This window comes from Somniosus microcephalus, unplaced genomic scaffold, assembly GCF_052327205.1.
Source record: "Somniosus microcephalus isolate GS21.2 unplaced genomic scaffold, FLI_Smic_1.0 unresolved_chr1, whole genome shotgun sequence".
In the NCBI taxonomy this organism is placed as follows: domain Eukaryota; kingdom Metazoa; phylum Chordata; class Chondrichthyes; order Squaliformes; family Somniosidae; genus Somniosus; species Somniosus microcephalus.
The window spans coordinates 141022294-141151501 of record NW_028225179.1 but is presented as its reverse complement, the minus strand read 5'-3'; the positions used below and the strand labels follow the sequence as shown (position 1 = coordinate 141151501).

The 129208-nt window shown below is 47.8% G+C and overlaps 2 protein-coding genes and 2 pseudogenes across 2 annotated transcripts; 2 read left to right on the top strand and 2 right to left on the bottom strand.

The window, feature by feature from the left end:
- The first annotated feature begins 11438 nt into the window (after positions 1-11438).
- LOC147096039 (valine--tRNA ligase-like) lies at positions 11439-86984 on the top strand (annotated as a pseudogene).
- A 3906-nt stretch (positions 86985-90890) lies between these two features.
- On the top strand, positions 90891-91597 carry LOC147096038 (histone H1.5-like). The gene has a single exon (XM_085974059.1). The coding sequence runs from the start codon at positions 90901-90903 to the stop codon at positions 91444-91446; it is 546 nt and encodes a 181-aa protein (XP_085830185.1). The 5' UTR covers positions 90891-90900; the 3' UTR covers positions 91447-91597.
- Positions 91598-95081: 3484 nt separating this feature from the next.
- LOC147096037 (uncharacterized) lies at positions 95082-95766 on the bottom strand (annotated as a pseudogene).
- Positions 95767-111535: 15769 nt separating this feature from the next.
- LOC147096036 (histone H4-like) lies at positions 111536-111927 on the bottom strand. Its single transcript, XM_085974058.1, has one exon. The coding sequence runs from the start codon at positions 111924-111926 to the stop codon at positions 111615-111617; it is 312 nt and encodes a 103-aa protein (XP_085830184.1). The 5' UTR covers position 111927; the 3' UTR covers positions 111536-111614.
- Positions 111928-129208: the final 17281 nt, after the last annotated feature.

Below are 129208 nucleotides of genomic sequence, written 5' to 3'. Positions count from 1 at the left end.
GGGTCCTGGGCGCGCGGAGCGGGGTCATGAGCCATGTGCACAAAGGGTGCCCTTGTCCCCGAGAAGCCATCCCCTTGGTTGAGGCTGTGCCTGGAACATGTCAGCCACAGTAGTCTGTCGCAGGATAAAGGCATCGTGGATGCTTCCTGGGAAGCGGGCATTGACAGCTAGGATGCGCTGCCTGTGGTCACACACCAGCTGCACATTTAGGGAATGGTAGCCCTTCTGGTTGCGGTCTTGCTCGGCATTGCGGATAGGTGGCTGCATAGCCACATGCGTGCAGTCAATGGCGCCCTGCACCATGGGGAAGGCCGCGATCCTGGCAAATCCGAATGCACGCTGCTCCTGCTTGTGTTGGGTCATGGGGAAGGAGATGAATTGGTGGCTCCTCGTGAAAAGTGCTTCGGTGACCTGTCGGATGCAGCGATGCGCGGCGAACTGGGAGATGGTCGCGATGTCCCCAGCAGCGGCTTGGAAGGAGCCGCTTGCATAAAAGCTGAGAGCCACCGTGACCTTCACTTCCACCGAGAGAGACGCCCTGGACATGAGCTGTGGCTGCAAATCTGCATGAAGCCACTGGCAGATCTCTTCAACCACCTCCCTTCTGAAGCGCAGCCTCTTAACGCAATGCGCCGCAGTCATGGTGAGATATGAGACCTGCTCCCGGTATTGCCTGACTGGGTAAGGCCTACGTTGGCGACGCCTAATGGCCCCTCTGCGTCTAGCCATGCCTGGGCCTGTCTCAAAGCGTATGCCAGCCCTTCGCACAAAATGTCGCAACTGAGGGTTGGCCCCCCATGCAGCCCCCATTACAAAGTTCCAACCAGCAAAATCACAAGGATGCAAATGTCAAAGCACTGGCTAGAAGCCAAAAAGACCTCTCCTATGGTGTCCGAAATCAGTAATCTCTGTGCCTTGCTCTCTGTGCAGAAATCCAAACCAGTCAAGTCATTGCAGCGAAATGGCTAGCTTTTATGGGTGAGTGGATGTGCCCTTTAATTAGCGCTCCCCGAATCCCACAGGGCCTCTGTTGAGTTCCATTTCACAGTTCTTAGTAGCGCCACGCCAACATCGGCCGGGCGCCACTGAATTTCCGGTTTGGGGCGCACAAACGGCGTTGCACGACGGAATGATGTCATAAGATGCGCGCGCAGCTGACCGGGCGCTAACACTTTGCGCCGGCGCTAAAGCCCAGCTGAATTTCGGCGTAGGCGCAGATCCGGCGGTGCCCGGGCGCTAAGTGGATAGCGCCGGAAATCTGGCGCTAACGTCTGGCGCAAACAGCTGAATTTCTAGGCCAAAGTCTTGTTGCAACCAGGCGAGGCGCCTGATTGGCCGGCGCGGGAGGTGATGACCCCGGGGATTGCTTCTATCGGGTCCGCCTTGTGCCTTTAAATAACAGCGGCGGCGGCTGATGCTGCTTTTTTGATGGCAAGTTGTTGAAATTGGAGATGACATCCCATCATTAAATTGGGCGAACGAAATAAAGACTTGCATTTATATCGTGTTTTTCACGATGACCGGACCTCCCAAAGCGCTTTACAACCAATGTACTTTTTGGTGTGTAGTCACTGTTGCAAGCTTCCACAAACAGCAATGTGACGATGACAGAGATCATGGCTAATCATCCAAATTCAGTACCCTGTCCTTGCCTTCTCTCCATATCCCTTGATCCCTTTAGCCTTAAGAAATATATTTAACTCCTTCTTAAATATATTTAATGAATTGGCCTCAGCTGCCTTCTGTGGTAGAGAATTCCACAGGTCCACCACTCTCTGGGTGAAGAAATTCCTTCTCATCTTTGTCCTAAATGGCCTACCCCTTACCCTTAAAGTGTGACCCCTGGTTCTGGACTCCCCGGCCATCGAGAACATCCTTCCTGCATCTAGTCTGTCTAGTCCTGTTAGAATTTTATAAGTTTCGATGAGATCCCCTCTCAATCTTCTAAACTCCAGCGAGTATGAGCCCAATCGACCCAATCTCTCCTCATACGTCATTCCTGCCGTCCCAGGTATCCGCCTGGTGAATCTTCGCTGCACTCCCTCTATGGCAAGAACATCCTTCCTCAGATAAGGCGACCAAAACTGCACACAATACTCAAGGTGTGGTCTCACCAAGGCTCTGTAGAACTGCAGCAAGACATCCTTGTTCCTGTACTCGAACACGCTCGCTATGATCAGATAATCTTTTTGTTATGTTGATTGAGGGATAAATATTGGCCAGGACAATGGGGAGAACTCCCCCCTGCTCCTCTTCGAAATAGTGCCGTGGGATCTTTTACATCCACATGAGAGAGCAGACGGGACCTCGGTCTCATCCGAAAGACAGCACCTCCAGGAGTACTGCACTGGAGTGTCGGCCTGGATTTTTGTGCTCAAGTCTCTGGAGTGGGACTTGAACACAAAACCTTTTGACTCCGAGGCGAGTGCTGCCCACTGAGCCACTGGCTGACACTGGTGGGTGCGCTTCAACCCTTCCCACCCACGCCCAATTTGCCCAGACTCTCCCCTGGCGCTAACACCAACCACCAGCAGGAGCAGCAGAAGACGACCCAGAAGAAGAAGCGCCAGCTCCGATCCTACCTGCGCCGCAGGAGGAAAGAGCTGCGGATCTCCCAGCTGATCCTGCAGGCACTGTCAGCCCGCAAGCAGCACGGCAGCCTCTCCTCCGGAAGGCGCTGCTGGCCAACGGCCACGAGGTGGAGAAGAACCAGGCCCGCATCCAGCTGGCTGTCAAGAGCCTGGTGGGCAATGGCTCGCTGGTGCAGACCCAAGGCCACCGGCTCCTTCGTCCACAGCAAGAGGCAGAAACAGGAGCGGGCGGAAACTGTGGCTGGGATCAAGGCCAAGAAGGAAACCAATACGACCACAGGGACAACCAGGAATTTCGGCAAGAAACCCATCAAGAAGTGGACTGAGAGGAAGACAACTTGCAGAAAAATAAATTGTAAAAAAAACCTAAATAAATTGAAGGGAAAAAGAAAGGCATCTTAAAACTGTAAACATAAAGGCCTAGAAATTCAGTGGAGCCATGTTTGGGGTGCTACAGCTGGGCGTTCGCTAAATTTAGCGTCCGGCGCAACTTAGCGCCACCTTCGCCGATATTCAGTTGCATCGCCCCAAGAGGTTGCTGCTGCGCTAAAGCAGGTGATGCATGACTATCATAAGGGGCTAAGCTGGCGTGCCGAGGCGCTTACACTGAGGGCAGGCGCAGCGCAGGTGCGGCGAGTTGCTGATTGAATGCAGACACGCTGGCGCCGGTCAGCTCTTAAAGGGGGAGGGTCGATTTGTTTGGCTGGCACACCCTGCACACTGCAGCCCTGAAGCAAGGCCTGACCATTGCTGGTTCATCAGTTCTATGCCCAGGACCATGCAGAAGCCCGCTATGCTTCCAAATCCCATTGCACGCTCTTGCTGCTTGTCCAGGGTCATGGGGAAGGAGATGTACTGACGTCTCCTTCTGAAAAGGGCATTGGCCACCTGGCGGCTGCAGCAATGTACTGCAGACTGGGAGATGTTGGCAATGTCCCCAGTAGCGGATTGGAAGGAGCCAGTGGCATAGAAGTTGAGAGCCACCGTCACCTTCACTGCCACCGACAGTGACGTCCTGCTCCTCAGCTGTGGCTGCAGATCTCTGCGAAGCAGGTGGCAGATCTCAGTGACCCCCTCCCTTCTGAATCGCAGCCTCTGAACACACTGCTCCTCAGACATGTTGAGATATGAGTACTGCTGGCGGTATACCCTGGGTGGGTAAGGCCTCCTGTGCTGTCTCTCTGTAGCAATGTATGTTAGTTCCTCTAACTTAACCTTACTGTATGTACTTAACTTACTTATGTATGTATAACTTACCTGTTGGGGCCGCTGCCCCTTTAACTTACCTTTTAGGACCATTGCCCCTTTAAGACGCACCTTAGCGTGCTGACGTCACGTCACGTACGACATGACGTGCGTGAGGCGGCTGCCGGCCCGACTCGGCCTTCCAGAAAGGCCGCCGGCACAGCCCGGCCAACCGCGACTTCGGCCGCATCGGCCAGCTGATGGGAGCGACGTGATCTTCCACCCCCGCGGTAAGCACCGGCACAGCCCGGCCTCACAACCTCGGCCTCAACGGCCAGCCTCCGTACCGGGAGACGCGCTACGCAACTACGCAGTCACGTGATGCCCCAAGCGCGAGCAAACGCGATGACGCGCATCACATGACGCCCTAAGCGCGGGCAAACGCGATGCGCGCATCACGTGACGCACCAAGCGCGGGAAACGCGACCGAGTGTGATGAGGTCATCATGCTCCCCACAGGTCTGCGAACTCAGTTCTCGTGGAGTCCCCGCTGGAGCAGGACCTATACCACGGTGCTCCTAAGTTGTATTGTTCCCATGCTTGAGTCTTGGATATTATTTGTCTGTAAGTATTTGAGAATGTTATAGATGACTAATGTACACTGTATGTTGCAGAAAATGTTTAGTTTGTAACTTTTCTCTGTAAGCAAACTTACACAGCTAGCCGTGAAGTGCTCGCTCTCTGTCTAGCTGGTTAACTAGTAGCTGTATTTTGATGCACTATGTACAGGGTTAATTTAAAGAGAATGCCTTCCAGTTTGCTAAATGTATATTCACAGTAAGCTGTGTTTCCACGTGTTTGGTAATTTACATGCTAAATGTACTGTGTTGCTCAGGCGTACCTAAATTTGTGTATGCATATCAGTTATGTGCTTGTATACTAATGTGTGCTTCCATTTCTGTGTTGTATTTCAGTTTTACAATAATAAGAATCTTTCAGTAAAGCGTTACAAGAAAAGTCAAGCCTTGTGATTTTATGGGAAGATATCAAGTTGTTCGCTATCTGTCTAGCTTTGCATAGGAACGCGCTGCGAGGGCAGAATAGTAAAAAGACAACAGCACAGCGGGCTCAAGCACAAGAAGATACCACTCAGCTACCATGAGTCTACGCTCAGGAAGACAATATACCATAGAGGACGTCGACCAGCCAATCGAGAAGCATGAGCCTCTCCGAGCAAACGCTGCCAAGTCACAGTCCTCTAAAGTATCCTCTAGATCATCTCGGCGGTCCAGCAGACCGTCGTCATCGACAGCTTCTGCAGCCGCCAAAGCACGTGCCAAGGCAAAAGCTGCCCAGGCTCAATTGGCCCTTGCTGAAAAAGAAGCTAGTGTGATGAAGCAGAAAGCTGACCTCGAAGCTAGTGTGATGAAGCAGAAAGCTGACGTTATGAAGCAGAGCGCTGACCACAACGCCAGTCTCCACATTCTCCAAAGCCAGAAAGCTGCCGCTGCCGCTAAAGCTGAAGCCGCAGCTTATGACGAAGGTGAGGAGGACGAAGGCGGGGAGCCCAGCCAGGAAACATATGTTCTGGGACAGCCCCTCAGTCCAGTGCAACGTACAAGTGAGTATGTCCAACAACACTCCAAATTGTTCTCCAAGGAAACATCCAGCTATCTTGACGCAGAACCAGCTACTCACCACAGTAGCAAACAGCCTGTTTTTGGAGACACTGAGCTTAAAGGAGAAGAAACAAGCAAGACTTACCTACAGAGACCTCCACAGCACTCAGCCAATCCAGCCAAGCAGTCCTCACCCGAGCCACAGGGTACACAGGACCTCGCTGGGTGCCTTATCCGCCGAGAGTTGTTGAGTTCGGGCCTTCTGGAGTTAGATGGCCATCCTGAAAGTTGTTGGTCATGGAAAGAGTCCAACCTGAGACTACACAAGGTAGCATCGAACAGTGGACAGGTGATGGAAGCCTTCCCTGCAGAGGACCGTGCCAAGGATCTGAAGGATTTGCACCTTGGAGTGGATCCTCCCCCCCGTTCAATGGAGCCTGGGGCTCTCCTGGAACCTGGAAACAGACAGCGTCACATTCCTGGTGTCCCGTGAAGAAAGGCCATTCACACGGAGAGGCGTCCTGTCCACAGTCAACAGTTTGTACGACCCTTTGGGGTTCGTAGCTCCCATAACAATGCAAGGAAAAGCATTAGTACGGGAACTCTCATCGGATCAGAGTGAGTGGGATGCTCCACTCCTCCCAGAAAAAGAAGCAAAATGGAACCTACAGTTGATCAGAGACAAGATTGACATCGATGTGGGCACCGTCAAGTTCTTCACGGACAGCAAGATTGTACTTGGTTACATCCACAACTCCACAAGAAGGTTTTATGTGTATGTTTCCAACCAGGTGACTCGTATCAGACGATCCACTCACCCTGATCAGTGGTGCTATGTCTCCACAGACCTGAACCCTGCAGACCATGCTACCAGGTCTATACCAGCAGCACAACTACAGCAAAGCGGTTGGTTCTCGGGACCCTCTTTCCTGTCTAATGTCAACACAGAGGAGACTCCTGAGTCCAATCCCTTCACCCTTGTGGAGCCTGAAGCTGATACTGAGATTCGGCCTGAAGTTACGACCCTGGTCACCAAAGCCTCAGACTCTCAGTTGGGCTCACAACGCTTCGAGTGATCCTCAAGCTGGAGAACACTCTGCCAAACCACAGCTCGACTCATTCATGTAGCAGCATCCTTCAAGGGGAATTCGGACAACATAGAACGCAAAGGATGGAAATGTTCTAAAGAAGTATCCAGCACAAGTGAGCTTTCACAAGCCAAAGGTGTGATCATTCGCTCTGTCCAGCACATGGGTGGTTCATGGGAGAGGCTCATCGGTGTTGCCAGGCGTATTCTGGATGCTATGCTGCTTCGGACGGGACCTACTCGTCTCACACACGACGTCTTAAGCACTCTCATGGCTGAAGTCATGGCGATCATGAATGCAAGACCCCTGGTGCTGGTGTCCACCGACCCAGACATGCCTGCAGTCCTCACCACAGCGATACTCCTGACTCAAAAGATGAGTGCTATTTCAGCCCCCTCTGGAAACTTCGACATGGCTGAGCTGCACGGGAAGCAGTGGAAGCGAGTCCAGTGTCTAGCAGACACTTTTTGGAAGAGATGGAGAGGAGAGTATTTGTCCACCCTACAGAGCCGTAGGAAATGGAAAGACAAACAAGTACACAGAGATGAATGGCCAGTGGGACTGGTTGTCAAAACTCTGCCGACCAAGTACAAGAGGGTCCACAAGGTGGAGGTGAAGATTGTCAAGGAGGGGCCTGTCAAAGTGTTTCTGAGGCCAGTCTCAGAGATCGTGGTCCTCCTTTCTGAAGAAACCTAGAGAACGGATTCCGAGTATGTTGCAGCCAAAGGGCATTTTCTTTAGGTTTATTTTGTATCTGTAGTGGTACAATGGAATTGTACCAAGCGGGGAGTGTGCTGTCTCTCTGTAGCAATGTATGTTAGTTCCTCTAACTTAACCTTACTGTATGTACTTAACTTACTTATGTATGTATAACTTACCTGTTGGGGCCGTTGCCCCTTTAACTTACCTTTTAGGGCCATTGCCCCTTTAAGACGCGCCTTAGCGTGCTGACGTCACGTCACATAGAACGTGACGTGCATGAGGCGGCTGCCGGCCCGACTCGGCCTTCCAGAAAGGCCGCCGACACAGCCCGGCCTACCGCGACTTCGGCCGCATCGGCCAGCTGACGGGAGCGACGCGATCTTCCACCCCCGCAGTAAGCACCGGCACAGCCCGGCCTCACAACCTCGGCCTCAACGGCCAGCCTCCGTACCGGGAGACGCGCTACGCAACTACGTAGTCACGTGACGGCCCAAGCGCAAGCAAACACGACGACGCGCATCACGTGACGCCCTAAGCGCGGGCAAACGCGACGACGCGCATCACGTGATGCCCCAAGCGCGGGAAACGCGACCGAGCGTGATGAGGTCATCACACTCCCCACAGGACTGCGAACTCAGTTCTCGTGGAGTCCCCGCTGGAGCAGGACCTATACCACGGTGCTCCTAAGTTGTATTGTTCCCATGCTTGAGTCTTGGATATTATTTGTCTGTAAGTATTTGAGAATGTTATAGATGACTAATGTACACTGTATGTTGCAGAAAATGTTTAGTTTGTAACTTTTCTCTGTAAGCAAACTTACACAGCTAGCCGTGAAGTGCTCGCGCTCTGTCTAGCTGGGTAACTAGTAGCTGTATTTTGATGCACTATCTACAAGGCTAATTTAAAGAGAATGCCTTCCAGTTTGCTAAATGTATATTCACAGTAAGTTGTGTTTCCACGTGTTTGGTAATTTACATGCTAAATGTACTGTGTTGCTCAGGCGTACCTAAATTTCTGTATGCATATCAGTTATGTGCTTGTATACTAATGTGTGCTTCCATTTCTGTGTTGTATTTCAGTTTTACAATAATAAGAATCTTTCAGTAAAGCGTTACAAGAAAAGTCAAGCCTTGTGATTTTATGGGAAGATATCAAGTTGTTCGCTATCTGTCTAGCTTTGCACAGGATCGCGCTGCGAGGGCAGAATACATAAGGCCTCCTGTGCCGACGCCTGTTGGCCCTTCTCCATCTGGCCATGACTGGCACTCTCTCACGGCGTCTCTGAGCCCTTTGAATGCAATGGAGAAGCCCAACGTTTACACCCATTGCTGCCCCCATTATATGTGGCGACTCAAGGCTATGGCACTGAAAGTTAAATTCAAGTGCAAAGCTCTGGCCTGAAGCCAGAAGTACCTGTGCGAGCGCTGAGTCAAAGCACAAAGCCCTCTCCCTTTGTCTCTCCAAATATCCGTCTCTCACACAGAAGGATTGGCACAAAATGGCTGCCACTTATAATGCAGGAGGAGTCCCCTTTAAATAGCGCCCCCCGCGCCCCGCAGCGACTGGGAACCGTTCCCCTCTACCAGTCCCTGGGGGCGCCAGGCGCACAGAAGGGCGGCGCCACTGAAGTTCCGGTTCGGGGCGCACCAAGGGCGTTGCACCATGAAATGACACCAGGATCTGCGTGCGCAGCTGAGCGGGTGCTGCGGTTTAGCGCCGCCGCTAAATCTTGAGTGAAGTTCGCGGGAGGCGCAGATCGCACCGCGCCCAGGCGCTAGCCGCTTCGCGCCCCACTTCTCCTCCTAAGGCGCTAGCGGCTAGCGCTAACAACTGAATTTCGAGGCCAAAGGCTCTTTTTAGAGCCACAATATCTCTGCATAGACTGAAGCAACCATTTTAATCCATTCATTTCGCAATTCGAAAAAGAAAAGTTTAAATGGTGAATATATTTAAGAAGGAGATAGATAGATTTCTGGACAAAAAAGGCATCAAGGGGTATGGGGAGAGAGCGGGAATATGGTATTGAGATAGAGGATCAGCCATGATCATATTGAATGGCAGAGCAGGCTCGAAGGGCCGAATGGCCGACTCCTGCTCCCATTTTTCTATTTTTCTCTGTTTCTACCAGTGGAGCCAGGTAGTGCTCAAGAGGGAACCAGATGCCTATTGGGAAGAGCAAAATCGGGTGTTGTACAAGATTTGACCAACTTTGGGACAGCGGCAAAATGAGTGTAATAGTCCTTTATAGCTCCTGCACATTGTCAATGTCTTACAATTGAAATTCAGTGAAATCTCCCACTAACATAATCTCTCTTCCGCCAGAGCTATTTTCGTCGCTATCAGGTTTCCTCTCAAATCACTTTACCTGTGCCGTTTTTGGCATTTCATTCTCTTTTCCCAGAAATCAGGTTTCCCAGGGCTCTGTCCTCTATGACTAGATTACTGAAGGTTTTCTAGACCCATCAGTAAGAAGTATTCTCTGAAACCCATGTTACACGAAGGGCTCATAAAAACTCATAACATCCTGGAGTAAAAACTACACTTTAAATCCCTTCAATCAGGATTCTGCCCTACCCACATCACCAAAACAGCCATTAACAAAGTCATGAAAGATTCTCTCAGACTGTCTCAGATCATTCTTGTGTTTAAATCTCTCCTTGGCCTCTTCTCTCCCCCAGCTCTACAACAACCCTCCAGACTCACTGTTCCTCTAAACCTGTCCACTTCTGTATGCCTCCCCTCCCCTCACCCCACCATTGATGGTCGTGTCTTAAAGCACATCAGCCCAACAATCTGGAATTCCCTCCCGAACTCCTCCACCACTCGCTCCTCATTTAAGACCCTCTTTAAAATCCAGCTCTTCATCCCTCCTAATATCTCGTTCTTTCGCTCCCCGTCTATTCCCCAGCCCCTTATTCTTCCGTTATTTTCGATAATATAAGGATTGCTGAATTCAACCTCCAGAATAAGCAAAGGGAGATTTAATGAAGGAGGGAGGCTGCTTTGCTACAATACAATATTGACTACACTTCATTGGCTGTACTACGCTTTGGGGTGTGCTGAGGTCGTGAAAGGTGCTATATAAATGCAAGTATTTCTTTCTCTGATTCTCTGCATTCTGCAATACGATTATAAACAAACAGATCGGCCCCAATGGCTTAGTGATTTACCAAACTTGCATTTAGATTAATTGGGGTCAAATTACTTCAATACTAAGGCAGGAATTGCGCCAAATAAAACTGAGCATTCGTCTAATTTCAGAATAACTTTCTGCAGAAAATACAATCAGATTTATTTGCTACATTACAACTGTGACTACACTTCAAAAGTACTTTATTGGCTGTGAAGCACTTTGCGACGTCCTGAGGTCGTGAAAAACGCTATAGGAATGCAAGGGGAGATTTAATAGAGGTGTTCAAAATCATGATGGGTTTTGATAAAAGTAAATAAGGAGAAACTGTTTCCAGTGGCAGGCAACCAGAGGACACAGATTTAAGGTAATTGGCAAAAGAACCAAGGTGAGCTGATTTTTTTTTTGCACAGTGAGTTGTGATCTGGAATACACTGCCTGAAAGGGTGATGGAAGCAGCTTCAACAATCTATATAAATGCAAATACAAAATCAAAATACTGCGGATGCTGGAAATCTGAAATAGAAACAGAAAATGCTGGAAACACTCAGCAACATCTGTGGAGAAAGAGAGAGAGAGAGAAACAGAATTAACTTTTCAGGTCGGTGACCTTTTGTCAGAAGTGAGTTCTTTCGTGAGTTCCGACGAAAGGACATTGACCTGAAATGTTAACTCTGTTTTTCTCTCTCTCTCCATAGATGCTGCCTGAGTATGCCCAGCATTTTCTGTTTCTATATAAATAAGAAAGAAAGACTTGCATTTCTATAGCGCCTTTCATGGCCACCGGACGTCTCAAAGCACTTTACAAAGTCAATGAAGTATTTTTGGAGCGTAGTCACTGTTGTAATGTGGGAAACGCGGCAGCCAATTTGCACACAGCAAGCTCCCACAAACAACAATGTGATAATGACCAGATAATCTATTTTCATGATGTTGATTGTTCTTTATAAATGTGAGGCTTTCTTTGTAACAGAGAGGAGCGAGAGGGGCGGGGCTTCCTGGGCGGGGTCGTGGCCGAGCGGCAGGTTGACTCGATCTCGTCCGCCTTCCGCCCTTATAAACAAAGTTGCCGCCGTGGCTCTGCCACAAGTTTGCGCGACGTCCATCAGCGCGGACTTGCCCGATGGCCGAGACCATCCCTGTTAAAGCGTATGCCCCCGCACCCGCTCCTCTTGATGCCACCGCCAAGAAGAAGGCCGCCTACCGGACGCAGAAAGGAAGCGCCGCCACCGTGGTGGCCAAGCAGATCCTGGAGGCGGTGGCCGCCACCAAGGAGCACCTGGCGGCCCCCAAGCTGGGCGCCCTGAAGAAAACCATCTCGGTCTCCAGCTATGAGCTGGAGAAAGGTGCCGCCATCTGGCCCAATCAGTCGACCAGCACTTTGGCCAACAAGGGCTCGCTGGTGGAGAGCAGCGCCGGCACCTCCTCGGCCTCCCTGCACCCGGACCGAGAGGCGGAGGAGGAGTAGGGCGAGGAAGGAAAGGCTGAGGACGGGGCCGAAGGAGGCACCAAGAGGAAACCGGCCGCCAAGAAACCGGCCTGCAAGAGGGCGGCGGCTGCCAAACCTGCTGCCCACAAACACGCCAAGAAGTCGGCGGCGGCCAAGAGCCCCCGGAAGGCCAAGCCCAGAAAAGCCCCCAAGCGGCCCTCAGCCTCCCGGACTGTGGGGCGTAAGCGACGGGCCCCGAAGACGAGGTAGACGGGGCAGGAGCGGCGAACCGTCTCAACACTAAATAAAAGGCTCTTTTCAGAGCCACTCACACATTCACAAAATAAGGAGCTACATACATTGATTGATCTCCCATTTCGCCCTCCTCCATTCTCACCTGCATGGGATCACATTTTTGTCGACTGGGTCTAGTTATTCAGAACGATACAGAACTAAGAATGAAGAGGCTATGTAGGCCATCGTGCCTGTGCCAGCTCTTTGAATGAGCTGTCCAATTAGTCCCTTTCCCCCGTCAAGCATTTATCCAATTCCCTTTTGAAAATTACTGATTCTGCTTCAACCATCATTTCAGGCAGCGCATTCCAGATCGTCATAACTTCAGTGTAAAAAAAAATCTCCCCCTCTGGTTCTTTTGCCAATTACCTTAAATCTGTGTCCTCTGGTTACCTGCCAGTGGAAACTGTTTCTCCTTATTTTATCAAAACCCATCATGATTTTGAACACCTCTTAAATTGCTCCTTAACCTGCTCTGAGAACAATCCCAGCTTCTCCAGTCCCTCATCCCTGGTATCATTCTAGTCTCTTCTGCACCCTCTCCAAGGTCTTGACATCCTTCCTAGAGTTGGACGCAGTACTTGAACCTGTACCAATCTCATTTCTATGCGGGACGTGTTCTTTCTAGTTTTACCTGCAAACAAAGTTCATAATTATGTCTATTTTTCTTTAACCAAAAAACTAAAATAATGGTCTTTGATTATCTTTACCCAGAGAGGACAGAATCCATTTGGTTAGAGTTGAGGAGCAAAAAGCATATGATCACGCTGTTGGGGGTATTCTATAGGCCTCCAAATAGTCAGAGGGGGGTAGAGGAGCAAATCTGCAGGGAAATCGCAGAGATATGCAAAAGCTTTAGAGTGGTGATATTGGGGGACTTTAATTACCCAAATATTGATTGGGATAATGCTAGGGTAAAGGGAAAGGAGGGGGAGGAATTTCTCAAATGTGTTCAGGAGAATTTCCTTGACAAATATGTTCTTGACCTAACTAGGAAGGAGGCATTGCTGGATCTGGTGCTGGGGAATGAGGTGGGCCAGGTCGACCAAGTGTCTGTGGGAGAACACTTGGGTACGAGTGATCATCGTTGTAAGGGTAAACCGGGAGAGCTTCTTCTCCCCGAGCCGGTCCCTCTGATATAAAGGGTCGACGTCCGCCTTATTCCCAATCAATCACTCGGAGTCCGGAGGTTCATTCAGTAAAGCAACTTTATTTACAAGCCGGCAGGGAAGACACTCATCCTGGGATGAATGCTCTCCGATCATTGAAAATCTCCTGCCTTATATACAGGTTTTGTTCTGAGTCATGACTACTGTTTGCAATTAGGTGCATTACACGTATACATTTCTTTCATCATGCAGTTGGCTTTGGGTGCAAATTTTTGTGACCTGTGTGCATTGGTCTTGTGGCCCCATACGTTATCTCTCAATACATTCCTCAGTTAGTGATTCACGGTTTGTGCACTTTGGCCACGACTACAGCAGACTTTCCTTCTGGACATTGTTCATACCAATTCCTTATATGGTTGGATATATGCTCTGTTCCTTAATCCCCTCATCTTAGCTCTTTTTTAACCCTTTCAGTCCCCTCTTTTGGTCCTGATTAATCCCTTTTAATCATTGACCAACCCAATTATTTCTCCTATTATGGTGACCTGCCGGGGTGGTGATCAAATCCAACCCATTGGGTCACCTTGTTTATATAATCATATTATCCTGATTTCTATGCCCCCTACATCCTTTCCATCAACATATTATTCACCTAAATACATAGGTTATAAGCATTAATGTTATTAGTACTGTACATCCATTAAGTAGGTCTTTCTCCCAAGCCTTCGCTCGTTTGTAGTAATAGTCCGTCTGCTCGATGGGAATCTGCCCAGGAGGTTTCTGTAACAATTATCACCGAACAGCATACATCACTACTTTATCAAGGTCATATACATTTCTTCCATTTCTTTCTTTTTTTGTTTTCTACGTTTTTTACAGGCGGCACATGCTGCTATTCCTAGTCCTATTGCTAAAGCCAATTGTTCTATCACTAATATGTGAGAAGTAATGCGGATCCATGGGTGGATGTTGACATTCATCCCCCAATTCCACAGCTTCTCATACCATGGGACTTCCTGTAGTTCTACTTCTATGTCCCTTTCTAGTTCTCCAAAGTTCCTTTGCAACATTACGTATTGTTTCATCATTTTACTTAAGCCCTCTGTTATTTCTTGCAGATCCTCTTGCAGGCAAGGTATCGGAGCCCCCACCGGATCTTCACAATTGACCAATTTGTCCATTAAACTATCTGGCACAGTTAGTTTCATTTCCTCTCTTAACTGTACATACACCAATCTCATGTGTCCAATTGTCACAGGGATCTTTGGTGTGAAGCAGAAGTTAGGCATTGTGATTACACATACAAGGTTACTATATTGTTACTCAGCCTCTGTGGTGGCTGTGGTGTATGTGCCTTTAAGAGCCCCAGGTGTGCGTAATGCCGGTAATTGCCACTTGGGCTATATAAGCCTGTGTATTGTGTATATCTTTTAGAAACCCCCCCCCCCAGACTTTGCTTAGTAAATACCTATGAACCAACTCCTGTCTTCAGTGTCTTTATCAACACACGGACACTACAGTGGCGACGAAGTGGAAACGGACTTATCTGCAATTCGGCAGCACCTCAAGGACATCGATTCCTCCGGCGTCCAGAAGACTCAAGGAAGTGAGAGAAGCTGTCGTTTCACCAGCTGGCCAAACTGGTGGCAGGTACTGTAAGATTCGAAATTTTCAGTAATTAATCACGCAAGAAAATAGGGTTAATAAGACAGTTTATTGACCAAAAGAAGCTTGTACAGATAAACCTTTGATAAAAGGGCATACAAAATGGCCGCTGGACCTAGTGATCAGTTTCTGGGACCATTTGATTTCTGTTACTGCAAGCCAGACAGGCTTGTGGATTGAGGACAGTAAGCCCGCGAAAGCCAATATCGGGAAACCAAAACTCATGGAACTGAGCATACATACTAATTAGATTCTAAGTACAGGACAGTCTTGGGTTACAGGATGAGGCCCATCAAGAAATGGGCGGACAATTGAATGAACACTTAAACCCATTTACTGTACAAAGGAAAACCATTTGACAGCCATCAAGGGCAATCTCCAGACCGATCAATATACGAACCGAGTTATGGTGACAAAGTAAAAGACATTATCGGCCCAGGAAGGTGAGTTAAGCTATCACCGGCTCCCGTTACGAGACAAAGCGCCCCTGCAGAGATTTCTGCCCGCCAAAAATATTACAAAGCATGGATTATGATTTGGCGGGAGATAAGACTGTCCCAAAAGGGTATAACTATGGATTTGAAAAGTCCATCAAAAAAGAGGACGATTACGACTACGATTACGCTTCGCTTCACCTCGACCGCTACGATTCACAGTTCATTTCTTCAGTACAATTCGTAACTTCGGTGCGGAACGGGAAGACGACGAGAAGACTTCGGCTCGGAAGCCAGCTCGGCCAGGCAAGGCCCGGTCACGACGGGAAGACGACGAGGGTGGCCCGGGTACTTTTGTCGGGAGATCATCGACGACCCAGGCCGAAGGAGAAGACACCCTCGGGAAAACGACGATCCAGGCCGGAGAAAAGGACACTCCGGGCCTAGCACTCCAGTGCCTCAACATCCCATTCGACCAGGAACTTCCCATGTGCAGTTCTACAACATCACATCGGTGACAGAGTCTTCCATGGGCATCCAGTTCTTAAAGTCACGTCGGTAACGGATTCATCCATGACGAGCGCGCATCAAGACTGTATCTGCTGCTCCATCGCGTAAGAAAAACAAACTGCGCCAGAAGTTTCCAAATCCACGTGACGACGGAAAGCTGTGCCAAAAGGCTGTGAACCCCTTTTTGCGAATCTGAAAGTGGTGAGCATGATCCCGAGTTCCTCAAGTCGAAACTTAGTTTAGGTCTAGGGGAGGGGGTTAAGGGTAATCGTAATGTGTTTCCCCTTTTACGATGTGCCGTGTGTTCCCCATTTCCATAGAGTTAAGTTTATAGATATGTGCATGATTGTAGTTATTTTAATCTGTGCTTATGACATGTATTTTACAATGCTGCAAACTGTTCAATAATAAAAGCCTCCATTTCGTGCTATTCAACCTGGTCTATTGAGTTTTTCTCTGCACTACAGTTCCCTGCACCTAAGTCCAAGGTCTAGAACCGTGGGGAAGAGTGGGTCGAACCACTCAAGGGTAATTATTGCACGAAGCCTGGTAGGAGACCAGAACGAGCAAGAGAAACCCCCTACAGTACTGTGCTAATCCTTCCTGGGCGTCAGGCTGGGGCTCCAGTGGCGGGCTCTACAGCTGAGACAGGCAGCGAAATCGGTGGCAAGCAATAACGGACTGGGAGGGAGCACTCGGGAGACGGCCGGCGCAGCAAGCAGGTCAGCGTTCAGACCTCCGGCGGGAACGAGTCTCCAACAGTAAATTAAAAAAAATAAAGAGAACGGAAACCGCAGTAAACAGCGTTGTTATCGGCAGCAGCGGCGGGAAAGCATGGGAAGCACCATATCTTTGCTACAGAAAAGAAAAAAAAAGCGCGGGAAGCGCCATATCTTTTCTGAAATGCCTAAGTCTGGCAATATTGATGCTTTTGATAGTGAAATAGAGCCTAATTTTGGCAATATTGATGTTTTTGATAACGAGATAGAGGATTGGACCACATATGTGGAAAGAGTGGAGGTATATTGCACCGCAAATGGAATAGAAGATGAAAAAAAAGCTTCAGTGCTTCTGGATCTAATGGGCGCAAAGACATACAAGCTGTTACGAAACTTAATCACTCCAGCCGAACCGATGGACAAGAATTTTGAGGAGATTGTTGATACCCTACACTGCCAATTCGAGGCAGGACTGGCAGATTCTCTGCGAGACAAATTTATCTGCGATCCCCTAAGTATAGAAACACAAAAAAAGGTATCTTCTGAGAAAGATTTAACACTGGACAAGGCTTTCAGTGCAATAGGAGCTGCAAAGATACAGCAAAGGCCACAGGACTTCGGCACCCATGAAATGACACGGGGTTTCGAGAGATGTTATCGCTGCGGCAGATCCACCCATGACCAGAGGGACTGCTGGTTCAAGGAAAAAGCATGCAGGCGATGCGGAAAGATGGGACACATTCCACGTGTGTGCCGATCTGAAAATAAAAAATCCACTAACGGGAAAAGAATCAATAAGGAAAAGCACAGAAAGGTACAAATGATGACGGACAGTAGCTCCAAAGACCAGAAGAATGATAGCGACTCCGGGAACAAGAGACTAAGCTCTCTCAAATTACATAATGTAATTGCCAAAGAAGATTACCAGACCATTTGGGTTACCCTCACAATAGCAGGGTCCCCAGTTAAAATGGAGCTAGATACAGGATTAGCTCTGACCGTCATAAATCGACGGGATTACGAGCGGCTATTTCCGCATATACCTTTAAAAGATACATCCATTATCTTGAAAACATATACGGGCAGAAAGTATACCCCAAAGGATAAATAAGGGTGCCTGTTGTATACAACGGCAAGGAAATACAGAAGTTGTATTTATACATTCTACAAGATGGTGGTCCACCGCTGTTGGGACGTGAATGGATCAGAAAAATACGTTTAGACTGGCACTCCATTCAGGCACTGACGGTGACCAGTAAGGAAAAAAATGACGATGACGTCATACCTGAACGATTGAAAGACATCTTGGCCAACGCCAAGTAAGTATTTCAAGAGAAACTAGGAACCTTGAAAGGCATCACCGCCTCAATAAAAGTGGAAGATGCAGCAATTCCCAAGTTTTTTAAGGCAAGTCCGGTGCCATACGCAATTCGTCCAGCAGTCGAGGCAGAGCTGGAGAATTTGGAAAAGGCAGGCGTATTATCTAAAATAGATTGGAGCGAGTGGGCAACACCCATCGTCCCAGTCATGAAGAAAGCATTGAAGGGTGATGGATCTGAAGAACAGAGAAAAATTCGCATCTGTGGAGACTTCAAGGTGACTGTAAACCCAGTCCTTCACACGGTACAGTATCCTCTTCCGAGGATAGAAGATATTTTCGCCTCACTATCCGGAGGGAAACGTTTCACCAAAATTGACTTGGCACAGGCATATCTACAGATGGAGGTTGAAGAGGCCTCTAAAAATTATCTCACGATAAATACAGACAAAGGTCTGTACCAGTACAATCGACTGGTTTTCGGAGTAGCATCCGCTCCAGCTATCTGGCAAAGAGCTATGGAGCAAGTCCTCCAAGGGATTCCGGGGACTCAATGCTACCTAGATGACATCCTTGTAACAGGAGAAAACGACAACGAGCACCTTGCCAATTTAGAGCAGGTGCTCACTAGGCTGAGAGAACGGGGCCTACGAGCAAATCGCCCCAAGTGCGAATTTTTCCGAAATCAAATATCATATTGTGGCCACATAATAAATAAGGAAGGGTTGCATAAGTCACCTGAAAAAATTGAGGCGGTCATAAAAGCCCCAGCACCTGAAAATGTTTCACAATTAAGGTCGTTCCTGGGATTAATAAATTACTATCATAAATTTTTACCGAACTTATCAACTCTTCTACACCCTCTTAATGAACTGCTACAAACAGGAGTAATTTGGAAATGGAACGAAGACTGCAAAAATGCCTTCCATAAATGCAAAGACTTAATCACATCCAAAGAAGTTTTGGCTCATTACAACCCATCACTGCCAATCAGACTGGCGTGCGATGCATCCCCTTACGGCATAGGAGCAGTATTATCGCATAAATTCCCTGATGGCTCGGAACGGCCGATAACTTTTGCGTCACGCTCATTGAACTCAGCTGAGCGTAACTATGCCCAAATCGACAGGGAAGCACTCAGCCTGGTATCGGGAGTAAAGAAATTCAACCATTACCTACACGGACAAAAATTTACCTTATTGACTGACCATCAACCCCTCATCTCCATATTCAACCCTAAAAAGGGTGTTCCCATTATGGCAGCACAAAGGCTACAGCGGTGGTCCCTTTTTCTAGGGGCACACCAATACAGCATAGAATACAAAGGATCCAAACAGCATGGGAATGCTGACGGTTTATCGCGCCTACCGTTGCCAACAGTAGAAGAGGCACCTACAGTAGACCCAATGGAGATGTTCCACTCTACCATAGTGGAATGTCTACCAGTAACAAATTCTGCCATTGAAAGGGAAACGAGAAATGACCCGACTCTTTCACGGGTCTACGATTTAACAGTGAAGGGATGGCCAGCACATGGTGAACCATTGTTGCCAGCATTCTCGCAAAGAAGAGAACAGCTGTCAGTGTGCCGAGGAACCTTGATGTGTGGATCCAGAGTGGTGATTCCACCCAAACTCCAGGATAAAGTGCTAAAGGAGCTTCACGAGGGGCATCTGGGTGGAGTGAAAATGAAGAACCTAGCCAGGGCGTTTGTATGGTGGCCAGGTATCGATGGAGACATCGAAGAAATGACCAAGAGCTGCCTAGGATGCCAGAAGGTCCAAAACGCTCCACCACAAGCCCTTCTACATCCATGGGAGTGGCCCTCATCTCCCTGGCAAAGGGTACACATCGACCTTGCTGGTCCATTTATGGACTCAATGTTCTTAATCGCGGTTGATGCACACTCCAAGTGGCCGGAGGTAATAAAGATGTCCTCCACCACCACGGAAAAAACCATCACAGTATTAAGGAGCATATTTGCCAGGAATGGGCTACCAGAACAGATCTGTTCTGATAATGGACCGCAATTTGTGTCCAAAGAATTCAGAAAGTTCTTAAAAAACAATGGGGTTAAGCACTACACATCCGCCCCATACCATCCCGCCACCAATGGATTGGCTGAAAGGTTTGTCCAGACCTTCAAGAAGGCCATAAAGGCCATGGGTAATGAACACACAAAACTTCAGCACAAGGTGGATAACTTCTTATTCGCATACAGGAATGCAACACATATAGTTACCAACCAAACTCCCGCCATGATGTTCTTCAATAGAAACCTAAGATGCCAGCTGGATTTGGTCAAGCCCAACATCAAAAGGGACATGGAGAATCGGCAGTTTCAAGGCATGAATGAAAGGCCAACTAGAACCTTCCAGATAGGTCAACAAGTTTTGGCCCGGGACTACCGTACCGAGAAATGGCAGCCTGGAACTATCTGCACACGACTAGGACCACTGATGTATACCGTGGACATCGGAGAAAGCATAATAAGGCGCCATGCTGACCAAATCATAAAGTCAACCGAAAAGGGACAACCTACACCACCACTCTATACATCTAACGATGAAGTAGAGACACTCATATCTACCTCCGATCCGGTGATAATGGAACCCGATGAACCCGACACTGGCATTCAAGCCGAATCAGCCTTGCCAGAAAAACCTACTACACCACCAGAAACTACTACACCCCCGAGTTATCCGGACCGAGTCAGGAAGCCTCCTGAGAGACTAACTTATATTAATTAATTACAGCAATGTATATTATTTTGCATATAACATGTAATTAATAATTACTTAAAATATGATGTACTGGTTAGCTAAAAGGGGAGGAATTGTGGTGTATGTGCCTTTAAAAGCCCCAGGTGTGCGTAATGCCGGTAATTGCCACTTGGGCTATATAAGCCTGTGTATTGTGTATATCCTTTAGAAACCCTCCCCCAGACTTTGCTTAGTAAATACCTATGAACCAACTCCTGTCTTCAGTGTCTTTATCAACACACGGACACTATAGTGGCCATACAATACTCCCCTCTGCCTCTATATCCCGAGTGGGTGTGATGGTGATCGACATGTGATAATTCCAACATGCACCCCTCTGTCTTATTATAGCCACACTCATCCTTAGGGCCTTCTCCTACCGGATGTGGGCATATCGTAAGCGTACCTTTCCCTTGGCATCCATTTAGGGAGACTCCTCTTATAGTACCATTCTTCCTGGTGGCATAGGTATCAATTGGATAGTATTGGAGATATGTCTCACCCCTCACTATGCCTATGTTTGTTACCTGGTACTGTGGGTATGGAGTCGTGTCCAGTCTCACCATTGGTATCATGAGTACCATGCCTATCATTGCTGTCACTTCTGCTTTGCATTTTTGTATCACTGGATATACTCTGGTCATCCCCTTGAGGGTACAAGCACTCAGAGGGCCTGGATTCTGGCTCAGGCCATAGAGCTGTTTGCTGTTAATCCAGTCTGGTACCTCACCTCATTGTATCTGTGCCAGATTGTGTTTTAACTGTCAGGTGGTCCATTGGCCATAGGCATGACACAAGCCTCTCCCTACCCCATCTTTTGCCTGTTCCTCATCTCTATGGTTTAGTTTGTTGATAGTGCTAGCATGGTTTTCTATAACTTTGATTCCCTTGAGTAATGTTCTTATCGTATGTTCTCCCAACTCTGATTCTTGTTGAACCAAACCAGTTTCTTTCTCTAAAATCTGTTGTATTACCCTTTGTAATTGTTCCACACTACTCTGGACTCCTTGTATATCTAGGGCATTAATGAATGACATCCCTGTATTTATTCCCGTGAGTACATCATTTCCTAAGCCACTCTTAATTCTTTGGTGTAATGCAGCATGTCCCCTGAAACTACTAGCCCCGGTTGCATCAGCAGCCTGGTTAATTACATTCCTTATCATATATGCATACAACTCTCTAGTCTTAGTAAATCTTTCACAATATCCTGGCCATTGTAACATGGTTAAGTTCATTAGTACCGGTACAATTTTGTGTCTCACATTATCATACAATTGTTCTCCCTCGGTAAATAACACCAGTCCATTTTTGGGCCCAGGCGTCAATTTCGGACACCTTCGTTCTTCAGGCATCATTGTGATTGGGGTGTTGTTGGTTCTAGGGTTACTCCTTGTGGTGTGCCCCTTGTTGTTGTTGGTTGCGGTGTTGTAACGGCGTGTACAATAGTCCATCTTATGATATCGTCCGTGCAGCTCAGGACATATCCTCCCCCTACTTGACCCAACACCTGCCAGTGTCTATTACATCTTACCATATCGCTGGTATCTGTCATTCTACAGGGTCCGCATGGTCGTTGGTCCAAGTTCACCCAGATACCGTTACACCTGTAACATCCTTTTCCTTGTTTTACACACTTGTAACATTGTGATATAATGAAGTTCCTCGTGGAGTCTCCACTCGGGGATCTTAGTTTGCAGTCCATTTCTTCCAGCCCATTATTTGGAATTATAAGTGTTGCCATCAGAGTAGTTATAATAATCCATCTCACTGGATCCATGTTTATCTGTAATTTAAACAGAGATCTGGTCGTCTTCCGAGCTCTTTCCCCTAGAGGAGAGGGTGAATGAGGGTCTTTAGTGTTAAATGGTTTCACCTGGGTCCAGTGCTTCTATGGCATACCCGCCAGTTCCTGTAGACAAATACACGTATCACTTGTCATTAATACAGTATATGGCCCCATCCAACAGGGTTCCATTCCCTTTCTTCCGATAATTTGCGTCAGTACTTGTTGACCTACTTTGGGCAGCTCATTTCATTTGAGTCCAGGATTTTGTATTTCTAGATCTTTAATCTGTTGCTGGTTCCTCACTTCTTTATTTAGTGCTTGTACCTCCTGATTTAGTTGCACTAACTATAAATACTGTGACTACAAGAGCAGGTCAGAGGCTATGTATTCTGTGGCGAGTGTCTCACCTCCTGACCACCCAGAGCCATTCTACCATCTACAAGGCACAAGTAAGGAGTGTGATGGAATAATCTCCACTTGCCTGGATGAGTGCAGCTCCAACAACATCCAGGACAAAGCAGCCTGTTTGATTGGCACCCCATCCACCACCTTAAACATTCACTCCCTCCACCACCAGTGTACAGTGGCTGCAGTGTGTACCATCTACAAGATGCACTGCAGCAACTCGCCAAGGCCTCTTCGGCAGCACCTCCCAAACCTGCGACCTCTTCCACCTAGAAGGATAGCAGGCACATGGGAACACCACCACCTCCAAGTTCCCCTCCAAGTCACACACCATCCTGACTTGGAAATATATTGTCCAATCCTTCATCGTCGCTGGGTCAAAATCCTGGAACTCCCTACCTAACAGCACTGTGGGAGTACCATCACCACACGGACTGCAGCGGTTCAAGGCGGTGGCTCACCACCACCTTCTCAAGGGCAACTAGGGATGGGCAATAAATGCCGGCCTTGCCAGCGACGCCCACATCCCATAAACGAATAAAAAAAACAAGCCACTGTGTTTTAAAAAAAAAAGTTTCCTCATCTTCCCTCCGGTTCTTTTGCCAATTATCTTCAATCTGTGACCTATGGTTACCGACCCTCCTGCTAGTGGAAACAGTTTCTCCTTATTTACTCTATCAAACCCCTCATAACCGCCATTAAATCTCTCCTTTATTTCCCCTTGATCCCTGCATTTTTTCCCTTCAATCCCCCCCATCCCCCTTTTCCCCCTCATCCACTTCCCCATAAGAATTGAATCCAAGACCTTTCAATTTGCCACAATGCTGCATCGGGACATCTAAGGCCATCCTTTTTATAACGCGTGTATATTTGAGGTGATTGTCATTCGCCAGCAGATTTCCAGAATGGAGCAACTTTTCTGAAGGCTGAGATGTGGGACCTTAAATCGAGCAGTGTGGCAGAGCCCAGCACAAGGGCGGCATATACTTAGAATTAGAGCTCGGCCGTTCAGGGGTGATGTCAGGAAACACTTCTTCACACAAAGGGCAGTGGAAATCTGGAGCTCTCTCCCCAAAAAAGCAGTAAGGCTGGGGGGTCAATTGAAAATTTCAAAATTGAGATTGATAGATTTTTGTTATGTAAGGGTATTGAGGGTAATGGAACTAAGGCGGGTAGATGGAGTTAAGATACTGATCAACCGTGATCTAATTGAATGGCAGAACAGGCTGGAGGGGTTGAATGGCCTCCTGTTCCTATGCTGACGGTTTTCTCCCCTATATTGAAAGTGTCTTCCCTTCGTTATGCAGGGCAACAGCAGCAGCAGCGGGTGGTCAGTCCGGAGCAGGCTGTGGTCAGTCCGGAGCAGGCGGTGGTCAGTCCGGAGCAGGCTGTGGTCAGTCCGGAGCAGGCGGTCGTCAGTCCGGAGCAGGCGGTGGACAGTCCGGAGCCGGCTGTGGTCAGTCCGGAGCAGGCGGTGGTCAGTCCTGAGCGGGCTGTGGTCTGTCCGGAGCAGGCTGTGGTCAGTCCGGAGCAGGCTGTGGTCTGTCTGGAGCCAGCCACGGCCGTGGAGGAGCCGGTGAAGAAGACGCCAGCGCAGCTGAAGAAGGAGGCGATGAAGAAAGAGAAAATGGAGAAGTTCCTGCAGAAACAGGACAAGCTGAAGGAGCAGCAGCAGAGGCAGCCGGAGGACAGTGTGGGATGGGTGGGGGAGGGGGTCTGCGGGAGGTCACTCTGGGGGGTCAATGGGAGGTTAGTGTGTGGTGGGTCGACGGTAGGTCACTCGGGGGGGGTCAATGGGAGGTCAGTGAAGGGTCAGCAGGAGGTCAGTGTGTGGGGGTCAGTGGGAGGTCAGTGTGTGGGGGTCCACGGGAGGTCTGTCAGTCTGGGGATCTGTGGGGGGTCAGCGGGAGGTCAGTGTGAGATTGGGGGGTCCACAGGAGGTCAGTATGGGGGTGGGTCAGCGGGAGGTCAGTGTGGGGGTCAGCAGGTCAGTGGATCATTGCCGCCAGTTTGGTCTTCCAGAAGAGCCCAAACTGGCGGCAATGACCCAGTGACCTCCTGCTGACCTCCCGTTGACCCAGTCAGCTACCTGTGTTAAAATGGCTCGGCGAAGAATGCCAGTGCTTGCACAGCGCTGTGAAGAGCAGTTACGCTGGTTGTCAATAAAGTGTAAGCTTCCCAAATTCATTTTGTCTGCCCTTTTTAAAATTTAAGCTGCTGTTGTATTTTAAAGCAACATTAGCGGCATTGCAGAAAACAACACGAGACAGCGGAGGTGGGGGGGGGGAGGTGGGGGGGAGCTAAAACAAAAGCAAAACACTGCGGATGCTGGGAATCCGAAATAAAAACAGAAAATGCTGGAACATGTTCAGCAGGTCTGGCATAATCTGTGGAAGGCCATCGATCTGAAAGTGTAACTGTTAAGCCAGGGGCCCTACTGATCTGAGATGATCTGATTGCAATTCTCTACCCCAGAGGGCCGCGGATGCTCAGTTGGTCGCGTATATTCAAAGCTTTCCCTCCCTATCCCCATATCCCTTGATTCCCCTAGAGTCCAAAAATCTATCGACCTCTGCCTTGAATATACTCAACGACTGAGCCTCCAAAGCCCTCTGGGGTAGAGAGTTCCAAAGATTCGCCGCCCTCTGAGTGAAGAAATTTCTCCTCATCTCAGTCCTAAATGGCCGACCCCTTATTCTCAGACTGTGACTCCTGGTCCTAGACTCTCCAGTCAGGGGAAAACAGCCTCTCAGCATCTACCCTGTCAATCCATTCAGAATCTTGTATGTTTCAATGCGATCACCTCTCATTCTTCTAAGCTCCAGATAGTATCGGCCCAATCTACTCAATATCACAAGCAGTCACTTCTAGGCTCATGTGGCTTAAATCCTTCGTTCCTCCATTTTAATAGAATTATTGATCAGAAGCAGTTGGATTTTTAATTTTTTCCCCCCCCCACTTGTGCAGAAAAAAGCTAAAGCAGAGAAGATGGAAAAGAAGGATCTGGGAGTGATTACGTATGACATTCCGACTCCTGCGGGGGAGAAAAAAGGTGAGGCGGAAGCAGCGTGACACGTCTGGTACCTGGCTAGCTGGGAGCATTAGACTGTTACTGGTACTGGAGCGATGGGGCTCTACAGGCTCTGTGCTCATCATTGCTTCTACATATCACTCTCTAATTTCTCTTAAACACACCGTCCTACCTGCTCTTCCTCCTCCCTGTTCCGCACTCTGTTGAAATTCTGCGCCGTCTCCTTTAACTCATTCCTCGCTCCCCCCTCTCCATTCTCTCCCTCTGCTCTGACCCTCCGCCCTCCCCCCGCCCCCCCACCACCTTAGCTCAGTGGGCAGCACCCTCGCCTCAGAGTCAGAAGGTCGTGGGTTCAAGTCCAGCTCCAGAGACTTGAGCACAAAATCAGGGCCGACTCTCCCAGTGCTGTACTGAGGGAGCGCTGCACTTTTGGATGAGACGTTAAACCGAGGCCCCGTCTTCCCTCTCGGATGGAGGTAAAAGATCCCACAGCCACTATTGGGAAGAGCAGGAGAGTTCTTCCCGGTGTCCTGAGTTGATATTTGTCCTTCAGCCGAGGGTGCCCCCTGCACTTCCTCCACCCCGCCCGCTCTCTTCCCCCCCCCGCTCTCTTCCCCCCCCCACTCTCTTCCCCCCGCCCTCTTCCCCCCCGCCCTCCTCCCACCCGCCCTCTTCCCCCCCGCCCTCATCCCCCCCGCCCTCTTCCCACCCGCCCTCCCCCCCGCCCCCTTCCCCCCGCCCTCTTCCCCCCCGCCCTCGTCCCCCCCGCCCTTTCCCTCCCCGCCCTCTTCCCCCCGCCCTCTTCACCCCCGCCCTCGTCCACCCCCCCCCCACCGCTGCCGCCCTCTTCCCGCAGTACGTCCAAGCAGCCTGGTACTCCTGGTGGGAAAAGCAAGGATTCTTCAAACCCGAGTATGGGGTAAGTGCAAGGGTCCGATGCTGCGCGGTGCCATCACTAAGTGTGGTGAAGCCGAACTGTGCGGCCAGCTCTGGAACATCCAGCAGGTCAGTGGGCCTGGTCCGGAGGCCCTGGATGAGGCAAGGGGGAAACGGTGGGGAAATGAGCCTGTGTTCTGGCCTCTGACTCCGAAGGTTGTGGGTTCAAGTCCCACTCCAGAGACTTGAGCACAAAAATCTAGGCTGACACTCCCAGTGCAGTGCTGAGGGTGTGCTCCGCTGTCGGAGGTGCCGTCTTTTGGACGAGACGTTAAACCGAGGCCCCATCTGCCCTCTCAGGTAGACAAGGCAGTATTTCAAAGAAGAGCAGGGGGGAGTTATCCCCGGTGTCCTGGGCCAATATTTATCCCTCAATCATCCTTACAAAAACAGATTATCTGGTCACTGTTGTTTGTGGGAGCTTGCTGTGCACAAATTGGCTGCCGCGTTTCCTACATTATTACAACAGCGACTGCACTTCAAAAAGTACTTCATTGGCCGTAAAGGGCTTTGGGAGGTCCAGTGGTCGTGAAAGGCGCTATATAAATGCAAGACTTTCTTTGATTGCTATCTGGCGCCTCCTAGTGGAAAATACAGGGACATCAGTTGAAGAGAGGGTCAGGCTCGCCTGTGACGGCCTCCACAGTTGGCCAGTCCGTTGACGCTCCCCAGCAACGCAGACTACTGGTCCCTTCGTATAACAGCAGCGAGTGACCGGTACCTGTGCAAAGTAAACCCAGAAGAATATTAGCTCAGAGGGATTTGTACTTTTTTTTTTACATAGAATCTACAGCACAGAAGGAGGCCATTCGGCCCATCGTGCCTGTGCCGGCTCTTTCAAAGGGAGATCCAATTAAACCCACTTCCCCCCGCTTTTTCCCCATGGCCTTGCAAATGTTTCCCCTTCATGTATTGATCCAATCCCCTTTTTGAAAGTCACTATTCAATCAGCCTCCGCCGCCCTTTCAGGCAGCGGATTCCAGAATTCGATGTGGAAAACTGCCCAGGTAAGTCCTGTCCACCAAAAGCAGGACAAATCCAATCCGGCCAATTACCGCCCCATCAGTCTACTCTCAATCATCAGCGAAGTGATGGAAGGTCTCATCGACAGTGCTGTCAAGCGGCACTTACTCACCAATAACCTGCTCACTGATGCCCAGTTTGGGTTCCGCCAAGACCACTCTGCTCCCGACCTCATTACAGCCTTGGTCCAAACATGGACAAAGGAGCTGAAATTCAGAGGTGAGGTGAGAGTGACTGCCCCTGGGCAGCAAGGCAGCATTATTCACAGAATCATACAGCATGGAAAGAGGCCATTCGGCCCATCTTGCCTGTGCCAGCTCTTTGAAAGAGCGATCCAATTAATCCCACTCTCTTCCCCATCGCCCTGCAATTTTTTTTCCTTTTCACCTATATATCCAATTCCCTTTTGAAAGTTACTATTGAATCTGCTTCCACCGCCCTTTCAGAACGCGCGTTCCAGAATATCTTAACTCCCTGTGTAAAAAAAATAATTCTCATCTCGTCTCTTTTTTTGGACTGTATTTGGAGGGTATTTTTGCGTGTGTGTGTGTTTTTATTTATAACGCTCTTGTGATGCACCTTGGGACCAATGTTCCCTTTAATTTCTTTTGGGGTGTGCGGCCCCTTTAAGGAGCTGAGCGGCGTGCTCAAAATACTGCGCATGCGCGGTCTTCCCTTATTTAAAAGCGGGTGAGCGGTTGTGGCGGGAGTCGCAGAGCGCGCGCGGCCGCCCGACTTAAAGGGAACGTAGAAGGCGCCACATAAATGCAAGTTGCTGTTGTGTAGCAGTTGAACTGAGGGTCAAACTGTTTTCTCTCTTGGTTCCCGCAGCGCGATATATCCGAACCCAACCCCAAGGGGATGTTCATGATCTGCATCCCCCCACCGAACGTGAGCGGATCTCTCCACTTGGGCCACGCCCTGACCAACGCAATTCAGGAATCGCTCACCCGCTGCTAATGCCCCCGCTGTGCGCCAGACTCGCCGCGCTCTCGCCCGCCGTCTCCTGTCTGCTGTTAGTGGCTGGGCCGGGGGACTGTCTGCAGGGCAGGGACTGGCTGAGTCCAGCCTCGGCATTCCCAGCAACGACCGGTTGCTCTGGAAACGCTTGGCAAGCTGATCAGCGCTTGAAAGGGAAAAGGCAGATTGGCGTTTGCAATGGGACCCTTCGCCAGAACTCCAGGCCGACTAGTCCTGAAAATAACTTTTCATTAATAATATTAGTTCTCGCATAGATATGAGTTCACACGAGGGGATCTGCCCAGGATCGGTTGCAGTGATTTGTGGAATGCGATGGTTTATAAAGTATGCCTGAAGTAATTATCCCCTCCACTTCCAGCAGAGCGCCTTCTATCTCTTTCCCTCCCTCCCCCACTCTCTCCAATTCCAATTCAAATGCTTTATTGGCATGAAAGTTTACAGAGAACCATATTGCCAAAGCTTACATAGCAAAAAGGTACAGTTTTCCAACATTCTGTAGGTGTCAATCGATTTGACATTTGTTGGGTACATACAATATTACTTTTAAACAATATTAATTTTAAACAGTCTTTCTACTTCATTTGGTACGTTCAATATTAATTTTAAGCAGTCTTACTTTTAAACAGTCCTCAGGTTGTGACATGTTACATATTTGGCCCCAAGGTATGGTCTGTCTCCTTCTCCCAGGACTAATCTCAATTTTGACAGGTCATCCAATTCCTTGAAATCGGGGGTTGTTTGGCTTAGCTTGTTGAATAATATGTTTCTTGATGTGTTGAATTTTTCGCATTTTAGGAGGAAATGCATTTCTGTTTCAACCTCGCCGGCCAGACATTGATCGCATATTCTATTCTCTCTAGGCTGCCAGGATTTCTTGTATCTGCCTTTTTCAATTTCCAGTTGGTCGCTTAGTCTGTACCTGGTGAGGGTCTGTCTCTGTTTTGTGTCTCTGATGGTCGTGAGGTAGTCTGCCAGTTTATATTCTCTTTTTAGGGCCCGGTAACATTCTAATCTGCTTTGGCTTTCGGTTATTTTGTTCCAATGTTCCAGGTAGGTTTCTTTGCATTGTTTAATGATTTGGTTCACTCGGATTGGTGTTTGGACGGCTGTGTTGGTCTGGGGCTGGTCAGGGTCCGGCTGAGTACTTAGTTTCAGTAGCAGCTGACTCGGGACTCTTTTCTGGGTTTAGCTCTTGGGTCTGAAAGGCTTTGAAATGAAGGGTGTCTGGGGAGCTAGATTTGAGGTGATTTAGGAAGTTTAGTGCTCGTTTTTGGATGTTTATTATCAGTGGGTATCTGCCTAGTTCGGCTCTGCATGCATTTGTTGGCGTTTTTCTTTGGGTGCGAAGGATGCTTCGGCAGAATTCTGCATGTAGGGCTTCTATTGTGTGTTTTTCCCATTTAGTGTAGCTTTGGTGATTTAGCGGGCCCCATACTTCACTACCGTACAGTGCAATGGGCAGGATTATGCTGTCAAATATTTTGAGCCAGATTTTGATTGGGATTTGGACGTTGTAGAATTTTCTTTTTATTGCATATAGGGCTCTTCGGGCTTTTTCTTTTAGTGCATTCACTGCTATGCTGAAGCTCCCTGATGCTGTAATAGTTAGACCAAGGTAGGTGTAGCTCATAGTGTGTCCTATAGTGGTATCACTGAGGGTAAACTGGTATTTGTTTTCCTGACATCTGGGCCTTTTTTGAAAAATCATGATGTTGGTTTTCTTTAGATTTACTGTTAGAGCCCAATTTTGACAGTATTTGTCGAGTAGGTCTAGTTGTTGCTGTAATCCCTGTTCTGTGGGAGACAGCAGAACCAGGTCGTCCGCATAGAACAGGGATTTCACTTCTCCATCCAGGAGACGGAGACCTGGTGACTCGCTTTGCTCCAGCATGTCTGCTAATTCATTTATGTATATGTTGAACAGGGTCGGGCTCAAATTGCAGCCCTGCCGGACGCCTCTTCTCTGGGTGAAGAAATCGGTGCGTTTGTCTCCAATTTTGACCCCGCATTTGTTTTTCAGATACATTGATTTAATAAGGTCATAGACTTTGCCCCCTATTCCACACTGAAGAAGTTTATAATAGAGCCCTTCGTGCCATATAGAGTCAAAGGCTTTCTTGAAGTCGATGAAACAGGCGAATATTTTCCCATTTTTTGTTTGGTGTATATGTTTTTCAATGAGGGTGTGAAGGGTATAGATATGGTCGGCGGTGCGGTGTTTTGGAAGAAAGCCTATTTGGTTTTTTCTGAGGATATTATGTTTGTTAAGAAAATCAAGTAATCTACTATTTAGAATGCTGCAGAATAACTTCCCTAGACAACTGTTGACACAGATGCCGCGGTAGTTATTTGGGTCTGATTTGTTTCCGCTTTTATATATGGGGGAGATTAGTCCTTGGCACCAGATATCGGGAAAACAGCCTGAGCGTAATATGATGTTGAATAGTTTGAGTATCGCACCCTGCATCTCCATATTGCTGAACTTTAGCATTTCATTTTTGATGTTGTCTGGGCCACAGGCTTTCTTTAGGTGGAGAGATTTTGTTTTTGTGGCCAGTTCTTTCCATGTGATTGTGGAGTCTAGAGGGTTTTGGTTGTCTTTAATTGTTGCTTCTAATGTGTGGAGTTTTTCTGTGACCTGATGTTGACTTGGGTTTGTTTTGTTTATTGGGATGTCTTTGTAGAGGTTTTCAAAATGTGTTCTCCAGATGTCGCCATCTTGGATTGGTAATGCTTGCAGTTGTGTTGTACTCTCCCTCTCTCTCTCTCTCTCTCTCTCTCTCTCTCTCTCTCTCTCTCTCTCTCTCTCTCTCCTTTCCCCCTCTCTCTCTCTCTCTCTCTCCTTTTCTCCCCCCCCTCTCTCTCTCTCTCTTTCTCCCCCCCTCTCTCTCTCTCTTCCTCCCCCCTCTCTCTCCCTCTCTCTCTCTCTCTCTCCTTTCTTTCTTTCTTTTTCTCCCTTTCTCTCTCTTTCTCTCTCTCTCTTCCTCCCCCCCTCTCTCTTCCTCCCCCTCCTTTCATTCACTCACTCACTCTGATGTAGGACATTCTTACTTCCTGAGGAAGCCTCTCAGCGAGAGGATTACTCCTGACGCGCAGTCACCTTTCCAATGTGGAGGAATGCCTGTTGGTGCACAGCAAACCATCTGGTTTTTCATGGTGTTTGATTGGGGGGAGGAACGTTGGCCGAGACGCTGGGAAACCCATCTGCTCTTCTTCCAAACAGTGCTGAGCGATCCTTCAATTAAACCTGGACCGTCTCATCTGAAAGGCGGTACCTCTGACAGTGCAGCACTCCCTCAGTACTGCCTAGATTTTATGCTCGAGTCTCTGGAGTGGGGACTGGAACCCACAACTCCCGAGGTGAGAGTGATGCCCACCGAGCCATGGCTAACACCCGAAGTTAATATAAAGTTAGTAACACTTCCCGACATGCAAGAAATGTATTTGATGTTTAATTATGAAGTCCCACAATGAAAGTTTTAGGCCATCTTATTTCATGAAGCCTCTTCCTCGTGTGTGAAATCCTCAGGTCTCTATTTCTTTCTCTCCTCGTTTCTTCTGCAGGAAAGGTGACCGTATTTACCATCAGTAGCGGAAGCTGGGATTGTCTTTGGACTGGGACCGTGCCTGCTTCACGATGGACACTGTGTACACCTAGGCAGGCAGGATCTACCCTAGGCAGGAATGGGAATAGCTCCCCGACTTTGGTCGTAATCCCAATGCGCATTGTGAAATTTTTCAAATCATTGCGGTAACATATGGACACACGAAATTAATGGGCAGGAAAAGACCAGTTTGCTCCATCAAGCCTGCCCCACACCTCATGGAGGCCGGAGCATCGTGACGAGACACTTCCTCGGTAAGTCTTTGCCGAGACACCGTGTGGAGTGTGGAGTTGATGTAATCAGAGTTACAAAGTGCTCCTGCATTAACCTTGTGGTCGTAGCCAACGTTCCCTTTAAGATGCGCTCTGTAAATTCGAAGGAATATTGGTCGTAAGCTGAAGGTGAAGCACCTCTTTATCAGCACATTTATTGTTTAATGTATTGCCGGTGTTGAAGGTTCATTTGGGTCTCCCACGGAGCATTTAATCATCGAGTCTCCCACGGAGCAATTAATCAATCGAGTCTCCTTTTCTCCTTCCGCAGAAACTGTCCGCAGTTGAAGAAGGTTTTATCAGACTGCACGATGGTGTGATCTATAGCAGCACGTGGCTGGTCAACTGGTCCTGCACGCTCAACTCCGCCATTTCTGATATCCAGGTACCGATGGGTAATTTGTCAAACTGTTCTGACGCGCTTCCTAATCTGTGCGCTGTTCCCACTCCTCTACATGGGCTGCAAGCTTCGCTGACGCAACTGTCAATAGAAACAGAAAATACTGGAACTGCGAACTGGTTGGTTAGCTTTCACTTGTCTTTCGCGTTGGCACTTGGTTGGGATGTTGCCCCTCAGCGTTCCTGGATCACCCTGGGAGCGCGGATCAGGAAATTCTGCAGCGCCAGCCCATGCTATTCTGATCGTTATGGTGCGAAACTGCTCTTTTTAATTTAGATTAACGATCTAACGATCATCGACATTACTTCCAACTTCCAAAAAAACCTGCATGGTTCCCCCTCCGACGGATCAGTGCTGCGAGTTACAGGGAGTCTGAGACCAGCATAGGAACAGGAGGAGGTCATTCGGCCCCTCGAGCCTGTTCCGCCATTCAATCAGATCACGGCTGATCTGTATCTTAACTCCATCTGCCCGCCTTGATTCCGTACCATTTAATAACCTTGCCTAAGAAAAAAAGATCTATCAATCTCAGTTTTGAAATTATTACGGTAATTGGCAGCGTTTTAGCGGGAGAGAGTTCCAGTATGTTTTCAATCTCGAGGGCTGGACAATCTCCGGCTTCCTGCAATATACAATATTCTTGTCAGTGATCAATAGAGCTTCTGATCAGAAATAATTCGATTTTGAAATACTGAAGTGTTGGGGGTCGGGGATGGGAAGTGGAAAGTGCGATCACAGGGAGGATGTCGAAGCTCACAGTCCTTCATACAGGAGCTTTTGGGATACACAATATGGGTAATTGGAGACTTACTTGGGGGGGAAAAGCTGACTTTGGACCTATGGTTCCCAAAGCTCTCCACCACTGGTTTTCTTCACCTCGTGTCTGGGTCTGTTGAAGACTAATTTTTTTTTTTTAATTCGTTTGCTGGATGTGGGCGTCGCTGGCAAGGCCGGCATTTATTGCCCACCCCTAGTTGCCTTTGAGAAGGTGGTGGTGAGCCGCCGCCTTGAACCTCTGCAGTCCGTGTGGTGATGGTACTCCAACAGGGCTGTTAGGGAGGGAGTTCCAGGATTCTGACCCAGCGACGATGAAGGAACGGTGATATATTTCCAAGTCAGGATGGTGTGTGACTTGGAGGTGGTGGTGTTCCCATGCGCCTGCTGCCCTTGTCCTTCTAGGTGGAAGAGGTCGCGAGTTTGGGAGGTGCTGCCGAAAAGCCTTGGCGAGTTGCTGCAGTGCATCTTGTAGATAGTACACACTGGAGCTATGACGCGCTGGTGGTGGAGGGAGTGAATATTTAAGGTGGTGGACGGGCTGCCGATCAAGTGTGCTCCTCTTTTGTTTAAACCAATAAAACAAAAACATTAAACAAATACACCCAATCCAATAAACCCCGAAACAAAACTTAACCCCTTAAATTAAAGTCTGGTTGTTTAAACCAACTACGCACTCCAGTCCCCGCGGCGCCCACCGGTCTCGAAAGAGCTCAAGCTCGCCGGCGGACACCGCGTGCTCCATCTCCAGGGCCACCCGGCCGCGAACATGGCCGCGGAAGAGAGGGAGGCAATCCGGCCGGACGACCCCCTTCAAGTGTGCTGATGGATAGAGATTGATTGCTATGACGAGTCAGCCTCTCGATTATCGTTGTATCGATGGTGGTCTTTTTCACACAAAGGGTGAGTGGAAAGCTGAAACAGCTGAGGGCCTGGCTGTCAATGGTGGGGCGAAGGAAGTGGGGTGGGTGGGGGTGGGGAGATGCACAAGCGGCCAGAATGGGAGGAGATCCGTTGTCTCGCCTTGTCTGAGATTGACTAACTCAGCACAGCCTTGTGGGTGAAAGGTTGGCCGAGCGTCATACTGAGGTGTGCTTCTCCCATCAGGTGGACAAGAAGGAGCTGATGGGCCGAACGCTGCTTCCCGTGCCCAGTTACAAGGACAAGGTGGAGTTTGGAGTTCTGATCTCCTTCGCGTATAAAATCGACGGATCGGGTGAGTCCAGTGAAAATTAATCGACTTCCAGATATGGGCGGCGTTGATTGGAAATCATGATTCTGCACCAAGCATCGAGTTCAGTCGCGCGACATTACTTCCAGTTCACTCTCGCTTGTTTCGAAACTCGATACAATCTTACAGCACAGAAGGAGGCCATTTGGCCCATCGTGCCCGAGCCAGCTCTTTGAAAGCGCGATCCAATTAGTCCCACACTCTCCCTGCACTTTCCCCGTAGCCCCGTTATCATTTTGAACACTTCCCACCGGTCTGTAAAACATCCGTTCACCTCTTACTCTCTGCTTTCTGCCAATTCTGTATCCATGCTGCCACCATCCCTTTAATTGGCGGCCGTCCCGTCAGCCGCCCAGACCCCACGCTCTGGAACATAACGTAAGAAATAGGAGCAGGAATAGGCCACTTGGCCCCTCGAGCCTGCTCCGCCATTCAATAAGATCATTCCCTCCCTAAAGCTCTCCGCCTCCCTCCTCCTTTAAGACGCTCCTTTAAAACCTACCTCTTTGACCAAGCCTTTGGTCACCTGTCCCACTATCTGTGTAGCTCCATGTCGAATATATGTTTGATTTTGCTCCCGTGAAGCGTTTTGGGAGTACTGCGTACAGTTTTGGTCTCCTTATTTAAGGAAGGATATACTTGCATTGGAGGCAGTTCAGAGAAGGTTCACGAGGTTGATTCCGGAGATGAGGGGGTTGACTTCTGAAGAAAGGTTGAGCAGGCTGGGCCTATACTCAGTGGAGTTTAGAAGAATGAGAGGTGATCTTATTGAAACATATAAGATACTGAGGGGACTCGACAATGTGGATGCAGAGAGGATGTTTCCCCTCGTGGGGAAATCCAGAACTCTGGGGCACAGTTTCAGAATAAAGGGTCGCCCTTTTAGAACTGAGATGAGGAGGAATTTCTTCTCAGAGGGTCGTAAATCTGTGGAATTTTCTGCCCCAGAGAGCCGTGGGGAGCGGGGAGGGAAGTGGCTTTGAGCCCAAGATCAGCCATGATCTTATTGAATGGCGGAGCAGGCTCGAGGGGCCAAGTGGCCTACTCCTGCTCCTATTTCTTATGTTCTTGTGTTTTACTACTTTAAAGGCGCTGTATAAATGCAAGTTGTTCTCTTTGCTTCTTCCTGGGCGGTGCTAGTGTGCATTGATTTTAGTGCCGGATTAACAATGAGGAATTATCGCAGGACAGGAAAAAAGAAGGCAGAAAGAAAGACTTGCATTTCTATAGCGCGTTTCAAAGCGCTTTACAGCCAATGAAGTACTTTTTGAAGTGTAGTCGCGGTTGTAATGTAGGAAACGCGGCAGCCAATTTGCGCACAGCGAGCTCCCACAGACAGCAAATGTGATCATGACCATTATTTCCTTTTTCCGGATCTTTGTAGATGAGGAAGTGGTGGTGGCGACCACGCGTATCGAGACCATGCTGGAAGACACTGCTGTGGCCGTTCACCCGCAGGACCCCAGATACCAGGTAACCCCCAAACACGCGGGGCGCTTGGACCCTGCGAGCGAGCTTTCGGATCAGCATGACCTACCTGAACCACGACGTTTCGAGCCTCTGACCTGGCCTGGGCATCCACTCTCGCAGTGCTTACTTAACGTCAGTTAGACTTGTAGCCTTAAAGGGAACGCACCAACACTTCAGCCGCAGAATTATGCATTCTGTTTTGCATAGAATGTCGACATTATTAGATTATAGTGGAAGCTCTTGACTTACTGTGAACAGCGCCTTGTCGGTGTGACTGCATGCCAGTGTGTGAGTGTGTGTGTACACATCCTCAGCAATGATTGTGTTTCACCCTTCAGGACTCCCCAAGGGCTTCATCGCCAATGTATCACCACTGAATGTTTCATCTCTATACCTTGTCACTGGCCTACTACGTCCGAGGGATCAACTCCCTCCTTGGCCTTCCCACCTCCGTCTCCCAATTCCAATCGAAACTGGGAGGAGGGGGTGCGGGGGAGAAGCAAAAAACCTTTTCCCTTGTTGGTGAAATTTCTAATGTCCAAAATAAGGTTTTAAACAAAATGATATATTTCACCAGTAACTAATGGTCTTTTGTGAGGAAGGAGCTTCTTTCAAGCTTGTCTTTTGAAGGCCTTGGCATCTACACAAAGCCTGGGCTCTAATTTAATTTCTTTCCACATAGTTTCAATGAATCGCACAGCACAGGAGGAGGTCTTTCGGCCCATCGTGCCTGTGCCGGCTCTTTGAAAGAACTGTCCAATTAGACCCACTCCCCCCTGCTCTTTCCCCATAGCCTTGCAAATTTTCCTTTTCAAATATTTATCTAATTTGCTTTTGAAAGTGACTATTGAATCTGCTTCCACCGCCCTTACAGGCAGCACGTTCCAGATCATCATAACTTGCTGTGTTTTTAAAAAAAAAAAAAAAAAAAAAAAAAAAAATTTAAAAAAATTATCATCTCCCCCTCTGGTTCTTTTGCCAATGACCTTAAATCTGTGTCCTCTGGTTAACGACCCTCTGGCCATTGGAAACAGTTTCTCCTTATTTACCCTGTCAAAACCATTGATGATTTGGACTGTTAGTCGAATGGTCAGACCTTGTGGCGTGGACAGTGCGGAGTCACTGCATGGTTGGAGGGAGAATGGTGTTTTCGGTGGTTTCAACCCAACTCACTTAGTCCCTTAAATCAATCTTAGTTGAATAAGCAGATAATTGTTTTGCTTTTATTCCTTCTAGAATCTGAAAGGAAAGTTTGTCGTCCATCCTTTGTGACTGGAAAATGGCCATTGTCTTCGACGAGTTTGTGGACATGGACTTTGGAACAGGTAAGGTGCCCAATGTCCCACTTACTTTTGTTTGCCTATTTTTAAACCGAATGAAATAATTTGCATTTATATAGTGCCTTTCACAACCTCAGGATGTCCCAAAGCGCTTTACAGCCAATGAAGTACTTTTTTGAAGTGTAGTCACTGTTGTAATGTAAGAAACGCGGCAGCCAATTTGCGCACAGTAAGCTCCCACAAACCGCAATGAGATAATGACCAGGTAATCTGTTTGTGATGTTACATAGAATGTACAGCACAGAAACAGGCCATTCAGCCCAACTGGTCCATGCTGGTGTTTGTGCTCCACGGGAGCCTCCCCCCACCCCTCTTCATCTACCCCATCAACATAACCGTCTATTCCTTCATCCCTCATGTACTTATCTAGCTTCCCCTTAAATGCGTCTATGCTATTCACCTCGACTGCTCCCTATGGTAGCGAGTTCCACATTCTCACCACTCTCTGCGTAAAGAAAATTCTCCTGAATTCCCTATTGGATTTATTAGTGACTGTCTAGTGAGACCACAGCTTGAGTATTGTGTGCAGTTTTGGTCGCCTTATCTGAGGAAGGATGTTCTTGCCATGGAGGGAGTGCAGCGAAGATTCACCAGACTGATACCTGGGATGGCAGGAATGACGTATGAGGAGAGATTGGGTCGATTGGGCTTATACTCGCTGGAGTTTAGAAGAATGAGGGGATCTTATTGAAACTTATAAAATTCTAACAGGACTAGACAGACTAGATGCAGGAAGGATGTTCCCGATGGCGGGGGAGTCCAGAACCAGGGGTCACAGTCTAAGGATAAAGGGTAAGCCATTTAGGACAGAGATGAGGAGGAATTTCTTCACCCAGAGAGTGGTGAACCTGTGGCATTCTCTACCACAGAAGGCAGTAGAGGCCAATTCATTAAATATATTCAAGAAGGAGTTAGATATATTTCTTAAGGCTAAAGGGATCAATGGATATGGGGAGAAGGCAGGGACAGGGTACTGAATTTGGATGATCAGCCATGATCTCATTGAATGGCGGAGCAGGCTCGAGGGGCCGAATGGCCTACTCCTGCTCCTATCTTCTATGTTTCTATGTCTGTCTGATATTTATGGGCCCTAGTTATGGATTCCCATAGAAGCGGAAATATATTCTCTACATCTCCCATATCGAACCCTTCATAATCTTAATGACCTCTCTCAGGTCACCCCCTCAGTCTTCTCTTTTCGAAATTGGTTGAGGGATAAATATTGGCCAGGACACAGGTAAGAAATACGCCCACCTGAGAGGGCAGACAGGGCATCGGTTGAACGTCTCATCGAAAGACGGTACCTCTGACAGTGCAGAGTTCCCTCAGTACATCACTGGGAGTGTCGGCCTAGATTATGGGCGCAATTCTCTGGAGTGGGGACTTGAATCCACGACCCAAAGGCGGTGAATCCTTTTGTCCTACTGGTATATCCCGAGATATCAGGACGTGCCTGCTGAGAATTGTAGCCAGGCAGCTTTCAAAAGTTTTTAACGTTAATCTCTTTTAGGTGCTGTAAAGATCACCCCAGCTCACGACCAGAATGATTGAGGTGGGGATGAGACACAACCTTGTGTTCGTAAACATCATGGATGATAATGGCTTTCTCATCAATGTCCCTGAGCCTTTCTTGGTAAGTGTTTAATTATTTTTCCCCGCTCGTATATTTCAGCTCGCAGCCATGAGGGATGTTAGCACTGTGAACAGCTCCGTCTGACACTGTCCCATCAAACACTCCCAGGGCAGGTACAGCACAGGTTAGATACAGAGTAAAGCTCCCTCTACACTGTCCCATCAAACACTCCCGGGGCAGGTACAGCACAGGTTAGATACAGAGTAAAGCTCCCTCTACACTGCCCCATCAAACACTCCCGGGGCAGGTACAGCACAGGTTAGATACAGAGTAAAGCTCCATCTGCACTGTCGCATCATATGCTCCCAGGGCAGGTATATTACAGGGTTAGAAACCAGGTAAAACTTCCTCTGCACTGTACCATTAAACACTACCAGGGCAGGTACATCACAGGGTTAGATACAGAGTAAAGCTCCCTCTACACTGTCCCATCACCAGGGCAGGTACAGCACGGGTTAGATAGAGTAAAGCTCCATCTACACTATCCCATCATACACTCCCAGGGCAGGTATATTATGGGGTTAGAAACAAGGTAAAACTTTCTCTACACTGTCCCATTAATCTTTCCCAAGGCAAGTACAGTATGGGTTAGATGCAGAGTAAAGCTCCCTCTACACTGTCCCATGAAACACTCCCAGGGCAGGTACAGCATGGGTTAGATACGGAGTAAAGCTCCCTCTACACTGTCCCATCAAACACTCCCAGGGCAGGTATATTATGGAGTTAGAAACAAGGTAAAACTTCCTCTGCACTGTCCCATCAAACACTCCCAGGGCAGGTACATCACGGGGTTAGATACAGGATAAAGTTCCCTCTACACTGTCCCATCAAACACTCCCGGGGCAGGTACAGAACGGGTTAGATGCAGAGTAAAGCTCCCGCTACACTGTCCTACAGTCCCAGGGCAGGTACAGCATGGGTTAGATACAGAGTAAAGCTCCCTCTTCACTGCCCCATCATACACTCCCAGGTCAAGGACTGCACGAGTTAGATACAGAGTAACGCTCACTCTGTACTGTCCCATCAAACACGCCCAGGGCAGGAGCAGCACGGGTTAGATACAGAGTAAAGCTCCGTCTACACTGTTCCATCAAACGGTCCCAGGATAGGTACAGCATGGAATAGATACAGAGTAAAGTTCCATCTCATTGAAACTTATAAAATTCTGACAGGACTGGACAGACTAGATGCAGGAAGGATGTTCCCGATGGTCAGGGAGTCCAGAACCAGGGGTCACAGTCTTAAGGATAAGGGGTAGGCCATTTAGGACAGAAATGAGGAGGAATTTCTTCACCCAGAGAGTGGTGAACCTGTGGAATTCTCTACCACAGAAGGCAGTAGACGCCAATTCATGAAATATATTCAAGGAGTTGGATATATTTCTTAAGGCTAAAGGGATCAAGGGGTAAGGGGAGAAATCGGGGACTGGGTACTGAATTTGGATGATCAGCCATGATCGCATTGAATGGTGGAGCATGCTCGAGGGGCCAAATGGCCTACTCCTCCTATCTTCTATATTTCTATGTTTCTACACTATCCCCATCTCAAGGGCAGGTCTAGCACGGGTTAGATGCAGAGTAAAGGTCGCTCTACACTGTCCCATCATACACTTCCAGGGCAAGGACAGCACTAGTTAGATACAGAATAAATCTCCCTCCACACTGTCCCATCACCCACTCCCAGATACAGCATGGGTTAGATACGGTGTAAAGCTCACTCTACACTGTCCCCATCACCGGGGTAGGCACAGCACGGGTTAGATGCAGAGTAATGCTCCCTCTACACTGTCGCATCAAACACACCCAGGACAAGTACAGGATGGGTTCGATGCAGACTAAAGCTCCATCTACACTGTCTCATCATACACTCCCAGGGCAGGTACATTACGGGGTTAGATACAGAGTAAAGCTCCCTTTACTCTGTCCCCATCACCAGGGCTGGTACAACACGGGGTTAGATACAGGGTAAAGCTCCCTCTACACTGCCCCCATCACCAGGGCAGAAGCAGCACGGGTTAGATACAGAGTAAAGCTCCCTCTACACTGTCCCCATCAAATACTCCCAGGGCAGGTACAGCACGCGTTAGCCACCGTCCTTTGGATTGGGGATGGAGCAGAGTGACAGGTTTCCTCGACCGGGGCTATCTGCTGAGCCAGCGATAGTCATGAACTGTGTGCCCTTTGTTTATTGCTGTTTTGTTCCCACTTTGTGCAGGGAATGAAGAGGTTCGATGCCCGTAAAGTGGTGCTGGAAGCCTTGAAACTAAAAGGTCTCTTCAAGGAGGTGAAGGACAATCCTATGGTGGTGCCAGTCTGCAGGTATGGACTAGAGACCTAGGCCTTTTTTTTAATAATAATAATAATTCAACTTTATTGTCATTGCACAAGTACATGGACAACGAAATGTGATCTTGCAAGCTCCCATGACTGGGAGAAGCAAAGCCGCTGCGTCGGTGCGCGCCACCATTCCATTTCCACCATTCCCCCTGTCCGACAATCTTCAGCCCAACGCCCGGGCCTGCTCACCAGCCGCTCCTCCTTCCGTGACCTTCTCACCAACCGCCCCTCCTCGGGGCTCCTTCCGTGACCTCCTGCACCTGGTCTTCCCTGATGGTCACCCCTCCAGGTACTAACCAGGCCTGGCTCTGCTTAGCTTCCAAGCCTTGCCAGTGACCCTGTCCCTAGTCCCAGGAACAGGTGGAACAGTTCAGAAACAGTAAAATTATAAAGCAAATGGCCCAGAAATTTGGGTCGGGGGCTTCCCGCGCGCGGGTGCAGTCCCCCGACTTGCACTTACCTTCCGCGCCAGCCGTTGAGCTGTGGGCCCGTGTGGAATTCCGATCCTTGGCCTGCTCCAACTGCCGGTGCGCAGTGCTTGCGTATCCCAGGGGCGCAGTTAGTTCGATGCGTCCCCTGGGATCACGTGGGCCATGGGGAGCCAATCGGAGCAGGGAAATGCCCATTCATAAGTTTGACAGGAAGGGCTGTCAAAACTTATAAATACTACGGGCCCCAAAACATCACTAAATCTTCAAATACATTTTTAAAAGTGATTTAAAAAAAAATAAACTATAAATTACATGAAATAACTTTTAAACAATAATTTAAATTTTTGAAAAAAGTAATTTTATTTTCTAACTGGGCTAAAAATAAACTTACCTTTCTTTAAGTATTTAAAAATAATAAACCTGTGGGGGAAAAAATGTTTTAATTTTAACTAATTCACCACTTACCTTGTAAAAAGCAGGCCTTACGCCTACTTTTTAAATGTCTAACTCCTGCAGACTTGCCCTCCCGGAGAAACCTGCAAAAAAAACGTAAGTTCGATGCGCCCACGCAGCCTCTCCTGCGCACGTGTTCCACCTCTTAACCCCTTCTTCCAGGGGAACGGAAGTGCCGATTTCCCGCGCATGTGCAGTGCATGCAGGAAACCGGTACTTCCATTGGGCCTACGGGTGAGTACCCCGTGCGTACTCACCCGTGGAGACCCGAATTTCTGGCCCAATGTCTCTGTAGATTGTGAGGCAAGACATATCGTGGCTGTGCTTGTGTGTGAGTGTGCGTTTCACTTTTAATTATTGAGAAGTCAAAGGACTGATGCTGTAAAGACGTCGAGGTAAATTGGAAAGTCGTGATTAGGTGACGGCCAGGATTTGGGATTTTAAAAGCCCGCAGGCTGGATAAGCTGAGGGAGAAGGGTTCCCTGGCCTCAACCATATCAATTACTGGAGAATAATGATCCCGTTAAGCTGCGCGACCGCGCGGCGGTCTGGAGATACCGCGCAGTCCGCTTGCTGGCTTCACAACGGAAAATGTGAGGAAATTTGAATGGGCCGGGCAGCCCCTTAAAGGGACTGCGCAGCCCCTTAAAGGGACCACGCAGCCAAAAACAAGTTTGAGGGAGCGTTGCTGGAGAGTCGCTTGCTCCCTAGTCCCATCAGTCGAAGAACACCTGTACTGGTTGATAAAGCCGCCTTTTTTTCTTCTCCAAGGATGCAATTTGATTTATTTTAATGGGTGTTTTTTTTTCTTTTTAATTTTGTTTGGACGCCCCACTTTGAGCTGTTTTCTCCAAACTCTTCAAAAGCCCGATTTCCTTCTGTGAAAGAAGGCGCATGGTCATGCAGCCTAGGTGTCCCTTCTGTTCGCTCTGGGTTTGCCTCAGTCCGCTGTAGCGTGGTGAGCTGGTTAGCCATCTTCCTAGGAGGCGGGTAGCTGTCCCGCGCTGGTTCCCGTCTCCTTGGAGGCGGGAAGGGATTAAAGCCTATTAACTGCCTGCTAACAGGTAGTTAACAGGCAGGAAATAGGATGATCCCCTTTTTGCCCTCAAGTGTGCGGGCTTCCCGAAGGCTCCAAAACCCGCCAGCTCAGCGAGGCGAGTAGTGGGTCTGCGGGGGTCAGAGGGGTGCAAAAGTGTGGTGTGAAGGTAAGTGATGGGTGCAAGAGTGTAGAGGTGAGTATCTGAGGTAAGTGCAAAGTGTTAGTAAAAGTGTACTTACCTTTGTTTCTTCCTGCAGGCTTCAGTCGGTTTGTATGTGGAGAGTCTCGGACCTCCGTGTTGCAGATGAGAGATGGCCGTTGCATTCTCAGATGCAACAACCATCTCATTTCTGTAAAAGAAAGAAGGTTGATGAGGTCTTGAATGCAAGGCACCTCATCAAACTACAGAGAATGTCACTGACCGCTTCACAGAGCTGTCAAACGATGACAATTCATCTGTCAAAATTGACAGATGAAACGTCATACGTTGATTCTCTTTGTAACCGGCTTTCCCTTAATTGGCCTGCTAAGCCCGCTGGGTGGGCTTAACAAGGTCAATCAAGGGAAAATAGCGTGGGTTGGCCGGAAGTTTTTGGAGGCGTGACTGAAACCCGACAAGTGGGAGTCCCACCTCCAAAAGCTCCCCATTGAGAAAATCACCCCCCAAGTATATATCCAATTCCCTTTTGAAAGTTAATATTGAATTTGCTTCCACCACCCATTCAGGCAGGACATTCCAGATCAGAACTGAGTTCGGGGAGATGGTGCAGTCAGTCTTGGTTTCAACACAAGTGAGAAAGGGGTGTAAGGCCGTGTAGTTGGAGTTTAGGAACGACGGGAGAAAACTTGGAGCCAGGGCCACGGGTGTAGCGATAGAAGAGATGGTGAGGTCCTGAGTGAAATAATGAGGGAGAGAATGGGAATGAAAGGGTCAGAAGTGAGATGAGCTGCTTCTTGCAAGCTGCCAGGAGTGTGACAGAGGTGCTGGGATGTACGCACAGCAAGCGAGCAAATGAAAAACTTAGTCTCTTCCTTTTCAGTTGCTCCAAGGACATCGTGGAACCCCTGTTGAAGCCTCAGTGGTACGTGCGCTGCAATGAAATGGTGAAAATGGCGGCTGATGTGGTGCGGAATGGAGATCTGAAGATTGTCCCTGAGACTCACCTCAAGACGTCGTTTAATTGGATGGACAACATCAGGTACGCACCGAGTAGATTAATCCAAATTACATAGGTTTGGGTGCCAGAGATACGTCAACTTGTCGGTTTTATTAATATCATCGGAAAGTACAAGTGAGTTATATAACTATATATACTTACCAGTAGGATATCTCAGGTCAACCTTTAACTCTAATTCCAGTCCAGGCGAGTTCTCAGCACGGAATTCCAAGGAATTACTGAGTGAGCCTATTTATAATACCTGGATGGCCAATGTCGGGTGACTCGCTCTAAATCTATCAATTCTGAGATTATTGTCGTGATCTTTAAATGGAGTACGTTACTTTACCAATAGATGGCAATGTCACACAATACTCCATTCTTACTGGGATGTGTGCTTTATGTGGATAAGGAAATTTTGCATGCTTATCAATATCACACCATAACACAAATGATAACAGCTGAAACATAGACATCTTACATAGAATTAACAGCACAGAAACAGGCCATTCGTCCCAACTAGTCTGTGCTGGTGCTTGTACTCCACACGCGTCTCCTCGCAACCCCGTTAGCTCCAAACTAGCTATATTTCTTACACATACCCTTTCATTCTTCATGGGATGAGAGGACTGTCCTACGAGGAGAGATTGAGTAGACTAGGCCTATACTCTCTGGAGTTTAGAAGAATGAGAGGTGATCCCATTGAAACATACAAAATTCTGAAGGGGATTGACAGGGTAGCTACTGAGAGGTTGTTTCCCCTGGCTGGAGTGTCTAGAATTAGGGGGCATAGTCTCAGGATAAGGGGTTGGCCATTTAAGACCGAGATGAGTAGAAATGACTTCACTCAGAGGGTTGTGAATCTTTGGAATTCTCTGCCCCAGAGGGCTGTGGATGCTCAGTTGTTGAGTATATTCAAGGTGGAGATAGATTTTTGGACTCCAGGGAAATCAAGTGATATGGGGATAGGGTGGGAAAGTGGAGTTGAGGTCAAAGATCAGCCATGATCTTATTGAATGGCGGAGCAGGCTCAAGTGGCCGACTCCTGCTCCTAATTCTTATGCTCTTAATAAATTGCATTAATCTGACACATACGAATTAGGAGCAGGAGTAGGCCACTCGGCCCCTCGAGCCTACTCCGTCATTCAGTGGGATCATGGCTGATCTGATTACTCCACATTCCCGCCTACCCCCGATAACCTTTCACCCCCTTGCTTATCAAGAATCTATCTACCTCTACCATAAAACTATTCAAAGACTGCTTCCACCACCCTCCGAGGAAGGGAGTTCCAAAGACTCACGACCCTCTGAGGAAAAAATTGCTCCTCATCTCTGTCTTAAATGGGCGACCCCTTATTTTTAAACAGTGACACCAAGTTCTAGATTCTCCCACAAGACGAAACATCCTCTCCACATCCACCCTGTCCAAGCCCCTCAGGATCTTATGTTTCAATCAAGTCACCTCTTACTCTTCTAAACTCCAGCGGATACAAGCCTAGCCTGTCCAACCTTTCCTCATAGGACAACCCGCCCATTCCTGGTATTAGTCCAGTAAACCTTCTCTGAACTGCTTCCAACGCATTTACATCCTTCCTTAAATAAGGAGACCAATACTGTACACAGTACTCCAGATGTGGCCTCACCAATGCCCTGTGTAACTGAAGCATAACCTCCCTACTTTTGTATTCAATTCCCCTCGCAATAAACAATAACATTCTATTAGCTTTCCTAATTACTTGCTGTACCTGCATGCTAACCTTTTGCAATTCATGCACTAGGACACCCAGATCCCTCTGCATCTCAGAGCTCTGCAATCTCTCACCTCCTGCTTAGTTGGCATTCATTCCCCTTGCGGACTCCGAGCAACTTAATCTAAACCATGTGTTCGCCTCTGCCACACACGATACATTTTCATCATACAAAGATATTAACACTGACTTTTGTCCTATGATACTTTGTGCGTCGGCGGGAACTCAGCGGCAGCAGCGGGGCTATAAAAGGCTCCAGAGACCAGGTAAGGCCTCACAGCATCGGCGGGTGTTTCAACGGCAGCAGCGGGGCTATAAAAGTCCCAGAGACCAGGTAAGGCCTAAGTGCGTCGGCGGGAATCTCGAGCGGCAGAGCGGGGCTATAAAAGGCCCCAGAGACCAGGTAAGGCCTACCAGTCTACAGTCTGGGAACTCGGAGGGAAGGAGAGAGGTAAAAAGTTATCCAAGTGTGACGTCACCAGAAAGCGGGTAAGTGATTGGTTGGTAAGTATTTCTCCCTTTTTAAGCTTAAATCTCTTTGGTTTATAGTTTCTAAGGTGTGATATTCACCATCTAGAATCGGATAAGAGGGTATTTAAGAATAATATTAATAAATTTAATTAATTACATAGAATGGGAGATCAGATGATGTGTTACTGCTGCAATATGTGGGAGCTGGTGGACACCATTGATGCTCACGGTGATCACATTTGCAGTAAGTGTTGGCTGCTCGAGGAACTCCGGCTCCGTGTTGAAGAGCTGGAGTCCGAGCTTCAAACACTGAGACACACCAGGGAGGGGGAGAGTTACCTGGACTCTGTATCACGAGGTATTCACACCAATTAGATTAATTAATTCAGATGTAGTCCGTGGCCAGGGTCAGGATGGTGTGACTAGAAGTGAGGCAGGTACAGGGATCCAGGAGGTAGTGTTGGAGGAGCCGCAGCCCTTGCACATGTCCAACAGGTTCGAGGCTCTTACTCCCTGTGAGGATGGGAACAGGGACTGCGGGGAGGATGAGCAACCTGGCCACAGCACTGTGGAGCGGGGGGCCATTCAAGTGGGGGGAGTTAAAAGAAATGTTGTAGTGGTAGGGGATCGTATCGTTAGGGGGATAGATAGAGTTCTTTGCAGCCGAGAGCGAGAGTCCCGAAGGCTGTGTTGCCTGCCCGGTGCCAGGGTTAAGGACATCTCCTCTGGACTGGAGAGAAACTTGGAGTGGGAGGGGGAGGATCCAGTTGTCGTGGTCCATGTTGGTACCAACGACATAGATAGGACAAGGAAGGAGGTTCTGCTGAGGGAGTTTGAGCAGCTAGGGGTCAAATTAAAAAACAGAACCACAAGGGTAATAAGAGCCACAAGCGAATTTGGCTAGGACAAATAAAATTAGAGAGTTAAATGCGTGGCTCAAAGACTGGTGTGGGAGAAATGGGTTTTGCTTCCTGGGACACTGGCACCAGTGCTGGGGCAGGAGGGAGCTGTTCCGTTGGGACGGGCTTCACTTGGCCAGTGCTGGGACTAGAGTCCTGGCGGATCATATAACTAGGGCTGTAGAGAGGGCTTTAAACTAACTAGTGGGGGGGAGGTTCCTAGAGAGCAAATAATAAAAATGACAACAGAGAAGGTCATAGACTTAGGTAGCAGTGGGGAAATTAAAAACCAGAGCGTGTCAGGAAGGGGCAGAAGGTATGGAGTAAAAGGTAAAGTAATAAAAAGGGCAAAAGCAGGAACTAAGTGTCACAAAACATCTTTGAAAGTTCTCTATCTGAATGCACGTAGCATTCGTAACAAAATAGACGAGTTAATGGCACAAATAACTACATATGGGTATGATCTTGTGGCCATTACAGAAACATGGCTGCAAGGTGACAATGCCTGGGAATTAAGCATACCAGGTTATTTAACGATCAGGAAGGACAGGCAGAAAGGAAGGGGAGGTGGGGTGGCTATGGTAATAAAGGAAGGAATCACTGTAATACAGAGAAATGATATTGGGTCAAAAGATCAGGATAATGAAACAGTTTGGGTGGAGATAAGGAATAATAAGGGGAAAAAAACACTACTGGGCGTAGTCTATAGGCCTCCGAACAGTTGCAACTATGTTGGACGGAGTATCAATCAGGAAATAGTTGAGGCTTGTAATAAGGGAACATCTATAATTATGGGGGATTTTAACTATCATATTAATTGGACAAATCAAATTGGGCAGGGCTGCCTTGAGGATGAGTTCATTGAGTGTATTAGGGATGGGTTTCTTGAGCAGTATGTAACTGAACTGACCAGGGGGCAAGCAACCTTAGATCTGGTCCTGTGTAACGAGACAGGATTAATTAAAAATGTCCTAGTAAAGGATCCCCTTGGAATGAGTGACCATAACATGGTTGAATTCCATATTCAATTAGAGGGTGAGAAGGTTGGATCTCAAACAAGCATGCTAAGCTTGAATAAAGGAGACTATGAAGGTATGAGAGCGGAATTGAGTAGAGTGGATTGGGAAAATAGATTAAAGTGTAAGACGATACATGATCAGTGGTGTACATTTAAGGAGTTATTTTACAACTTCCAAAAAAAATATACTCCACTGAGAAGAAAAGGGTGTAAAAGAAAAGACAGCCATCCGTGGCTAAGTAAAGAAATTAAGGATAGTATTCGACTAAAAACAAGGGCATATAAGGTAGCCAAATCTAGTGGGAGGATAGAAGATTGGGAAAACTTTAAAAGACAGCAAAAAATAACAAAATTATTGATTAAGAAAGGGAAGATAGATTATGAAAGTAAATTAGCAAAAAATATAAAAACAGATAGTAAGAGTTTTTATAGTTATATAAAAAGAAAAAGGGTGGCTAAAGTAAATGTTGGTCCCTGAGAGGATGAGACCGGGAAATTAATGGTGGGAAATATGGAGATGGCAAAAACACTGAATGAATATTTTATATCAGTCTTTACAGTAGAAGACACTAAGAATATCCCAACACTGGACAAACAGGGGGCTATAGGGGGGGAGGAGCTAAACACGATCAAAATCACTAAGGAAGTGGTACTTGGTAAAATAATGGGACTCAAGGCGGATAAATCACCTTGACCTGATGGCTTACATCCTAGGGTCTTGAGGGAAGTGGCGGTAGGGATTGTGGATGCATTGGTAATTTTCCAAAACTCCCTGGACTCAGCAAAGGTCCCGGCAGACTGGAAAACTGCTAATGTAACACCCTTATTTAAAAAGGGCAGTAGACAGAAGGCTGGAAACTATAGACCGGTTAGCCTAACCTCTGTGGTAGGTAAAATTTTGGACAGTAACAGGACATTTGGATAATCATAATTTAATAGGACAAAGTCAGCATGGTTTTATGAAGGGGAAGTCATGTTTGACAAATTTGCTGGAGTTCTTTGAGGAAGTAACATATAGGGTGGATAAAGGGGAACCAGTGGACATAGTGTATTTAGACTTCCAAAAGGCATTTGACAAGGTGCCACACAAGATTATTGCTTAAGATAAAAAATCATGGGATTGGGGGTAATATTCTGGCATGGATAGAGGACTGGCTATTTAACAGAAGGCAGAGAGTTGGGATAAATGGTTCATTCTCAGACTGGCAATCAGTAACTAGTGGTGTTCTGCAGTGGTCAGTGCTGGGTCCCCAGCTCTTTACAATCTATATTAACGATTTGGAGGAGGGGACCGAGTGTAACATATCAAAGTTTGCAGATGATACTAAGATGGGAGGGAAAGTAGTGAGTGAGGAGGACATAAAAAACCTGCAAGGGGACATAGACAGGCTAAGTAGATGGGCAGAGATTTGGCAGATGGAATACAATACTGGAAAGTGTGAGGTTATGCACTTTGGCAGGAAAAATCGTAGAGCAAGTTATTATCTTAATGGCAAGAAACTGGAAAGTACTGAAGTACAAAGGGATCTGGGGGTCCTGGTGCACGAAACTCAAAAGGTTAGTATGCAGGTGCAGCAAGTGATTAAGCAGGCCAATGGAATGTTGGCTTTCATTGCTAGGGGGATAGAATATAAAAATAGGGAGGTATTGCTTCAGTTGTACAAGGTATTGGTGAGACCGCACCTGGAATACCGCGTACAGTTTTGGTGTCCATACTTAAGAAAGGACATACTTGCTCTCGAGTCAGTACAAAGAAGGTTCACTCGGTTAATCCCGGGGATGAGGGGATGGACATATGAGGAGAGGTTGAGTAGATTGGGACTCTACTCATTGGAGTTCAGAAGAATGAGAGGCGATCTTATTGAAACATCTAAGATTGTGAAGGGGTTGGATCGGGTGGATGCAGGGAAGATGTTCCCGATGATGGGTGAAACTAGAACTAGGGGGCATAGTCTTAGAATAAGGGGCTGCTCTTTCAAAACTGAGATGAGGAGGAACTACTTCACTCAGAGGGTGGTAGGTCCATGGAATATGCTGCCCCAAAAAGCTGTAGAAGCTACATCATTACATAAATTTAAAACAGAAATAGACAGTTTGCTAGAAGTAAAGGGAATTAAGGGTTACAGGGAGCGGGCAGGAATTTGGACATGAGTCTAGGTTCGGATCGGTCATGGCCCTGTGGGTAGCGGAGCGGGCCCAGGGGCCGTGTAGCCTGATCCTGCTCCTATTTCGTGTGTCTAATTCTGTTAGATTCAGGAGCTGGTTCTGTGATAGTGGATTGGCGGTTAGGATCAGATCAGCCATGATCTTATTGAATGGCGGAGCAGGCTCGAGGGGCCGATTGGCCTACTCCTCCTATTTCTTATGTTCTTATGTACTTTTCCTATCACATTATACACTAGCCGACACACAGTGCGCTCAGCAATGTTAGGAGGAGCTGAGCCACCCCTGTAGATATGAGTTGACGGGGAAACAATTTGTTTGGTTGACGCGCCGGTCAGACTGAATTCCGGGGCTTCCCCCGATGCCTGTGCGGTGAAGCGTGCAGGTTAACGGTAGTGCGAAGCTGCACGGACCAGGGAGGACCCGGGTTCTCCATCCCTCACCTGCGCCGGGCTCACTCGAAGAAGGGTGAACCGGTCTGCCTCAGTAATTTTAAAGAAGGGGTTCATGGAATGGTACAGCACAGAAGGAGGCCGTTCAGCCCATCATGCCTGTGCCGGCTCTTTGAAAGAGCTATCCCATTAGTCCCACTCCTGCTCTTGCCCCATTAACCCTGCACATATTTCCTTTTCAGGTTTATTATCCAATTCCCTTTTTGAAAGTTACTATTGAATTGCTTCCACCGCCCTTTCAGGCAGTGTGTTCCAGATCACAACAACTCGCTGTGTAATAAAATGTCGTCTCCTCTCCCCCAATGGTTCTTTTGCCAATTACCTTGAATCTGTGTCCTCTGGTTACTGACCCTCCTGCCAGTGGAAATAGTTTCTCCTTATTTACTCTTAGCAAAGCCCTTCATAATTTTGAACACCTCTATTAAATCTCCCCTTAACCTTCTCTGCTCTAAGGAGAAAAATCCCAGTTTCTCCAGTCTCTTCACATAACTAAAGTCCCTCATCCCCTGTACCATTCTAGTAAATCACTTCTGCACCCTCTCCAAACCCTTGACATCCCTCCTTACGTGCGGTGCCCAGAATTGAACACAATACTCTAGCTGAGGCCTAACCAGTGTTTTATAAAGGTTTAGCATAACCTCCTTGCTGTTGTACGCTATTCCTTCTATTGATAAAGCCAAGGATCCCATATGCTTTTTTAACAGTCTTCTCAACTTGTTCTGCCGCCTTCAAAGATTTGTGTACATTCAGCCCCAGGGGTCTCTGTTCCTGCAGCCCCTTTAAAATTGTACCATTTAGTTCATATTGCCTCTCCTCATTCTTCCTGCAAAATGTATCACTTCACACTTCTCTGTGTCCGCCCATTTCACCCGTGTTGACGTCCGGGATCTTGTCTTCTCTGCAGGGACTGGTGCATTTCCCGGCAGCTGTGGTGGGGCCAGCGTACTTTGTGACCGTCGACGATCCCGCCGTCCCCATCGGAGAGGTAAGGCCCGCGGAAACGCTCGGCGTCCATGTTGGATTCTCCAAACTTCTTGCCTCTTCTGCTCGACTTGTGTACCGAGCTGCATGGTGCCTTCGAGCGCTGAACAGGGGCAGAGGAGGGCGCTGAAAAGGTTCAGGAAAGGGGCGAACTCCACGCGCTATTGGGGCAAGTGTTCCAAGAGCCTTTTAAAGGGAGAAGGGAAGCAGCGAGGCAGTAAGAGAAAGAAGGACTTGCATTTATATAGCGCCTTTCACGACCTCAATGCACTTTACAGCCAATGAATTACTTTGCAAAGTGTAGTCACTGTTGTAATGTAGGGAAACGCGGCAGCCAGTTTGTGCATAGCAAGCTCCCACAAACGACAATGTGATAAATGACCAGATAATCTGATGTTTCCACACTAGTATATTTCTGTAGTATATTCTCAATTCCTCTCATTCAGTGTTGTTTATTGAGAAGCCAAGATGAAGGGCACTGCGTTCGGTTCTGGGCACCCCACCTCAGGAAGCATATAGTGGCCTTGGAGGGGGTGCATAATAATAATACTGGGGCTAAAAGGGTTAAATTATGAGGACAGGTTGCACAGACCAGGCTTGTATTCCCTCGAGTATAGAAGATTAAGGGGTGAACTAATTGAGGTGTTTAAGATGATTAAAGGAGTTGATGGGGTCGATAGAGAGAGAAACTATTTCCTCTGGTGGTGTGAGTCCAGAATAAGGGGGCATAACCTTAAAATTAGAGCTAGGCTGTTCAGGGCTGATGTCAGGAAGCACTTCTTCAGATATTATTATCTGAATGGCAATAGATTGGGAGAAGGGGAAGTGCAACGAGACCTGGGTGTCCTTGTGCACCAGTCGCTGAAGGTAAGCATGCAGGTGCAGCAGGCGGTTAAGAAGGCAAATGGTATGTTGGCTTTCATAGCGAGAGGATTCGAGTATAGGAGCAAGGATGTCTTGCTGCAGTTGTACAGGGCCTTGGTGAGACCACACCTTGAGTATTGTGTGCCGTTTTGGTCGCCTTATCTGAGGAAGGATGTTCATGCCATGGAGGGAGTGCAGCGAAGATTCACCAGACTCCTACCTGGGATGGCAGGAATGACGTATGAGGAGAGATTGGGTCGATTGGGCTTATATTCACTAGAGTTTAGAAGAATCGGGATCTCAATGAAACTTATAAAATTCTAACAGGACTAGACAGACCAGATGCAGGAAGGATGTTCCCGATGGCCGGGGAGTCTAGAACCAGGGGTCACAGTCTAAAGATAAGGGGTAAGCCATTTAGGACAGAGATGAGGAGGAATTTCTTCACCCAGAGAGTGCTGAACCTGTGGCATTCTCTACCACAAGGCAGTTGAGGCCAATTCATTAAATATATTCAAGAAGGGGTTAGATATATTTCTTGAGGCTAAAGGGATCAAGGGATATGGGGAGAAAGCAGGGACAGGGTACTGAATTTGGATGATCAGCCATGATCTCATTAAATGGCGGAGCAGGCTCGAGGGGCTGAATGGCCTCCTCCTGCTCCTATGATGGTGGACTTTGCAGGTCATCTTAAAACACACCGTCTTTATCCATCTAGGGCGCAAACTGGAAGTACTGGGTGAGTGGCCGTACGGAGGAGATCGCCAGGCAGAAAGCAGCCAAGAAATTTTACATCTCTCCGGATCTTATCTCGCTCCGACAAGGTACGGGGGTAAGCTGTAGCGTCTGGCATCTCCTGTCCCCCGCCCTTCCCGACTCCCCCGGCAGATGGTTCGGTCCAGGTCAGGGGTCACGGGCCTCCACCTTGTTAGTTGTTCGCTTGCTGAATATCGGCTCCCGAAGTGACCTGTTTATTAAAGAACAGGCTGGGGAGACAAAAGTAACTTTCTCCTCGGACTGACCAAATGTGACGACGCCACAGGGTTCGGAGTGAAAATAACTTTTTTTAGACGAAAACAACTGAGGCTGGAAATGTACAGCCGGTCCATCGACAGGTGAAATAAGAAAGAAAGACTTGCATTTCTATAGCGCCTTTCACGACATCAGGACATCCCAAAACACTTTACAGCCAATGAATTAATGTTTGAAGTGGAGTCGCTGTTGTAATGTAAGAAACGCGGCAGCCAATTTGCACACAGCAAGCTCCCACAGACAGCAATGTGATGATGACCAAATAATCTGCTATTAGTGATTGAGGGATAAATATTGGTCCCAGGACACTGGGGTTCCACCCCCCCCCCACCCTGCTCTTCTTCGAAATAGTGCCAGGAGACCTTTTACGTCCACCCGAGAGGGCAGACGGGGCCTCGGTTTAATGTCTCATTTGAAAGACGACACCTCCGACAGTGCAGCGCTCCCTCGGCACGGCACTGGGACTGTCGGCCTAGATTTGTGTGCTCCAGTCTCTGGAGTGGGGACTTGAACCCACGACCTTCTGACTCAGGCGAGAGAGTGTTTCCCACTGAGCCACGGCTGACTTCCTCTTTCATGCCGAACCCATCAGCAGCTCTTTCTGAAACCCGAGTCTGCCCAACACTTGGACCACTGCCCCTGGACCAGACAAGACTCTTCGAGCACCTCTTGCACATTCCTGGACAGGATGTTCGTGGGCGACTCCTCACTTCTAGCCTCCTGCCTTTCTCTCTCCATTTGGAAGGTTAAGAGGTGATGTGATTGAGGTTTTCAGGATTTTGAAAGGAATTGACTGGGTAGCTAGAGAGAAACGTTTCTCCACTGGTGGGGGAGTCCAGGACAATGGAACGTAACCATAAAATCAGAGCCAGGCCATTCAGGAAAGAAGTTAGGAAACACTTCTTCATGCAAAGGGTGGTAGAAGTGTGGAACTCCCTCCCGCAAACAGCAGTAGATGCCAAGCTCAATTACTAATTTTAAATCCGAGATCGATAGATTTTTGCTCGCCAAGGGTATTAATGGCTATGGAGCCAAGGCAGGTAAATGGAGTTGAGATGCAGCTCACCCATCATGTTATCTAATGGCAGAACAGGCTCGAGGGGCTGGTTCCTGGGATGGTGGGGGGATTGTGCTATGAGGAGAGATTGAGTAGACTAGGCCTATATTCTCTGGAGTTTAGAAGAATGAGAGGTGATCACATTGAAACATACAAAATTCTTAGAGCTTGACAGGGTAGATGCAGGGAGGATGTTTCCCTTGGCTGGGGAGTCTAGAACCAGGGGTCACGGTCTCAGAATAAGGGGTCGGCCATTTAGGACGGAGATAAGGAGAAATTTCTTCACTCGGAGGGTGGTGAATCTTTGGAATTCTCTACCCCAGAGGGCTGTGGAGGCTCAGTCATTGAGTATATTCAAGACAGAGATCGATAGATTTTTGAATATTTAGGGAATCAAGGGATATGGGGATAGTGCAGGAAAGTGGAGATGAGGTAGAAGATCAGCCATGATCTTATTGAATGGTGGAGCAGGCTCGAAGGGCCAAATGGTCAACTCGTGCTCCTATTTCTTATGTTCTTAGGTTCATAGGAACAGGAACATTTCTTGCCTTTGTATTAATGTGGTCATTGCTTCTCTAAAATGTCTTCTCTTCCTTCTATGCCACCTGACATTTTCTTCCTCCTCTGTCTATCCTCACTGTGCTGAACTGATGACTCCTCTCTAACTCTAATTCTTTCCCAGGATCTGAAAATGGCGTGTCTCTTACTGCCTTCCGTTCTTTCTTCACAACTCCTCGCCCTCTTCAAAGAAAATATCCTTTTAAAAGCCAAGGCTTGGTGTCACCTGATTTCCTGATTTACCTCGTCTTTTCCCTTCCCCTTTTCCACCGCAGTGTTGCACCTCCTTTAGTTTCTGAATTTTAGAGAAATCCGGATAGTAGATAACCCTTGAGATCTGTTTGATTGTTAACGGCGTCCGTGTATGGCTGACGTGCTTTTTAAAGCTATTTCTAGAACCATAGAATGATACAGCACAGAAGGAGGCCATTTGGCCCATCGTGCCTGTACAGGCTCTTTGAACGAGCTCTCCAATTAGTCCCATTGCCTTGCCTTTTCCCCCCTGCCTTTGCAAATTTTTCCCCTTCAAGTATATTTTTCCCTTTCAAGTATTTAATTAACCCCCTTTTTTTGAAACAAATTTGTCTATTTTTGTACCGATTCCTTTCTCCAAGATTTACAAGAACTGAGAGGTTATAACTATCGGGAAAGACTGAACAGGCTAGAAAAGAGAAGGCCGAGAGGTGACCTAATAAAGGTCTTTAGAATTATGAAGGGGGTTCAATAGGGCAGATGTTTCCACTTGTGGGGGTGTCCAAAATGGGGATCATCATAAATATAAGACGGTCATTAATAAAACCAATAAGGAATTCAGGAGAAACACCTTTACCCAGAGAGCGGTGAGGGTGTGGAACCTGCGACCACAAGGAGTGATTGAGGCAAATAGCAGAGATGCGTTTAAGGGGAAGCTGGATAAGTATATGAGGGAGAACGGAATAGAAGGATGTGTTGATGGGGTGTGATGAAATAAGATGGGAGGAGGCTCGGGTGAAGCATGAACACCGTCATGGACCAGTTGCTGGTTAGGCCACAACTGGAGTATTGCGTCCAGTTCTGGTCACCACACTTTTTAGGAAGGATGTGAAGGCCCTTGAGAGGGTGCAGAGGAGATTTACCAGAATGGTTCCGGGGATGGGGAATCTTAGCTACAAGGATAGTTTTTCGAGAGACTGGTCCTGGCTCACATCAAAGCCAGTGTTCCCGCCTCTCTCGACCAACACCAGTTTGCCTATCGTGCAAACAGATCAACGGAGGATGCAATCACAACTGCTCTACACTCGGCACTGAATCACTTCGATGGTAAAGAGACCCACATCAGAATGCTGTTCATAGACTGCAGCTCAGAATTCAACACTATCGTCCCCAACAAGCTGGCCTCCAAACTCTTGGCCTGAACACTTCCCTCTGCAACTGGACCCTGGACTTCCTAACAAACAGACCCCAGTCTGTGAAATTAGGTAACCACACCTCCCCCTCCCCTCTTTTCCCCCCCCCTCCCCCCCCCCCCGTGACCCTGAACACGGGGGCCCCACAAGGATGTGTGCTGAGCCCCCACCTCTACTCCCTCTTCACCCACGACTGTGTGGCTGTTCATGGTTCCGACACCATCATCAAGTTTGCGGATGATACCACGGTAGTAGGCCAGATCACCAACAACGATGAGTCAGCCTACAGGGAGGAGGTCCAGCATCTCGTCAAGTGGTGCGCTGATAACAACCTGGCCCTTAACATCAAGAAAACCAAGGAAATCATTGTGGACTTCAGGAAGTCTAAAGGCGGAAGTCACACACCCATTCACATCCATGGGGCTGTGGTGGAAAGGGTGGACAGCTTTAAGTTCCTCGGAGTCCACATCACGGAAGACCTCTCCTGGTCCCTCAATACCTCCTCTCTGGTGAAGAAGGCCCAGCAGCGCCTATATTTCCTAAGGAGGCTGAAGGGATGTAACCTGTCACCCCTGATCATCTCTAACTTTTACCGCTGCACAATAGAGAGCATCCTGACGAACTGTATCACAGTATGGTATGGCAGCTGTAGCTACTATGACCGGAAAGCCCTGCAGCGGGTAGTCAAAACTGCCCAACGCATTACCGGCTACCGACCATGGAGCACATATACCAGAAACGCTGTTTACGGAGGTCACGGTCCATCATCAAAGACCCTACCCACCCCAGCCACAGTCTGTTCGCCCTCCTGCCATCTGGGAGATGCTACAGATGCATTCGCACCCGTACGACTAGATTTAGGAACAGCTTCTTTCCCAGGGCTGTCATCCTACTGAACTCCACAAATAAACTCTAAAGCCTGCACATCTGCCAATGCACTTTATTATTTGATTTGATTTTTGATTTGGAGAAGCGGGATTTGTTTTCATTAGAGCAAAGGAGGTTCAGGGGTGATTTCATAGAAGATAGGAGCAGGCGTCGGCCATTTGTTCCCTCAAGCCTGCTCCGCCATTTAATGAGATCATGGCTGATCATCCAAATTCAGTACCCTTTCCCTGCTTTCTCCCCATATCCCTTGATCCCTTTAGCCTTGAGAAATATATCTTATTCCTTCTTGAATATATTTAATGAATTGGCCTCAACTGCCTTCTGTGGTAGAGAATTCCACAGGTTCACCACTCTCTGGGTGAAGAAATTCCTCTTCATCCCTGTCCTAAATGGCTTACCCCTTATCCTTCGACTGTGACCCCTGGTTCTGGACTCCCCCCGCCATCGGGAACATGCTTCCTGCATCTAGTCTGTCTAGTCCTGTTAGAATTTTATAAGTTTCAATGAGATCCCCTCTCATTCTTCTAAAACTCTAGTGAATATAAGCCTAATCGACCCAATCTCTCCTCATACGTCATTCCTGCCATCCCAGGTATCAGTCTGGTGAATCTTCGCTGCACTCCCTCCATGGCAAGAACATCCTTCCTCAGATAAGGTGACCAAAACTGCACACAATACTCAAGGCGTGGTCTCACCAAGGCCCTGTACAACTGCAGGAAGACATCCTTACTCCTGTACTCGAATCCTCTCGCTACGAAGGCCAACTGTAAGATTTGCAAAATTTGAACATTATCCTATAAGGGTCTATTGGCAGAAAAGGCCTTGATTTTAAAGACTGTTTTAAAAGAAGCCCAGGAAAAGGGGGCACACAAAATGGCCACCAGACCCCGTGACCAGCTCTTTGGGACATTTTAAAATGGTTCTTGCAGTCCCCAGACAGCCTTTGTGGATTCAGCCCACAGCAAGTTCTGGAAGGCAGTTTCGGAGAAAACTAAACCAGACAGAGCCCCATACATATAGATTGGATGCAGATCGATCAGATCGGCCTGTAGATAAAGGCCATCTAAATGTTTACCCAGACAAAGGGGAACAGATTCAAGTTTGAAGGGGGACATTAAAGACAATGCAAGGTCATTCCAGACCAGAGATGGCAGTTACCGGCCATCCCGAAGATACTTTAAAAACAAAGACTACCCCGCTGTGCTACAAGCCCGCCAAAAGTTAAACAAAGACTAACCTTGATTTGGCGGGAGATAAGGGCCTCCATGGAAAAGTATAACTGGAGTCCCGGGGTAGCCATCGGTAGCTTGGTGGCTTTTTGGGGAGCTTTTAGCCATTGGAGAGCCAGTCGTTTCGAGAGATTGCTCGGGGGTCCGAAGAAGGCCTTTTCGGACTCGGAAGAAGAAGACGAGACCCGGGGTAGTTATCGGGAGATCATCGACAAAAACCCCGGGCCGTTGACGAGACGAGGAGAAAGTTGACGAGAAGAAGAGGAGACGAGTTGCCCTACAGAACGGGTAGCCAGCGTTGAATGCAGGAGCACGGAGAAATGGGGACTGTGACCACCATCGTGGTATGCGGGAGCACTGAAAAAAACAAACTGCCGGCGAAATGATGGTCAGCGCATCTTGCTGAAGAGAAGAAGCCATCAGCTTGAGCAGCCCGCTGCTCCTACAGCCCAATGACCACGTGGAGACAGGACGCCCGAGAGGACCAAAACGCAGACTTTCAAAACCCTATACTTTCTAATTGGATTGGTGAGCATGTTTCTGGCCCCTCGTAATGTAATCTAGCTAGGCTTAGGGTTGGGCATTTTGGGGATAATTAACAATGAGTTGTTGTCCCTCGATGTTCCGTGTGTTTCCCTATTTCATGATGAACCTTGTAAAGCATAATATGCCTGTAGATATGTTGGTTAGTACTGTATTATGAGTTTTTCCCTCCCACGTACCTTATTGGCTTATATTCAATTTTTCCTTTATGCAATAAAATTTCATTTTGTTTCATTAAACTTGGTCTATAGAGTATTCTCTGCATTGTAGTTCCTGCCTCAAAGTCCAGTGTATAGAACCTAAGGGGTGAGTGGGTCGAACCACTCGGTAAATTACTGTGCAAGAGAGCGAGGCCTCTAGAGTGTGGGAGAGAGACCTCGGCGATCGAAAACCCCTTACACAACATACCATTTGCCTTCTTAACCGCCTGCTGCACCTGCATGCTTACCTTCAGCGACTGGTACACAAGGACACCCAGGTCTCGTTGCACTTCCCCTTCTCCCAATCTATTGCCGTTCAGATAATAATCTGCCTTCCTGTTTTTTGCCACCAAAGTGGATAACCTCGCATTTATCCACATTATACTGCATCTGCCCAATCACCCAACCTGTCCCAATCATACTGGAATTTCTCGGCATCCTCCTCACAGCACGCACGCCCACCCAGCTTTGTGTCGTCTGCTAACTTGGAGACACTACATCTAGTTCCCTCGTCTAGTCATTAATATACATTGTGAATAGCTGGGGTTCTAGCACCGATCCCTGCGGTACCCCACTAGTCACTACCTGCCACTCGGAAAAAGACCCATTTATTCCAACTCTTTGCTTCCTGTCTGCCAACCAGTTCTCTATCCAAGTCAGTACCTTACCCCCAATCCCATGTGCTTTAACTTTACACGCTAATCTCTTATGCGGGAGCTTATCGAAAGCCTTCTGAAAGTCCAAATACACCACATCCACTGGTTCTCCCTTATCTATTCTACCAGTTACATCCTCAAAAAATTCCAGTAGATTAGTCAAGCACGATTTACCTTTTGTAAATCCATGTTGACTTTGTCCGATCCTGTCACTGTTTTCCAAGTGCTCTGCTATTACGTCTTTTATAATGGACTCTAGCATTTTCCCCACTACCGATGTCTATGAAAGGAGTTTGAGGAGTGATTTGATGGAGGTGCACAAGATTATGATGGGTTTGGATAGGCTAGATGGGGAAAGGCTGTTCCCACTAGTTGATGGTACAAGTACTAGAGGATACAGATTTAAGGTTCTTGGGCAAGAGATGCAGGTGGGGGTGTGAGGAATAAGTTTTTTACACAGCGAGTGGTGAGGACCTGGAATTCGCTGCCGACGGAAGTGGTGGAAGCGGGCACACTCAATGTTTTCAAGGGGATATTGGATAGGCACTTGAGGGAAATAAACTTGCAGGGCTACAGGGATAGAGCGGGGGAATGTGACTGACTGGATTGCTCTACAGAGAGCTGGCACGGACTCGATGGGCCGAATGGCCTCCTTCTGTGCCGTTATGACTCTGAGTTGAGCCAAACGGCCTGTTTTGTGTGCTGTACATTCTACCTAATTCCAATTATATTGTGCGGTCAATGATGTGGGGTGCACGTTACCTCAAATAGATGTCGTATGTCTTTTAGTTATTGGCCTCTTTGTCTTCCAGATGAGGATGTTTTGGATACCTGGTTCTCTTCTGGTTTGTTCCCATTCTCTATCTTCGGGTGGCTGAACGAGGTGAGTTAATCGGCACAAATGTCCTCGTTTTTAAAAAAAAAAAAAAAAAAATGATGCATTTTTTAAGTAGCGAGAGACCATGAACTGTGGAGGAGCAAAGAGATTTGGGTGTCCATGTACAGAAATCGCTAAAAGCTAGTGCACAGTTACAAGGACTAATGGAGTGTTGGTCCTAATCGCAAGAGGGGAGAAAGTTATGCTCCAGTTGTACGGAGCCTTGGAGTAACTGAGTCAAATTCTGGGCACCGCACTTCAGGAAGGATCTATTGGCATTTGGAGGGGGTGCAGTGCAGAACGATACCAGGGCATAGAGGGTTAAATTACGAGACAGGTTGCGTAAACGTGACTTGTATTCCCTTGAGTTTCGAAGGTTGAGGGGTGATCTGATCCGAGGTGTTTAAAATGATAAGGGGATTCGACGAGGTAGATGCACAGGAAGTATTTCCTCTGGTGGGGGAATCCAGAACAAGGGGGGGCATAACCTTAAAATTAGAGCCAGGGTCGTGGAAATCCGGAACACTTTCCTCCAAAAGGCTATGGCTGTTGGGGGGGATCAATTGGAACTTTCAAGACTGAGATCGACAGATTGTTGTTGGGTAAGGGTATCGAGGGATATGGAGCAAGTGGAGTTGAGGTACAGATCGGCTGTGGTCTAACTGAATGGCGGGAACAGGCCCGAGGGGCTGAATGGCCTCCTCCTGTTCCTGTGCAAAGGGCGAGATCCCTGGTGTAAGACCCTCCGCAAGGGGCAGGTTGAGATGCTGCAGTCGGGTTTGAAGAGCCTGCAGGTTGTAGGAGAAGTGGGTGCGAGTGGTGCAACGTTTGTGGTCCTGAGGCAGAATGAGTTAGAGCTGGACTGGGGAATGTACAGGACCAGTTCATCTGGCTCAACCCAAAGTTGAAAACCAGAATATACAGTGTGCTGCCCTGGTGTGTGACAGATGCGCGCTAGGTGCAAAACATCTTTATTCATCAGTGTAGCTGGGTTTTTCTCCTCCATCCCTCCCAGGGTTCGTGAGCTGTGACCGATGATACAGCAGATCAGCTGAAGGTAATAAAGTGGGGGGAGGCTGAGCTGCTATAAGGACGACCTTGCATCTTTATGTTTCGCCACCTCAGGACGTCCCAAAGCGCTTTACAGCCAATCAAGTGCTTTTATGAAGTGACGTCGCTGTTGTAATGTAGGGAAACGCGGCAGCCAATTTGCGCACAGCAAACTCCCACAAAACAGCTGTGTGATAAATGGCCTGGTGATCTGGGGTTTTTTAAAGTGATGTTGGTTGAGAGATAAATGTTGGCCCAGGACACCGGGGAGAAATCCCCTGCGCTTATTCGAAATAGTGGCCACGGGATCTTTTACGTCCCACCTGAGAGCGGGCAGGCGGGGGCCCTCGGTTTAACGTCTCATCTGAAAGGCGGCACCTCCGACAGTGCAGCACTCCCTCAGCACCGCACTGGGCTTGTCGGCCTAGATTTAGTGCTCAAGTCTCTGGAGTGGGGTTTTGGGAGAACCAATGATCAAAGTGGTCTCTAGAGGTGATAACCTGAAAATCTGAAAGAAAAACGCAAGATGGTGGAGACGTACAGTTAGTCTGTCAGCACCTGCGAGATAAGACAGGTCAACATCCCAGGTGGAGACAGTTCATCTAAACCTCGCCTTAACCTGTCCTTTTTTCGTTAAGACGCTGATGCGAATTAGTTTTTATTTTAGTGTGTTTTCGGGGCACCTTTGAAAGGCTGATGCCAGAACTGAGAGGTTGTACCTAGCAGGAAAGACTGAACAGGCCGGGAACCTCTTAGAAAAGAGAAGACTGAGGGGTGACCTGATTGAGGTCTTTAAAATTATGTAGGGGTTCAATAGGTAGACAACAACAACAACTTGCATTTATATAGCGCCTTTAACACAATATGTTCCAAGGCTCTTCACAGGAGCGATTATCAAACAAAATCTGACACCGAGCCACATAAGGAGAGATTAGGGCAGATGACCAAAAGCTTGGTCAAAGAGGTAGGTTTTAAGGAGCGTCTTAAAGAATGAAAGAGCGGTAGAGAGGCGGAGAGGTTTAGGCAGGGAATTCCAGAGCTTAGGGCTTAGGCAACAGAAGGCACGGCCACCAAAGGTTGAGCGGGGATAATCGGGGAAGCTCAAGAGGGCAGAATTAGAGGAGCGCAGATATCTCGGCGGTGGGGGGGTTACAGAGATAGTGAAAGGGTGAGGCCATGGAGGGATTTGAAAACAAGGATGAGAATTTTAAAATCGAGGCGTTGCTTAACAGGCAACCAATGTAGGTCAGCAAGCACAGTGGGGATGGGCAATGTTCCCTGTAAGCTGTGCGGTCACGCAGCGCTCCAGGGAACCGCGCAGGGCCAAACAAAATTATCGGGAACATTGGTGATGGGTGAACAGGACTTGGTGTGAGTTAGGACATGGGCAGCAGAATTTTGCAGAAGCTTGCGGAGGGTAGAACGTGGGAGGCCAGCCAGGAGTGCGTTGGAATAGTCAAGTCTAGAGGTAACAAAGGCAGGGATGAGGGTTTCAGCAGCGGATGAGCTGAGGCAGGGGCGGAGACGGGCGATGTTACGGAGGTGGAAATAGACGGTCTTAGTTATGGCGCGGCGATGTGATCGGAAGCTCATCTCGGGGTGAAATACGACACCAAGTTTGTGAACAGTGTGGTTCAGCCTCAGGCAGATGATAGGGAGAGGGATGGAGTCGGTGGCTAGGGAACAGTTTGTGGTGGGGACCGAAGACAATGGCTTCAGTCTTCCCAATATTTAGTTGGAGGAAATTTCTGCTCATCCAGTACTGGATGTTGGACAAGCAGTCTGACAATTTAGAGACTGTGGAGGGGTCGAGAGAAGTGGTAGTGAGGTAGAGCTGGGTATCGTCAGCATACATGTGGAAACTGATGCTGTGTTTTCGGATGATGTCGCCAAGGGGCAACATGTAGATGAGAAATAGGAGGGGGCCAAGGATAGATCCTTGGGGGACACCAGAGGTAATGGGGCTGGAGCGGGAAGAGAAGCCATTGCAGGAGATACTCTGGCTATGATTAGATAGATAAGAATGGAACCAGGCAAGTGCAGTCCCACCCAGCTGGACGATGGTGGAGAGGCGTTGGAGGAGGATGGAGTGGTCAATTGTGTCAAAGGCTGCAGACAGGTCGAGAAGGACGAGGAGGGATAGTTTACCATTGTTTTCAGTCTCCACCACAAACTCCCTCTCCCTAACATCTGTCTGAAGCTGAACCACACTGTTCGCAACCTTGGTGTCATATTTGACCCTGAAATGAGCTTCCAACCATATATCCACAACATAACTAAGATCGCCTATTTCCACCTCCGTAAAATCGCCCGCCTCTGCCCTTGCCTCCGCTCATCCGCTGCTGAAACCCTCATCCATGCCTTTGTTACCCCTAGACTTGACTATTCCAACACACTCCTGGCTGGCCTTCCACAATCCACCCTACGTAAACTTGAGATCATCCAAAACTCGGCTGCCCATGTCCTAACTCGCACCAAGTCCTGTTCACCCATCACCCCTGTGCTCGCTGACCTATTTCGGCTCCCGGTTAAGCAGCACCTCGATTTCAAAATTCTCATCCTTGTTTTCAAATCCCTCATGGCCTCGCCCCTCCCTATCTCTGTAATCTCCTTCAGCCCCACAACCCCCCGAGATATCTACACTCTAATTCTGCCCTCTTGAGCATCCCTGATTATAATCACTCCACCATTGGTGGCCGTGCCTTCTGTTGCCTGGGCCCTAAACTCTGGAATTCCCTGCCTAAACCTCTCCGCCTCTCTACCTCTCTTTCCTTCTTTAAGACGCTCCTTAAAACTTACCTCTTTGACCAAACATTTGGTCACCTGCCCTAATTTATGCTTATGTGGCTCGGTGTCAAATTTTTTGTCTTACAATACTCCTGTGCAGCGCCTTGGGACGCTTTACTATGTTAAAGTAGCTATATAAATACAAGTTGTTGTTGTTGTTTTGTCACAGTCACAAAGGGATGTCATTTGTGACTTTGATAAGAGTCATTTCGGTACTGTGGCAGGAGCGGGACTTAATTGGAGGGCTTCAAACATGGAGTAGAGAAGTAGATGTAGAGAAGATGTTTCCACTTGTGGGGTGTCCAAAACTAGGGACCATAAATATTACACAGTCACTAATCAAGCCAACAATGAATTCAAGAGAAACTTCTTCACCCAGAGAGTGGTGAGAATGTGGAACCCGCTACCACAGTAGTTGAGGCAAATAGTATAGACGCATTTAAGGAGAAGCTAGATATATGAGGGATAAAGGGATAGAAGGATATGTTGATAGGGTGAGATGAAGAGGGGTGGGGGGAGGCACGTGTGGAGCATAAACGCTGGCACAGAGCAGCTGGGCCGAATGGCCTGTTTCTGTGCTGTAAATACCATGTAATGTGCAGTGCTGCGTTATTAGATGTGAAACAATCTGACTGGCTTCCTTCCTGCAGACGGAGGATTTGAAAGTCTTCTACCCGGGCGCGCTGCTGGAGACTGGCCACGACATCCTGTTCTTCTGGGTGGCCAGGATGGTGATGCTGGGATTGAAGCTGACCAGAAAACTGCCTTTCAAAGAGGTAACATTAGGCTTAAATTACGAGGACAGGTTGCATAGACGGGGCTTGTGTTTCCCCGAGTATAGAGGGTTAAGGGGTGAACTAATTGAGGTGTTTAAGATGATTAAAGGAGCTGGTCGGGTCGATAAAGAGAAACTACTTCCTCTGGTGGGGGTGGGGGGTAGTCCAGAAAAATGGGGCATAATCTTAAAATTAGAGCCAGGCCGTTCAGAGGTGATATCAGGGGGCACTTCTTCACAGAGAGGGTAGTGGAAATCTGGAAAACTACCCCCCCGCCCCGCCAAAAAGCTGTCAAGGCTGGGGCGGGGGGTCAATCGAAAATTTCAAAACTGAGCTTGATCGATTGTTGTTAGGCGAGGGTATTAAGGGTTAAGGAACCAAGGCGGGTGGATGGAGTTAAGATACAGATCAGACGAAACAGGCTCGAGGGGCTGAATGGCCTCCTCCTGTCCCTCTGTTCCACTGTCCCAATGCTGTGGGCCCAGCAAAAAGCATTCCCAGTGCCAACACTTGGCACAAAGCCACTTGAGCGGAAGCCAGTAAGAAATCAAAAAAAAGCATGAGAAAGTTTTGAAGCAGCCCCTGAATGCTGCTCCAAATCTGACGCAGGGCTCCTGAAAGCTGATCCTGAAAGAGCACACGCCATAGTGGCCCAGGGCAACCTGATTTAAATGTATGGGCAGATGACTGAACAGTACAAAGTTACAGGGATCTTCTAAATATTGTGATTGGAGATCATTTTAATAAAGCTAACTGTAAAGTGGCGGGGGCTTCATTCCATCAGTACAGTGCGGGTAACTCCTTCCTATCGTAGCCCAGTGCTTCATTCCATCAGTACAGTGCGGGTAACTCCTTCTTAACATAGCCCAGTGCTTCATTCCATCAGTACAGTGCGGGTAACTCCTTCTTAACATAGCCCAGTGCTTCATTCCATCAGTACAGTGCGGGTAACTCCTTCCCACCGTAGCCCAGTGCTTCATTCCATCAGTACAGTGTGGGTAACTCCTTCCTATCGTAGCCCAGTGCTTCATTCCATCAGTACAGTGCGGGTAACTCCTCCTTATCATAGCCCAGTGCTTCATTCCATCAGTACAGTGCTGGTAACTCCTTATCTTTGCCCAGTGCTTCATTCCATCAGTACAGTGCGGGTAACTCCTTCCTATCATAGCCCAGTGCTTCATTCCATCAGTACAGTGCGGGTAACTCCTTCCTATCGTAGCCCAGTGCTTCATTCCATCAGTACTGTGCGGGTAACTCCTTCCTATCATAGCCCAGTGCTTCATTCCATCAGTACAGTGTGGGTAACTCCTCCTTATCATAGCCCAGTGCTTCATTCCATCAGTACAGTGTGGGTAACTGCTTCCTATCATAGCCCAGTGCTTCATTCCATCAGTACAGTGTGGGTAACTCCTTCCTATCATAGCCCAGTGCTTCATTCCATCAGTACAGTGCGGGTAACTCCTTCCTATCATAGCCCAGTGCTTCATTCCATCAGTACAGTGCGGGTAACTCCTTCCTATCATAGCCCAGTGCTTCATTCCATCAGTACAGTGTGGGTAACTCCTCCTTATCATAGCCCAGTGTTTCATTCCATCAGTACAGTGCGGGTAACTCCTTCCTATCATGGCCCAGTGCTTCATTCCATCAGTACAGTGCGGGTAACTCCTTCCTATCATGGCCCAGTGCTTCATTCCATCAGTACAGTGCGGGTAACTCCTTCCTATCATGGCCCAGTGCTTCATTCCATCAGTACAGTGCGGGTAACTCCTTCCTATCGTAGCCCAGTGCTTCATTCCATCAGTACAGTGTGGGTAACTCCTTCCTATCATAGCCCAGTGCTTCATTCCATCAGTACAGTGCGGGTAACTCCTTCCTATCATAGCCCAGTGCTTCATTCCATCAGTACAGTGCGGGTAACTCCTTCCTATCATCGCCCAGTGCTTCATTCCATCAGTACAGTGCGGGTAACTCCTTCCTATCATAGCCCAGTGCTTCATTCCATCATTACAGTGCGGGTTACTCCTTCCTATCATAGCCCAGTACTTCATTCCATCAGTACAGTGCGGGTAACTCCTTCCTATCATAGCCCAGTGCTTCATTCCATCAGTACAGTGTGGGTAACTCCTTCCTATCGTAGCCCAGTGCTTCATTCCATCAGTACTGTGTGGGTAACTCCTTCCTACCATAGCCCAGTGCTTCATTCCATCAGTACAGTGCGGGTAACTCCTTCCTATCATGGCCCAGTGCTTCATTCCATCAGTACAGTGCGGGTAACTCCTTCCTATCATAGCCCAGTGCTTCATTCCATCAGTACAGTGCGGGTAACTCCTTCCTATCATAGCCCAGTGCTTCATTCCATCAGTACAGTGCGGGTAACTCCTTCCTATCATAGCCCAGTGCTTCATTCCATCAGTACAGTGTGGGTAACTCCTTCCTATCATAGCCCAGTGCTTCATTCCATCAGTACAGTGTGGGTAGCTCCTTCCTATCATAGCCCAGTGCTTCATTCCATCAGTACAGTGTGGGTAACACCTCCTTATCATAGCCCAGTGCTTCTTTCCATCAGCACAGTGCGGGTAACTCCTTCCTAACATAGCCCAGTGCTTCATTCCATCAGTACAGTGCGGGTAACTCCTTATCATAGCCCAGTGCTTCATTCCATCAGTACAGTGTGGGTAACTCCTTCCAATCATAGCCCAGTGCTTCATTCCATCAGTACAGTGTGGGTAGCTCCTTCCTATCATAGCCCAGTGCTTCATTCCATCAGTACAGTGTGGGTAACTCCTTCCAATCATAGCCCAGTGCTTCATTCCATCAGTACAGTGTGGGTAGCTCCTTCCAATCATAGCCCAGTGCTTCATTCCATCAGTACAGTGTGGGTAACTCCTTCCAATCATAGCCCAGTGCTTCATTCCATCAGTACAGTGTGGGTAGCTCCTTCCTATCGTAGCCCAGTGCTTCATTCCATCAGTACAGTGCGGGTAACTCCTTCCAATCATAGCCCAGTGCTTCATTCCATCAGTACAGTGTGGGTAGCTCCTTCCTATCATAGCCCAGTGCTTCATTCCATCAGTACAGTGTGGGTAACACCTCCTTATCATAGCCCAGTGCTTCTTTCCATCAGCACAGTGCGGGTAACTCCTTCCTAACATAGCCCAGTGCTTCATTCCATCAGTACAGTGCGGGTATCTCCTTCCTATCGTAGCCCAGTGCTTCATTCCATCAGTACAGTGCGGGTATCTCCTTCCTATCGTAGCCCAGTGCTTCATTCCATCAGTACAGTGTGGGTAGCTCCTTCCTATCATAGCCCAGTGCTTCATTCCATCAGCACAGTGCGGGTAACTCCTTCCTATCATAGCCCAGTGCTTCATTCCATCAGTACAGTGTGGGTAGCTCCTTCCTATCATAGCCCAGTGCTTCATTCCATCAGCACAGTGCGGGTAACTCCTTCCTATCATAGCCCAGTGCTTCATTCCATCAGTACAGTGCGGGTATCTCCTTCCTATCATAGCCCAGTGCTTCATTCCATCAGTACGGTGCGGGTAACTCCTTCCTATCATAGCCCAGTGCTTCATTCCATCAGTACAGTGTGGGTAACTCCTTCCTATCATAGCCCAGTGCTTCTTTCCATCAGTACGGTGCGGGTATCTCCTTCCTATCGTAGCCCAGTGCTTCATTCCATCAGTACAGTGCGGGTAACTCCTTCCTATCATAGCCCAGTGCTTCATTCCACCAGTACGGTGCAGGTAACTTCTTACATTGCAAAAGCAAAACACTGGGAATCTGGAATGAATGCTGGAAATAAGCAGGTCACCGACCTGAAACGTTAACTATGAATGTTGCAGTGACCAGATTTTAAAAAGTAGATCACGTTACAATAATGCAATATAAAATCTTGCAGCACAGGAGGGAGGTCACTCTGCCCATCGTGCCTGCGCCGGCTCTTTCTATCCAATTGGTTCTACTGCTCTTTCCCTTTAGCCCTGCAATAAATGGTTCTTTTTCAGTATTTATCCAATTACATTTTGAAAGTGACTATTGAATCTGCTTCCACCGCCCTTTTAGGCAGCGCATTCCAGCTCATAACAACTCGCTGTGTTTAAAAAAATTAAATCAGAAGGCGGCAGGAAATATTGAGAGAGTGGTTAGCAAAGCATATGGGTTTCATAACTAGAGGTATTGAGTACAAAAGTAGAGAAGTTATGCTGAATCTTTATTATCTGAATGGCAATAGATTGGGAGAAGTGGGAAGTGCAACGAGACCTGGGTGACCTTGTGCACCAGTCGCTGAAGGTAAGCATGCAGGTGCAGCAGGCAGTTAAGAAGGCAAATGGTATGTTGGCCTTCGTAGTGAGAGGATTCGAGTACAGGAACAAGGATGTCTTGCTGCAGTTGTACAGGGCCTTGATGAGACCACACCTTGAGTATTGTGTGCAGTTTTGGTCGCCTTATCTGAGGAAGGATGTTCTTGCCATGGAGGGAGTTCAGCGAAGATTCACCAGGCTGATACCTGGGATGGCAGGAATGACGTATGAGGAGAGATTGGGTCGATTGGGCTTATACTCGCTGGAGTTTAGAAGAATGAGAGGGGATCTCATTGAAACTTATAAAATTCTAACAGGACTGGACAGACTAGATGCAGGAAGGATGTTCCCGATGGTCGGGGAGTCCAGAACCAGGGGTCACAGTCTAAGGATAAGAGGTGAGCCATTTAGGACAGAGATGAGGAGGAATTTCTTCACCCAGAGAGTGGTGAACCTGTGGAATTCTCTACCACAGAAGACAGTTGGATATATTTCTTAAGGCTAAAGGGATCAAGGGATATGGAGAGAAGGCAGGGACAGGGTACTGAATTTGGATGATCAGCCATGATCTCATTGAATGGTGGAGCAGGCTCGAGGGGCCGAATGGCCTACTCCTGCTCCTATCTTCTATGTTTCTATCAACAATGACCATGTTTTCCATACCCTGGCGACTAAGCTCCTCCATGGCCGTAGCCATCCTTTCCTCTACCGTAGCCATCCTTTCCTCTACGGTGGCCAGCCTTACCACGGAGCTAGCAATCCTTTCCACGGAGGTAACCATCCTTTCCGTGGTGATGCGTTCATGCGCCATTGACTCCACAAAGGCTCTGCTCATGTTCGCTATGGGCTCCTCCATTCGCTCCACACTCGCAGCGACCCTAGAGACAAAACCTGCCAGAGACTCCTGCATCTGTGCCTGGAGTTCCATCATCTGTGATCTCATGGATGAACCCAGAGGCAGAGGGTCGACATGCTGCTGAGCCGAGCTGGCAGATTCCTGCGCCCTCCGACTAGGACTCTCCACTGCTGTCCCTGTCTCCACAATCTGCTGATGCTCACTTGTGAGCTGTGATACACCAGGTGACAACACTACGGTGCTGGGTGCGCAGAATTCTGCTGACGCTGCGCCTTCAGAGGTTGCATCTTCCTCTGAGGAGTCTGGCTGCTCAGCCTCTTCTTCCTGGCTAGGGGGGACGGATGCTTGTGATGGTCCTGTGGGGGAGTAAAGGAAAGAGTCAGAGATGTGATGCAAAGGCTACATGAACATAGCTTTTTGCAGATGCTCATAAGTCCATCTGTTAGAGCTTCACAATCATTATCAGTGACTCATGCAATGTCAAAGAGCGAGATGGGAAACTTTTCTGTCACCAGCTTGCTGTGTTGCACCCGTCTGTCCGTCCCCCACGTGCGCATCATCCTCTATTCCCATAATTTCCAATACTGCCTCCTCCCAGGGGGTCAGGTGGGCTACTGAGGCTGTCCCTCCTCCTGTTTTCGCTTGCTCTCTTTTGTTGTGAGCTCTCTTTTCCTGCAATGAGGAAGACAAGTGGAGGTTGAGTGAGAATGAAGGAGTGAGTGTAGAGGTTGTATAGCATAGATACTTAGAAGGAGACAAAGATGGAGTGAGGTTGCAAGACCAAGGGCGCTCCCTGTGTGTTGTCAGTTGTGTTCAAGGCATCAGAGTGATGGGGAGTGTGAGGGCTGCATGGTCGAATAGTTATGTGAATGTGAGCATAGAGAGAGGGGGAATAGGTAAGGGTGCATGGATGTCAGTGTCAAGTGGGATGTGGAGGAAGAGATTGCTAAAGCTGAGTGCTGGTGAGGAAAGGCAATGGGAAATTCATACTCACTTTTCCAGTGCGCAGAATGTCATGAAATCTTTTACTGCACTATATCCAGGTTTTGCAGGTGACTCCCAAGGAGTTGACCTCCTCCGCCACCTGCATCCACACTGTGTTGGTCTGCTTGGGAGACCTCTTCCTGCCTGAGGAAGGTAAGAGCACCTCCCTGTTGGCCCTAGCCCCATCCTCTAATGCCTGCAGTGCCAACTCATCAAAACGAGGAGCTGATCTGGGTCTCCCGCTAGTCATCTTTCGTGCAGGTCCCTCACGCTCCACAGGCAAAAAACTTGGAAGCCTGCAGAAGAAGCAAGGCTTGCTGTAGACCTTCAATGCAGCAGCAATGATGACGTCATTGGAGGCGACTTTCAGTCATGAAAACCCCATTTGCAAAGGGTTCCCACACGTTGGAAATCAATTGGACAAGTTAAAATTGCATCAATCTCCCACATCCATTTAGATTCGTGTGGAAAACACGAAATTCAGATAACACGACACCATCCCGCACCCGAGTTAAAATCCCCCCCTTTGTGTCTGTCTTCATGGAAGAAGATGCAAAAAACTTCCCAGAAATAGTGGACAACGAAGGGTCTAGCGAGAATGAGGAACTGAAAGATATTAGTATTAGTAAAAAAGTAGTACTGGAGAAATTAATAGGACTGAAAAGCAATAAATCCCCTGGACCTGATGGCCTACATCCTAGGGTTTTCAAAGAATTGGCTATAGAGAGTGGATGCATTGGTTGTCATTTTCCAAAATCCCATAGATTCTAGAACAGTTCTCACGGATTGGAAGGTAGCAAATGTAACCCCACTATTTAAGAAAGGAGGGAGAGAGAAAATGGGGAACTAGACTAGTTAGCCTGACATCAATAGTAGGAAAATGCTCGAATCTATTATTAAGGACGTGGTAACAGGGCACTTAGAAAATAATAATAGGATTGGTCAGAGTCAACACGGATTTAAGAAAGGGAAATCGTGTTTGACAAATCTGTTGGTGTTTTTTGAGGTTGCAACTAGCAGAATAGATAAGGGGGAACCAGTGGATGTGGTGTACAGGAAAAGTTCTGATATCCGGCACCGACGGGACCGGCGTGATGCCGATCTATCAAAAGTTCCGGAGTGGTGAGCGGATTATCTACCCAGGCTGTTTTTAACTAAGAAAAATTTAAAAATCAAGAAATGTGCAATATACAGTAATTGGGTACTCACCTACAGAATGTTGTGTTAAATGGATGGTGAAAGATGCTTGATTCAGTACAGTACTGCCAGTTGATGGTAATCCATAACTCTTTAATAACTTAACAGTAAAACAAAACTTATAAACGACTGTGCAGTGCACCAAAACTTAAACGACTGTACAGTACAGTATAAAGTACTGTACGGTGGTTAACTCTACACTTATTCCAAGCCAACTGGTTCATCAGGATCAGGCACTTCAACAGATTCTTCAGGCACTTCCAGTGCTCCAACTCTTTTGGAAACTTTCTTAAACATGTCCCGGATGTCTGCTTGCTTAGTGGACTCTTGCCTTCTTTGCAGAAAGGTAGACTGCAGAATATGGAGCTGCATAACTTCTTGGGCAGAATAGCAAGAACGGCTTTCAGCAAATTTGATGAATGAAGCAAGATCTGCTGCAGCTTTAGCCCAAGAAATCTTGTTCACTTCAGAAATCTCATCGTCTTCATTTTCCATCACACTTTCCTTTTCTTTCCTTGGATTCAAAACATTCTCCATTATTTCATCATCACTTAGCAAATGCACAACAGCAACTTCTCTATCGGCATCAACCCACTGCTCAATATCACTTTCACTGAGGTGATGTAGAGGGTTTGCTGGGCCTACATCTTTCACCATGTCAGCCATTTCCATTACTGCAGTCTTCCGCGGATGAACATTGAACCCACAAAATTCCTCCTCTGAAGAAGAACCTTCAGCAAACATTACAGAAGGCCACAATTTGCACCAGGCTTGTCTCAAAGTGTGACCTTTCACCAATTTCCAGGAACATGCAACATTAAAGATGGCATTTTTAAGATTGTATTCCTTCTGAAATGCCTGAATACCTGTATTGTCATCTTGGCTTATCAGTCTACGTAGGAAGTCTTTCTTGTAATGACACTTGAGATTTTGGATAACGGCCTGGTCCATGGGTTGTATGAGAGAAGTTACATTTGGTTGCAAATAAATGGTGAAAATATTTCCAGAAACCAACTCGGATTCATGCGGATGGGCTCTACAATTATCCAGCAATAAAATGCATTTGCTATCTTCAGGTTTCCTTATTCTATGGAAATGTTCCCTCACAGATGGAGCAAAAGTATGATGGAACCAATTTGAAAAGATTTCCTTATCCATCCAAGCATTTGCTTGAGCTTTGTACTCAACAGGTAAGTGCCTCACATTTTTAAATGCACGGGGATTTTTATACTTCCCAATGACGAGAAGTTTAACCCGGTGTGATCCAACAGCGTTCGCACATGTTAGCATGGTTACACGATCTTTATTTTTCTTGTAACCTGAAGCATTAGCCTCACTAGCCCCAGCAAGTGTTGATTCTGGCAAAAACCTCCAAAATAAGCCCGTTTCATCGGCATTGTATAGCTGTGCTGGCGACAAATCATGTTGCTGCACAATCCGATTGAAATAATCGCAGTATTCTTCTGCGGCGTCGTGATCAGCTGATTTCTTCTCCCTGCAAACATCGAGTCGTCGTATCCCATGCCGTGCCTTGAAGCACGATAGCCATCCATCAGAGAAAGCACACTTGTCAGTGAGCTCCATCTTTGCATAAAAATCCTTCGCTTTTGATATTAGCATGGGTCCGGAAATCGGAACACCCTCTGAACGCTTCAGAGCAAACCACTCAGAAAGCACGGTATCCAGCTCTTCAAGCTTAGGCTTACGAAGCGTGCGCCGTTTCTCTACACTCTTAGATGTCTCCGAGCTTGCATTAAACTTGAGCAGCTTATCCTTCTGCGCTTTGATGTCGTACATTGTTGACGAACCGATTTTGAATTCTTTCATAATGTGCATACGCTTCGCTCCCATTTCTAGTCGTTTGCATATATCAATTTTCTGTTTTAAAGTTAACACCACCCTCTTCCTTTTGGTTGGATCAACTTTTGGGATTTCCATAATGCAGTCCAATGAGTTACAGCAGCGTTGGAGACACACACTACTGTACTGGAACCCAAAAAAATGGCGGATCAGAAGAGGCTACCGGCAGCGTGGGAGGGTGAGACTCCTGATGCAGGGTTTCTGAGGTGTTCCGAGTTCCGCTGGCACCAAGAGGCCGAGTAGTGGCAGTTTGTAGAACTACCGCCACTGACGAACTCGGCAACTGTTGGAGACTCGGACTCGGAACCGGCAACATTGCCGGTTACTCGGGCGCTGTTTTCGGGGGGTGAATTCTGCCGGTAGAGCGAGTTTTCCAGTTAAACCAAAGTTTCCTGTATTTGGATTTTCAGAAGGCACTCGATAAGGTGCCACACAAGAAGTTATTAAACAAAATTAGGGCTCATGGGACTGGGGGTAAATACTAGCATGGATTGAGGATTGGTTAACGGACAGAAAACAGAGTAGGAATAAACGGGTCATTTTTGGGCTGGCAGGCTGTAACTAGTGGGGTACCGCAAGGATCAGTGCTTGGGCCTCAGCTATTCACAATCTACATCAATGGTTTGGATGAGGGGACCAAATGTAATATATCCAAGTTTGCTGATAATACAAAGCTGGGTGGGAATGTAAGTTGTGAGGAGGATGCAAGGAGGCTTCAAGGGGATATAGACAGGCTAAGTGAATGGGCAAGATCATGGCAAATGGAATATAATCTGGAGAAATGTGAAGTTATCCACTTTGGTAGGAATAATAGAAAAGCAGAGTATTTTTTAAATGGTGAGAGATTGGGAAATGTTGGTGTTCAGAGGGACCTGGGTGTCCTTGTACACGAATTATGGAAAGTTAGCATGCAGGTACAGCAAGCAATTAGGAAAGCAAATGGTATGTTGGCCTTTATTACAAGAGGATTTGAGTATAAGAGTAAAGACGTCTTACTGCAATTATATAGGGCCCTGGTGAGACCACACCTGGAGTATTGTGTATAGTTTTGGTCTCATTACCTAAGGAAGGATATACTTGCTATAGAGGGAGTGCAATGAATGTTCACCAGACCCAGACTGGTTTCTGGGATGGGGGGATTGTCCAATGAGGACAGATTGAGTAGACTAGGCCTATATTCTCTAGAGTTTAGAAGAATGAGAGTTGATCTCATTGAAACATATAAAATACTTACAGGGCTTGACAGGGTAGATGCAGGGAGGATGCTTCCCCTGGCTGGGGAGTCTAGAACCAGGGGTCACAGTTTCAGAATAAGGTGTCGGCCATTTAGGACTGCGATAAGGAGACATTTCTTCACACAGAGGGTGGTGAACCTTTGGAATTCTTTACCCCAGAGGGCTGTGGAGGCTCAGTCATTGAGTATATTCAAGACAGAGTTCAATAGATTTTTGAATATTAAGGGAATCAAGGGATACTGAGATAGTACGGGAAAGTGGAGATGAGGTAGAAGATCAGCCATGATATTGAATGGTGGAGCAGGCTCGAGGGGCCAAACGGCCGACTCTTGCTCCTATTTCTTATGTTCTTATATACAGCATCTTTCACAAACTCAGGGCGTTTCAAAGCACTTCACAGCCAATGAAGTACTTTTTTTGAAGTGTAGTCACTGTTGGAATGTAGGCAACGCGGGAACCAATTTGCGCACAGCAAGCTCCCACAAACGGCAATGTGATAATGACCAGATAATCTGTTTTTAGAGATGTTGGTTGAGAGTTGAATACTGGCCAGGATACCGGGGAGAACTCCCCTGCTCTTCTTCAAACTCCCCTGCTCTTCTTAGAAATAGTGCCATGAGATCTTTTAGGTTCACCTGAGAGGGCAGATGGGGCCTTGGTTTAGCATCCCATCCAAAAGACAGCACCTCCGACAGTGCAGCGCTCCCTCAGTACTGCACTGAATTGTCAGCATAGATTTTTGTGCTCAAGCCTCTGGAGTGGGACTTGAACCCACAGGTATCTGACTCAGAGGTGAGAGTTCTGCTCGCTGAGCCATGGCTGACTTGGCATAGAGGCATACAGCACAGAAGGAGGCCATTCGGGCCATCGTGCCTGTGCCGGCTCTCTGAAAGAGCGATCCAATTAGTCCCATTCCCCCTGCTGGTTCCATTAGCTCTACAATTTATTTCCTTTTCAAGTATTTATCCAATTCCCTTTTGAAAGTTACTACTGAATCTGCTTCCACCGCCCTTTCAGGCAGCGCATTCCAGATCATAACAACTCGCTGCGTAAAAATATTTCTCCTCATCTCCACTCCTGGCTTTTTTGCCCATCATCTTAAATCTGTCTCCTCTGTTTACCGATGTTATATATCTTGCTATTATCTTGAAATTATGAACATGGGCTAAGTGGACGCATGCATGGGCATAATTTCAGTTGTACTCTTTTGATGCACACTTAAACAAATAAACTGTAACTAATAAAACTTTAAATGAAACTTAACAACTTAAATTAAAATTTGGTTTCCGGGGGTGATGATGCGCTCCAGTCCCTGCGGTGCCCACCGGTCGTGGAAGGCCTCGAGTGTGCCGGTGGGCACCGCGTGCTCCATCTCCAGGGCCATCTGGGCGTGAACGTGGCCGCGGAAGAGAGAGAGGCAGGCAGTCGGGCCGAACGACCCCGTTAACCGCCCGCTGCCTGGACCAGTTAATGGCCACTTTGGCCAGGCCCAGGAGCAGTCCCATGAGGAGGTTCCCCCAACCTGCCCGCTCCCCTCCGCACCAGGTAACCAAAGATCAGGAGCGTGGGACTGAAGTGCAGCCAAAAATTGAAGAGCAGCCCCTTCAAATAATGGAAGAGGGGCTGCAACCTCTCACACTCCGCGTAAATGTGGAACACGGACTCCTCCAGGCCGCAGAAAAGGCAGGCGGCCTGGGAGTCCGTGAACCTACTTAATAACTTATTGCACGGGACTGCTCTGTGCAACACACTCCAGGCCAAGATAAAGGGAGGACTCCCACGTAGCGAGCCCTCCATTGGGGACCTCCGCCTCCACTGGATGGCAAGATGGTGCGTCCGGACGGCAGACGTAGGTGGCAAAGTGGAGAGTGTGCAGGAGCAGCGTGTACAGGAAACCCCTCCGTGCAGAATGAAAAGGCACGGAGTGGTCGGAGTGGATCATGTGGGCCAACATGGTGCCAAGGCGGGCAGACATGGCCCTGGCAAAGATTTTGTAATCTGTGCTGAGGAGGGAGACCGGGCACCAGTTCTTAAGAAGACGGAGATCGCCCTTCTTGGGCAGCAGGACAATGACCGCCCTGTGCCAAGAGAGGGGCAGCTCCCCGGTCGCCAAACTTTCCCCCAGGACCCAGGACATCCCAGAATGCCCTGTGCAACCCCAAGGTCAGCCCGTCCAGCCCCGGGGACTTGCTCCTCCAGAGATGGCCAAGGGCGCCAGTCAGTCCGCCGGGCTTAGCGGAGCGTCCAACCATTCAGCGCTCTCCGGGCCGACCTTCGGCAGGCCCTCCCACCAAATATTGGCTGGGACACTGGGGATAATTCCCCTGCTCATCTTTGAAATAGCCTCATGAGTGTCAGCCCAGAATCTTGTGCTCAACTCTCCGGAGTGGGATTTGAACCCACAGGTATCTGACTCAGAGGTGAGAGTGCTGCTCGTTGAGCCACGGCTGACATGGCATCGAAGCATACAGCACAGAAGGAGGCCATTCGGGCCATCGTGCTCTCTGAAAGATCTGTCCAATTAGTCCCACTCCCCCCTGCTCTTTCCACCAGCTCTTCAATTTATTTCTTGTTCAAGTATTAATCCAATTCCCTTTCGAAAGTTACTATTGAATCTGCTTCCACCGCCCTTGCAGGCAGTGCATTCCAGGTCATCATAACTCGCTGCGTAAAATAAATTCTCCTCATCTCCACTCCTGGCTTTTTTGCCCATCATCTTAAATCTGTCTCCTCTGTTTACCGATGTTATATATCTTGCCATTATCTTGAAATTATGCACTTGGGCTAAATGGACGCATGCATGGGCATAATTTCAGGTTGTACTCTTTTAGTTGGGTGATTAACCAATTAGTCTGTAAATTAATAAAACCTTAAAGGAACCTTAACAAATTAAATTAAAATTTGGTTTCCGGGCGTGATGATGCACTCCAGTCCCCGCGGTGCCCACCGGTCGCGGAAGGCCTCAAGCGTGCCGGCAGACACCGCGTGCTCCATCTCCAGGGCCGCCCGGGAGCGAATGTGGCCATGGAAGAGAGGCCGGCAGTTGGGCCGAACGAACCCCTCGACCACCCGCTGCCTGGACCAGTTAATGGCCACTTTGGCCAGGCCCAGGAGCAGTCCCACGAGGAGGTCCCCTGACCTGCCCGCTCCCCTCCGCACCGGGTGACCAAAGATCAGGAGCATGAGACTGAAGTGCAGCCAAAAATCAAGGAGCAGCCCCTTCAAATAATGGAAGAGGGGCTGCAACCTCTCACACTCCGTGTAAACGTGGAACAGGGACTCCTCCAAGCTGCAGAAAAGGCAGGCGGCCTGGGAGTCCGTGAACCGACTTAAAACCTTATTGCACGGGACTGCTCCGTGAAACACCCTCCAGGCCAAGTCCCCAATAGATAAAGGGAGGGCTCCCACGTAGAGAGCCCTCCATTGGGGACCCCCGCCTCTGCTGGATGGCAAAATGGTGCGTCAAGGCATGTCCAGATGGCAGACGAAGATGGTAAAGTGGAGATTGTGCAGGAGCGGCCCGTACGGGAAACCCCTCCATGCAGAATTGAAAGGCACGGAGGGCATTTCCCGGAGATGGTTCAAGTTGTGAGGCGCCGGTTCCCGAGAGGGGTTTCGGGGCTGGGCGCCGATGAGGAATTCCGTCTGAATGGGGGTCAGTTCGGACGGGATCACCCCACGTGCTTGAGCCTCCCTGATACACCTAGTGGAGTCGGGACCCAGTGCCACTTTCAGCGACTCAATGGCTTTGGCCGTGGGCCGGACGTTGACCCAGGAGAGGCGCTGCACCAGCTCTACCGGCGCCATCCAGCCCGCTCCTCCGCCATCGGGCAGGTCCCTGGCTCTAGTCACCTTGCCAGGCAGAGCTCTGCCCTTCACCAGCCACCCAAACCCGCGGTCGTGGAGGTGCAGATTCCTGAGCAGCAGCTCCTGAAGGACAGCCGCCATTGCTGACGGGGAAGAACTCCGTCTGGAGGCAACCTTGTTCCAGACCCATAGCAGTTCCTGGTAGAAGACAGGCAGCTCCCGCAGGCAGGCACGGGTACTGCCCAGTTTCACAAACAGGAGCTGCGTGTCGTAATTGAGGCCATGCAGCTGGCGGAAGAAATACGTCGCCAGCGCACACCATTGAGGAGGATCCTTGACATACAGGTATCTCTGCAGGGTCTGAAGATGGAAAGTCGCAGCCTGGGTGCGAAGGCACACCAGCGCCTGACCGCCCTCCCTAAGCGGGAGACTCAGAACCACGGCAGAGACCCAGTGCTTCCTTTTGTCCCAGAAGAAGTTGATGAGCTTCTTCTGTATCTTGGCGACAAACGCAGGGGGCAGGATCAAAGTGACCAACCAGTACTACAACATGGCGGCCACCAGCTGGTTTATGACCAATGCTCAACCCCTGTAGGACAGCACTCGGAGCAGTCCTGTCCAGCGTCCTAGGCAAGCGGTGACTTTGGCCCTGTACCGTGTAGGACTGGTCGGGGTGGATTATGTGGGCCAGCACGGTGCCAAGGCGGGCAGACATTGCCCTGGCAAAGATTTTGTAATCCGTGCTGAGGAGGGAGACCGGGCGCCAGTTCTTAAGAAGGCGGAGATCGCCCTTCTTGTGCAGCAGGACAGTGACTGCACCAAGAGAGGGGCATCTCCCCGGTCACCAGATTTTCCCCAGGACCCACATGTCGACGCCCCCCAGGAAGTCCCAGAATGCCCTGTGGAACCCCACGGTCAGCCCGTCCAGCCCTGGAGACTTGCCCCTCGAGAGCTTCAAGATTATGCCCATGGACATGTTCAAAGGACATAAAGCAAATACCCTGCAAAACAGATCGAGGAAACTCGGGCACAATTGTGTTACGCACGTAATTATTCTACACCCGAATTTCCTCGCTATTTTACCCTTGTCTATAGATCCCTGTGTTGGACTGCTTTCTTGTTCTTCTTCATTTTGTGACTTTAAACACCAGATTATGCACACATTCAGTTGTAGTAATGCAGGATCAGGTTTTTATTGAAACCTCATGCTATCCACAACCAGTATGAGTGCACAAGTCCCTTCATACCACACCATTCCAGAATGAGAGCGAGCTGCTGTTGGGACATCACACTATCCACGATTCCAGTGTGAGCTACTAAACAGTGTTCCTTTACATTTCTTACACCAATTTTCACCTTTGATCACTGCAGTCCATGCAGACTACCAATAAATATAAGCAGAGACAAACAAGCTACTGGAGAGCAGCTGCAGTTAGTTAATTAGTTAATTAGCTAGCTCGATTTACAAACAGTATAAAAACAGGGACCCTGTGAGTGCAGCTAGCACAGAGTGAGAAACTTTGGTAAGTGTGGGAGTTTTAAGGGTTAATCTCTTTTAAAAGCTAATGTTAATTGCTAGTAGCTCTTAAGTAAGATCAACTGTTTAAGTTAAATTTTAAATTTTGCACACTTCTCCTGCAGAACAGTGGTGGACCTGAGGGAGCAGACTGAGGCCCAAGAGTGAGGATAAAAGCAGCAACAGACCTGCATCAACAAGGAGAAAACTACAGTGTGATGTCACTGGTAAGGCAGGTAATGATTGGTAGTGACTGGGCTAAGTTTTAAGTCAACATATAGCATATAACTCAATTTAAAAAACTAAACTTAATTAATTCATTTAATAAACTAAATGAGGTAAATAATCTGATTAACACTAAACTAATTAATTAAATAAAACAATGGGAGAACAGGAGATGAGTTGCTGTTGCAATATATGGGATCTCGTGGACATTTTTGTCCAGGGCGACTACATCTGTGGTAAGTGTCTGTGGCTCGAGGAACTTCGGCTCCGAGTTGAGCAGCTGGAGTCTGAGCTGTAGATATTGCGAGACGTCCGGGAGGGAGAAAGTTACCTGGACCTTTTGCTCCAGGAGGCAGCCACACCCCTTAGAAAAATACTTTAGAATTGACGCGTGCTCAGGGACAGGAGGGTGTGACTGCGAGTGAGGCAGGTACGGGGATCCAGGAGGTAGTATTGCAGGAGCCTCAGTCCCTGCACTTGTCCAATAGATTCGAGGTTCTTGCCACCCTTGTGGACAAGTACGGGGACTGCGGGGATGGCGAGCAAACTGACCACGGCATCGTGGTACAGGAAGCCGTTCAAGTGAGCGAAGTAAAATGGAAGGTAGTTGTAGTAGGCGACAGTACAGTTAGGGGGATCGACACTGTTCTCTGCAGCCAGGAGCATGAGTCCCAAAGGCTATGTTGCCTGCCCAGTGCCAGGGTAAAGGACATCTCCTCCAGGCTGGAGAAGAGCTTGGAGTGGGAGGGGGATCATCCAGTTGTCGTGGTCCATGTAGGTACCAACAACATGGGTAGGACAAATAAAAAGGTTCTGCTGAGAGACTTTGAGCAGCTAGGGGCTAAATTAAAGAGCAGAACCAGAAGGGTGATAATCTCTGGATTATTACCTGAGCAACGAGCAAATTGGCATAGGGTCCATAGGATCAGGGAGATGTATGCGTGGCTCAAAGATTGGTCTGGGAGAAGTGGGTTTTGATTCGTGGGGCACTGGCACCAGTACTGGGGAAAGGGAGCTGTTCCATTGGGACGGACTACACCTGAACCATGCTGGGACCAGAGTACTAGTGAATCGAATAACTAGGGAGGTAGATAGGGCTTTAAACTAAATAAGGCGGGGAGGAGGGTCCTGGTGGAGAGAAATCTAGAATGCTAAAGAGAAAAGACAAGGAAGCAGTGCAGGAAAGTGATTGGGGTAAGGATAACCAGATTGTGTCAGGAAGGGACAGAGCGTACATACAAAGGAGTGCACTAACAAATAGGGTCTGGGTAAGAAAAAATGATAAGACAAATAGGGCCATAGTACAAAAAAATTTAAGATGTCTAAAAATGTTAAAATGACAAATCTAAAGGCATTGTATCTGAATGCACAAAGCATTCATAATAAGATAGATGAATTAGCAGCACAAATAGATGTAAACGGATACAATATAATTACGATTACGGAGACATGGCTGCAGGGTGACCAAGGCTGGGAGCTGAATATCCAAGGATATTTGATATTTAGGAAGGACAGGCAAAAAGGAAAAGGTGGTGGGGTGGCCTTGTTAGTAAAGGATGAAATTAGAGCAATAATGAGAGGATATTGGCTCAGGAAATCAAAACGTAGAATCCAGTCTGGGTGGAGCCAAGAAGCACCAAGGGGCAGAAAACATTGGTGGGTGTTGTCTATAGACCTCCAAACAGTAGTGGTAATGTCGGGGATGGCATCAAACAGGAAATTGGAGATGTATGTAACGAGGGTACTACAGTAATCATGGGTGATTTTAATCTACATATAGACTGGCCAAACCAAATTAGCAATAATACTGTGGAGGATGAATTCCTGAAGTGTGAGATGTTTTTTTAGATCAGTACATTGAGGAGCCAACTAGGGAACAGGCTATCCTAGATTGGGTATTGTGCAATGAGAAGGGGTTAATTAATCTTATTGTGCGGGGTCCTTTAGGGAAGAGTGACCATAACATGATAGAATTCTCCATTAAGATGGAAAGTGAAGAAGTCCAATCTGAAACTAGGGTCCTAAATCTAAACAAAGGAGACTATGAAGGTATGAGAAGTGAGTTGGCTATGATAGATTGGGGAGCTTCATTAAAAGGCATGACGGTGGATAGGCAATGGCTAACATTTAAGGAATGAATGCATGAATTGCAACAGTTATACATTCCATTCTGGTGCAAAAACACAAAAGGAAAAGCAGCCCAACCATGGCTAACAAAATAAATTAAGGATAGTATTCGATCCAAAGAGAGTCATATAAAGTTGACAGAAAAAGTAGCAAGCCTGAGGATTGGGATCAGTTTAGAGTTCAGCAAAAAAGGACCAAGAGATTGATTGAGAGGAAAAATAGAGTATGAGAGTAAACTTGCAAGGAACATAAATGTGGATTGTAAAATCTTCTACAAGTATGTAAGAAGAAAAAGATTAGTAAAGACAAATGTAGGTGCCTTACAGTCAGAAATGGGAGAATTTATAATGGGGAACAAGGAAATGGCAGATCAATTAAACAAATACTTTGGTTCTGTCTTCACGGAAGAGGACACCAATAACTTCCCAGAAATGCTAGGGAACCAAGGGTCTAGTGAAAAGGAGGCATTAAAGGAAATTAGTATTGGTAAAAAAATAGTGCTGGAGAAATTAATGGGACTGAAAGCCGATAAATCCCCAGGGCCTGATAATCTGCATCCCAGAGTACTAAAAGAGGTACTCATGGAAATAGTGGATGGATTGGTTGTCATCGTCCAAAATTCTATGGATGATGGAACAGTTTCTGCAGATTGGAGGGTGGCAAATGTAACCTCACTATTTAAAAAAAAAAAAGGAGGGAGAGAGAAAACAAGGAACTACAGACCGGTTAGCCTAACATCTGTAGTAGGGAAAAAGGTAGCGTCTATTATAAAGGATGTGATAACAGGACACTTGGAAAATATCAACGGGATTAGACAAGGTCAACATGGATTTATGAAAGGGAAATCGTGTTTGACAAACCTACTGGAGTTTTTTGAGGATGTAACTGGTAGAATAGATAATGGAAAACCAGTGGATGTGGTGTATTTGTATTTTCAGAAGGCCTTTGATAAAGTCCCACATAAACAGTTAGTGTGCAAAATCAAAGCACATGGGATTGGGGGTAATATACTGGCATGGATTGAAAATTGGTAAACAGAGTAGGAATAAATGGTTTTTTTTTCAGGTGGTGACTAGTGGGGTACCGCAGGGATCAGTGCTTGGGCCCCAGCTATTCACAATATATATCAATGATTTGGATGAGGGAACCAAATGTAATATTTCCAAGTTTGCTAGCGACACAAATGGGTGGGATTGTAAATTGTGAAGAGGATGCAAAGAGGCTTCAAGGTGATTTAGACAAGTTGAGTGAGTGGGCAAATACATGGCAGATGCAGTATAACGTGGATCAATGTGAAGTTATCCACTTCGGTAGGAAAAACAGAAAGGCAGAGTATTATTTAAATGGTGATAGATTGGGAAATGTTGATGTACAGAGGGACCTGGGTGTCCTTGTACACCAGTCACTGAATGAAATCATGCAGGTGCAGCAAGCAGTTAGGAAGGCAAATGGTATGCTGGCCTTCATTGCAAGCGAATTTGAGTACAGGAGCAAGGATGTCTTACTACAGTTATACAGGGCCTTGGTGAGACCACACCTGCAGTACTGTGTGCAGTTTTGGTCTCCTTAACTAAGAAAGGATATACTTGCCACAGAGGGAGTGCAGCGAAGGTTCACCAGACTGATTCCTGGGATAGCAGGACTGTCGTATGAGGAGAGATTGGGTTGACTAGGTCTGTATTCACTAGAGTTTAGAAGAATGAGAGGGGATCTCATTGAAACGTATAAAATTCTGACAGGGCTAGACAGACTGGATGCAGGGAGGATGTTAACCCTGGCTGGGGGGGTCTAGAACAAGGCGTCGGTCTCAGGATACAGGGTAGGACATTTAGGACTGAGATGAGGAGAAATTTCTTTATTCAGAGGGTGGTTAACCTGTAGACTTCTCTACCACAGAAGGCTGTGGAGGCCAAGTCACTGAATATATTTAAGGAGATTTATGAGATTTCTATACACAAGGCATCAAGGGGTATGGGGAAAGAGTGGCAATAGGGTATTGAGATAGAGGATCAGCCATGATCGTGTTGCATGGTGGAGCAGGCTCGAAGGACCGAATGGCCAAGTCCTGCTCCTATTTCTCTGTCTGTTTCTAAATCATAGCATTTGTATGTAACTCTGATATACTAACAGAATAACAACACAAACTAAACAACCAGGCACTCAACTCTTCTAATTGATTTATTGCTGTAATAAGCTCTCCATTGCATAAACAGAAGTGAACTGATCCCCGACCTGATAGGCACATCGGTCAGCACTCTGATCTGTGGAGATACATTTTGCTTTAAAATCCCCTTGCCAATTTACAACCCATGCTCAGCAGAAAGCTGTTTTAACTTTTAACTCATTGTGTGCTGGTCTCACAGATGGCGCAGAAATAGCGAGGTACCCAAGTAGGGTGAACCCTCGTTCCCACACCTTGCACCGGAGCACATTGTGGTGTTATAAAGGCTCTGCCCCACCTCCAGCTAAATAGCTGTACACACAAATATCCTGCAATTGTGCTGGTTCAAAATGGGTGTAAAATGAAGCCCCTTTGAATGATTCAAAATATAAATTATCCTCACTGAGACCTGCACTGTGTTTCCTGTTTCTTTGAACGGATTTTTATGTTATCGGTGAAAGTCGCGTTAAAAAATGAAAAGCTTCCACGATTGCATGTCTTAAACATGCTGTACCTGATGTGCCCGAATGATAGTTCGATGGCTTGAAACTTTAATTTTCATAGTTAAAGAAAGAATTCGACACTTCCCTCGGGTCCCGAATGTTTACACTGATTTCTGTTTATTTTCGCCCAGTTTTACATTTTGGCTTATGTTAAGATTAGCAGGAAATTTGAGTGTACTCTTTTGATGCGCACAAACAAATAAAACTGTAACTGTTGTGTATGTACCTTTAAGAGAGAACTACTTTTACAGCTCCTGTATACTGTAGTACCGGCAGTGACCACACCTGTATATAAGCTTTGAGCGTGCCTCTGTACTCCCAGTCTTGAGACTACCCTCCTCCAGTAAACACCTGTTGATTGTTAAGTTACAGCCTCCGTGAAGTTATTGGAAAACATCATACCTTAAAAATCACGGATCCTACAGTAACTAAAAAAACCCATTAAAGAAAATGTAATAAATTTAAATTTGATTGGCCGGGGGTGATGATGCACTCCAGTCCCTGCGGTGTCCACCGGTCGTGGAAGGCCTCGAGTGTGCCGGCGGACACCACGTGCTCCATCTCCAGGGCCACCCAGCGGCGAATGTGGCCGCCGAAGAGAAGCAGGCAGTCGGGCCGAATGACCCCCTCGACTGCCCGCTGCCAGGACCAGTTGATGCCCACTTTAGCCAGGCCCAGGAGCAGTCTCACGAAGAGGTCCCTCTGACCTGCCCGCTCCCCTCTGCACCGGGTGACCGAAGATCAGGAGCGTGGGACTGAAGTGCAGCCAAAAATCGAGGAGCAGGAAATCTGAGTGTAAGTAGACATCGGTAAAAAGGGTGCACGAATGGGCATAATTTTGGATGTAACTTGCCAATTAATTCCCTATTTGAAATTCCACCCCACCATGAATGTTACTTTCCGAACACATTGTGCCTGTGTGGCACAGAGTTCAATGTCATTCTTCCCCTTCTTCGCCCCTTAAGCAATTGTTACAGATAGTTAAGGCTTCAATGGATGACGGGTCTGGTTTGACTGCAGAACTAGTTCCTCAGAGGAACGTAGGAACAGGAGGAGGTCATTCAGCCCCTCGAGCCTGTTCCACCATTCAATTCGATCATGACTGATCTTAACTCCATCTACCCGACTTGATTCCGTAACCCTTAATACCCTTGCCTAGCGAAAATCAATCCATCAAAGTTTGGAAATTTTCAATTGACCCCTAGCCTCAACAGCTTTTTGGGGGAAGAAAGTTCCAGATTTTTACTATTTGTGAAGAAGTGCTCCCTGACATCAGCCCTGAATGGCCTGGCTCTAATTTTAAACTTATGTCCCCTTGTTCTGGACCCCCCTCCACCAGATGAAATAGTTTCTCGCTATCTACCCTATCAACTCCTTTGATCATCTGAAACACCTCAGTTAGATCACCCTTCAATCTTCTATTTTCAAGGGACTACAAGCCTAATCTATGGAACCTGTCCTCATATTTAAACCCTTTTAGTCCTGGTATTATGCTGGTGAACCTGTGCTGCACCCCCTCCAAGGACCAATGCATCCTTCCTGAGGCGCTGTGCACAGAGCTGAATGCAATACTCCAGATGGGGTCTAACCAGAGCTAAAATGCTGGACATTAACCGTTTGTCAGCTGGCTTTAACTTCAAAAAGTTACATTGAGTCTACAGCACATAAACAGGCCATTCAGCCCAACTAGTACATGCCAGAATTTATGCTCCACACAAGCCTTCTCCCACCCCTCTTCATGTAACCCTATCAGCATGTCCTTCTATTCCTTTCTCCCTCATATGCTTATCTAGCTTCCCCTTAAAGGCATCTATGCTATTCGCTTCAACTACTTCATGTGGTAGCACCTTCCACGTTCTCCCCACTCTCAGGGTAAAGAAGCTTCCCCTGAATTCCCTATTACAAAAGTAAAATACTGCGGATGCTGGAAATCTGAAATAAAAACAGAAAACACCTAGAAATTCTCAGCAGGTCGGGCGGCATCTGTGGAGAGAGAAACAGAGTTAATGTTTCAGGTCGATGACCTTTCGTCAGAACTGGAAAAAGTTAGAGATGTAACCGATTTTTAAGCAAGTGTAGGGGCAGGGAAAGTGGGAGGGGAGGAAAGAACAATAAGGATGGTGTGTGATTTGGTGGAAGGCAGGAGTGATTAAGTGAAAAAAGGTATGATGGTAAAAAGCAAAAGGAAATGGTAATGGGACAAGTAAAGGAACAAAAGATAAGTCTCGAAGAGGTGTAAATGGGAATGGCAGAATCATCAACAGCTGTCATGTGAAAAAAGAGGCCGAGGTTATGGTCTGAAATTGTTGAACTCGATGTTGAGTCCAGAAGGCTGTAATGTGCCTAATCGAAAGATGAGGTGCTGTTCCTTGAGCTTACGTTGAACTTTGTTGGAACAGTGTTGGAGTGGAGTGGAGAATTAAAGTGACAGGCGACCGGAAGCTCGGGGTCACGCTTATGGACTGGATGGAGGTGTTCCGCAAAGTGGTCACCCAATCTGCGTTTGGTCTCCCCAATGTAGAGGCGACTGCATTGCGAGCAGCGAATAGAGCATACTAAATTGCAAGAAGTGCAAGTAGATCGCTGTTTCACCTTGGAAGGAGTGTTTGGGGGCCCTGGATGGTGGGAAGGGAGGAGGTAAACGGGCGGGCATTGCGTCTCCTGCGCTTGCACGGGAAGGTGCCGCGGGAAGTGGGAAGTTGTGGGTGCTGGGGGGGGTGGACAGTCAAAGGAGCGGACATAGAAACATAGAAGATAGGAGCAGGAGTAGGCCATTCGGCCCCTTGAGCCTGCTCCACCATTCAATGAGATCATGGCTGAACATCCAAATTCAGTACCCTGTCCCTGCCTTCTCCCCACATCCCTTGATCCCTTTAGCCTTAAGAAATATATCTAACTCCTTCGTGAATATATTTAATGAATTGGCCTCAACTGCCTTCTGTGGTAGAGAATTCCACAGGTTCACCACTCTCTGGGTGAAGAAATTCCTCCTCATCTCTGTCCTAAATGGCTTACTCCTTATCCTTACACTGTGACCCCTGGTTCTGGACTCCCCGGCCATCGGGAACATCCTTCCTGCACCTAGTCTGTCTAGTCCTGTTAGAATTTTATAAGTTTCAATGAGATCCCCTCTCATTCTTCTAAACTCCAGCGAGTATAAGCCCAATCGACCCAATCTCTTCTCATAGGTCATTCCTGCCAGGGTATCGAGGAGGGAGCGGTTCCTTCGGAGACAGTTAAGGGTAACGGATTTGATTGCCGTTATCCCCCTTCCAGCCGGTCAATTTGGGGGGGGGGGAACCTCAAACCCACACAGCAGCATATGCTGGAGAGAGAGAGAGGGGGCGAGTGGTGTGGAATGTGGCAAGAGGGACGCAGCAGCTGATTGGCGGACGCGGGAGGTGATGACCTCATGGCAGGGGGGTTGCTTCCAGCGCGTCAAGGGCAGGGTGTGGAATGTGGCAAGAGGGGCGCAGCAGCTGATTGGCGGGCGCGGCGGGGGGGGTGGAGGTGGAGGTGACGACTCCATTGCTTCTCGCGCGTCCGCCTTGGCCTTTAAATAGGAACGCCGGCGGCGGTTTCTCCTGCAGCTGCGACGGGCGGTGCTGAGGGTGGGAAGGTCCTGCCCAGATGGTGTCCAGACCCGCCGCCGCCCCGCCACAGCAGCAGCAGCGGAGGAGGCGGAAGAAGACGCCGCCTAAACGGCGACCCTACCGGCGCCCGCGCAACAAAGCCCAGAGCATCAGCCAGCTGATCCTGCAGGCGCTGTCGGCCCGCAAGCAGCGCGGCGGCCTGTCGCTGGCCTCGCTGCGGGAGGCGCTGCTGGCCAACGGCTACGACGTGGAGAACAACAAGATCCGCCTGCGGATGGCCGTGCGGGGGCTGGTGCGCAACGGCTCGCTGGTGCAGACCAAGGGCCGGGGCCGGGGGGGCGCCGCCACCGCCGGCTACCTGAAGCTCGGCAAGCGGCAGAGGCCGGAGAAGCCGCCGCAACAGCAGAGGAGGAGGAGGAGGAAGGCCACCACGGCGGCGGTGCCGAAATCTCGGGCCGGGGTCAAGGCCAAGAAGGAGACCAACGAGAAGAAATGCCGGACCAAGACCCCCCCCAAGAAGCGGACTGCGGTCAAAGCCTCTCCCAGGAAGACCAAACCTAAACCCAAAAAGACCAGGAAATAAACTTTTTTATTTGGGAGTGGTGGGGAAATCAGCTCAAAACTCCAAACACAAAAGGCTCTTTTCAGAGCCACAACTGTCTGCAAAAAAAAGGCTGAATTTATCCAATTCAATTCCTGGAATCATCGACCAGCTTTTTTTTTAGTTTGGGGAAAGTGGGATCCAATTTGACTCCCACACTTTCTCCCCCTTGGCGCTCTTTCTCTCCCCTGATAGCCCTGCAATTTACTTTTTTTCGCCGCTAAAAGGATGACTGGGAAGTTTAGATTTCGCTTAATTATTTCTGGAGGGCGGTGCACACACGGCAACAATCTCCCTGGATGGTGTAGACTGGGTGGATAATTGGCAGAGAAAAGAGCTGAGATTGAGGGACAAAAACAAATTATTTATTTAGCGCCTTTGACGTAGTAAAAAAAGTCCCCAAGGCGCTTCACAGGAATCCCAGCAACAGCCGGATCGACTGCAATAATTGTCCAATCTTGTACGTTTCTGTACAGGAAATATTAATTTGCTTTTATAGCTGCGATTGGCAAATCCGTCAATTAATGTTTCTGCTACAATTGCGAGATGGCAGCAGTGCTCTCGCATTCCTGTATAACTTGCAAGTGACTGTCATCTGATTTACTTTTATTACTTCAGTTAGTGTTTCATCTAAGCTGTGACATTGAATCCAATGTCTCCTTTTTCTAGCCGACCGTTTTTTGACTTGATTATGCCGATGTGAAGCGCTTTTTTCTCTGTTAAAGGAGCTGTTCGATTGCAAGTTGTCCAATTGTTGGGTGTCCGGTGTCATTTCCGTCCCGGCATAAGATGTGGAGTAAGATGCATGGTCCAGTCCATAATGGTGCACAGTCACACAGGTCTTGTGCATCAGTGGGTTTGAGACGAGTTGTTTCTCGTAGCAAGGAGGGGTGGGTGGACTAAGTATGGTAAATCCCCTCTCCCGGGGAAGGGAAAGGGGTTTGAAAAGGAGAATTTCAAAAGGAAGACACACGAACATGACCTCAATTCGGAAAGACAATCAAAAGAGCTTAAAGAGCGGTCTTGGCCCTGGAGAAGTTCAGAAGTCTATTGGGACTTCCCCTCGAGGGAGGAGGAAAGAGCAGGGAAGTGGGACTAACTGGACAACTTTCAAAGAGCCCTCACGAATCTGTAATCTCAAAGTCCCGATCGCTGCTCCTGGAACTAGTCCCCTCCACTTGCGCTTCCACCGGCGCCATTGAAACTTCTTGAGATACTGCAAGACCACTGGATCTTAGAAAAATCCCTCCCTCGTCTAGGGCCAGCACCGAGAAGTTGCTGCTGTTCATTGCCAAGATTGCAGTGGGGATTCCTTCAGCAGTGTAAGTGTATGTCTTCAAAGACAAATCCAGCCCCACATGCGGCTCCGTATTCAGCCTTGGGTAGTGCCAATATTGCTCTTGTTTTATGGTCCATATTGTTGGTGCCTACCTTCAGAAGGCATCGCCCACAGAGGCTTCTGGTGTCGGTATGTTTTAAAGGTGGTTAGGAAATGGCTCCCTGATCGTCTTTTGCGGAACCACTCGGCAACCAATTACATCTGTAGACCTTGAGTTGTCCGGGTTACTTGGCCATTTGCCCCTGAAGACAGGCAGCTGTCCCTTTCCCCTTCTCCGCAAAGTGGGAAGAACTTCTGGCTCGAAGATTTGACACCCTCGCCTCTTCCTTACAGCAACACCTTGCTAGTATGGCTCCCAAACCGGACTTCCTTAACACTTTTATCTTAAAAACGACCACGCGTCCATCGCCTCTTCTCGAAGGTATCCGAGAGCTTGAAGCGGAATAAGGGGGAAAAGGAGAAATATATAATTCGCATTAAACTGGGCTGTTTCTGAACAGATACCGCAGGAACCGGCATTGCGGCCTTTTGATGCCTGTATAGCAGGCTAGACAAGAGTCTCAATGTTTCTGTCCTGAAATCCTAGGATTGAGCGTTTTCTCGGAATCTCCCCAATGGTCTCCAGCTTTGAATCTTTGGCGGATTGGTTCTGCCCGTCACCCCGTCTTTATCTGTTTGCACAATTTTAGCAATCCTTTTCAATTGTGCAAAGGCGCATTTAGGTTAAATATTAACATGTCAAGTTTAGTTTAATTGAAAAGGAAAAGCTTAAGATAAATCTTGTGGAACAAGCGTTCGGCCATGCCTTACACTTGTCTCCAAAATCAAAAGCAATCACTTTGTAGGATGTGTTACAATTGTCATAGTTTAATTTAAACAAGTGTACCAGGTAGTAAAGATGAGGGTTTATTTATCGTTTCACGCTCATCAAATGTATCGGACACGTGTCGATAAATTGAAAGCACGTTTTTAGCAACACAAGTAAAACCTTGTTATAAGCGGGGAAATACTCGCCGCTCATGGCAACATGAAAGGAAAGCTGAATGTGCTGAAAACACACAGCGGTTCAGCCGACGTCTGCGAGAGAGCAAGACAGGTTAACAGTCGGGGTGGAAGATTGTGAAGAAAGGCATCGCCTCTGGAGGAGCAAGCTGTGAAATAACGTCCGATGGGCAATTGTCACCGGAAGAAGTAACGCGCGGCGGATGGGCGCTTCACTCCCAGTGTGTGTCTGACCATCTTCTAGTTGTATTCATGTCGAGGGCGAAGCGTTGATGTTGGACTCTGGGACCCTAAAGCAGGTGGGTTCTTCATCATTCTGCACACAGGTCCTCACTTCAGTTTCTTGGGTAGTTTTGGACGGTCGCGCTTTTTGGGTATTGTGGAATTCAAAAGGCTTTTCGGGCAGTCCGATACATTCGCCAGAAGCCACGTGTGAATAATTGGAAATCCAGATGTGGCCAATTGCATTTCCGATTAATACATTTTAAAAGAAACGTGTCAGGGACAGCGTCGTTGGGCACGCGATCTTAATACTCAATATTCGCAAGGTGTAGGCAAATGTACTTTACATTTTTTGTGTGCATCTGTTGGGAAACTGGTGAGATAAAAAGCAGAATGTGAGTGTTTATTCAGCGCTGAGCGCTTTACTTCCTTGGTCACGAAATGGTGCTTGGTGTTTGTTAAGTGAATATACACGTATGAAGCATATGTATCTTTGAGTGTGTGTAAAGGAGCTAGGAACATAGGAACAGGAGGAGGCCATTCAGCCCCTCGAGCCTGTTCCGCCATTCAATGAGATCATGGCTGATCTGCGACCTAACTCCATCTACCCGCCTTTGGCCCATGTCCCTTTAGTTAACAAAAATTTATCAATCTCAGATTTAAAATTAACAATTGATCTAGCATCAATTGCCATTTGCAGAAGATGTTCCAAATTTCTACCACCCTTTGTGTGTAGAAGTGTTTCCTAATTTCACTCCTGAAAGGTCTGGCTCTAATTTTTAGACTATACCCCCTAGTCCCAGACTCCCCAACCGGCGGAAATAGTTTCTTTCTAGTTTGGCACTAAAATTAGTGGTGGCTAAAACAGCCAACTTCTATTGGACAAAGCTCATTAAAATCAGAATTAACGGTGCCGAACTGCGCCCCTCCGAAGCATTTCACAACAGTGGAGCGCTGAATTATTATATTATATTTTGCACATTGCACATAGTGGCGATCAGCTTAAGCTCGGAATTTGGCTCGCATTTTGTGGCTCTGAAAAGAGCCGTTGAGTTTAGAATGAAGTTCCAGAGCCTACGCCCCGTTTCCAACGAGAGCGATTTTCCTCTAGCGCCGCTTTGCGCTGATTTTGCTTGGCCTTCCCGCCTCTGGCGGGCTTCTTTTTCCGGCGGGGCCGGGCGGCGGCCCTGCCCTTAGCGGCGGGTGGAGATTGGAGGCGCTTGGGTTTGGGCAACTTAGGCTGCCGGCGAGACTGCGCCGCTCGGGGGACGGGGACGGCGGCGGCCGGGCGTTTGAGCTTGGCCTGGGCCCGTCACCAGGAGGGGGCCGGAGTAGGACTGAGGGCGGCCAGGTTCTGCTGCTACTTCGACCGGCGTCGCCGGTCCGGAGTGATTAAACCTGAAGGAGCCCGAGGCGCCGGTGCCGGCGGTCTGCACCAGCGAGCCCTCCTTCACCAGGTACTTGACCGTGTGGTTGACGCGGGTGTTGTTGCGGCTCACGTCGCAGCCCCGGGCCGACAGCGTCTGCTTGAGGGTGGCCAGCGAGATGCCGCTCCACTCCTTGGTGGCCGCCGCCACCTGCAGGATCTGCTCGGTCACCGTGGGGCCCGTCTTCTTGGGGCGCGGCGGGACCGGCCGCTGCTGGTGGCGATGGTGGTGCTGCTGCCGCCGCCACCTCTTATTATCCAACAGGTCCGGATCTCCCACATCCTCCTCCGCCTTCTGGTTGTTGTCAGCCATGCTCAGAGAGAGGAGCTGTGATGCCAGGACAGGGGTTTGGGCTGAAACTAAAGGCGCTGCGAGTGGGAGCGGCCGCTTTTATAGAGGGAAGGCGGACGGAGTGGAGTTATCGCCACCCTCCCCCTCCCCGCGCCATACACACACCTTATTCAAGAAGGGTAGCAGGGATAAACCAGGGAATTACAGGCCAGTGAGCCTAACATCTGTGGTAGGGAAATTATTGGAAAAAATTCTGAGGGACAAAATTAGTCTCCACTTGGAGAGGCAAGGATTAATCGGGGATAGTCAGCATGGCTTTGTCAAGGGTAAATCATGTCTGACCAATCTGATTGAATTTTTCGAGGGGGTGACTAGGTGTGTGGATGAGGGAAATGCTGTGGATGTGGTTTACATGGACTTCAGTAAGGCTTTTGACAAAGTCCCGCATAGGAGACTGGTCAAGAAGGTAAGAGCCCATGGGATCCAGGGTGCCTTGGCACGTTGGATCCTAAACTGGCTGATTGGCAGGAGGCAGAGGGTGATGGTCGAAGGTTGCTTTTGTGACTGGAAGCCTGTGTCCAGTGGGGTACCTCAGGGATCGGTGCTGGGACCCTTGCTGTTTGTGATCTACATAAATGATTTGGATGAGAATGTAAAAGGTATGATCAGTAAGTTCGCAGATGACACGAAAATTGGTGGGGTGGTAAATTGCGAGGAGGAAAGCCTCAGGCTACAGGACGATATAAACAGGTTGGTCAGATGGGCAGAAAAGTGGCAAATGGAATTTAACCCTGAAAAGTGCGAGGTGATGCATTTTGGACGGACAAATAAGGCAAGGGAATACACAATGGGTGGTAGGACCCTAGGAAGTACAGAGGGTCAGAGGGACCTTGGTGTACATGTACATAGATCCCTGAAGGCAGCGGAACAGGTAGATAAGGTAGTTAAAAAGGCATATGGGATACTTGCCTTCATTAGCCGAGGCATAGAATATAAGAGCAGGGAGGTTATGATGGAGCTGTACAAAACGCTGGTAAGGCCACAGCTGGAGTACTGTGTGCAGTTCTGGTCGCCTCACCATAGGAAGGATGTGATTGCTTTGGGGAGGGTGCAGAAAAGATTCACCAGGATGTTACCTGGGATGGAGCGCCTCAGCTATGAAGAAAAACTAAACAGGCTGGGGTTGTTTTCCTTGGAGCAAAGAAGGCTGAGGGGGGACCTGAGTGAGGTGTACAAAATGATGAGGGGCATAGATAGGGTAGATAAAGAGGAACTTTTCCCCTTAGTAGGGGGGTCAATAACAAGGGGGCATAGATTCAAGGTAAGGGGCAGGAGGTTTAGAGGGGATTTGAGGAGGAACTTTTTCACCCAGAGGCTGGTTGGAGTCTGGAACTCACTGCCTGAAAGGGTGGTAGAGACAGGAACCCTCACAACATTCAAGAAGCATTTGGATGAGCACTTGAAATGCCATTGCATACAAGGCTATGGACCAAATGCTGGAAAATGGGATTAGATTGGACAGGGCTTGATAGACGGCACAGACATGATGGGCCGAAGGGCCTCTTTCTGTGCTGTATAACTCTATGACTATATGACTCTTGTTCTCTTCCCTTCCCTCCCACTCCCCTTGACACATAGAAACATAGAAGGTTGGAGCAGGAGTAGGCCATTCGGCCCCTCAAGCCTGCTCCGCCATTCAATGAGATCATGGCTGATCATCCAAACTCAGTACCCGGTCCCTGCTTTCTCCCCATATCCCTTGATTCCCATTAGCCTTAAGAAATATATCTAACTCCTTCTTGAATATATTTAATGAATTGGCCTCAACTGCCTTCTGTGGTAGAGAATTCCACAGGTTCACCACTCTCTGGGTGAAGAAATTCCTCCTCATCTCTGTCCTATATGGCTTACCCCTTATCCTTAGACTGTGACCCTTGGTTCTGGACTCCCCCGCCATCGGGAACAGCCTTCCTGCATCTCGTCTGTCTATTCCTGTTAGAATTTTGTAAGTTTCAATGAGATCCCCTCTCATTCTTCTAAACTCCAGCGAGTATAAGCTGTTGCAATGTAGGGAAATGCGGCACCCAATTCACGCACAGCAAGCTCCCACAAACAACCTGATAATGACCAGATCATCTGTTCTTCAGTGATGTTGATTGAGGGATTAATATTGGCCCCAAGACACCGGGGATAACTCTGCCCCCGCCCCGCCCTTCTTCGAAATAGTGGCCGCGGGATCTTTTACGTCAACCTGAGAGGGCAGAGAAGCCTCGGTTTAACGTCTCATCCGAAGTGCGGCACCTACGACAGTGTAGCGCTCCAACAGCACTGCACTGGAGTGTCGGCCTGGATTTTTATGCTCAAGTCCCTGGAGTGGGACTTGAACCCACAACCTTCTCAGAGGGTGCTGCCAACTGAGCCACTGGCTGACGCAGACTTAATAAATGTCTACGCCAGGGTTGTTAATTCCAAGAATGGGATGCTCTATTTTAAAATGTAGTTGTGTTGAATGCTTTTTGAGACCAAATACTAGGTTTTCTCAACATGTCTATCTTTTTATTTCATTTTAAATACTTTTCAATAACAACCCAATTTGACAAAAACTTTAAATTGAATTTCTAGCGGAATTGATATGCTATTTCCTTTGCAACAACAAATGGCGGCTATTGCTTACAGAAATCTTCCAATTAATAGGCCATCGTCCGTTACTTTATGTAGGCTTCAACCTGGGATGTAGAGGTTGTTTAGAGTGATGGCTTCAAAGCCCGTCCACATTTAGCAGTCAGCTCTCACCCATGGCTTACAAAAGCTGCCTGTGTAGCGGTGGCGGCCACACCCTGCCAACTATCTTTATTTGGGCAATTTTAACCGAACTCGCTGTGCGGGAAACTCATGGGTCGTGTGTAACATCGGTCTTACACCCTGCCCAATATTACTCTCGGTTGACTTCAATGACGGGTTAGTTTAGAATTGCCCCGCCCAATGTCAGTCACTTCAATGGAGTTGAACAGTGGGCGGGGTGTATTGCAGGCGGCCAATGTGATTCAGCCCGTTGTGTGCTCCCGCCCAAAGACACATTTCAATCCATGAATGGACGAAAATCACTGGAAAGTTCAAACCAAATGGTTTAGAGGGGAAGTTAAACCCAGTATATACGGATTGGAATCAGGATCTGGTTAACCCTCTCGAAGCTTGTGCTTATGTGAAGGAGCAAGGAAACTCTCTGGTGTAGACAGATAAATGCCCTGGTCTGAGTACAGTCTGTGGGGCAGCCTATATCTTCACATCCAAAAAGACACACACACACCGGCTGATTAGATTGCAGCTATCGGGAAAGGTTGAACAGGTTGGGTCTTAGTGGTGACCTGATAGAGGTCTTTAAAATTATGAATGGGTTGGACAGGGTAGATGTGGAGAGAATGTTTCCACTTGTGGGAGGATCCAGAACTAGGGGCTATAAATCCAATAGGGGAATAAGGAGAAATGTCTTTAGAATGTGGAACTCACTACCACAGGAAGTGGTTGAGGCGAATAGCTTAGATGCTTTCAAAAGGAAACTTGACGAGTACGTGAGAGAAAGGGGAATAGAAAGATATGCTGAAAGGCTGAGATGAGGTAGGTGGAATGGGAGGAGACTCGTGTGGAGTATAAACACCAGCACAGACGAGCTGGGCCGAACGGCCTGTTTCTGTGCTGTATGTTCTATGTAAGTCACTACCCACTGTGAAAAGATCTGTTGCCATTACCATAGGTCTTTCCATGTTGGTAATGAACGATTGATTTCAGGATCGTGATATTAGGGCCATTTCAGGGTGCACATGTTGAGCAGTAATTGCATCATATGCACATCGATTCTGTCCAACGCAGCCAATGACCTGGTTAGAAACGTTTGCTGATGAATTTATCTAATCCTGGGATGCCAACTACCATGCACAGGAGTTCACTGTTTAAAGTATTTGAGCTGGGTCAATGCATATGCTGCATATGTGACTGCACACATCTTGGCCCTTGAGCATGAAAGTACCACAATACCAATTTCAGTGATATTTTCATTGTATCTCCAGTATGTAATGACATCGAGAATAAAACATGATGGGATAGATCTTAGCTGTGTGCGATAGTGTGAAGCAGGAGATAGCGAGTCGGGAGCCCGTTTTACATTTCTCCTGATTGACTTCAATGGAAATAAAACTCAGGAGAGATGTAAAACGGGCTGCCCACTCGTTATCACCCATATTACTCTATCGCACAAAGTCAAGATCTACCCCATAGGTTTATATGGTTAAGCAAATGACTCTTAAATGATCTTTAAGATTCTCCCCTAACCTTGCCTCTTATTTCAAGTCTTTTTGGGGAGTCTTCAATTGTAAAATCAGTTACGTCATGTAATGAAATCCCTCAAGAAAAATAATATTCCACATGCCATGTGTCGCTAACAATTAATGGCAGATTACAACATTACAAGTGACTCCACTTCAAAAGTCCTTCATTGGCTGTAAAGCGTTGAGACGTCCGGTGGTCGTGAAAGGCGCTGTATAGATGCAAGTTTTTCTTTCTTTCAGATGGATCATTAGTAGCTAAATTGACGTGTTATTGAGTGCACCAAATTTTGGCAAATGATCATATCCGTTCAGCAAGTTTGAACTTAACTGGAAACAACTGTGAGATGTATCCATACTATTCAAAACCTGCAAGCTCAAGAAGAACATTGAAGAATTAATTCTGCACTTACAATGGAGTTTGTCACTTAATATGGAGTCCAATTTTTCACCCCACAGCTTCAACATCTCAGCCTTCGCTTAGCTGAGAGACTTGCATTTATACAGCGCTGTTCACGATCTCAATGAAGTACTATTTAAAGTGTGGTCACTGTTGTAATGTAGGAAACGCGGCAGCCAATTTGCGCACAGCAAGCTCCCACAAACCACAAATGTGACAATGACCAGATAATCTGTTTTTGTTATGTTGATTGAGGGATAACTATTGGCCAGGACTCCCTCTTGATAACTCCACCTGCTCTTCTTCGAAATGAGTGCCATGGATCTTTTACGTACACCTGCGAGAGCAGACGGGACCTCGGTTTAACGCCTCATCCCTCAGCACTGCACTGGGAGTGTCAGCTTAGATTTTTGTGCTCAAGCCCCTGGAGTGGGGACTATGAACCCACAACCTTCAGAAACTCAGAGGCGAGAGAGAGCGCCACCCACCGAGCCACTGGCTAACATGCAAGTGGGACTAGCCGAAGACACTTGCAAGAGAACCCCAGCCTCTCCAGTCTATCCACGTAACTGAAGTCCCTTAATCCCTGGAACCATTCTTGTAAATCTTTTCTGCACGCTGTCTAAAGCCTTTACATCCTTCCTAAAATGCGGTGCCCAGAATTGGACACAATACTCCAGGTGAGGCCGAACCAGTGTTTTTATAAAGGCCTCCTTCTGTGGTGTAACCGTTCTATGTGGCCGGATGTCCAATTTTGTTGATAATCACGTCCCCCCCTCCCCACCCCGCCTCCAAGGAAGTGAAGCGCCTTGGGGCGTGAAAGGCGCTGTGGAAATGCATGCTTTTGTTGTTGTTGCTATCATTTGTGAAGAGGGGGCGGGGCTTCCTGGGCGGGGGGCGGGGGGCGTGGCCAAGCGGCAGGTTGACTCGACCTCGTCCGCCTTCTGCCCTTATAAACAAAGTCGCCGCCGCGGCTCCGCCACAAGTTTGCGCGACGTCCGTCAGCGTGGACTTGCCCGATGGCCGAGACCGGTCCTGTTAAAGCGGATGTCCCCGCACCCGCTCCTCCTGATGCCGCCGCCAAGAAGAAGGCCGCCTACCGGCCGCAGAAAGGAGGCGGCGCCGCCGCGGTGGCCGAGCAGATCCTGGAGGCGGTGGCTGCCACCAAGGAGCGCCAGGCGGCCCCCAAGCTGGGCGCCCTGAAGAAAACCATCTCGGCCTCCGGCTACGAGCCGGAGAAAGGCGCCGTCGTCCGGCCCAACCAGTCGGCCGGCACCTTGGCCAACAAGGGATCGCCAGTGGAGAGCCGCGCCGGCACCTCCTCGGCCTCCCTGCACCCGGACCGAAAGGAGGAGGAGGGCGAGGAAGGAGAGGCTGAGGACGGGGCCGAAGGAGGCGCCGAGAGGAAACCGGCCGTCAAGAAACCAGCCCGCAAGAGGGCGGCGGCGGCCAAACCTGCTGCCCACAAACGCGCCAAGAAGTCGGCGGCGGCCAAGAGCCCCCGGAAGCCCAAGCCCAGAAAAGCCCCCAAGCGGCCCGCAGCCTCCCGGACTGTGGGACGTAAGCGACGGGCCCCGAAGAGGAGGTAGACGGGGCAGGAGCGGCGAACCGCCTTAACACTAAATAAAAGGCTCTTTTCAGAGCCACTCAGATTCACAAAATAAGGAGCTAAAGACCATTGTTGACAAATACGACTTTGTGCAATGTTGTAGAACGGGCGATAGCGGACCCGCAGCCCAATTTACATCTCCCAAATATAATTTCTATTATTTCAAATAGTAAGACCACACCCAGCTGACCAAAACAAAAATAAACTTACTCAAATAAACGAAGTAAAATGTGCCATAAATATAAACAGAACCTACTGGTTATAGCGTTTTCTGTTTGTATTTGAGATTTCCAGCATCAGCAGTATTTTGGTCATTCGTAGCAAAATGAATGAATTTGCATTGGCCAGGAGTTTTATTTGGAGCGGCGAACCGTCTGAACACAAAAGGCCCTTTTCAGAGCCACTCATATTTTCAAAATGAGCTAAAGGCAGAGAGTGAGTTCCACCCCTCGATTCTCACCTGAACTGGATCACATTTTGTTGACTGGGTCTAGTGATTCATGAAACTCTATAACCACAAATGTAAACAGAAAATGCTGGAAATTGCAAGATCTGAGTATTTCCAGCATTTTCTGTTTTTATTTCCGGCATCCGCGGTATTTTGCACTGATGTGACCAAATGTATTCAGCATTTACTTGGGAAGATAGTTTGAAAAGAAAAATAGAAGTCTTAGGGGTAGGAATTCGACTCGGGCGGTATCAGATCGGCCGCCCTTTGAACGCAGCGCTGATACTGATTGACTGCAATGGACTGAATATCACAGAATCACAGAATCACAGAAACCCCACAGTGCAGATAGAGGCCATTTTGGCCCATCGAGCCTGCACCGCACATATCCCACCCGATCCCCGTAACCCCACGTATTTAATCCCCCTAACACTAAGGGTCAATTTATCATAGCCAATCAACCTAAACCCGCACATCTTTGGACTACGAATTTATATAGCACCTTTCACAACCTTTTTTTTAAATTGTTTTTATGGGACGTGGGCGTCGTTGGCAAGGCCAGCATCTATTGCCCATCCCTAATTGCCCTTGAGAAGGTGGTGGTGAGCCGCCTTCTTGAACTGCTGCCGTCCGTGTGGTGAAGGTACTCCCACAGTACTGTTAGGGAGGGAGTTCCAGGATTTTGACCCAGCGATGATGAAGGAACGACGATATACTTCTAAGTCAGGATGATGTGTGACTTGGAGGGGAACTGGGAGGTGGTGGTGTTCCCATGCACCTGCTGCCCTTGTCCTTCTAGGTGGAAGAGGTTGCGGGTTTGGGAGGTGCTGCAGAAGAAGCCTTGGCGAGTTGCTGCAGTGCATCTTGTAGATGGTACACACTGCAGCCACGGTGTGCCGGTGGTGGAGGGAGCGGATGTTTAAGGTGGTAGATGGGGTGCCAATCATGCGGCTGCTTTGTCCTGGATGGTTTCGAGCTTCTTGAGTGCTGTTGGAGCTGCACTCATCCAGGCAAGTGGAGAGTACTCCATCACACTCCTTACTTGTGACTTCTGCTCTTGTTGCCACAGTATTTATGGACAATGGTGACCCCCAGGATGTTGATTGTGGGGGATTCGGTAATGGTAATGCCATTGAATGTCAAGGGGTGGTGTTTAGATGCTCGCTTTTTGGAGATAGTCATTGTCTAGCAGTTCTGTGGCTCGAATGTTACCTGCCACTTATCAACCAATGCTTGAATGTCGTTCAGGTCTTGTTGCACGCGGGCATGGACTGCTTTATTATCTGAGGAGTTGCGAATGGCACGGAACACTGTGCAATCATCAGCGAACATCCCCACTTCTGACCTTATGTTGGAGGGAAGGTCATTGATGAAGCAGCTGAAGATGATTGGGCCTAGGAAACTGCGCTGAGGAACCCCTGCAGCGATGTCCTGGGGCTGTGATGATGACCTTAAATCACCACAACCATCCTCCTTTGTGCTAGGTCTGAGTCCAGCCAGTGGAGAGTTTTTTCCCCCGGTTCCCGTTGACTTCAGTTTTACTGGGGCTCCTTGATGCCACACTCGGTCAAATACTGCCTTGATGTCAAGGGCAGTCACTCTCACCTCACCTCTGGAATTCAGCTCCTTTTGTCCATGTTTGGACCAAGGCTGTAACGAAGTCGGCAGCCGAGTGGTCTTGCTCTTTTTGATTGAACAAATTAACTGTAAATTAATAAAAATTTAAATAAATCTTAACAAATTAAATTAAAATTGCATTGGCCGGGAGTGATGAAGCACTCCAGTTCCCGTGGCGCCCACCAGTCGCAGAAGGCCTTGAGCGTGCCGGCGGACACTGTGTGCTCCATCTCCAGCGCCTGACCCCCTCGACCACCCGCTGCCTGGACCTGTTTATGGTTACCTTCGTCAGGCACAGGAGCAGTCCTACGAGGTCCTCTGATCTGCCCGCTCCCCCCTGCCAAAGGGTGACCAAAGATCAGGAGCGTGAGACTGAAGTGCAGCCAGAAATCGAGGAGCAGCCCCTTCAAATAGTGGAACAGAGGCTGCAACCTCTCACATTCGGTATAAACGTGGAACACGGACTCCTCTCGGCCGCAGAAAAGGCAGGCGGCCTGGGAGTCCGTGAAGCTGTTTAAAAGCTTATTACACGGGACTGCTCCATGCAACACCCTCCAGGCCAAGTCCCCAATAGAAAAAGGGAGGACTTCCCCCTTAGAGAGCCCCCCATTGGGGACCTCCGCCTCCGCCAAGCGGCGTGTCCAGATGGCAGACGAAGATGGCAAAGTGGAGAGTGTGCAGGAGCAGCCTGTACAGGAAACCTCTCCGCGCGGAGCTAAAAGGCATGGAGGGCATTTCCCCGAGATGGCTCAAGTTGTGAGGTGCCGGCTCCTGAGAGGGGTTTCGGGGCCGGGCGCTGATGAGGAATTCCATCCGAACGGGGGTCAGTTCGGATGGGATCGCCCCTCATACTTGAGCCTCCTCGATACGCCTAGTGGAGTCGGGGCCCAGTGCCACTTTCAGTGACTCGATGGCTTTGGCCACGAGCCAGATTTTGGCCCAGAACAGGCGCTGCACCAGCTCCTCTGCCATCGAGCAGGTCCCCGACTCTGGTCACCGGCCGAGTGGCCTTGGTGGAATCCAAACTGGGAATCAGTGAGCACGTTATTGGTGAGTGCCGCTTGATAGCACTGTCGATTACACCTTCCATCACTTTGCTGATGATTGAGAGTAGACTGATGGGGCACTAATTGGCCAGGTTGTATTTGTCCTGCGCTTTGTGGACAGGACACGCCTGGGCAGTTTTCCACATTGTCGGATTGATGCCAGTGTTTTAGCTGTACTGGAACAGCATGGCTAGAGGCGTGACTAGTTCTAGAGCACAAGTCTTCAGCACGACAGCCGGGATGTTGTCAGAGAAAGTCCCAATATCTAATAATTAAAATTATAACTAAAATAAATCATAATTTATGGTACTTGGTTCCAAATCTGGTACTGATTTCTTCCAGTGAATCATCTTTAACCTACTATTCTATGAAACTTTACAGGGACAATATTATCTTAATGTGGGAATATTCTTTTAAAAAGTGAGTTTGGAATATTGGGCACTGCTGCAAGATTATTGACTTATAATCACGGGAAAATAACCCTTTTTGTTCAAATTTTCAAACATCCTCCAGCATGAAATGGGTCCATTCTTAAAATGTGCTTTTTTATTTTACAAATCAACCCATTGAGATAATTTTCTCCATCATATGTTTAGTTCATGAAAGTACAATTGGAACCTACAGTTATGCTGCATTGTTTTTCTTCGTCATTTTTCTGAATTGCTTGTTTGAAATGTCAAGATTCCTGAAAACCGAGAGTAGGTAGACTAATGTCTCAACATTTGCTCGCTAGTCAAATGTTAAGGAGACAGACTTGCATTTATATAGCACCTTTCACATCCTCAGGATGCCCCAAAGCACTTTACAGCCAATGAAGTACTTTTGAAGTGGAGTCACTGTTGTAATGTAGGAAACGCGGCAACCAATTTGCGCACAGCAAGCTCCCGCAAACAGCAGTGTGATAATGACCAGATAATCTATCTTAGCGATGTTGATTAAAGGCTCAATATTGGCCAGGACTCACCTGCTCTTCTTCAAAATTATTCCCATGGGATCTTTCATACCAATCCGAGAGAGCAGACAGGGCCTCAGTTTAACGTCTCATCGTAAAGATGGCACCTCTGACAGTGCAGCGCTCCCTCAGTACTGCACTAGAGTGTCAGCCTGGATTTTTGTATTCACGTCTCGTGGAGTGGGACATGAACCCACAACCTTCTGACTCTGAGGCAAGAGTGCTACCCACTGAGCCACAGCTGGGTGAGGGAGATCAAAGGGCCGGGGTTAGGTGACCTTTGGTGAAGAATAACAAGGTTTTTTCAAGAAGGTTGAAGGGACATTATGCGTAACAGGGAGAGGAAAACACCTTAGGTAGAAAATGCTGGGCTTATTCAGCGGTTCTGCTAGTGCCTGAGAGAAGACAGGGTTAAACAGTCACTTTCTTTTTCAAAGTAGCAATAATCTGGCATCTGAAGGGCCTGGGATGTTTCTCTAAGTTAAAGGCACTGGAGGTCGATGATCAGCCATGGTATTATTGAATGGCAGAGCAGGCTCGAGGGGCCATATGCCCTACTCCTGCTCTTACATCTTATGTCCTTATATAAATGCAAGCTGTTCTTATGTCAGCTGTAACTCAGTGGGTAGCACACTTGCCTCTGAGTCATGAAGGTTGTGATTCAAATCCCACTCCAGAAACTTGAGCACATAAGTCTAGGCTGATGCTCCAGTGTAGTACTGAGGGAGTGCTGCACTGTCAGAGGTGTTGTCTTTCAGATAAGACATTAAAGTGAAGCCCCATCTGCTCTCTCAGGTAGATGTAAAAGATCACAGGCACTGTTTCCAAGAAGAGCAGGGGAGTTCTCCCCAGTGTCCTAGGCCAATATTTACCCCTCAATCAACATCCCTACAACAGATTTTAAGAGGGGAAAGGGAGGAGGGGAGGAAATAACAAAAGGGAAGGTCTGTGATAGGATGGAAAGTAGGAGAGATTAAATGACAAAAGATGTGATGGTGCAAGGCAAACAGATGGTACTGGGACAAGTAAAGGAACCAAAGATGACTCTAGATGAGGTGTGAATGGCAATGGGAGAATGATCGGCAGCTGCCATGTGAAAAAATAGGGGCAGAGGTTATGGTCAGAAATTGTTGAACTCAATGTTGACTCCAGAAGGCTGTAAAAAGTGTCTAAAATAATTCTTTCACAAGACAGCTGTTGATGATTCTGCCATTGCCATTTACACCTCATCTAGACTCATCTTTTGTTTCTTAACTTGTCCCATTACCATCCCCTTTTGTCTTTTAATCTCTCTTGCCTTCCAGCCTATCACAAGCTTTCCCTTTTTTCTTTCCTCCCCTCCTTCCCTGCCCCACACTTGCTTAAAATCCTGTTACATCTCTAACTTTTTCCAGTTCTTATGAAGGGTCACCGATCTGAAATGTTAACTGTTTCTCTCTACAGATGCTGCCTGATCTACTGATTATTTCCAGCATTTTCTGTTTTTATTTCAGATTTTGCTTTTGTTTATGAAAATGCGAGTTGTTATACACACACCTTTCACTTTCTCAGGATGTCCCAAAGTGCCAATTTTGAAATGCAGTCTTGTAAACACAGCAGCCAACGTCACATCAAAGGTCTGTGATAGGATGGAAAGTAGGAGAGATTAAATGACAAAAGATGTGATGGTGCAAGGCAAACAGATGGTACTGGGACAAGTGGCTAAAGGGATGGTGCAGGGGGGAGGGCTTTAGTTTCCTGGATCACTGGGTCTGCTTCTGGGAAAGGTGGGACTTGTACAAGTCGGACGGTTTACACCTGAACCAGAGGGGAACCAATATCCTTGCGGGGAGGTTTGCTAGCACTGCTGGGGGGGGTTTAAACTAACTTGGCAGGGGGATGGGGTACAGAGTGGAGCTATAGTAGGGGGTGATTTACAGCCAAATACAGAGGGAAAAACAAGTCAGCTGGGAAGGCAAAGCAAATATGTGAAGGCAAAAGAGAATATGGCAGGGCTGGAAGGCATTTATTTTAATGCAAGGAGTCTTGCAAATAAGGTGGATGAACTGAAGTTGTTGTTGAACACATGGGAGTACGATATTGTTGCTATCACGGAGACATGGTTGAGGGAGGGTCAGGACTGGCAGCTCAATATTCCGGGGTATAGAATCTTCAGGCGAGACAGAGGGGGGTGTAAAAGGGGAGGGGGTGTTGCAATATTAATTAAGGAGTCAATTACTGCTGTAAGGAGGGATGATATATTAGCGGGTTCCTCTAATGAGGCCATATGGGTAGAACTTAAAAACAAAAAGGGGGCAAGCACTTTGCTGGGAGTGTACTATAGGCCCCCAAACAGTCAGGGGGAGATAGAGGAACAGATATGTAGGCAAATCTCAGAAAAGTGCGAAAATAATAGGGTAATAATAGTGGGGGATTTCAACTTCCCCAATATAAATTGGGATAGTCAGAGTGTGAAAGGCTTAGAGGGTGCAGAATTCTTAAAGTGCATCGAGGAGAGCTTTTTGAGCCAACATGTAGAAAGTCCTACAAGAGAGGGGGCGGTACTGGACCTAATTCTGGGGAATGTAGCAGGGCAAGTGGTGGAAGTGTCAGTAGGAGAGCATTTTGGCGACAGTGACCACAATTCGGTGAGATTTAAGGTGGTCATGGAAAAAGACAAAGACGGCCCGGAAATAAGGGTTCTAAATTGGGGGAAGGCCGATTTTAATATGATAAGGCAGGATCTGGCCAAATTGGACTGGGAGCAGCTACTTATAGGAAAATCCACATCAAAACAGTGGGAGACTTTCAGAAGGGAAATAGAGAGAGTACAACGCCAACATGTTCCTGTAAAGGTCAAGGGTGGGACCAACAAGCAAAGGGAACCTTGGATGACAAGGGATATACAAAAATGCATTAGAAATAAAAGGGGGGCTTTTGGCAGTTACAAAAGACTAAAGACGGAAGTAGCCCTAGAGGAGTATAAAAAATGCAGGGGCATACTTAAAAAAGAAATTAGGAGGGCGAGGAGGGGCCATGAAATAACACTGGCGAGCAAAATAAAGGAAAATCCTAAGATGTTTTATAAGTATATTAAGGGCAAGAGGATAACCAGGGAAAGGGTAGGGCCCATTAGGGACCAAAGTGGCAATCTGTGTGTAGAGCCAGATGATGTAGGCGGGGTTTTAAATGAATTTTTTGCATCTGTGTTCACTATGGAGAAAGACGATGCAGACATAGAAATCGGGCAAGGGGGCTGTGACATACTTGAACATATTAGCATCGAGAGGGAGGAGGTGCTAGCGGTTTTAGCAGGCCAAAAAGTGGATAAATCCCCAGGCCCAGACGAGATGTATCCCAGGCTGCTGTGGGAGGCAAAGGAGGAGATTGCAGGGGCTCTGACACAAATTTTCAGAACCTCTCTGGCCACAGGGGATGTACCAGAGGACTGGAGAACAGCTAACGTAGTACCATTATTCAAGAAGGGTAGCAGGGATAAACCAGGGAATTACAGGCCAGTGAGCCTAACATCTGTGGTAGGGAAATTATTGGAAAAAATTCTGAGGGACAAAATTAGTCTCCACTTGGAGAGGCAAGGATTAATCGGGGATAGTCAGCATGGCTTTGTCAAGGGTAAATCATGTCTGACAAATCTGATTGAATTTTTCGAGGGGGTGACTAGGGGGGTGGATGAGGGAAATGCTGTGGATGTGGTTTACATGGACTTCAGTAAAGCTTTTGACAAAGTCCCGCATAGGAGACTGGTCAAGAAGATAAGAGCCCATGGGATCCAGGGTGCCTTGGCGCGTTGGATCATAAACTGGCTGAGTGGCAGGAGGCAGAGGGTGATGGTCGAAGGTTGCTTTTGTGACTGGAAGCCTGTGTCCAGTGGGGTACCTCAGGGATCGGTGCTGGGTCCCTTGTTGTTTGTGATCTACATAAATGATTTGGATGAGAATGTAAAAGGTATGATCAGTAAGTTCGCAGATGACACGAAAATTGGTGGGGTGGTAAATTGTGAGGAGGAAAGCCTCAGGCTACAGGACGATATAAACGGGTTGGTCAGATGGGCGGAAAAGTGGCAAATGGAATTTAACCCTGAAAAGTGCGAGGTGATGCATTTTGGACGGACAAATAAGGCAAGGGAATACACAATGAGTGGTAGGACCCTAGGAAGTACAGAGGGTCAGAGGGACCTTGGTGTACATGTACATAGATCCCTGAAGGCAGCGGAACAGGTAGATAAGGTGGTTAAAAAGGCATATGGGATACTTGCCTTCATTAGCCGAGGCATAGAATATAAGAGCAGGGAGGTTATGATGGAGCTGTACAAAACGCTGGTGAGGCCACAGCTGGAGTACTGTGTGCAGTTCTGGTCGCCTCACTATAGGAAGGATGTGATTGCTTTGGAGAGGGTGCAGAGAAGATTCACCAGGATGTTACCTGGGATGGAGCGCCTCAGCTATGAAGAGAGGCTGGACAGGCTGGGGTTGTTTTCCTTGGAGCAAAGAAGGCTGAGGGGGGACCTGATTGAGGTGTACAAAATGATGAGGGGCATAGATAGGGTAGACAAAGAGGAACTTTTCCCCTTAGTAGGGGGGTCAATAACAAGGGGGCATAGATTCAGGGTAAGGGGCAGGAGATTTAGAGGGGATTTGAGGAGGAACTTTTTCACCCAGAGGGTGGTTGGAATGTGGAACTCAATGCCTGAAAGGGTGGTAGAGGCAGGAACCCTCACAACATTCAAGAAGCATTTGGATGAGCACTTGAAATGCCATTGCATACAAGGCTATGGACCAAATGCTGGAAAATGGGATTAGACTGGACAGGGATGGATGGGCGGCGCAGACACGATGGGCCGAAGGGCCTCTTTCTGTGCTGTAAAACTCTATGACTCTATGACTGTCTCACAGACAACAATGAGATAATGGAGCAGTTAATCGGGTTTTGAAAGTGCTGTTTGAAGAATCGAGTTTGCCAGGACACCAGAAAACTCCTGCTCTTTTTTGAACGGGGCCATGGGACCTTCTGCGTTCACACGAGAGAGAAGGTCCTTAATTTAAAAAAAACCGTTGAAATAATCTAATTAATTAAAGACCTGCAGAAGACAAACACATCTCCGATCTTGACTCTAGTGTCAAAGCTTTGGTACAATTTTATCAGATCGCACTCAAGTGTAACCCTGCACCCCTTGATGTTGCTGGAGTCGATGTGGTGCTGATTCTGCAGGAAGAGAACCAGTTAAAACCTGCTTCAGGCCAGCTGGGGTTTTTCTGACCATTAACGTTAATGGGCGAAAACTCATTGAAAGTAAATGGGCGAAAACTCATTGAAAGTAAATCTAAAGAAATCAAACTTTTCAAAGCCACCCAAATGTTACATTATACATTATGTATCGCATCCCCTACTCGTAAATAACCAGTTATACACCTTTCAAATATTTTGGTGGCTCTTAAAAGAACCTTTGGTTTGTAAATCACGGTTATTTCTCAACTATCTTCAACCACCGAACCCATAGAGGGTGCGTCCCTGGCGTTTCAGCGCGTACACCACGTCCATGGCCGTCACCGTCTTGCGCTTGGCGTGTTCCGTGTAGGTGACCGAGTCCCTGATGACATTCTCGAGAAAGACCTTCAAAACTCCGCGGACCTCCTCATAGATCAAACCTGAGATTCGCTTGACACCCCCACGGCGAGCCAGGCGACGAATAGCTGGTTTAGTTATACCCTGGATGTTATCGCGGAGCACTTTACGATGCCGCTTAGCTCCGCCTTTGCCCAGTCCCTTACCACCCTTCCCTCTGCCTGACATGCTTCAGAGTCACTGCTTAAATAACCAAACACCCGCCCGCTGCCCTTTTATATACAGTGTGAGCGGACCTGGGTGAAGATGCGCGGAAGGGGCGTCGTCGGCGTTCATCACGTGACTTCATTTCCGCCACCCATCCATTTCAAACCAATCTATCCGAATGTAAATTAAAATGTAAGGCAAAACTGGGTACGAAAAAGGAAAACATGTTCCTTTGTGCTTATATGTTGTTTCTGCAATTAATTTATGAATTAATTAAAACAAAAAATCGTTTCTGTTGAACTATCATAAGTTATTTCAAGTAACCTTCAATTACATGGGAGATAAACGAATCATTCTTGGGAACCAAGTATATTCACTTTATCTATTAAAAATTAATTTAATTTCGATTGAATTGCACTAACACTGGGACCAAGCTCACTGCAAAAATCTCCCCATGATACTAAACCACTGAATTTACACCACAAATTTATCTGAATTCGCCTTGCTAAACTGCCTGGTGTAAAGAAAGGGTTTGCATTTATATAGCACCTTTCATGATCCTGGGCTGTCCCAGAGGCTTCATAGCCGATGAAGTACTTTTGGACTGTTGCAATTTTAGCAACCAATTTGCCCACAGCAGGCTCCAACAGACAGCAATGAAATAAATGAACAGTTAATCTGTCTTTGATGATGATGGTTGGGGGATGCTCTTCTTCAAAATAGTGCCTTGGGATCTTTTATGTTTACAGAGGCTGAACCTTGGCTCAATGCCTCATTCAAAAGATGTATAAAAATGTAATCAGGACCTGACTCCAGAGGAAAGCAGACTCGGACTGCCTGGAGGGGGATCTTAACTTGCTTTGACTTAACATTGCATGGACTGCAAATCCAGCGTAGCATCAAAGCTGGCTTGTAATGTACTGTGGGCTCTATTGAATGCTTTGCATACTTTTCTAAACATATCTGGCTCAATTTAGATGTTTGGAGAGCAGAGATTTTGACCTCTCCCAATTTTTTACATTTCTAATTTTTGGGATACTGTTCTGCCCATCTGTGTCTAGACATGCACAGATCTCTGTCATAAAGCTAGGCTGACACTCCAGTGTGGTACTGAGGGAGTGCCGCATTGTCGGAGGTTCCATCTTTTGGATGAGATGTTAAACCGAGGCCCCGACTGTGCTCTCAGGTGAACGTAAAAGATCCCATGGCACTATTTCAAAGAAGATTACGGGAGTTATTCCCGGTGTCCAGGCCAATATTTAGCTCTCAATGAACATAACAAAAACAGATTATCTGGTCATTATCACATTGCTGTTCGTGGGACCTTGCTGTGCGCAAATTTCCCACATTACAACAGTAACTCCACTTCGAAAAAGTGCTTCATTGACTGTAAAGCACTTTGAGACATCCGGTGGTTGTGAAAGGCGCTATATAAATGCAAGCCTTTCTTTCTTTTTTCTTTCTAAATCAGCCATATTTGCATCCAAGCCAGAGCTGAGCAATGCTTGGCTGGAAGCCGAACCACAGCTACCATTTTCAGATCAATAACTCCAATGTAAATGCAGCATTGATTTAACAGTGAATCTGACACCATTGGTAAGTAACCTTGGATGAACTTTGAAACTCACCTAGTCACAGCTGAATTGGAAACTTGGGAGCAGAACTACATTTAACTGGATCCAACTGCATCCACATCTCTGAGACAATAAAAACATTATTAGCCACATGAACCATCGCAGTCTTATACATACCCTTATGCGTAATCTGATTATAATGCTGCTATGGAAGAATATCAATACATCTTTTACTTTCAAGTGGCCTTACATCATCACATTATGGCTAAGTGGGTAGGTTGTGGGTTCACACTGCACTCCAGGGACTTGAACACAGTACCGAGGGAGTGCAGCACTGTCCGAGGTGCCGTCTTTTGAATGAGACGCTAAATCGAAGCCACAATCCCATGGTACTATTCTGGAAAGAGCAGGGGATTTGTCCCCAATGTCCTGGCCAATATTTATCACTCACCCAACATCACTAAAAACAGATTATCTGGCTAGTATCACATTGCTGTTTGTGGGAGCTTGCTGTACACAAATTATCGGCTGTGTTTCCTACATTGCAACGGTGACTACACTTCATTGGTTGTAAAGCCTGAGGTTCTGAAATGCGCTATATAAATGCAAGTTCTTTATTCCTTTTCTTTTCAATTGAACATAATATTTTTGATGGAATGCACCCTAATCATTTCGAAAACAGAAAGTGAAATCAGAATATAAGACAGTAATTTGTCCATCTCTCCTTCTTGTATTCACACTATTCCTAAGATGCGTGAGTCTCTCAGCCATTCCAACAATCATCCTATTGCTCTTACATCTACTTTCTAAAGATAAAAGCTGCTAACTGTCAAATTATCCAGCAACCTGAAAGTACCAGGCTATTCCATAATTGTCAGTATGATTTTGAAAGAGCCATTGAAGGTATCAGCTGTGGCTCAGTGGGTAGCACACTTACCTCTAAGTCAATATGGTTGTGGCTTCAGAATCCCACACCAGAAACTTGAGCACATAAATCTAGGCTGATACTCCAGTGTGGTACTGAGGGAACGCTGCACTGTCGGAGGTGCTGCCTTTCGGATGAGACGTTAGATCGAGGCCCCTGTCTGTTCTCTCAGATAGATGTAAAAGATCCCATGGTACCTATTTCAATGAAGAGCAGAAGAGTTATCCCCGTGTCCAGGCCAATATTTATCCGTCAATCAACATCACTAAAACAGATTATCTGGTCATTATCACATTGCTGTTTGTGGGAGCTTGCTGTGCACAAATTGGCTGCCGCTTTTCCCACAACAGTGGCTACACGTCAAAATGCATTTCATTGGCTGTAAAGTGCTTTGGGTTATCCGCTGGTCATGAAAGGCGCTATATAAATGCAAGTCTTTCTTTTTTTATTTTACTGGAAATTTTGTTACATATATTGCTCAGCAGTGGGACCCTGCTCTTTACTGATTCATTTGTTCTTCTTGACCTTATTGTGCCCCCTGATCTAGTGTAGAAATCCCATATCCTTTAGCTAAAGATGGCTCCAAGAACATAGGAACAGGAGGAGGCCATTCAGCCCCTCGAGCCTGTTCCGCCATTCAATGAGATCATGGCTGATCTGTATCATAACTCCATCTACCCACCTTGTTTCCGTATCCCTTAATGCCCTTACCTGACAAAAATAAGAAGCTTGACTTCTTTATTTCAGCCAAGCGGTTCTTTCCCTGAACAAGCTCTTAACTCTACAAAACCTAAGTCCATCCGAGGCTTGAATACATCTGATGAACATCTTATACCACATTTCTCACAGTCTTCAAAAAAGATACAAAACACATATCTTGCCACCTGCTAGGCATTTCATCTTTCACCTCAAATCTCATGCCTTTCCCGACTTTATAGAACCAGCTATGGTTATTACACCTCTATTTCCTTTAATGGTACATCTCAGCTTTCTATGTGGCCTACAACTTCTTTGCATTCTCAGTGTTGTAGTTATATTTTCTATTCCAAATCATTAACATGTTTAATGAGGCCAAAACTAAGGAACATAAATATAATGCAGTCACCTATAAATCCAGTAAGGAATTCAGGAGAAACTTCTTTACCCAGAGAGTGGTGAGAATGTAGAACTCGCTACCACATGGAGTGGGCGAGGTGAATTGCACAGATTCATTTAAAAGGAAGCTAGATAAGTACATGGGGGAGAAAAGAAGGATGTGCTGATAGGGTGAGATGAAGTAGGGTGGGAGGAGGCTTGTGTGGAGCATAAACAGCAGCACAGACCTGTTGGGCCAAATGGCCTGTTTCTGTGCTGTAAATTCTATGTAATTCTTCCTTGCGATTTCAAAACTGTGGAATAAGTTTGGATCTTGAGGTTACACAGAAAGAAGTATAGGAAACCTTAAAATGTGTGCATAAGCGCAATGTATGAATCATTAAAAGATGCTTGACTCTAGTGTGTACAAACCTGTATATACATATAATAGAGCAAGAATGTGATTTAAGCAATAACGTGTGAGGGTTTCTCAGCAACACAAGTCCAGCTACAGTGCGTCATTCAATCATATAAAGCAAAGCAGATGTGGATGCAGTAAATGAACTCTTATTTATTTATAAAATTACTCAAGCTACTGAGAATGGAGTTACGAGGAAGTGCCTGTGTGTGTGTGCGTGTGTTCTGATATGCCTATCAATTAGTCCAATAAAAGGCGACGAGTTAAGAACGTAACTGAAGGTTTTTATTGGCTAAATAACAGAGCCCACCCTCGTGGGTGATCCGATCCAACAGGGAGGAATACTAGCCAGTCAGCTACCTTTATACCTGGGCAGGTAATGGGCGGAGTCGGAGGTGGTCAGCCCAGGTATAACAGTGCGACAAGAGGCGACCTCGTGTAGTGATGTGACAGTGAGAACAGTGAGAACAATATACAGTGATAACTATAACAGTGGTTTACCACATTCACCCCTTGTTTAGATTAGAGTCCGGCGGGGTGAAGTGTATTACCAGCTCTGGTATGTCAGTCTGTCCGTAGGCTTCGTTAGCCTCTCCGATCGTCGCAGCGGCGGTGTTACATTATCCGGTGTTAAAGCTGGTGTCTGCGTAGTCAGCAAAGGCTCGTGGGGTTCCGGCATGCCGTCTACCTCGGCTGGACTCGGGGGGTTGGGAGGGGGGGGTGAGGGTGCGAGGTCTCGTAAGGAGACAGTGTCCTCCCGTCCGTCTGGGTAAGCCACATAGGCGTACTGGGGGTTGGCGTGCAGGAGGTTCACCTTCTCGACCAGGGGGTCCGTTTTATGGGCCCTCACGTGCTTTCGCAGCAAGACGGGTCCCGGAGAGGTCAGCCAGGTTGGTAGGGTGGTTCCCGTAGTCGACTTCCTGGGGAAGACAAACATTCGAGCATGGGGGGTGGTGTTAATGGCAGTGCAAAGTAGTGACCGGATGGAGTGCAGCGCAATCGGGAGGACCTCTTGCCAGCGGGAGGTTGGGAGGCCCTTAGACTTTAAGGCTAAGAGGGTGGCCTTCCATACCGTCGCGTTCTCTCTTTCCACCTGGCCGTTCCCTCGGGGGTTGTAGCTGGTGGTCCTGCTTGCTGCAATACCCCTCTCCAATAGGAACTGACGGAGTTCCTCGCTCATGAAGGAGGCGCCCCGGTCACTATGTATATAGTTCGGGAACCCGAACAAGGCGAAGAGTTTGTTCAGGCATTTAATGACCGTGTTACTGGTCATGTCTGGGCAGGGGAAGGCAAAGGCGAAACGGGAGTACTCATCAACGATGTTGAGGAAGTACACATTACGGTCGGATGACGGTAGGGGCCCCTTGAAGTCGATGCTCAGACGCTCGAAGGGGCGGGTGGCCTTGATCAGGCTTGCTCTGTCCGGCTTATAGAAGTGCAGTTTGCACTCTGCACAGATCTGGCAGTTCCTGGTCATGGTCCTGACCTCCTCGATGGAGTATGGCAGGTTGCGGGCCTTAATGAAATGGTAGAGTCTGGTGACTCCAGGGTGGCAGAGGTCATTGTGGAGGGTCTGAAGTCTATCACTTTGCGCGCTGGCGCATGTAATGCGTGAAAGAGCATCAGGGGGGTCGTTCAGTTTACCGGGCCGGTACAAGATCTCATAATCATAGGTGGAAAGCTCGATTCTCCACCTCAAGATTTTGTCGTTCTTGATCTTGCCCCTCAGCTTGTTATTAAACATGAAGGCAACCGAGCGTTGGTCGGTGAGGAGGGTAAATCGTTTGCCTGCCAAGTAGTGCCTCCAGCGCCGTACTGCCTCCACAATTGCCTGGGCTTCCTTCTCGACCGATGAGTGTCGGGTCTCGGGGCCCTGTAGGGTCCTTGAGAAGAAGGCTACCGGCCTACCCTCCTGGTTAAGGGTAGCGGCTAGGGCGAAGTCGGATGCATCGCTCTCCACTTGGAAGGGGATTGACTCATCCACTGCGTGCATTGTGGCCTTGGCTATGTCTCCCTTAATGAGGGAGAAGGCCGCGCACGCCTCTTCCGTGAGGGGGAAGGATGTGGTTTTCAGGAGGGGTCTGGCTTTGTCCGCATAATTGGGTACCCATTGGGCATAGTAGGCGAAAAGCCCCAGGGTTCTCCTAAGTGCTTTTGGACAGTGGGGGAGGGGTAGCTCCATGAGGGGGCGCATTCTTTCGGGGTCGGGGCCGATGACTCCGTTCTCTACTACACAGCCAAGGATGGCAAGGCGCGCTGTGTTAAACACGCATTTCTCCTTATTGTAGGTGAGGTTCAGCCGTTGGGCCGTACGGAGGAATTTCTCCAGATTCACGTCATGGTCCTGCCGGTTGCGGCCGCAGATGGTGACGTTATCGAGATAGGGGAAAGTGGCCTGTAGTCCGTTCTGGTCAACCATCCGGTCCATCTCCCGTTGGAAAACCGAGACCCCGTTGGTGACACCAAAGGGGACCCTAAGGAATTGGTAGAGGCGGCCATTCGCCTCGAAGACGGTGTACTGGCTGTCCTCCGGGCTGATGGGGAGTTGGTGGTAGGCCGACTTGAGGTCGATGGTCGAGAATACGCGGTATTGTGCAATCTCATTGACCATGTCCGATATGCGGGGGAGGGGGTATGCGTCCAGCTGGGTGTATCTGTTTATGGTCTGGCTGTAGTCGATAACCAGGCGATTTTTGTCGCCGGTCTTGACTACCACCACCTGGGCACGCCAGGGGCTGCTGCTCCCCTCAATAATGCCCTCTTTCAGGAGTCGCCTGCTCTTAGTAGCGACAGGTTTGCAGTCGGGGGTGAGGTTAGCGAACAGGGAAGGTGGCGGTACCTTGAGGGTGGATAGGCTGCAGGTGTTACGCGGTGGGCGGTTTAACTTTCGCTGGTTGTCGACTGTGAGTGGGGGGAGGGGTCCACCGTATGCTAGGGTTACACTTTGGAGGTGGGATTGGAAGTCCAGCCCTAGTATGACGGCAGCGCACAGCTGGGGGAGTACGAGGAGTTTAAAATTTTTATACTCTGTCCCTTTAACCGACAATGTCACGACACAGTAGCCGCTGATGTCTGTGGCGTGCGACCTCGATGCCATCGAGATGCGGCTGCGCGTTGGCAGGACGGGGAGGGAGTAGTGGCTCACCGTGTCTGGGTGGATGAAGCTCTCCGTGCTTCCGCTGTCGAACAGGCAGGTCGTGGCGTGGCCGTTGACTTTGATGTCCATCATTGAGCTGGCCAGGTGGTGCGGGCGGGCTTGATCCAGGGTCACGGAAGCTAGGGTGTAGATGAGCGCGTCGTTGTCATGACAAGATGGCGGCGAAGATGGCGGCCCCCGTAGTTCACATGAGGCTCTGTTTAAATCGTTTGCCCCGCACAAAGATGGCCGCCCCTGCTGTTCCCATGAGGCTCTGCAGGCTTCGGCTGCCCCGCACAAAGATGGCCGCCCCTGGTTTTCCCATGAGGCTCTGCAGGCTTCGGCTGCCCCGCACAAAGATGGCCGCCCCTGGTTTTCCCATGAGGCTCTGCAGGCTTCGGCTGCCCCGCACAAAGATGGCCGCCCCCAGGGTTCGCATGAGGCACTGCTGGCTTCTGAGGATTTGCTTCTGCAGGCCTTGGAGAAGTGGCCTTTCTTGAGGCAGGTTTTGCAGGTCGAGTTTTTGGCTGGGCAGCGCGACCTCGGATGCTTCTCCTGGCCGCAAAAGAAGCAGCCAGCGGCCCGATCGGGGTTGCCTGATGTCGGGGCCGGTACCGGGGCTAGCGGGCCCGGTCGGATCCGTGATGCAGACGCTGAGGTAGGTCCCGGGGGCAGCGCTGTGAAGGGTGGTGGGGTGGGGGTCGGGCCCGAGTCCCAGGGTCGCGAATAGTACCTGGCAAACGCTTCCTGGTCTTGCTGGGTGGCCTCTAGGGTGAGGGCGAGGGCTTCGGCCTTGTCCAGGTCTATGTCCTTAGCTTCAAGCAGTCTTTGCCGTGTGTAGTCGGAACGTAGGCCTCTCACCAAGGCGTCGCGGACATTGTCTTCCATGTTCGCAGTAGCCGTCACCGCTTTAAAGTCACAGTTCCTGCCGAGTTGTCTCAGCGCTCGTGAAAATTCAGCTATCGATTCTCCTGGCTGTTGCTGGCGAGATCTTAAGAGATGCCTAGTGTACATGTAGTTTACCGGGCTCCGGTACTGCTGTTTCAGTAGGTTGATGGCGTCGTCGTACGTAGTCATGTCCTGGATGAGTGTATATACTCTCGGGCTCGCTTGGGCTTTCAGGACTCTTAGTTTGGATCTCTGAGGGACGACGGCTTCCTCCAGGTACGATTTGAAGCAGTCCAGCCAGTGTTTGAAGTCGTTGGCTGAGTTTGGTGCCTGTGGGTTTAGATCCAGGTATGGTGGTTTCAAGGCTTGCAGCCAAGCCGGCTGGTGTGGCCCGTTGTCTGGAGGCTGCTGTTGCTGTGCTGCTGGGTGAGCTCCTTGCTGTTGCTGTTCATTATCAGACATCTTTAAAATTTAGCCAATAAAATTGATATGCCTATCAATTAGTCCAATAAAAGGCGACGAGTTAAGAACGTAACTGAAGGTTTTTATTGGCTAAATAACAGAGCCCACCCTCGTGGGTGATCCGATCCAACAGGGAGGAATACTAGCCAGTCAGCTACCTTTATACCTGGGCAGGTAATGGGCGGAGTCGGAGGTGGTCAGCCCAGGTATAACAGTGCGACAAGAGGCGACCTCGTGTAGTGATGTGACAGTGAGAACAGTGAGAACAATATACAGTGATAACTATAACAGTGGTTTACCACATGTTCCACCTAACTTAAATATTCAAATATTTTAAGGTAATTGGCGACAGAACCAGAGGCGACGTGAGGAAAAAAATATTTTAGCAGCGAGTTGTAATGATCTGGAATGCACTGCCTGAAAGGCAGATTCAATAATAACTTTCAAAAAGGGAAATGGATAAATACTTGAAGGGGAAAACTTTGCAGGGCTGTGGGAAAAGAGCAGGGGGCAGTGGGACTGACTGGATCGATCGACCAAAGAGCCGGCACAGGCACGATGGGCCGAATGGCCTCCTTCTGTGCTGTGAGATATATGGTGGATTAAGTGCTTCAGTACAGTGTTTGTTTGGGGAATGATTGAAAGTGCCAAGTGTTTGCCCGTTAAAACCAATGTTTGATTTCTCTTCGTTGACGTTCCAATATATAAATATATATTTAACAAAAACCATCAGGCTATCATTATAACAATAGGTGTTATAGCAATTCTCGTATACGGGTGTGTTAAAGCCCTCTTTTCAGTTTAGGAGTTTCCTCAGTCAGCCTGGCCTGGTATCTGGGTGAAATGTGCAACAGCACAAAATGCACTTTAACTGGGGTGGTTTGCAAATAATGCAATATTAAAATTGGCGATGGTGCAGGCAATGAATGGCACCTCGCGCTGGAATCCGGCCGGGGAATTCGAACTATCCCCGGATTTAAAAATAAACAGAAATTAACGGCTCTGGAACGCTGGGCAGCAAAGAGGCGGTTCCAGATACTCGAATATGGTCAGAGGACTTGTGTGATCACAAACATCCATTGATGAAACATTTGCTCAATCTTTTATCGCTCAATCCCTTGCATTTTTTAAATATCTGGGTAAATAGGTTTCTCCTGAATTCCTTATCGGATTTATGAGTGATTATCTTATATTTAAGGTAGTTTGAACCCCTTTATCCCATTTGCAAATTGTTGCAATTTGCTTACTCATCAATAGGGATAAATTTTGTGTTTCTATTAAACGGTGAACTCTATTGACCTTCTCTGGTCCCGCCCCCTTTCCCGCCTTTATCACCCGCTCCCTGGCGTCGCGTCGTGTTCATTGGTTGTCGCTGAGTCTCCGCCATTGGTCCAAACGCCACCTCCTGATTGGTTATGGCTGAGCCCAGCTCATCCTTCCAAACACCATCTTCTGATTGGTCGAAACTCCACTTTCTGATTGGCTGCCGCTGAGTAGGTTCTGAGGCATTTTATGCAAACGACAGCGATTCGTTTAAACGTCACAATGACCGTTGGGTTAGGCGGCGAGATTTGAATTTTCAAATCTATCAGTACGAGCTAACGGTTTTAAACCGTCAGATACCCGAATATCCTCCAATCATCCTGATATTATCTTCTTTATAATCGTGTAACTCCAGATAAGAGAAATTTGCCAAAAATAGACACTTATATTTTAGATTAACAGACTTTAAGAGACAGCAAACCATTACATACAGAATATCCCACGGTTCTATAAGGGGATATCTTGCCTTTATTAAAAGTGAAGCTGGGAATCGGAGCCCACGAGATATTTATACAATCTCATCTATGTTAAACTGCCTCTTGTTTTTTTTCTGAGGGAAATCCATGGGAAGACTTGAATAAACTCAGCCATTAATCTCTGTGTCAGCTGGTGGCTCAGTTGACATTCACACTCGGCTCTGAGTCAGAAGGTTGTGGGTTAAAAACCCACTCCAGGGACTTGAGCACCAAAATCCAGGCTGACACTCCCAGCGCGGTGCTGAGGGAGCGCTGCCCTGTCAGAGCTGCCGTTTTTCGGACGAAACATTAAACTAAGACCCTGTCTGCTCTCTCGGGTGGATGTAGAAGATCCCATGGCATTATTTCAAAGAAGAGCAGGGGAGATCTCAGTGTCCTGGGCCAATATTTATCCCTCAACCAACCAACATCACTAAAAAAAAATTAAAGTAGAAAAGAGCTAGATTTTAGTCGGTAGCACGAACGTCACAATGCATCAATATCAGATTAATTAAATTCTGTGGCTTTGTGTTTTTCTGAATGATTTATAGAATAATATTAATAAACAACAGCAGGTTAATATGCTGGCCAGTTTACAGTGTTAAATGGGCCAAGTTAATTCGCTATTGGCCGCCAGTAGGGTTTCAAAAGGACAACTGCTTGGAAATTTAATCAGCGCATATTTGTACTAAGTCCAAGTTATAAATAACTGCATAAGTAAAAAGAAAAAAAATGAACTCTGAAACAGAACCCAAAAAAATTTACAAACACACAGCAGGCCAGTGACAGGAGGTGAAATTGAACTTGGGCGGGGCTGATAAACAGGCGGTGGTGGATCAGCCGCCCCTTATACCCGCGCTGGATTATCCTTTACAATACTCGGGAGGCAAGTTGAAAATCTACCCCATAAATAGATATTTCACATCATTCTGATCACGAACACTACGCTGCCCTTGCAAAATTGTAAAGGTTATTGTTACAAGTAGATTATACATGATTGTAAGTGTTACTTGCTCTTTGACCTCTAGTTAGCTGTCTCGTCGAACGAAGCTGACAATCGGCGTGATGTAGATTTTATCTAAATGTTAAATTATACATTACCGGGCTATCTTGCAATAACTTAAAATAAGTTGATCGAAAAGTTAAATGAATGAAATTTTCTTCCTGTTTTTAAAGGATTTAGATGCTGGGAGACCAGGTTGCTTACAATGAACTTGAGAGGTTGAATCCTGCTCAAATCTACAAACAGTCAGTTGTACATCGGGAATAGTACCAGCACCCCTTCGAACAATGACTGCACCGACTAAAGTTCCATTTACAATTTCAGCGAGTAATGGTATCTGCATCTATTGCTCCCTGTGGCAATGCACTCCACTCTCCAACAATCTTCTGCACCAGAACATTTCTCCCAACCTCTCTTGGTGACAATTTTAAATTGGCGAGACCTCGCCACTGAAACCACAACGGGTGGAAAGTCTTTTCCCATTTACCCTAGCAATACCCTACATGTTTAAAAAAAAAATCCTTTATTAAATCGATTCCTAACCATGTCAGCTAGCCAATGGAAGGGAATATCGTGCCGGGCCTACAATGGACATAGAAACATAGAAAAACATAGAAAAACAGGAGCAGGTCTCGGCCATTCGGCCATTCGAGCCTGCTCCACCATTCAATGTGATCATGGCTGATCCTCTATCTCAATACCATATTCCCGCTCTCTCCCTTGATGCCTTTGTGTCTAGAAATCTATCTATCTCCTTCTTAAATATATTCAGTGACTTGGCCTCCACAGCCTTCAGTGGTAGAGAATTCCACAGGTTCACCACCCTCTGAGTGAAGACATTTCTCCTCATCTCATTCCTAAATGTCCTACCCCGTATCTTGAGATTGTGACCCCTGGTTCTAGAGCCCCAGCCAGGGGAAACATCCTCCCCGCATCCAGCCTGTCTAGCCCTGTCAGAATGTTATACTTTTCAATGAGATCCCCTCTCATTCTTCTATACTCTAGTGAACTCTAGACGATCAATTCTATATCGTCTATTGTACACAATCGCTATAAATTCAATTTACCCCCATTGAATGATGAACTAATGTTCACTTGACATTGTTCAGCGTGTATACAATAATCACCAACACAAGATGAACGGACTGGACTATACACGCGGCTAATCTGAACTAGTGTTCTTGGCTGGATTCTCATACTTTTTAAAACAGCTTCACAGATCATTTAACAAGGTGAGAATTTTCATTAAAGTCTCCGACCTGACGGAGTCTCAGGCTCTCAGGTGGACTTAAAAGATCCCAGGGCCACTATTTCAAGAGCGGGGGAGTTCTCTCCGGTGTCCTGGCCAATATTTATCCCTCAGCCAGCATCACTAAAAAAAACAGATGATCTGGTCATTATCACATTGTCTGTGGGAGCTTGCTGTGCGCAAATTGGCTGCCACGTTTCCGACATTACAACACTTCAAAATTAGCACTTTATTGGTTGTAAAGCGCTTTGGGATGTCCGGAGGTGGTGAAAAGGCGCTGTGTAAAGATCTTTCTTTTCTTTTAACATTGCTGGTTGCAATCTTGGTTTCCTTCCTGTGTTTATTTATTGATTGATTTACTCTCGGTGTCACAGAGCCGTCAATTCCTCACCGTCCCCCCCAACCTTTGGCACATCGGCCGATGGTTTTTGCCCAGAGTCCGGGCCGGAGGAGCTTCAGCGACACCCGCTTACCGCAAACCTCGTGTGACTGGACCTCCCATGAATAAAAAAACAATACAGCATTTCTGTTCAAAATTCTCAAGTTCTTTCAGTTTAACGCGTAAAAAAAAACCATATCGTCTGGTCAAAAATTAATTCACAAATTAATTCCCCCCCGCCCTAAAGAACTGAAACAACTCCTCGTTGAAGGAACAAAATCTTTTAATATTTTTTTGATTACAAAGCCGAGTGTCAGTCGGTCCCTTGCGGTTCACACCAGTTAAATGTGACGTTTTTACTGTTGGCCGTGAAGTCAGATTTTCAATTTACAGCCGATTTATACATTGGAAACATGAGTTACATCCACACCCCAGTTACATCCACAATCATCCGCTGCTGAAACCCTCGTCTGTTTCACTGTTACCTCTAGAATGGACTAATCCAACGCACTCCTGGCTGGCGTCCCACATTCTACCCTGCGTAAACATAAGGCCAAACTCTGCTGCCCATGTCCTAACTCGCACCAAGTCCTGTTCACCCATCTCCCCTGTGCTCGCTGACCTACATTGGCTCCCGGTTAAGCAGCGCCTCGATTTCAAAATTCTCATCCTTGTTTTCAAATCCCTCCATGGCCTCGCCTCTCCCTATCTCTGTAATCTCCAGCCCCACAACCCTCCGATATCTGCGCTCCTCTAATTCTGGCCTCTTGAGCATCCCTGATTTTAATCGCTCCACCACTGGTGACCGTGCCTTCAGCTGCCAAGGCCCTGAGCTCTGGAATTCCCTCCCTAAACCTCTCTGCCTCTCTACCTCTTTCCTCCTTGAAGACGCTCCATAAAATCTTTGCCCAAGCTTTTGGTCACCTGCCCTAATATCACCTTATGTGGCTCGGTGTTAAATTTTAATATGCCTGGAATTGGAGTGTGAATCCGCACCAAATAAAACTCCCGGCCAATGCAAATTGATTAATTTTGCTGCAAACGTCCAAACTACTGCGGATGCTGGAAATCTGAAATATAAACAGAAAGTGCTGGTAATAATCAGCGGGTACTTCCAGCAGGTTCGGTTTATATTTTATAATAAAATTTGCTTCGTTTATTGGAGTAAGATTTTTTGCTTTAGTCAGCTGGGTGTGGTCCTACTATTTTAACTTCTAATACAAATTTCATTTGGGAGAATTAAATTGGGCTGCGGATCCGCTATCGCCCGTTCTACAACATTGCAACATCTGTCAACAATGGTCTTTAGCTTATTTTGTGAATGTGTGAGTGGCTCTGAAAAGAGCCTTTTATTTAGTGTTGAGCCGGTTCGCCGCTCCTGCCCCGTCTACCTCCTCTTCGGGGCCCGTCGCTTACGCCCCACAGTCCGGGAGGCTACGAGCCGCTTGGGGTCTTTCCTGGGCTTGGCCTTCCGGGGGCTCTTGGGCGCCGCCGACTTCTTGGCGCGTTTGTGGGCAGCAGGTTTGGCCGCCGCCGCCCTCTTGCGGGCCGGTTTCTTGGCGGCCGGTTTCCTCTTGGCGCCTCCTTCAGCCCCGTCCTCGGCCTCTCCTTCCTCGCCCTCCTCCTCTCCGTCCGGGTGCAGGGAGGCCGATAAGGTGCCGGCGCCGCTCTCCACCGGCGAGCCCTTGTTGGCCAAGGTGCTGGCCGACTGGTTGGGCCGGACGGCGGCGGCGCCTTTCTCCGGCTCGTAGCCGGAGGCCGAGATGGTTTTCTTCAGGGCGCCCAGCTTGGGGGCTGCCTGGCGCTCCTTGGTGGCGGCCACCGCCTCCAGAATCTGCTCGGCCACCGCAGCGGCGGCGCCTCCTTTCTGCTGCCGGTAAGCAGCCTTCTTCTTGGCGGCCGTGGGCAACGATGTAGCGCTGGTGGCGGGGAGCGGAAGAGCAGGGCCATCAGCTTTGACAGGATCTGTGTCAGCCATCACTGAACCTACTCGATCACCGAGCGAAGTGGCGGCGGCGACCTTTTATATAAAGGCTCAAGGCGGACGAGGGCGAGGCAACCTGCTTGGCCCCGCCCACTCCCCGCAGCTTTGTGCCTGTCACTCTTACAGAAACAGGTCGAACCTTCTTGTCCCATTACCAACTCCTCTTGCCTGGCACCATCATCCTCTAAGGAAATTTTAGCTATGAGGCAAAATTGGATAGGCTGGCGTTGTTTTCTTTGGAACAGAGGAGGCTGAGGGGAGACTTAATTGAGTTGTATGAGGGGCCTCGATAGAGTGGATAGGAAGGACTTATTTCCCTTAGCAGAGAGGTCAATAACCAGGGGGGGGGGGCATAGATTTAAAGTAATTGGTCGGAGGTTTAGAGGGGATTTTAAGGAGAAATGTTTTCACGCAGAGGGTGGTGGGGGTCTGGAACTCACTGCCTGAAAGGGTGGGAGAGGCAGAGACCCTCAGCACATTTAAAAAGTACTTGGATATGCACTTGAAGTGCCGAAACCTACAAGGCTACGGACCAAGAGCTGGAAAGTGGGATTAGGCGGGATAGCTCTTTGTCGGCCGGCGCCGACACGATGGGCCGAATGGCCTCCTTCTGTGCTGTGAATTTCTACGATTCTATGTTCATCCCTTCAGTCATTTAATCTCTCCTGCCTTCCACCCTATCCCAGACCTTTCCTTTTGTTCTTTCCTACCCTGCATCACTTATCCTGGAATTATATGCGCCTCTATCTTTTACACGGGATTTCGTAGGATATAAGGCACAAAAACAGGCCATTCGGTCCAACCAGTCCATGCCGGCGCTTATGCGCCACTCGAGCCTCCTCCGTATTTCCTCATCTAAATCTATCAACATCACCCTCTATTCCCTTCTCCCTCACATGCTTGTCTAGCCTCCCCTTAAATGCCTCTATACTATTTGCCTCAATTTTCGAATGGCAAAGTTGCTGTTCAGGTCAAATTAATTAGACCCGAATTGAGCAAAAGGTAAATTTGGTAAATGGCTCCACACTCTCACCCACCTCGTAAAGTAACCATTGCTTTGAAACGGTATTCCTGAATTTGTCAGATATAATAGTGGGCTGGAATATTAAAGCTGCTGCAAATCTTAAATGGCTAAAGTATCCGAAATACGTTTTTCATTGGAATGATGCACGTTTAGATGCCTTGCTAACTGTTGGCACAGTAGAACAATTCAGCCTCGCAGTTCATAGATTGAAGGTAACCCCATTTAATATTGAAATCAGAAGATTTGAGAACGGACAATGCCGATACAAAGGGGGATACGGGACTGTTGGTTGCAAAATGACGGTAAGGAAACTTATCATAGAACCATAGAAATTTACAGAAGGAGGCCATTCTGCCCATCCTGTCCGCGACGGCCGACAAAGAGCTATCCAGCCTAATCTCACTTTCCAGCACTTGGTCGTTAGAAAGTTTGGAAGCTCTCTGAGTCGTTTTACTACGTTAAAGGCGCGGTATACATGCAAGTAGTTGTTGGAAGGGTAGGCGGCAGAATCCAATGGTTTTCTGCCTGAAACCTCACTTTTTTCAACTATGTAAGATAAACTCCTCATTATAGTATTGAAATCGGGTCAGTTAGACAATGGGCCGCGTTCACTGTTCTTCATCAACTCCCCTCGTAGTGTCTCTAACCAAATATGCATAGTTCTCGGAAGTAATGGCATTGTTCTTCCCCAACTTTAAATACAACAAAAACCTCAACTTCAGCATGTTTATTTCTTGGATACGGCACTTTAGACTCTCGTATCACCTGTTTTTGATCTTTTTACAGATTGTGATGTGCTTAAAAAAAGTGAACGTAAAAGATCCCATGATCACTATTGCGAAGAAGAGCAGGGGGAGTTATCCTCGGTGTCCTGGGCCAATATTTATCCCTTAATCAACATCACTAAAACAGATTGTCAGGTCATTATCACATTGTTGTTTGTGGGAGCTTGTTTTGGCGAATTGGCTGCCGCGTTTCCCCACATTACAAACAGTGACCACACTTCAAAAAAAAGTACTTCCTTGGCTGTGAAGCGCTTTGGGACGTCCTGAGGTCGTGAAAGGCGCTATATAAAGGCAAGTTCTTTCATTAATAATAGCTATCGTCTAGAACATAAACCCTGTCTGCAAGACCGAGGTGAGCAGTGTCACTAAATACATGTATTTGAAAACTTTTGAAAATTACCCACCGTCTCAGTTAGTCACAGCGAACTCCTTCATTTTCAGATTAAATGTTCATAAATGTCTTCTGTTTGGAACACTTAAGGGTAAGGAACGTTTGTTCAATCCAATGAACACAATCCACCCATTTACTCTATGCTGTTGTCTTGAAACATTGCTGTTGTGAGTTCCGACAATTAGTGAGCCACTCGTATGATACGATCGGGAACTCGGACTATGTTCTTTTTG

Bases quoted from the DNA above. Each gene is read 5' to 3' on its own strand.
- LOC147096036 (XM_085974058.1), bottom strand. From the start codon at position 111,926: ATGTCAGGCAGAGGGAAGGGTGGTAAGGGACTGGGCAAAGGCGGAGCT.
- LOC147096038 (XM_085974059.1), top strand. From the start codon at position 90,901: ATGGTGTCCAGACCCGCCGCCGCCCCGCCACAGCAGCAGCAGCGGAGG.